This window comes from Leptodactylus fuscus, chromosome 2, assembly GCF_031893055.1.
Source record: "Leptodactylus fuscus isolate aLepFus1 chromosome 2, aLepFus1.hap2, whole genome shotgun sequence".
Taxonomy (NCBI): Eukaryota; Metazoa; Chordata; class Amphibia; order Anura; family Leptodactylidae; genus Leptodactylus; species Leptodactylus fuscus.
The window spans coordinates 147,960,667-148,083,466 of NC_134266.1; the positions used below are offsets into that span (position 1 = coordinate 147,960,667).

The 122,800-nt window shown below is 43.3% G+C and overlaps 2 protein-coding genes and 2 non-coding genes across 4 annotated transcripts; all 4 read right to left on the minus strand.

The window, feature by feature from the left end:
* Nucleotides 1–1,042: 1,042 nt before the first annotated feature.
* On the minus strand, nt 1,043–1,257 carry LOC142196451 (small nucleolar RNA U3). The gene has a single exon (XR_012715254.1). It is a non-coding gene; the product is annotated as a small nucleolar RNA U3 (small nucleolar RNA).
* Nucleotides 1,258–4,674: 3,417 nt separating this feature from the next.
* On the minus strand, nt 4,675–4,892 carry LOC142196449 (small nucleolar RNA U3). Its single transcript, XR_012715252.1, has one exon. It is a non-coding gene; the product is annotated as a small nucleolar RNA U3 (small nucleolar RNA).
* An 8,737-nt stretch (nt 4,893–13,629) lies between these two features.
* LOC142196184 (multidrug and toxin extrusion protein 1-like) lies at nt 13,630–63,024 on the minus strand. The gene is made up of 19 exons (XM_075266405.1): nt 62,903–63,024; nt 60,647–60,725; nt 50,445–50,612; nt 48,135–48,236; nt 45,324–45,392; nt 44,077–44,225; nt 37,208–37,250; nt 35,110–35,154; nt 34,639–34,736; nt 32,795–32,892; nt 28,827–28,940; nt 28,587–28,654; nt 27,656–27,764; nt 23,854–23,929; nt 23,357–23,426; nt 22,107–22,239; nt 16,477–16,571; nt 14,590–14,635; nt 13,630–13,835 (listed from the first exon to the last, which is right to left on the minus strand). The coding sequence occupies exons 1-19, from the start codon at nt 63,022–63,024 to the stop codon at nt 13,630–13,632; spliced, it is 1,890 nt and encodes a 629-aa protein (XP_075122506.1).
* Nucleotides 63,025–63,415: 391 nt separating this feature from the next.
* LOC142195270 (multidrug and toxin extrusion protein 2-like) lies at nt 63,416–107,925 on the minus strand. The gene is made up of 17 exons (XM_075264899.1): nt 107,773–107,925; nt 102,115–102,216; nt 97,104–97,172; nt 92,150–92,298; nt 88,238–88,280; nt 86,570–86,614; nt 80,542–80,639; nt 79,510–79,607; nt 79,175–79,288; nt 78,526–78,593; nt 77,591–77,699; nt 75,726–75,801; nt 74,697–74,766; nt 74,474–74,606; nt 72,917–73,011; nt 69,040–69,148; nt 63,416–63,711 (listed from the first exon to the last, which is right to left on the minus strand). The coding sequence occupies exons 1-17, from the start codon at nt 107,923–107,925 to the stop codon at nt 63,458–63,460; spliced, it is 1,785 nt and encodes a 594-aa protein (XP_075121000.1). The 3' UTR covers nt 63,416–63,457.
* Between the last annotated feature and the right edge of the window lie 14,875 nt (nt 107,926–122,800).

A 122,800-nucleotide genomic window follows, 5' to 3' on the forward strand; every position in this document is an offset into this window, starting at 1 on the left:
TTCCCCTGCTACTGCGCCAGCGCGGGATCACAAGCAATGACACCAGAAGAAGAAGACGGGGAAGACGGGACCCGAGGAGTAGCAGGGGAACTAAGCATGCTCAGTATGCTCAGTTCCCCTGCTACGGTTCCCCTGCTACTGCTCCGGCACAGGATTACAAGCAATGACGCCAGAAGAAGAAGACGAGGAAGATGGGACCCGAGGACATCGCTGCAAGAAGAAAGAAGATGTAGGCGTGGCTAAAGATGACGTCGGATTGTGCATGCCCGCCCAGCGTGCACAATAAGGTATGATTATCATATTCTTTTTTAGGAGGCGTTCACACTACCGTCTGTGTCCGACAGGTAGTGTCCGCTCCTAGTGTCCGTTCAAAATCTCGCACGGACATTAGCAGCGGACACTAGCTGTGTCTGTGACACCTGTCATTTATTTAAATGGTGATCGGGTGCGTTCTTTTGCACTCCGTGTCTGTCCTTCACTGTCCGCTTGTAAAGATGTCCGACTTTTCAAGCGGACAGAAAAACCCGACATGTAGGGTTTTTCTGTCCGCTTGGAAAGTCGGACATCTTTACATGCGGACAGTGAAGGAAGGGCACGGAGTGCAAAAGAACGCACCCGATCACCATTTAAATGAATGACAAGTGTCACGGACACAGGTAGTGTTCGCTCCTAATGTCCGTGCCAGATTTTGAACGGACACTAGGAGCGGACACTACCTGTCGGACACAGACGGTAGTGTGAACGCCCCCTTAGGGTATTATTTTAAAACGGGGGAGTAATATAACATTAGCAATGCCTTCACGCATATGTGGGGCTCTATCAGCATTATTTTGCTGATAGAGCCCCTTTATATTAGGCCGGGGAAGTGCAAATTAAAAAAAAAAAAAGAAGTTTCTCTCCTGTCCCCAGTGTGGTTCAGTCCCGCACCTCTGTTGTATTCATTTGCAGAGTAAATAATGTGAAATTTCTTACATCCACTGCTTAATATGGAATTAATGTCAAATCTGTTTAATCTCTTCTGCATATCTGAACATTCATATTTCATTAAAAAGTTTGCTCTCCCTCCACCCTCTCTATAATAGAGAAGGAGAACGATCATCAACAGCAACCAGCACCTGCAATGAAGCAGAACTGAGAGCTCACTTCCCGCTCAGGAGAGATCACTACAGCTCCTCCTCGTGGTTGGAGAGTTTGGTCACTTTCGAGCACATTTCCACAGTTAAGAACTATAGAAATGATCCCTGAAAGTATAGTCTTAACCCTCTACATGCTGCACTGACTGCCCGGACTCTGTGGGATCCTCTTTTACATTATGGCGATGTTCTATACTGTCTTTTCACAGGGGCGGATCCAGGGCCGGGCGAGCCGGGCAACCGCCCGGGGCCCCGCGCTTAGCAGGGCCCCGCGGCCTGGCCCTAATAAAATGGTCCCGGTCAGCCTCGGCATAGTGCGTCCGCCGATGAGCTGAATACATAGGCGATTACAGCAGGAGCTGTGAGCTCAGCTCCTGCTTTAAAGCTCCGGCCCGGCTTGCGTGTGTAGGCGCGATGACGTCATCACATCACGCTTACACTCGCAAGCCGGGCCGCAGCTAAGCAGGAGCTGAGGTCACAGCTCCTGCATCGCGTATGTGACTGGAGTGAGAGAGAGGAGCGTCGGGGGAACGATGGAAGGTGAGTGATAGAAGGTGAGTGTAAGTGTTTGTTTTGTATTAAATATTAAGGTGGAACATAATGAAGGGGGCCCATGAAACTGGGGAGCAAATGAAGGGGAGGGGGGGAACGGCATGACACTGGGGAAGATGAAGGGGGTGGAGAGAGAACGGCATGAAACTGGGGACAAAGATGGAGGGGGCCCAAAGAAACTGGGGGGCAAATGAAGGGGAGGGGGGAACAGCATGACACTGGGGCAGATGGAGGGGGGGAGAACAGCATGACACTGGGGCAGATGGAGGGAGGGAGAACGGCATGACACTGGGGCAGATGGAGGGGGGAGAACGGCATGACACTGGGCAGATGGAGGGGGGGAGAACGGCATGACACTGGGGCAGATGGAGGGGGGAGAACGGCATGACACTGGGGCATATGGAGGGGGGGAGAACGGCATGACACTGGGGCAGATGGAGGGGGGAGAACGGCAGGACACTGGGGCAGATGGAGGGGGGAGAACGGCAGGACACTGGGGCAGATAGAGGGGGGGACAGCATGACACTGGGGCAGATGGAGGGGGGAGAACGGCATTACACTGGGGCAGATGGAGGGGGGGGACAGCATGACACTGGGGCAGATGGAGGGGGGAGAACGGCATGACACTGGGGCAGATGGAGGGGGGAGAACGGCATGACACTGGGGCAGATGGAGGGAGAGAGAACGGCATGACACTGGGGCAGATGGAGGGGGGAGAACGGCATGACACTGGGGCAGATGGAGGGGGGAGAACGGCATGACACTGGGGCAGATGGAGGGGGGAGAACGGCATGACACTGGGGCAGATGGAGGGGGGAGAACGGCATGACACGGGCAGATGGAGGGGGGAGAACGGCATGACACTGGGGCAGATGGAGGGGGGAGAACGGCATGACACTGGGGCAGATAGAGGGGGGGACAGCATGACACTGGGGCAGATGGAGGGGGGAGAACGGCATGACACTGGGGCAGATGGAGGGGGGGCACAGCATGACACTGGGGCAGATGGAGGGGGGAGAACGGCATGACACTGGGGCAGATGGAGGGAGAGAGAACAGCATGACACTGGGGCAGATGGAGGGGGGAGAACGGCATGACACTGGGGCAGATGGAGGGGGGGAGAACGGCATGACACTGGGGCAGATGGAGGGGGGAGAACGGCATGACACTGGGGCAGATGGAGGGGGAGAACGGCATGACACTGGGGCAGATGGAGGGGGGAGAACGGCATGACACTGGGGCAGATGGAGGGGGGGACAGCATGACACTGGGGCAGATGGAGGGGGGAGAACAGCATGACACTGGGGCAGATGGAGGGGGGACAGCAGGACACTGGGGCAGATGGAGGGGGGAGAACGGCACGACACTGGGGCAGATGGAGGGGGGGAGAACGGCACGACACTGGGGCAGATGGAGGGGGGAGAACGGCACGACACTGGGGCAGATGGAGGGGGGGAGAACGGCATGACACTGGGGCAGATGAAGGGGGAGAACGGCATGACACTGGGGCAAATGAAGGGGGGAGAACGGCATGACACTGAGGCAGATGAAGGGGGGATGGCATGACACTGGGGCAGATGAAGGGGGGGAGGATGGCATGACACTGGGGCAGATGAAGGGGGGGAGAATGGCATGACATTGGGGCAAATGAAGGGGGAGAGAACGGCATGACACTGGGGCAAATGAAGGGGGGAGAACGGCATGACACTGAGGTAGATGAAGGGGGGAGAATGGCATGACACTGGGGCAGATGAAGGGGGGGATAGCATGACACTGGGGCAGATGAAGGGGGGGAGAATGGCATGACACTGGGGCAGAGACGGGGGGGACATGAAACTGTGGGCACATAAAGGGGGAGAATGGCATGAAACTGGGGACAGAGATAGAGGGGGGACATGAAACTAGGGGTAGATGAAGGGTGTATATGAAAATGGGGAGAGATGGAGGGGGGACATATAATTTACGGGTGACTGTAGGAGGATTATACTGTGTGGAATCACATGAAAAATGAATGAGAATGGGCGGAGTCAACATAAAAGTGGGCGTGGCCTAATTTCCTGCGGCGCGCTGCGCGTAGGGCCCCGCCAAAGTCAATTGGCCAGGGCCCCGCAAACCCTGGATCCGCCACTGTCTTTTCATGTGATTCCAGGCTGGAGGTGATTTGCATATTCCCCACCCACTAACCAATGTCAGAGCTGATTAGACCAGGCTGCAGCCTTTTGGGGGAGGGGCAAAGTCTGAGCCAGCAATGAGCCTGCCCATAATGAGATTCAGCTTGTGTGCACCACATGTCTAACTCTAGAGGTGACTGTGCTCCGCAACAAGGCTGTATGCCCAGTATTATTTATTGTGCTTACTAAAGGGGGTGTTCACACTTGCACCCGTGTCTGCCTGCCGGGTCTCCGTCCTATCGCTCCGTCTTATATCCTATCCTGGGGGAAATTAAAGGGGTTGTCCAGGCAAAAATGGATAACCCTTTTAAAGTTTAAATAATCTGGAGCACTGAAAAAAAAATCATACTCGCCTGTTCCCATTGCTCCGGGGTCTTCCCATGCCTCCCGGTTGATCTGCTCCCATTTTTAACACGTGTAAAAATACGCTTGTAAAATGTCATTGAAGTCAATGGGAGTCTTTATTTTTACATGTCTATTTTGCAAAAATACACGCACGTTTATTCCGTGTGAAGGCTCCCTAACACCATCTGTGACATCATAGGTCCTCTTCCTGTGGCCGCTGAGGTCAGTCAGTGGCTTCAGCACAACGCCAGAAGAGACCTGGGAGAGCAGATGAACCGGGAGGCGCAGGATGGAAACGGAGCAACTGGGACAAATGTTTTTTTTTTTTTTTTTTTTTCAATGCCCCTGCAAATTTAAACTTTAAAAGCTTAGCCTGGACAATCCCTTTAAAGAGAACTTTTCATGGGTTTGGGCACAGTTCTATATACTGCTGTAAAGCAGAAATCTGTTTTTTCACCAGAGTAATAGAACCAACCACTCAGCTTGTGATCTCTCCCTCCACCCTCTCTGTAATAGAGAAAGAGAACAATCATCAATAGCCACCAGCACCTACAATGAAGCAGAACTAAGAGCTCACTTCCCGCTCAGGAGAGATCACTACAGCTCCTCCTCGTGGTTGGAGAGTTTGGTCACTTTCGAGCACATTTCCGCAATTAAGAACTATAGAAATGATCCCTGAAAGTATAGCCTTAACCCTCTACATGCTGTACTGACTGCCCGGACTCTGTGAGATCCTCTTTTACATTATGGCGATGTTTCATACGGTCTTTTCATGTGATTCCAGGCTGGAGGTGATTTGCATACTTTACATTCACTAACCAATTTGTGGGGATAATGTCTATCCTTAGGGAGAGACCACCTTTTCAGGTGTGTGGAGACTTATAGCCATAGTTGCTCCACTGCAAGGGAACATGGGAAGAATATGCAAATCTGTTTCCCAAGATGTAAACAGGGAGACAGTGCCTCTGTTATGCTGCCCTCTATAGCAAGCACCCTTAACAGCATGCCCGACTTCCGCATACACTCCCACTAACCAATGTCAGAGCTGCTTAGGCCAGGCTGCAGCCTTTTGGGGGAGGGGCAAAGTCTGAGCCAGCAATGAGCCTGCCCATAATGAGATTGTGCTCTGCAACAAGGCTGTATTATTTATTGTGCTTACTAAGGTGGTGTTCACACTTGCACCCATGTCTGCCCGCCGGGTTTCTGTCCTATTTCCCATAGAAACTGGATAGGGGAGAAGCTTCCTAACGGTCAGTTTTAAAGGGACTCTATCATTAAAAAATTTTTCTCAATCACACGTAGGAATAGCCTTAGGCTGGTCTTAAACGACCGTAATGCTTTTACGGTCCGCATGTTGCTGATCATCAACATACACTCCGCAGATGCCCGTAAACTGCCGCACTCGCTCATAGAGTTCTATGGGCGAGTCCGTGCAGTGTCGTGAATTGCTGCCATTACAGACATGTTCTAAAAAGTGCGGACCTTGGTTGCGGCCCGGCAGAACATGGATAAAATATCCGGTGGTGTAAGAGGCCGCATTGAGTATAATGTGTCCACAAATGGTCCGCAATTGAAAACCCTCAATTGCGGACCATTTGCGGTCTTAAACTACGGTCGTGTAAGACCAGCCTTAAGAAAGCCTATTCTTCTCCTACCTTTAGATGTCTTCTCAATCGAGAACGATTAAGAGTTGGGGTTTTTTTAAATCCACCAAGAAAGAGTTGATAAAATTACAGGCACCCCAAAATGGTGTTATACAAAATGCATCTCATCCCGCAAAAAAAAAAAAACAAAACAAGTCCATATATGGTTAAAACAATAGAAAAAATTGCTTGTGCAGCGTGAGGACATAAACCACAAAAATCGCCAAATCTTTAGGACAAAACTGGTTGTGGCAAGAATAGAATACAACATATAAACTGTGCAAATATCAGGGTACACATCATATTTTGAGCTGATGAAGGAAAAGACACCAGAAGTGACCCCGCCAATCATTCCGGTAGGAGCTACTGAGAATATACAATGTTTCTCCGAAAATAAGACGGTCTTATATTGGGTTTTTTTCTCTGAAAAAAGGGCTAGGGCTTATTTTTGGACTGCAGTATTCAGGCTTAACAGGCTTATTCCCTGGGAGTATTCCACTTGCCACCGCATGGGCTCTGCAAACATGACATGGTGTCCACATATGAAACATCTCAATCTGTGCTCCAAAATTCACATCTGCTCCTAGCTGTGCCCAAACAACAGTTTATGTCCTTATGTATGACACTGTTGTACACGGGATAATGTACTTAATATGTGGGTATATACTGCTTGACACATGACCCCATTTTGGAAACTACACCCCTGGAATTTATTCAGCGGTACCGTAAACATTTTTAATCCAAAGTGTTGCATTTATTATTTTCCAAAAATGAATGCACAGCTGAAGGCATTCATGGTGAAAAGTGAAAACGGCAATTTTTCAAGAAATATATCATTTCAGTGTTCAGTATGTTGTGTCCAGCTTGTATCAGAGACAAATACTTCAAAAGCTGACGTGCCCAGTTTACCTGCTCAAGTTTCTGGGTACAACATATCGGGCACTGAAATGGTGTATCTTTGCAAAAAATTATATTTTTCACTTTTTACTATTAGATATATATTCACTTCTGGAAACTAAATTAATGCATCACTCAATGCTTAAAAATGCTCGCTATACCACTTAATAAATCCCTTGAGGGTTGAGGTTTGAAAAATGGGGTCACATTTCAGCAGATTCCACTTTACTGCCAATTCAGGGGCTCTGCAAGAGTGACATGACGTCTAAAAACCGAATTGTGCTCCAAAAACCAAATAGCTCTCACTGCCTTCTTTGACCGGTTGTATCCACATATGGCATTGTTAAGTACGTTATCCTGGTTACAACAGTGTCATACATGAGGGGATAAACTGTTGTTTGGGCACAAAGCAGGGCGTGGATGTGAAGGAGCGCTATGTCGCATCTGGAGAGTAAATTTACCCTGTTGGTTTTTGAACATCATGTCATGTTTGTAGAGACCCTAAAATTGCCCCTACAAAACGGGGTCACATCTCAGGGAATTTCAATTTACTGGCAACTCTGGGGCTCTGTAAAAACAATATAGTGTCCAGAAAGTCGTCCCTCTTAATCTATACTCCGAGAGCACCAGGAGTAAGTTCTGAAAGTGTCGCTTCTCTGCCCCTTGGCTAAGATCAAGTGTAGTATAAGTTCTTATCAGAAGCAGTCCTTAGAGCTCCTGCTGCTATGGGGGGGGGGGGCGAAGGACCACTTGGGGTGTAGCTGCTAAGCAGAAGTGGCTAGTAGCTGGATCCGCCAGTTCGAGATAGGCGCCCTGCTGTAGTGAACCAGCGAAGACCATGAAAGCATACCTCCCAACTTTTGAAGAACTGAAAGAGGGACAAAATGTGCGGCGCAAGAATTTAACCCCGCCCACTTTTGTGTTGACTCCGCCCACTCGTTAATTTTTCATGTGCCCGCACAGTATAATCCTCCTAGAGTCACCCGTAAATTATATGTCCCCCCTCTATCTCTCCCCCAATTTCATATACACCCTTCATCTGCCCCCAGTTTCATGTCCCCCTTCCATCTCTGCCCCCAGTGTCATGCCGTCCTCTCCATCTCTGCCCCCAGTGTCATGCCGTCCTCTCCATCTCTGCCACCAGTGTCATGCCGTCCTCTCCATCTCTGCCCCAGATTCATGTCCTCTCCATCTCTGCCCCCAGATTCATGTCCTCTCCATCTCTGCCCCCAGATTCATGTCCCCACATCTCTGCCCCCAGTGTCATGCTGTCCTCTCCATCTCTGCCCCCAGTGTCATGCCGTCCTCTCCAACTTTGCCCCCAGTGTCATGCCGTCCCCACCTTCATCTGCCCCCAGTGTCATGCCGTCCTCTCCATCTCTGCCCCCAGTGTCATGCCGTCCTCTCCATCTCTTCCCCCAGTGTTATGCCATCCCCTCCTTCATCTGCCCCCAGTGTCATGCCGTCCCCTCCTTCATCTGCCCGCAGTGTCATGCCGTCCCCTCCTTCATCTGCCCCCAGTGTCAGGCCGTCCCCTCCTTCATCTGCCCCCAGTGTCAGGCCGTCCCCTCCTTCATCTGCCCCCAGTGTCATGCCGTCCTCTCCTTCATCTGCCCCCAGTGTCATGCCGTCCTCTCCATTTCTGCCCCCAGTGTCATGCCGTCCTCTCCATCTCTGTCCCTAGTGTCATGCCGTCCTCTCCTTCATCTGCCCCCAGTTTCACGTTCCACCTCCACATTAAACTTACCTTCTCCTCCGCTCCCTCGACGCTCTCTGCACGCCTCTCTCGCTGACACATATGCGGCTGGAGCGAGGAGCTGACCTGTGTCAGCTCCTCGCTTCCCCGCTGCCGCCGGTCTCGCTGACACATATGCGGCTGAAGCGAGAAGCTGACACAGGTCAGCTCCTCGCTTCGCCGCTGCCGCCGGTCTCGCTGACACATATGCGGCTGAAGCGACACAGGTCAGCTCCTCGCTTCAGCCGCATATTTGTCAGGGAGAGAGGCGCGCAGCGGGGACGCAGATCTGAGTTGAAATCGGGACATACCTCCCTCCAACCAGGACCGCGGGACATGTCACCCAAATCATGACTGTCCCGCGGAAATCGGGACGGTTGGGAGGTATGTGGAAGGTGGCAGTGAAACCACCAGGGTCTGGCCCCTGATTTCAAGGCCAAAGGGCCAGGATGCGTTTTGAAGGCAGTGCCCTGGGTGTGCTGGATCCCCCAGGATGCCTTAGCTCACTGGGGGTGGGAGCCCACTGAGTTTCGGCACATTGCACAGACACTTTTTACACTTTCAGAGCACACACCCTATGCTTGGTTTATCCAGTATGGGCAGTTTTCATAGATCCGGTGGATAGACCGGGGCACACCAGGCACTCTATCCACGTGTTAGTCACTTTTTTATGTCACCTTTGTCACCCTTGTCACTGTTTTTTGTGTGTGGAAGAAGAGATGCAGACACCCTTTTGGGGCCCTCCCAACGTCTTCAAGTGGGGTTGTGTGGCCATTAGGTTCCCCTCTCGCTATCTTGCAGGAGGAAACCAAACTGAGGACAGGCTCTAAGGGTGCATTCACACGGTGTAACGTGCCGCATGATGTGGCACGTGTACACCGCGGGACCCTTTGCGTGCCGTACACGCTCCTATTGATTTCAATGGGAGTGGGGATCGTATGCGCCGCGCTAGTTTGCGGCCGTGCATTTATTCACGGCCGCAAACTAGCGCCGCACATACGATCCCCGCTCCCATTGAAATCAATGGGAGCGTGTACGGCACGCAAAGGGTCCCGCGGCGTACACGTGCCACATCACGCGGCACGTTACACTGTGTGAATGCACCCTAAGAGTACCCTTGGTAGTGGCAGCCTGAGGGGAAACTGAGCAGTGTTGGTCTTTCTGTTCCGGCAGATTGACTGTTGTAGCCATTGGCTACTTGGTACCTTTTGGTCCAGTAGTCTCGGGATTGTTGGGAGCCCGGTCTCTTTTTTAGGTGGGTTTCTAAGCAGACGTATCCTGTGCATGTTTTTTTTAGTGCCAATTCCCACACTTTTTTGTGCACTGGGTTTATTGATGGTACAGTTTACAGGCCTTCAAAAAAAAAAAAGTCAGTTCTGAAACTGTGGCTTTAAGGTTTCTATGATGACCTGAGAAGCCTCTCCAATGTTGGAGTTCTCTGGCATACCTACCAACCGTCCCGGATTACGCGGGACATTCACGGATTCGGTGTCCTGTCCCGCAGTCCCGGTCGGCGGGAGATATGACCCAGTTTCAACACAGATCTGCGTCCGGAGGAGAAGCGTTGGAAGGTGAGTATAAGTGGTTTGTGGCAGAGATGGGGGACATGAATCTGGGGGCAGAGATGGGAGACATGAAAGTGGGGGCAGAGATGGGGGACATTAAACATGGAGGGGGACATGAAACTGGGGAAGAGATGGGGGACATGAAACGGGGCAGAGATGGGGACATGAAACTGGGGCAGAGATGGGGGACATGAAACTGGGGGCAGAGATGGAGGGACATGAAACTGGGAACAGAAATGGAGGGGGGCATACAATTTACGGGTGACTGTAGGAGGATTATACTGTGTGGGGGCACATGAAAAATGAATGAGAATAGGCGTCAACATAAAATTGGGTGGAGCAAAATTTGCTGTGGCGCGCCGCATGTTTTATCCCTCTTTCAGTTCTTCAAAAGTTGGGACATATGCTCTGGTGTTGTCCAATTACCAGCTAAGGAGGCCTTTTTAAGCTTTCTTTTTCCTCTCCCATCTGCCTGCAACACTATATTTGCTTTACAGACCTGTTTCTCAGTGTACTACTGCTTCAGACTGATCTCCTGGAATACCGACCCTTTGGCTTTTTGTTACCGATTATGACTTGTCTTCTAATTCTGTCCTGATATGATCTCCTAGAATACCAACCCCCTGCTTTTCGTTACAGGATACAGCAAGTCTACTGATTCTTGACCTGATGCAATTTCCTGCAATATGACCTTGTGGTTGGCTATTGGAATATCGCTTTCTCCTGACTCAGAAGTCTCTTTTGACCACTACCGGGATCTTACCTTCTTTATCGGCTTCATGGTCCAGATATTCCCAGTAAGTGGATTGTGGCTTCTGATTTAGTTTTCGGTAAGTGGAGTATTTATTTCCCATTCAGTTTCTGATGGTGATAACTTGGACACCCAAATTCAGCAAAGCCCATCTGGCCTTTCACTATACCCCTTGATAAATTCCTTGACTGGTATAGTTTCCAAAATGGGATCACTTTTGAGGGGTTTCCAATATGATTAAAAGTTGATGCCAATAAAAAGAGATTTCGTAGATAATATTTATTAATTGGGTGGTATGAAAAGCAGAGCATTTCACATTTTGAAAATTGCAAATTTTTCAAAATTTCCATCAAATTTCCTATTTGCTTGCAAATATTATTAATCAATGTTTACCACTAATATGATATGCAATGTGTCACGAAAAAATAATCTTGGGTAAGTTAAAATGTCTCAAAGTTATTGCCATATAAAGTGACACGTTGGTTTTGAAAAATAGGGCCATGTCCTTAAGCCCAGAGCCCCACATTGCGAAACCACAGCTTTTTGGTTGTGGCGGAAAAATTGTAGCATAATAACACTATGCTTTACAGTACCTGCAAAGCGAATGGGATTCTGGCTAATCCCATGCACTCATTGCAGAAACAAAATTCACAGTGGAAATGCTGCAATTTCAAAGCTTTTGTCAATTATACCTACAAAAACACTGTTGTTTTCCATATATATATAATTGGAGCAGGTATAATTGTGAAACGCGTTGCGGAAAAAAAACAATGCAGTGTTTTTTTCATCGTATTTTTTTTCCACAGTGCTTTTTGGCTGCAGGTCACTACGTGGAGCTTCAGCCCAAGGAACATTTTGGCTGTGTCTGCGATTTTATATACCAGGAGGAATGGCCCTCCTGACAGTACTCGTCTATACTCATCCTTCCTGGATGGTAAGCAACACCCCCTCTGTTTGTACAGGGCTATGGATGAGTACTGTTAGGAATGCCCTTCTGACAGTGGGCAGAAATCAGTGCAAAAACTAACGGCACCGATATCTCCAGCCCAGGGGCACATAACAGGAACTCAGTGCACTGTCAGCTTTCTAGCAGTATATAAAATCACATGTGCAGGAAGACATGAAAGGTCCTCTTTAAGGGTTAAAAAGGGGCAAAATAAGGCACAAATGCACACCAGTACAAAAAAGTCCGTCATTCCAAGCTGCACTAAAAACGTGTTATTTTCTTCTCTTTTTTTTTTTTTTTTTTTTAACAAATGTGCACATAGTTTATATAGGCACATCTATACTAATACATTTGCACAACATATCACAAGGAGGCGTTTCTACATCATAAATTGACACCACAGTAAAATTATTCTAAAAAAAAAAGATGCATCTACAAAACGTATTGCCAAAAAAAGGGGCAGATGATAAATAAATACCAGTGAGACTTGTGTAAAATAAACCTGATCTTAATCTGGTTTCAGTGGTGTAAACACTGGGGTAGAAGTATCGGCTGCCACAGGGCCCGGGACATTAGAGGGCCTGGCAGGCCCATGATACAGCTGTGATCAGGAATGAGTATCGGTAAGTGAGGCCGTGGGTCCACAAACCCCAACAAAAACTGCTATCCTTTTACTCTGGGGTCTTTTCAGATCCCAGTGTATAATGATCGGAGGCCCAAGGGAGATGAGGGAACATAAAAAAACACTGTTAGTTACCTCTGCTATGCTCTAGCAGTCTTCGGGCCTATTTGATGACGTCCCAGATGTCATGTGGATCAGGGCTGCATCATTATGTGTCACAACGCTGGCCTGGATTGCGTGACACTTGGTCCAACATGGAAGAAGGCCAAAAGCAGCAAGGAGTGCACCGGAGTCCAGGAGAGGTAAGTAACAGTGTTTTTTATGTTTTTATGTTTTTTATGTTTGTCACCTCCCCGGATCTCCAATCATCACATTGAAAGCAATAGGTAAAAAAAAAAAAAAAAAAAAGCCTCCCATTAATTTCAATGGGGAGCGCACGTATGCCAGCATCCATTCAAGTCAATGGGATCTGTTTTTTACGCTGCTCACTCTGAACGAATTTACGTTCAGAATGAGCGGAGCATAAACTCCGTGTGATGGCTCCCTTAGAGTCCATTCAAACGGAGTAAATGTGTGCTCATTTTGGCAAAATACACGTGTGAAAAAATACACATGTAAAAATAAAACTCCCATTGACTTCAATGACATTTTTTTACACGTGTAAAAAAACACGTCAAAAAACATGTCAAAATACACGTGTAAAATGTCATTGAGGTCAATGGGAGTCCTATTTTTATACGTATATTATTTACACGTGTATTTTGCCAAAACGAGCGCGCATTTACTCCGTGTGAATGGACCTTTAAAGCAGCAAAATCTGGTACGAAAAAAACTAAAGTTTTTCTGCAACATTTGGCCTCAGTCTTAGGCCATGCCCCATGTGACATAAACACAGCGGTTTGGTCATAGTGTTTCCGCTGTGGCAAAAACCACAGCATTTTACAGTCCCTGCTAAATGGATGTATTCAGCAAAACCTTAACGGTTTTGTAAATCGTAGCATGTCAACTATACCTACAGAAAGGTGAGTTTCTATATAGATATAATGGAGGCAGAAAGTAAGCAGAGATTTCCTCTTTCTGTGAAAAGTGCTGCAGAAAAAACGGCGATGCATTGCCACCGCTCCATGGGGCTTTAGCCTTACTAAGCTTTTGCTCGTTTTTTTATTTTTTTAATCTATAATAGACTATGGTTTTCAGAATAACATGCTCAGCAAATGTTCAACCAAATAAAACTTCCAGTAGCTATTACAAGCTCTTATGTGCCTTCCTCTAGCCAGACATCCACACTTTAACAAGAACTCCTGTTAAGAGCACAGCAATGGCCAGTGCCAGAGTAAGTCCACGTAAAACAATCAATTCGTTCACTGGTAAAAGGTTCTCTGGGGTCTCAGGTTCTTCTTGGATGGGCAGCTGTGGCGTGCCAGTTTTTTGAGCAGAAAGTTCTGATAACTTAATGTCTGATTCGTTACTTGTCACTGCAAACACAAGTACAATGTGGAATGTGACTCAGTACAATATTCAGTAAAATACATAACTTACAAAGGATTATATATATAGCGAGTAGAGATGAGTGAGTACTGTTCGAATCAGCCGATCTGAACAGCACGCTCGCATAGAAATGAATGGACGTAGCCGGCACGCGTGGGGGTTAAGCGGCCGGCCGCCGTCAAAGCGGAAGTACCAGGTGCATCCATTCATTTCTATGGAGCGTGCTGTTCGGATCAGCTGATCCGAACAGTACTCGCTCATCTCTAATAGCGAGCCCTAAAGAGTAGTAAGTGCATAGGTTCATTCAGGGTCTGTTTCACACATATCAAGGAGAAGATTCTAATATACAATATGCAACCAAAGCATGTGACAGGGCGCTTCACGGATAACAACACATCCATTATTATTGTTTTGTATGTTATTGTATTTTGTGTCATATGATGGTTCTCAGTTATTTTTTGGAGATATTATGTCTGTTGTGTTTCTTTGTTTTGTCTTGTTTTGCTGTTGGATTAAGGAGTTAATAGGGTGGTGTCATTACTAGTAACCCGTGAAAATATGTGTGTTTTCCCTCTGTTTGTGGGTTGTAGAAATTATTTATTCTGACTATTTTTGTTTAGTGCTTATGCTATGAATAAGAGACTGACAGTCTCAAAACACGTAAGCGACTTTTTATTTGTATGTAACATAATTTTATGCCATTGATGCTAAGTAAAGCATTATAGGTAATAACATAAGTACCTGGAGAAATAGTCTCTTTGTAAGTCATTCCTGCTCTCTCTTGAGCCTGAGAAAATACCATTATATACAGTATTAATAGGAAACCATAATAAATGTTTTACTCTGAATAACTGTATATGACATTATTAGTTTGATGTATAAGATTTCTTGACAAATTACATGTAATGCTAAATTTTATTTGTCTATATAAATAGCACGCACCCATAGGAATGAATGGACACAGCCAGCACGCAGGGGGTTAAGCGACCGGCCGCCGGCAAAGTCTGCGTGCCAGACGCTTCCATTCATTCCTATGGGTGCGTGCTATTCGAAATGGGAGTTTCGAATAGTACTTGCTCATCTCTAGCGCTTACGCCATTTGGGGCTACGGCCTGAGGCAGTCTTCTGCCAATGATTTCTCCCAAATTCCCGACCCTGTGTAGCGCAGCCTTTCCACTGCGTACTTGCTTGTGATTAACTTCAAAAACAATGGTGCTAATCAAAGGTAGTTTCGCACCGCAGGTTCTGCAGCTCAATGAGGCACAGTGTCTGGAAGAAGATCGATAAGCACTGCCTCTCATTGAAAACAATAGGAGGCAAATTTCTGACAAAATTTGGAACTGCGGATTTCTTTTAAAATGCACTCATGGTTTTAATGTAAAAACTTCTCGTGTGAAAGCACCCTAAGGGTGCATGCACACTACGTAACGCCGGGCGTGTATGAGAGCCGTACACGCCGGCATTACAGCAGGGCTGCTGAACACTTCCCATTCACTTCAATGGGAGCGCTCGTAAACGCCGCTGTTACGAGCGCTCCCATTGAAGTGAATGGGAAGTGTTCGGCAGTCTGCTGTAATGCCGGTGTGTACGGCTCTCATACACGCCCGGCGTTACTCAGTGTGCATGCACCCTTAAAGGGAACCTTTCAGTTCCATTTCACTATTCAAACTGCTATTAGCTCACCAGTCAGGTCATTTCACGAGGTCTCCTATGCTGTCTTTATAACATGGTTCCAATGCTACAATCCATTGAAAAAGAGCTTTAGTTCAATATGCTAATGAGTCCGTTTGGGGTGAAGGACAAAGAGCTAACTCCAGAAGTCAAGCTCTCCTTACTTCTATCACAACTCTTACACTCTCATAGATGCCCTTCTGCATGTTTGCTGGGCTAGGTGAGGTGGTGACTAAAACAGATTAAGGGACATCCATTACATTAAGGGGCCAGGAGAGGAGCATGGACAGCCCCTTGTCATCAGAAGATCTCATTAGCATATTTTATATGGATTGTGGCATAAGTAAGGTGCTATAAATACAGCATTGTAGATGGCATGAGGTGACCTGTCACATTGAAAAGTGGTTACCTAAGGGAAACCCGCGGACCCCATAGACTATAATGGTTTCCACACAAAACATGCAGAGAGAAAAGTGCTGCTTGCGTGTTTCAACCGAGGACCACACAGACCCCATTATAGTCTGTGGGGTCCGCAGGTTTCCTAGGTAACTTCTTTTTTAATATGGATAGGTTTCCGTTGGGGAGGGTCCCGAAACGGAAACCTGAAAACAGAATCGGGCCTTAAATGGAGCTGAAAGGTTCCAATTATGAAATATATTGAAAATTAAATGCAAATAGGCGTACAACAGCTGATCACAACCTCACAGTATTGTTCCTGTGGTAGAATAACTCCATAAGCTAGTGTAACACACCTAACATCACCACATAGGTGTCTAAAGTGCTATAATAGACCCATTAGATGCCATCATTGTCTGATCACTAGAGGCCTGATTGTTGGTGACTCCACCTATATTTATGAGGAATGGGCCATGTAGTGATCCCTTTGCTTTTTTCCAAAGCAGCATCACCAAATTCAAGTAAATGGGACTGTATTGAAGTTCAGCAGTAGACACTTACTTCTAATGCAATATCTTGCCAGCTCAGTTTGGAGAGGTAGATGGTGAAAAACGCAGACAGAAACACTCCACAGAGGATCATTCCATACCAAAGACCTTAATGTGAAATGATATGGTTATACATCTAGTTTACATGTACACAAGCATGTTTTTAGAGATTTACTATTGTGATCAGCCTAAGGCCTGGTTCACATCTGCATTTGGTATTCCTTTTGGGGAGTCTGCATGTGGACCTTCCCCAAACGGAATACCGAACGTATTGACAAACAGTGATCTTATGAAAGCACACGGACCCTATAGACTGTAATGGGGTCTGTGTGTTTTTCATGCGGTGTCTGCACAAGTCATGTGGAGAGGAAAGTACTTCCTGAACTACTATTCTATTTTTCCATGTGGACACCATGTGGAAAATGCACGGACCCTATTAAAGTCTATGGGGTATGTGTGCTTTCATAAGCTCACCGCTTGTCAATGCGTTCGGTATTCCGTTCGGGGGGCTCCATGCGGACTCTCCGAAAGGAATACTGAACACAGATGTGAAACAGGCCTCAGGGAGCAGTTCCCAGTGTTTACAAAACATCATCCATACTTTACCCAGACCTGTCATTATTCATTGATTTTTATTTAGAGTTATGCTAGGTTCACACTATCATGGTGATTATAATGGGGTTGGGTGTCCGTTTGTAGCTGTAATCTTGCAGGACTTTTTTGTTTGGCGACTTTAGATGGACACCAGTCTTTTGTTGTTTATTTAAAGTATTTAATTAGATTATTCCATAGAACTTTGTCAGGCACCAAAACACTGAAGGCCAGGAAACAGTCACTACCGCACTCCAACTGAGCAAAGCACTGCATTTGATCTCAGGTGTTTTAGCTGTGAATTTCTGCACCAGTGTGTCCACCATATTAAAGGTCTAATGAATCATCTTCCCCAAATATAATTTGGTAAAAACTGCCTGGCGCAGGCCATATTTCATGGACTGAACTTGGCTCTATGAATTAAACTCTGAAAAGCAGGAGTACTGAAATAATAATTAAAACGTTACATTTAATATAATAAACGTAAAATCTAACAAACAGGTCCACAAAGAGTGGGCATTTAAGGTTCCGCTCAACCCTGCAACAGCAGGGAAGCTGTGTCAGGAGGCATTGACTCCATGCGACTGACCTTTTCTCTTCACTATTCTTTAAAAATCCTGAGGAGCTCTTGCTTTTCTTGCTGTGGAAATCTAGACAAAATGCGCCAGGTCAAGGGAGGATTGTCTACCCCTAGAGTTAGAGTAAGGCAAGTGTTGGGACCGCCCTTGTAAGGACAGGAGTCCTTCTCTGCAGGTTATTAGGGCAGTGATAAGTTCCTGCCAGATCTCACTTACTAATATTGACTCTTGACCACACTGCAAGAAGCCGTTTTACTAACCAGGGCAACATGGCTTCTTGAATTTTTCCAGTGGCTAAGACCACTTTTTGTTCATTAGATTTTATATTTATTATATTAAATGTTAAGTTTTATTTCTTAGTTCAGTACCCTTGGTTTTGTGATTATGTTTATCAGGTAAACTTTGGGATTTCACACCATAACTACCATCCCTGTTTATGAATTGAACTCACTGCTTTACAGTGAGTTATGGTGCAGTGAGCTCCTGATCAGCCAAAGCGCTACTGTATCAAATTGACATAAAACTATCAGTTCAGTTCAGTAGGTCTTTGGCCGTTTGGCGGCTCACTGCACTATACCATTCACTGTTTTCAGTGAATTCAAATCATACAACCAAGTTTAGTCCAGGAAATACAACCCACACATGGGCCACAGTCATGTAAAAGGGTCTTAAAGGGAGACTGTGTTAATCACCCTCACATGTAAATGAAGGGAAAAGAGTTTTACATGGGAATCTAAAAATAAAACCAAAGAACATTTCTCTTCAATTGCATATGAATACACTGCAATTTACATGAAAAATGAGCTCCAAAGCAAGGTAATGTGATTAGGTTTATAACCAATTTTATAAAAGCAGCAAGTATAGGATTGTCAACCAAATCAATACTTAATTAATCCCAGAAAACATATTACAAATAGCAAGAATCCCTAAAATATATCGTTTAATGGATATACATTAAAACTGGTATGCTATTATGCATGCCAAGATGAAACTGTAGGCACAAAAAATCAAATAGATATTCTGTGGTCAATAATCAAGCAAAAAGGTGCATATAATTGTGTACATGCTCAAAACTCAGATATCACGTTACTCACACATTAATGCTAAATAGACACCACTATAATGAGTTCAATAGTGTGTGACTGTATAATAATCCAGTAAGTGGCTGATACGCACAATTATAACAACATAGGAAAAGAGTTGTAAATTATAGATGCCAGCTTGTTTTGGCATAAGGTACACCAGAATACTGGGGCATTATTAGTTTACCTGCTGTAGTAGACTCTGGCCATCCACCAACTTATAACTTATAACTCATAACTCATAACTTATGTATGATGTTATACATCGTATCTACTCACCCTCCAACCTCCAACTGGCTGTCATATATCGACTGCTGGGACCTACCGCTGCCTTTATTGACCACTTCACCACCTGGCTTACATACTTCCTATCCACAGACACCCCCACCATCATCATGGGTGACTTCAACATCCCCATTAACACAGACCACCCCCCCCCCACCTCCAGTCTCTTGTCCCTCACTGCCTCCTTTGGTCTCTCCCAATGGTCCTCCTCTGCCACCCACATAAAGGGGCACACTAGATCTAATATTCACCCGCCTCTGCTCCATATGCAACCTCTCTAACTCTCCATCCACGCTCTCTGACCACAACCTGCTGACATTCTCTGCCCTCTCCTCTCCAATAGACACTCCAACCTCTAAACCAACACGCCCCCGCAGGAACCTCAACCGCCTTGACACCTGCACCCTCTCAGACTCTCTCCTACCACTCGCTGACATATCCTCACTCCAGGACACAGATGCCGCTGCTGCCTTCTATAATACCATCATTACCTTACCTCAGCCCTTGATTCTGTGGTCCCCTACACATACACCAGAGCCCGACCGATCAATAGACAACCCTGGCACACTGACCTGACTAAAAAACTGAGACATGCCTCGCAGGTTGCAGAACGCCTCTGGAAGAAAAGCCACTCCAAGGAGGATTTCCTCAGGTACAAAGAAGCAGTTCTCTCATTTAAGAACGCACTCACCTCCGCCAAGCAGGTCTACTTCACCACACTCATATCTGCACTCTCTCGCAACCCCAAACAGCTCTTCTCCACCTTCAACTCTTTCCTCCATCCTCCCGCCCCCCCCTCCGACATCACTTATCTCAGCTGACAACTTTGCCGCTTACTTTAAAACTAAAATTGACACCATCAGAGACAGTCTCACCCTACTCCCCTGACAACCCCTCTACCCAACTACTGTACTTACTGTTCCTCATCCCTGACCTGTTTCTCCTCTATAACTGACGAAAAACTCTCCTCCCTAATCTCCAAATCCCACCTCACCTCCTGCGTGCTCGACCCGATCCAGTCACATCTCATCCCCAAACTCGCTGAAGTCATTACTCCAGCCCTAACCCATCTCTTCAATCTATCCCTAACCAATGGATCCTTCCCCTCAGCCTTCAAACACGCCACTGTCACTCCCATACTTAAGAAACCGTCCCTCGACCTGTCCTCTCCTGCCAACTATCGTCCCATCTCTCTGCTCCCGTACGCCTCAAAACTTCTTGAGCAGCATGTCCACTCCGAACTCTCCTCCTATTTCTCATCCAACCTGCTCTTTGACAGACTACAGTCAGGCTTCAGACCTCGGCACTCCACTGAAACTGCCCTAACAAAAGTCACTAACGACCTGCTAACCGCCAAAACCAAGCGCCTTTACTCTGTCCTCCTCTTCCTCGACCTCTCCTCTGCCTTTGACACAGTTGACCACTCCCTCCTGTTAGAAATTCTCTCATCCCTTGGTATCTCAGACCTGGCCCATTCCTGGATCTCCTCATACCTCACCGACCGCACATTCAGCATCTCCCACTCACACACCACCTCCTCACCACGCCCTCTCTCTGTAGGTGTCCCCCAGGGCTCCATCCTAGGACCCCTCCTGTTCTCCATCTACACCCTTGGCCTGGGCCAACTCATAGAATCTCATGGCTTTCAGTACCACTGCTATGCCGATGACACCCAAATCTACATCTCTGGACCAGACATTAACTCCCTGCTGGCCAGAATTCCAGATTGTTTAGCGGCCGTAGCCTCCTTCCTCTCCTCCCGCTTTCTCAAACTCTACATGGAGAAAACAGAGTTTATCATCTTCAGCCCATCCTGTATGGCCCCTCCACCTGACCCATCTATCAAAGTTAATGGAACCACAATTACCCCTGTCCCACAGGCCCGATGCCTTGGGGTAACCTTGGACTCTGACCTATCCTTCAAGCCACATATTCAAGCCCTCAACACCTCCTGCCGCCTCCAGCTCAAGAACATCCACCAAATTCATCCCTTCCTCACCCAGGAAACTACCAAGATGCTCGTCCAGGCCCTCATAATCTCCCGCCTAGACTACTGCAACACCCTTCTCCATGGACTCCCAGCAAACACCCTCGCCCCCCTCCAGTCCACCTTAAACTGCACTGCTCGCTTAATCCACCTCACCCCCCGATCTTTATCGGCTGCTCCCCTCTGCCAGTCCCTCCACTGGCTACCTATAGCCCAGCGAATTGAGTTCAAGCTACTAACGCTAACATACAAAGCCATCCACAACCTGTCCCCTCCATATATCTCTGAACTAATCTCCCGCTACCTGCCCACACGTAACCTCAGATCCTCCAATGACCTCCTGCTCCGCTCTGCTCTCATCCACTCCTCACACAACCGTCTCCAAGATTTCTCTTGTGCATCCCCCATACTCTAGAACTCCTTACCACGACACATAAGACTGACCCCCACAATCACAGGCTTCAAGAAGGCCCTGAAGACTCACCTATTCAGGAAGGCCTACAACCTCCAATAACATGGTCACCACACCACCATCTATACAGTCTCCCCCTCTCCTTCTGTCTCTCCCCCCTTCCCCCATAGATTGTAAGCCCTCGCGGGCAGGGCCCTCTACCCCACTGTGCCAGTCGGTCATTGTTAGTATTATATCTACCTGTATATTCTGTGTATTGTGTGTAACCCCCAAATGTAAAGCACCATGGAATTAATGGTGCTATATAAATAAATAATAATAATAATAATAATAATTAACACACGTTTATCTGCTCTCGTAATGAAGCAGAAGGCTGTGATCTAGTGCTCTCTGCAGCGTTCCCCTTGCCTTGTCTCCCCTAGTTTACATTTCTACAGCCCTGTAATTAAAAATAATTATATCTGGCATACATGTGGTTCAGTATATTTCTATGTAAACTTTCACTTCCTCAAGGTCTACTTTGCCTATAGGTAAATTGAGTCCTTTACACATTACATTTTCTGGTCCATCTCATAGCAAGGTAGTAAGAAATGTCCACAACTAAGGATTATGTCATTATATTCATTGGGTCATATCAGTCCAAACAATTCTTATTTTATGCACAGCACTCTCATGCTCCTTTCATAGAAACAGGTCAGTAGAAATTACCTTTAATGCCTTGTTTGGCTGCAAACATAAGAGCACCAGCAACTGGTAGTCCAAGCATGTAATAGCCAATGGTAAAGATAATGGCCCCAATTTTCTGTCGTCCTATTCCTCGCAATATGCCACTAGAAACACACTGCAGAGAGAGTGAGAGAGACTCTATTAATGTGCTGAGTATGTATTCATTTGTAGGCTGCTTAGGAGTCCAGTTTCGAATAGCTCGCACCCATAGGAATGAATGGAAGCGGCCGGCACGCCGACTTTGCCAGTGGCCGGCCGCTTAACCCCCTGCGTGCCGGCTGCGTCCATTCATTCCTATGGGTGCATGCTATTCGAAACGGGAGTTTCAAATAGTACTCGCTCATCTCTAGTAAACACGTGTCAGAGTTAGCGCTTCAAAACAGAATCCCATTGACTTCAATGGGTGTCGTCTTACACGCGCTACACATTGAAATCAATGGTAGGCTTTTTAACCCATTGATTTCTATTTGTAGCGCGCGTAAGATGGCACCCATTGAAGTCAATGGAATTCTGTTTTGAAGCACTCACTCTGACATGTGTTTACGTGTCAGAATGAGTGTTACATTACTTCATGGGAATGGGCCCTTTTGTGGCTAAAGGTAAGCTAACCAGTCTCAAAAGAAAATGTATGGACAAAATGTGTATATTTAAATAGCAGGATAGGAGGTCAAACAGCTATGGTGGCACCATGTTACCACCACTGGAAAATTTGGGAAAGTAGAGAGGCAGTAACCATTGGAATGCAGTGCTGACACCACAAAGAAGGATGGAAAAGATCATGTAAAAATAGGAAAATCTGAGATTTATAACCTATCCCCCTGGTGATCATGGCAGTATTTGGCTCAATGATTATTTGATTTGCCTGCATATTAGTCACTCCAAGAGCTAATGTTAGTACCGACAAGACATGTTATATACACAATACATAGATATAGATACATAAAACCTATGCCCATTTTTACTGCTACCATTTCTACTACTTTATTTTTAATCTAAAGGACAAGCAGTCATATAAGCTTTGAAATACACTGGCATTTTTTGATAATAGAATAATTGCACAAAAAAATCCTCAACAGATTATATTTACATGTTAATGGTAACAATAAAACAATAAAAATAAAGCTAGATTATAATACAGTAGATGTAAAGGTTTGAAATACGGTTCAGTTTGATACATATTTCTGACATGATAAATGTTTTTAAAACCTAGGTGAAAATTGTTTTTTACTTACAGCAATACATTCAAATAGATGAAATACAAGATATACGGGTATAACATCAGATACAATAGCAGCTATTTCTCTGAAAAAAATGAATGAATTAATTAATGTTTCTATTTAATTAGTAGAGTTATGACATATTCACTACTCATACAACTATTTTCATATCCCCCCAGACTCTCCTGGAAAGTTTGTGCTCCTATAGCCAGGATCTACAAGGTTCCACCATTAATTGTACTTATACAAAATATAAAGCAGATGGAGGTCATGTATAAAATCATGTCCAAGATGTTCACCTCTGCCCCGTTCCTATAAAAAGATTCTGTACCCTGCTTCCTCTTGCTTTCCCTTACTCTAACATCTAGACATAGCTATTCAAGCCTTTTCGTCTGGGCCAAACAGACCATATTTTATGAAATTCATAAAGCTTCTAATTTCTGTGATAATTATTATAGCCTATCAGTAATAGGGAAACCTGCTCTATAACAATAGTAACCTATCACACTTACCCATCACTAGTGAATACATATGAAAATACATTCCTCAACGAAGCAAGCAGAATTATGTCGAAAATGATGAAAAAACCTGTGAAGAACAAAGAAATTGTCATGTTTACATAAATGTGATTCGGAATGACCTGCACAGTTTAGGGTATGTTCAGATCACAATCTGGCTAATTGTCCATTTACATACAGTTCAAGCTTTAAATAAGGGCTCTGTTGAAGTTTTTTTTACTGGGCACAAAAGCCTGGTCTACCATGCCTTTGTGTTTGGTAAACGTAAAGGATAGTAATAGATTTGTTTTTAGAAAACTGGAAATGTTGCATTAATAGGATCCAGATCTATTAAAAGTTATATGTATTGCCAAAACGAGTCCTGGGTTTGAATCTTGCCAAGGACAACATCTGTAAATTTGTTTGCTCTCCCTGTGTTTCCATGGGTTTCCTCCGGGTACTCCGATTTCCTCCCACACTCCAAAGACATACTGGTAGGTAATGTAGATTGTGAGCCCTATATGTGAAAGTGACTGACAATGTTTGAAAAGCGCTGCGGAATATTAAGGCGCTATACAAGTTATCAAAATAAATATACTATCTTGATATTATTTTGCAGATTCCTATAAATAATTTAAGAAACTAAAAAATACTCCATAGATTGCTTCTTTCTTCATGGGTGAATTTTATCATCTAGAGCATTAATGCCCGCCATGGTGCAGGTGGCCTGGAGGTCTCCGGTGGGTCTCATGTGAATTATATGCAATACCCTAAGGTCACATGGCCGCTGAAGCCAATCAGCTGCCTCAATAGGCCTCAGGAAGAGGACATTCAGGACATTCATCTCAGACGTCACAGGAGCAGATGACACAGGAGGCAGGGCAGGACACCGGACAGGTAAGTATACTTTTTTTTTCACTGCCCCCCAGCTTATGTAAACTTTAAAAGGGTTATCCATTTATGTCTGGGCAACCCCTTTAACCCCTTAAGGACCAGGCCATTTTTTGGTTTCGCATTTTCGTTTTTCCCTCCTCACATTTCAAGAGCCATAACTTTTTCATTTTTCAGTTCACAGAGTCACATGATAGCTTATTGTTTGCGGGACAAATTGTACTTTGTAATGGCACCATTCAATATGCTGTGCAATGTACTGGGAAGCTGGAAAAAAATTCAGAATGAGGCGCAATTGGAGAAAAAATGCATTTGCGCCATTTTCTTATGGGTTTAATTTTTACAGCATTCACTGTTTGGTACAAATGACATGTTACCTGTGTTCTACGTGTCAGTACAAACGCGGTGATACCAAATTTATATAGTATTTGAAATTTTTTGATACTTTTAAAAAAATGATAAACTTTGCAAAATAGAAAAAACATTTTGTGTCATCATGTTCTAACACCTGTAACTTTTTCATATTTCCATGTATGGAGCTGGTTGTGGTGTCTTTTTATGCGGGACAAGATGACGTTTCTATTGATACCATTTGGGGAAAGATCCGATGGTTTGATCACTTTTTATTCAATTTTTTATAGGAGGCAAAGTGTTGAAAAAAACGCTTTTTGGCTGTTTTTATTTTTTTTGCCGCTACGCCGTTCGCAGTACGGGATAAATGTTTTAATATTCTAATAGTTCAGGCATTTTGGAGCGCAGGGATACCTAATATGTTTATGTTTAATGTTCTTTAATTACTTTTATAGCTGATCTAGGGAAAGGGGGGTGATTTGAACTTTTATATTTTTTTTATTTTTTTAATACTTTTAAAAACTTTTTTTTTTCTTCTGTTACATTTATGATCAGACCCCTTAGGTACCTTGAAACCTAGGGAGTCTGATCGCTCATACTATTCACTGCAATACTACAGTATTGCAGTGAATAGGAAAATCGCAGCACTTCTATTAGACGATGCCTCTGGCATCGTCTAATAGATCTAGTGCAGAGACAAGCCTGGAAGCCTTCAATAGGCTTCCGGCTGTCATAGCAACCGATCACCGCCCTCTTGTGACGTTCAGGAGGGCGGCGATCGGCGAAACATGGCGGCGCCCATGCCGCCGGCGCCGTTTACACACTGCGGTCACGTTTGACCGCAGTGTGTAAAGGGTTAACAGCAGCGATCGGCTCGGGCACCGACCGCTGCTGTTAGTGGCAGGTCCTGGCTGTATTATACAGCCGGCATCTGCCGTGTATGGAGCGAGCTCAGCGTGTGAGCTCGCTCCATACATCCCCATGCGACCCATGACGTACAGTTACGTCAAGGGTCGCTAAGGGGTTAAGGTTCACATTTGCATCGGAGTTTCTTCCACAGATTCAACCAAAAATTGGTGAACAGAGGACTTTTCTCTTTGCTGGATTCAGTATAAAAACAGTGGAAACCAGATGAACCCCAGGTGGATCCAACTATAGCCTATGGGGACTGCATTTGTCCATGGGTAACTGCTATTTTAGCGGATGGGCTGTCTGTCATTGGGGTCCCCTGGTGGACTCTAATGATGGAGAGCTGGACGCAAGCCTTACAGACACAGAAGAAAAAATCTGAAAACAATTTAACAATATCAGTAGGCACAGATATGATAACCATGGGACAGTCAATGCAGACTGACTGCACATCTCACAAATAGCAGTTTCATATACAACCAAAGCGCGCAAAGATATCCACAATACTTAACCAATGTAGTATAAAGCATAAAATACACAATTCAATAGATAGTGGTATCTGAATACCTAAAACTAATATATATAAAAGAATGCCAAACCAACAGCTACATATGAATTATAAACCTGTCAGTGGAGCAGAAGACACTACCATTGGGTCCACTACATTGACACAATGGTGGAGACATACCTGATTTAATAAAATGCTCCAAACTCTTAAAGGGGTTTTCCCATGAACATAACCAAAATTAAAACTTAAACATCTTTGAAAATATAAATAATTACAAATTTTGCTGTCAGTCTTTTATCTTGATTAGAAGCCATTGGATATACCCATCGATGCAAGAACATTCTATAGTCATTTTCCAGTGGATGTGACCATGAATGCAGCAACTTTCTATGGTCTCAAACCTAGTCATGAAATTGGAGACAGATTGTGGGGGAAAGCATGCACTGGAAACCATTAAAAATAGTCTGGATCCTTATGTATAGCTGTAGGAATGCTTAAACTGCAATTATTTCTCCCGAATTGGATGCTAAGGCCCCATGTAGTGAACTGCATCCAAAATACGCTGCAGAAAAGACAGCTACAACGTTTTTCCCAGAAAGTGTGCAGAGTTCCTCTGTGAACATTTTGCCCTTATTATACCATACAGAAAACGCCACTGTTTCCATAGGTATAATTGATATCTCAGCATATCCACTACAGATTTTTTTTCTGCAATGCTGATTGAGGAGCAATACTGCACCGGCACAAGACTGACAGTTCACAGTAGTGGACAGTGAAGCACCATGTACAAGTAAGCATGCTTTTTTTATACCTCCCCAGCTGCCCTTTAGGTTGCTTTAATTCCCGTAAAACCCCTTTAAATATGATCCTGGAGATAGAAATACCCCCTTTAAATCTGCCATATGAAACACTATTTTTAATAAATTCCACTTTTGTGCAAAATGCATAAATATGCTTTTATCATTGTCTTGATTTGGCACGTAGAGTCATTCAGTTAATTTATGACATATGATGACCGAATCCTTTACAACAGTGGTGGTACAGAAACCTGAGAATGAGACATTGACTGTTAAATACTGCTGAGACAGGTGTATGGCCCACTTTTAGGTACAGTACTTAAACTATTTTTTACAGACATTTATTGATTTAGAAAAATACCTGTGATAAGGAAAGCAAGCACCATGGATTTCTTTGCCTTTTCAATATTCCCAGCACCAAGAGCGTTGCCAACTCGCACACTGGTAGCCATACCTATACCATATGGAATCTGGAAAAGTGGCAAAACAATGTGTATTAGTTTCCTAAAATTACACAAAGAGAAACATAATTTTAATCCAGATGCAGTAGATGTTACTGAGCTTGAAAATACCTAACAATATCATCTGAAGATCCTCAGTGTCAAAGTGTTGTCATAAAGACAGCTGGTCTGGTCTTTAAAGGGAGTCTGTCAGTCGTACATTTATTATAAATATTTGCTATAATCCCAGTACCTTGTAGAGGTGATTCTACAGTTACACCCATGCCTCTTTTATTCAGATATGAGCCCTATTTTCATGTGAATTGATGTTTTCTGGATATTACAAGGTGACATTTATTCTAGCCACCTGCTTCATTTATTTAGGTTCAGCAAAGCAATAATACTGGTGTTATAATACCGCATAACTGTTCTGTAGAGCTATAATAATGGTGAAATTTATAAGAATATGAGCAATCTGACTCGGATGTAATTTAGCAAAACGAACCAAAAAAAAGTGGCAGAAACGATTTTGAAAACGCAGCTTTTGGGCTCATTCACACTACGTAAACGGCAGCTTATTCTGAACGTAAAACACGTTCAGAATAAGCGGCGTATAAAGCAGTTCCATTCATTTCTATGGGAGCCGGCATATGAGCGCTCACCATAGAAATGAATGGAACTGCTTTATACGCCGCTTATTCTGAACGTGTTTTACGTTCAGAATAAGCTGCCGTATACGTAGTGTGAATGAGCCCTTTCCGCTGCAGATTTTTTTTCTGAATTTTGTGGATGGGATAAGCCACTTTGCAGGTACTGTAAAAAGGAACTGAAAAGTATAGCTTGAATTAATACCATGTATGCTATGGTCACTACTTGGTATATGACAGACTGAGCGCCAAGCTCCACCACACTTATTAGACCTGAAGGCAAAGAAGACAATAGAGAAAAATGAGTATAAAGTAAATTTTATAACAGACAGATTATTCGTGAATATTTGACATGTCAGGGTGTTGTTGTGAAAGCTCATTGCTCACATATGATGCTGTAGCCTTCACTTTACAGCAAGTTCTTATTTCAACGTTTTCTACTTACCTACAAGGAAGCTACCAATTTCATACGTCCACCATTCTATGCATACCATGAGCATACTTGGCACAGCCAGTTCTACAAAGGAGTTCCAATCTTGTAGACACTCTTTTGACCAACCTTTAAATGTAACATGATTATTTAGTTGATATCTTAACTCCTGCTTATAACTTTGCAGTTAGTTTATTTTATCATGTTCATCATTTACCAATATGACCAGGGGCGTAACTACTGTGGTAGCAGCAGTAGCAGCTGCCACAGGGCCCGGGCCATTAGGGGGCCCAGTGACAGCCGCTACCGCTGCAGTTTTTTTTTTTTTTTTAAATAGTCCGTTACGGGCCCCATTCACTTGCTGATCCTGGCTGGGCCGGGATCGGCAAGTAACACCGCGGGCCCCACAAACACTATCATTATACTCGGGGGTCTTTGCAGACCCCCGAGTATAATGATCAGCGGACCGGGAGACGTAAGGAACATAAAAAACAGTGTTACTTACCTCTCCACGATCCTGCCAGGCCTCCCTCATTCGTGTCTGACGTCTCTGACGTCACATGACCCAGGTCTGCTTCCCGGGTCATGTGACGTCCGACGTCATTAATGCAGGACAAGAGCGGCAGCCGGCAGCCGACAGCCTAGGAGCCGGGCACAGGTAAGCAACTGGTTTTTTTAAAAAAATGTTTTTATTCCCCCGGGTCTCCGATTATTATACTCTGGGGTCTGAAAAGACCCCAGAGTATAATAATTGTTTATGGATGTCCACAGTGGGACATAATACTGTTTGCAGGGGTCACTATTGGGGTTAATACTGTGTGCAGGGGACACTATGGGGGATAATACTGTGTGCAGGGGACACTATTGGGGTTAATTCTGTGTGCAGGTGACACTATTGGGGTTAATTCTGTGTGCAGGGGACACTATTGGGGTTAATACTGTGTGCAGGGGCCACTATTGGGGTTAATTCTGTGTGCAGGGGCCACTATTGGGGTTAATACTGTGTGCAGGGGCCACTATTGGGGTTAATACTGTGTGCAGGGGACACTATTGGGGTTAATACTGTGTGCAGGGGACACTATTGGGGTTAATACTGTGTGCAGGGGACACTATTGGGGTTAATACTGTGTGCAGGGGACACTATTGGGGTTAATACTGTGTGCAGGGGACACTATTGGGGTTAATACTGTGTGCAGGGGACACTATTGGGGTTAATACTGTGTGCAGGGGACACTAATGGACATAATACTGTGTGCAGGGCTTACTAAGGGACATAATAGAGTTCTGAGGAGGGGGTCAGTTGAGGTCTTCGGCGTCAGTTTGGGGGGGGCCCCATGTCAAAAGTTCGCCATGGGGCCCCGCCATTCCTAGTTACGCCACTGAATATGACATCTAAAAATCTACATACAACACTAGTAATCACGTGTAACAGAATCCTCATTGAGTCTAAGCAACATCATCTGATACCAAAGACGGTAGAAACACGTACGTAGAAGCCTTCTCTAATGTACAATGGCCATGGGCCATTGTATAGCCAAGAGGATTGCTAAAGTGGCCATATACATATACCTATCAATAATGAACGTTCCTCAGATGAAATTTAATGCCTGGTGTCAGTTAATATGGATGCCCAGTTTGAACAACTTTAATGGGCTCATATGGAGGTAGGGCTGAGCATGTGAAATAATTCATCACCAGATCATCATTTATTCAACAGTTGTTCAACTCTCAACTTCATTTATCTAGTGGGAATGACTTGTTTTTCAAAGTAAAACTTATGTTTACCTGATAAACAAGAAGACATATTTTTGGCCACTTGGTGCGTGCTGCATAGTAGATCTGTACTAAAAAAAGTTCTATCCTTAAACTCCAGATTGGGCCACCATACCACAGCAATTTTATAAGAAGAAATGTCCAAATTGAGATTTTTTGATGAGTCTCTGCGATGTTTGGTGGATGCGGCAGGTCAAACAGTTTGCTGTATTCAAGGGGTAGTCCAAGTTCTTAACTATTAGGGCAGGTGCAGGGAATTGATAATAACAAAACAAGCTATACTTAGGGCTAGTTCACACGTGAGTATAAGGGGAGGTTTTTGACAGCGGATTTCGCGTCCAAAACCTCCCCTTATAATGGTGGTCTATGGAGACCGCAGGGCTTCTGTTCTCCGCTAGCGGCGAGCTGCTGCTAGCGGCGAAAAGAAAGGACATGTCCTTTCTTCAGGCGGAAGCCGCGCGGGCTCAGCCGCGCGGCTTCCGCCCCCGGCAGCTCCCTCCTATGTCGGCTCATTCATTTGAGCCGACAGCAGAGGGTTAAGCCGCGACAGCGATGGTCGCGGCGGGCGGGTTTTGACAAGAGAGAGACGTGGCTCGCCGCGTCTCTCTCTCTGTCAAAACCCGCGCAGGCAGTTCACGTGTGAACTAGCCCTTAGGGTAAGAAAAACGAAGAAATATATGGGTGGGCACTCACCAATCAGTAGACGGCATTTTCTTCTTTATATAAAAATAAACACTTTATTGAAATGTGATAAAACAAATCCTCAGGGAGGGAGAGATGACATAGTTGGCAGAAAAACAGGCAACAGCCGTTTCGCATTAAGTCAAACGCTTTTTCAAGCCTGGTATGCAAACTTTTTTTATTTTTTTATATAAAGAAGAAAATGCCGTCTACTGATTGGTGAGTGCCCACCCATATCTTTCTTCGTTTTGCCATATCCTTAACTGTTGTTCCAAGGGTTGTGACCCCCACCTTCTATCAGCAGTGTTTCCGATCTACAAGGATTTATTATTAATCAGTGGACTATCAAAAATTATGCTCATACTATTGGAGCGAGCAGTGCCGTCTACTTTTGTCTCTTGTTATCCGTGAATTGTACTTAGGATAAGTTCACAAGGGTTTTTTGGTCAGGATTTGGAGGCAGTATCAGCCTCAAAATCCTAACCAAAAAGACGGTTCCCATTGAAATCAATGGGAGCCGGTCAGTTCTTTTCTTTCCAGGAGCCGTTTGTTCCAGCTCCCGGAAAAAAAAGCGACATGCTCATTCTTCAGGCGGAGTCGCATCGCAATTCGGCCTGGAGACACTCCCTCCTCATGACTAGGCCCATTCATTGGGCCTAATCTGGAGCGGAGTGCGCAACTGGATGCTGATGCAGCGTACCGGCATTCAGTCGCGGCCACCTGTTTTTTGGTCTGGAACCTGAGGTGGCCTCCGACTCAGGTTCCGGACCGTAAAACCCTGTGTGAACTTACCCTAATCTGTCCTCCCCACCACTCTCTCCAGCATTGAGCCTTGGTCCTCCATGCTGGGGTCTGTTTATACAACTTCGATGGGGAGGTGCCCGTATACACACATTACTGCTGAAGCCAATAATTGACCTCAGTAATCTCTTACGGTTCACCACTGAAGCCAGTAATTGACTGCAGCAGAGATGTGTATATGGACATCTCACTGTAGTCACAAACCGCTGAACCAATGCAGAAATAATCATCTTCTTAAATCAGCCCGAGAGTGCTTTGGGGGACAGGCCTGATATGCCAGATTTAAATTAAATTAAATTAAATTAAAATTAATTTTTTTTTTTTACAAAACTTAAAAAAATCACCTACTATAACAAACACTGCAGCTTCTAGATTCCACCATGACAGCCAATAACCATACATCCCATATATAAAAACAATTTTATCACCAAGGAGAAACAATCAGTAAAAATTATTTTAGTTTTGTTTTTTATTTAAAAAAGGAAAAAATACTGAAATAAAAACACTATCAAAAGTAAAGCCCTATGAATCACCAAAAAACCCCTAAATGAGTTTAAGTTTTAAGACTTAAAAAGAAGTCTTAAAATTATGATTATTCTTATTCAGGTACCAAGCATAGGGATGTTTAGATCACGTTTCGCTCACTTCTGTGTACACTGAGAATTTAGCTGGTTTATTTTGCATTTAGTTCATGCATTGTTGTATCAGTAAGCTTTTAAAATTTCTACCTCCCCAGGTATTAATATGTAGTTTCTTGACACGAATATACAGAAATAAGATGATGGCTTGAGAAAACTGTGCGATAGTGTTAGCCCATGCGGATCCTCTGTAAAAATAGATAAAATCTAATTATTTTACTAAAATAAGTAAAATATCAATCTATTAATCAACAGATACATTACACAGAGACATAGTTAGGCTTTCCTTTGTGACTAAGATTCTGTTTTATAACATAGTTCTGTATCCTGAGGGTTAGTTCATGCAGGGTTTTTGGTCCGGAACCTGAGGCAGAGGCCGCCTCAGGTTCCGGAGCAAAAACCTGGTAGCCGCGACTGAAACCCGGTGCACTGCACTGGCATCCAGCCGCGCACTCCGCTCCGGATTAGGCCCAGTGAATGGGCCTAGTCGGGAGGAAGGAATGTCTCAGGCCGAATAGCGAGGTGAAATGGCCTGAAGAATGAACCGGAAAAAAATGGCTCCTGGAAAAAAGACCTGAGCGACTCCTGTTGATTTCAAAGAGAGCCATCTTTTTGGTCAGGATTTTTAGGCAGATATGGCCTCAAAATCCTGTCCGAAAATCCCTGTGTGAACTTACCCTAATAATCTGGGATAATGGTTGTCGGTGACATTCCAGCAGCCACCACACACAACATACTACACTCCCTTTGCTTTGTCCTGCATAATCCAAATAGCAGATATGAGAATTTAACATTAGCATAATGCTCACAATAAGACCTTATTCATATAATAATATTTTGGTCGGTGTTCTGCATCAGTGATAGTGTGTCAAAACCAGAAGCAGATTGAAAATTGGCTCACAGTCACTGGTGTAAATAACTGATCAAAAACTGAAAGTGTGAACGAGGGCCAACACTGCGCTGTATAATTGGTACTCACTTTATTCCTCCTACTGATTTGACACTGAAACATTTTTAATAGTGGGTAAACCTTTACCTTAAAAATATTGTTCATAGAACAGGATTCCTCAATGTAAAAAAAAAAACATACCGTACTAATACACATGTTAAAATTTAGGACTATTTACCTGATTTACATTCAGGTCACATGGCCACATCTGTGATGTTTTGTTTGCAAGCTCAGTACCCCTCCCTGTGTGTACTGAGGCCTGCAAATGAAACGGCACCATGCGACTTGTTGGAAGACACCCACCCTCCATCTCTACTCCAACCTGCGCATGTGGACAGAGCTCAGAAAGGCAGTGTATGCCTACTGCATAATGCTGTGCACACACCATGTCTTAGAGGCAATGTATACGCACTGCCTCTTACCTCTCCTATTATTGCCAAGAAGGAAACTGGAAAGGCATTGGCGAGTCACACTGGAGGATATCACAGAGTGGTGCAGCAGGGACTGAAGTCTGTGACACACCGCTTCTCCTGTCAGTCTAAGGGTAAGTTCACACAGGGGTTTTTGATCAGGGTTTTGAGGCCGTATTTGCCTCAAAACCCTGACCAAAAAGACGGCTCCCAATGAAATCAATGGGAGCCACTCCCGGCTCCCAGAAAAAAGAAGCTAGATGCTCATTCTTCAGGCCGAGTCACCTCACGATTCGGCCTGAAGACACACCCTCCTCTCGACTAGGCCCATTCATTGAGCCTAATCTGGAGCAGAGTGCGCGGCTGGATGCCGGTGCAGTGCAGCGGCTTTCATTCGCGGCTACCCAGTTTTTGTATCAGAACCTGAGGTTCCGATTCAAAAAACGCCGTGTGAACTTACCCTTATAGCGTCAGTGAGAGGGGCATAGCTAGAGGCAGTTGGTGCACACTACCTGTCTGAGCTTATCCATTATAAATTACATGTCAAATCATAATTTAACAGTACATCTACTTACATGACTCCAAGTTCCAGTTGAAACAGAAAGATATAATTTACTAGTGCATTTATGATATTTGATATAATGCTGGTGATTATCTGTGTTCTAACAATTCCCTGAAAAACAATAATATAGAAATACATGTTTATATCACATACATATTTAATATTATTTCACATACAACAAAGAGCTGTTAAGAGGGGCAGGTGACTGCTTATGACACCATGGATTTAATAATAAAGTAATATATACACACAATGGTTGTCAAAACTCCAGGGAAATGTGCAGAAGGGGCATGTCACATGAAATTTAGTCTGGATAAGGGGGTAGTCTTCTCAAAGAACTGGTCTTTTGGAGACTTTTTAGAAAAACTGGAAGAAACCGCCAGCTCTCCAAAGGGTAGTTCCATAAAATTAGCTCTAAGCTAATTTTCTTCTTTTTGCTTCTCTTTTGAAGACTGTTGACTATATATTGATCAGGAATACATACTTGATTTTGTAAATACCGTGCCTCCAGTTGGTATAGAAATGCAGCCTATAAAAGAACAACGTAAGTATGGTTATGGTATACATATATTGGAGATAGAAAATAGAAATCCCATCCATGAATCCCATCCACGCACTGCAGAAAAATATATTCAGTGGAAATGCTGTGATTTCCAAAACTGTTGCGTTTTTGGAAATCGAAGCATGAATGAAGGTGCTGATTTCATCACAGGTCCTGTAGTCTTCCTAGCCACATACACTGCATTGATAATTCTGAGCTGGCTGTTCAGTGTAGTTTCTGTTTTAGAGTCCCTTCTTTGTGCCGAGGCTGACACTAATAGTGACCTGCGCCTCACTGGCCAGTGAGCCACTCTTCAGTTTGAGAAGTACTGACCTATACTTATCCAACTGATATTAACATGAATAAATCAATCTGCTAAACCAAGCCTATAAAATAAACTGTTTCTAGCCTTATTGTTCATAAGCCACTCACACCAGTGGTTTGCTCAGATACCCAGTTAGATCTCTGATCAGAACTCACCTTCATCTTGCTATATATACTGTAGACTTGTACATATGCATATGCACCCAGGGGTGAACCTAGCCTCTATGCTGCCTGAGGAGGAGTACTATAGAAAGCCCCCCCGCCAAAAAAAAAAAAAAAAAAAAAAAAAAAAAAGATATCCAACCTGACAATCTTGGATTGCAAATTGGGAGCCTCCCTAATTAAAATTGTAGGACACACCTTCCCATATGCAGATGAAAAAAATCCTTTTATTTGGCCCACATGCAGTATATTAACCCCTTTTTCTTTTGGCCACCCACACGGTATAGGACCCCCTTTTTCTATTGGTCACCTACACGGTATATGACCCCCTTTTTTCCCCCTCCACATAGTAAATGACTCCCTTTTTTGCCCTTTCCCACAGTATATGGCTCCCCACAGTATATGACCCTCTCTTTTATGGCTCCCCACAGTACATGACATCCCTACTGTATGTGATTCCACTATTTTATGGCCACCACATGCATATATATATTAGGCCACTCCCTAACATTATATTATTGCAATAGATAGCAGCCTATGATTAATTCATCTATTATTGCTCCTGTCCAGGCCATCCACTACTGCTGTAGCAGATGCTTAAGAATGCCACAATATTGGACATAGCATCCTGGCGTTCTTCAGTATTGTGACATAAGTTAACATTCAATAATTATCTAAAATATAATTAACCCCAAAGAATGGATAGTATAAAAATTGGAAAATAATTGAAATGCTCTTATCTGTTCCAGATGAAGGATGTCATACCCCAACTTTTTGGCCACAATTTATCCAAACACAAAGGGAACCAAGGATGGGTGCAGGAGATTGACCCTGTATAGCATTGTCACCCGAGCATATTAACTCCCTTACCAGGGCGATCCCAATGCTGACCTTAAAATTACCCTGTTAATATCACCCCCTCCCTTCCTCGATGCGTTTCGCATCCAAAACACGGATGCTCCTCAGGGGATTAGAAGATCAATTGAAACGACCAAGCATAGCAGAGCGCTGTCCCAGGTGCACTGTGAGACCATCAGGAGCTCCCCCAGAGTATAATGATAGCAGTATTTGTGGGGTTTGCAAGCCAGCGGCCTTACTTACTCATCCCCACTCCTGCTCACAGCCGCCTCAGCTTCTGCATAAGTGGAAGTGCAGGAGGCTTTAAGCAGGAGCGAGAATTAGTAAGTAAATAGGGCCCGTTACCTGTTGGGCTTATTCTGGCAGGTAACGGCCTATTAAAAAAAAAAAAAAAAAAACATCAGGGGCCTACTGGGCCCCTAGTGTCCTGGGCTCTGTGGTAACCGCTACCTCTGCTACTCCAGTAGTTACACCACTGATTGCAGCCTACAGCAAGCATCACTAAACATCATGCATCATTGTCATTGTCATTTACATGGGCTAGAGGCTGCAGAAAATACACTATTAGTCATATTGTTTCTAGTGTTCAAACAACCATAAGTAACATAACATAACTTTCATAAAGAAAGTCCAGGGAGAATATGGAAGAAGTTAACATTTTTTTTTGTGAATGTGCAAATAAAAAAAAAACACTTACTGGAAGGGCAGGAATGAAAACCAGGACATATTCCTCTGCCAGACTGTAACAGAATTAAACATGAAATAATCTCAGATTAAAGTTACTTTGGGACCTCTTCACCAATTACTGCAATGCTTAGGGCTAAGGCCGCACATAGAGCCGTAGCTAAAACACACTGTGGAAAAGGCCGTGATGGAAACACATTGCGTTTTTTCTGCAACATTTCTCACAGAAAGTTCGCAGAGTTTCCCTCTGCGAATTTTCTGCCCTATTATCTCTATACAGAAAACTCCAGCATTCCTTAGGTATAATTGACATGTTGCATTTTTTATATTGCAGATTTTCCGCTGCTGTTTTTTTTTCTGCCATATGTGGATGGGATTAGCCAGAATCCCATCCATTTTGCACATACTGTAAAATGATGCATTTTTGTAATATGGGGCCTCAGCCTAAAAGCTTATTCACACGTCTGCAATCTACAAATGTTTGCCATCTGCATTTTTGACAAACGGCATACATATTCATTCATTTCAATGTAATTATTGAGACATCTCTTTTTTTCACAAGTGAAAATGGAAGCATGTTATTTTTTCAATGGTACGTATAGATAATGGATGCTTCACACCAATTCAATTCTATTACTCTGTGAAAAAAAAATGGATGGCTTGTTATCCATTTTTCATGGACCCAGAGATATTGACAAGTACAGAAAACGTAACAAATAGAGATGAGCGAACAGTGTTCTATCGAACACATGTTCGATCGGATATCAGGGTGTTCGCCATGTTCGAATCGAATCGAACACCACGTGGTAAAGTGCGCCAAAATTCGATTCCCCTCCCACCTTCCCTGGCGCCTTTTTTGCACCAATAACAGCGCAGGGGAGGTGGGACAGGAACTACGACACTGGGGGCATTGAAAAAAATTGGAAAAAGTCATTGGCTGCCGAAATCAGGTGACCTCCATTTTAGACGAATAGTGGATTTCAAATCCGGGTCATATGAGAATGTGAACTTTGTGACTATGAGACAGGGATAGCTGTACAGGCAGGGATAGCTAGGGATAACCTTTATTTAGGGGGGAATGTTATTAAAAATAACTTTTTGGGGCTCTATCGGGTGTGTAATTGTGATTTTTGTGAGATAAACTTTTTCCCATAGGGATGCATTGGCCAGCGCTGATTGGCCGAATTCCGTACTCTGGCCAATCAGTGCTGGCCAATGCATTCTATTAGCTTGATGAAGCAGAGTGTGCACAAGGGTTCAAGCGCACCCTCGGCTCTGATGTAGCAGAGCCGAGGCTGCACAAGGGTTCAAGCGCACCCTCGGCTCTGATGTAGGAGAGCCGAGGGTGCACTTGAACCCTTGTGCACCCTCAGCTCTGCTACATCAGAGCCGAGGGTGCGCTTGAACCCTTGTGCACACTCTGCTTCATCAAGCTAATAGAATGCATTGGCCAGCGCTGATTGGCCAATGTATTCTATTAGCCTGATGAAGTAGAGCTGAATGTGTGTGCTAAGCACACACATTCAGCTCTACTTCATCGGGCTAATAGAATGCATTGGCCAGCGCTGATTGGCCAGAGTACGGAACTCGACCAATCAGCGCTGGCTCTGCTGGAGGAGGCGGAGTCTAAGATCGCTCCACACCAGTCTCCATTCAGGTCCGACCTTAGACTCCGCCTCCTCCGGCAGAGCCAGCGCTGATTGGCCGAATTCCGTACTCTGGCCAATCAGCACTGGCTAATGCATTGTATTGGCTTGATGAAGCAGTGCTGAATGTGTGTGCTTAGCACACACATTCAGCTCTACTTCATCGGGCTAATAGAATGCATTGGCCAGCGCTGATTGGCCGAATTCCGTACTCTGGCCAATCAGCACTGGCTAATGCATTGTATTGGCTTGATGAAGCAGTGCTGAATGTGTGTGCTTAGCACACACATTCAGCTCTACTTCATCGGGCTAATAGAATGCATTGGCCAATCAGCGCTGGCCAATGCATTCTATTAGCGTGAACTGAGTTTGCACAGGGGTTCTAGTGCACCCTCGGCTCTGCTACATCAGATTGCTACATCTGATGTAGCAGTGCCGAGTGTGCATCAGATGTGTAGTTGAGCAAAACTGACTCAGCACTGCTAAGTCTGCATTCGCATAGGAATGCATTGGCCAGCCTTCGGCCAATCAGCGCTGGCTCTGCCGGAGGAGGCGGAGTCTAAGGTCGGACCTGAATGGAGACTGGTGTGGAGCGATCTTAGACTCCGCCTCCTCCAGCAGAGCCAGCGCTGATTGGCCGAATTCCGTACTCTGGCCAATCAGCACTGGCTAATGCATTGTATTGGCTTGATGAAGCAGTGCTGAATGTGTGTGCTTAGCACACACATTCAGCTCTACTTCATCGGGCTAATAGAATGCATTGGCCAGCGCTGATTGGCCGAATTCCGTACTCTGGCCAATCAGCACTGGCTAATGCATTGTATTGGCTTGATGAAGCAGTGCTGAATGTGTGTGCTTAGCACACACATTCAGCTCTACTTCATCGGGCTAATAGAATGCATTGGCCAGCGCTGATTGGCCGAATTCCGTACTCTGGCCAATCAGCACTGGCTAATGCATTGTATTGGCTTGATGAAGCAGTGCTGAATGTGTGTGCTTAGCACACACATTCAGCTCTACTTCATCGGGCTAATAGAATGCATTGGCCAATCAGCGCTGGCCAATGCATTCTATTAGCGTGAACTGAGTTTGCACAGGGGTTCTAGTGCACCCTCGGCTCTGCTACATCAGATTGCTACATCTGATGTAGCAGTGCCGAGTGTGCATCAGATGTGTAGTTGAGCAAAACTGACTCAGCACTGCTAAGTCTGCATTCGCATAGGAATGCATTGGCCAGCCTTCGGCCAATCAGCGCTGGCTCTGCCGGAGGAGGCGGAGTCTAAGGTCGGACCTGAATGGAGACTGGTGTGGAGCGATCTTAGACTCCGCCTCCTCCAGCAGAGCCAGCGCTGATTGGCCGAATTCCGTACTCTGGCCAATCAGCACTGGCTAATGCATTGTATTGGCTTGATGAAGCAGTGCTGAATGTGTGTGCTTAGCACACACATTCAGCTCTACTTCATCGGGCTAATAGAATGCATTGGCCAGCGCTGATTGGCCGAATTCCGTACTCTGGCCAATCAGCACTGGCTAATGCATTGTATTGGCTTGATGAAGCAGTGCTGAATGTGTGTGCTTAGCACACACATTCAGCTCTACTTCATCGGGCTAATAGAATGCATTGGCCAATCAGCGCTGGCCAATGCATTCTATTAGCGTGAACTGAGTTTGCACAGGGGTTCTAGTGCACCCTCGGCTCTGCTACATCAGATTGCTACATCTGATGTAGCAGTGCCGAGTGTGCATCAGATGTGTAGTTGAGCAAAACTGACTCAGCACTGCTAAGTCTGCATTCGCATAGGAATGCATTGGCCAGCCTTCGGCCAATCAGCGCTGGCTCTGCCGGAGGAGGCGGAGTCTAAGGTCGGACCTGAATGGAGACTGGTGTGGAGCTATCTTAGACTCCGCCTCCTCCAGCAGAGCCAGCGCTGATTGGTCGAGTTCCGTACTCTGGCCAATCAGCACTGGCCAATGCATTTCTATGGGGAAAAGTTAGCTTGCGAAAATCGCAAACTGACAGGGATTTCCATGAAATAAAGTGACTTTTATGCCCCCAGACATGCTTCCCCTGCTGTCCCAGTGTCATTCCAGGGTGTTGGTATCATTTCCTGGGGTGTCATAGTGGACTTGGTGACCCTCCAGACACGAATTTGGGTTTCCCCCTTAACGAGTTTATGTTCCCCATAGACTATAATGGGGTTCGAAACCCATTCGAACACTCGAACAGTGAGCGGCTGTTCGAATCGAATTTCGAACCTCGAACATTTTAGTGTTCGCTCATCTCTAGTAACAAACAGTTAATCTGATGTTCAAGGATGTAAGGACACAACATGCAGAATAAGCAGAGTGGCTTGCTGTCCGTGATTGTCCCAGGTGTCACATAACCACATAATGCAGATGTGTGGATAAATCTTGTAAATGCTTTTCTCCACAGCTCATATTGATGTTAGAAGAAGGGATATAAATATCTGGTTTTTTTAAAAAATATATTGTGGTAAAGTGTACGGTAAGGTGGTGGACGGAGTGTATATCTCGCCTGGTTTCCTCAGCCAGACGAGATAAAGGAAAGACAGAGCAATCATGTTCTAGCAGAGCATAGTCTGCTGGAGCTCTTGTTCCTTATTATGGGCTGGCTTTTCTGGACTGGAGGGCAGGTTGGTAGTGGGAGCCTTCCAGTCCACACCCTTACTCCACCATGGGTTTTGCCCTGAGTCCGGGGCATTCACAGGTGAGCTTCCTTAGGGCTATTTACTGGGGAAGGAAGCTCAGTTATGGGCCCTTGATACACACATGGAGAGTGTGAGCAAAACACTCCTGAGATAAACAGGTATGGTGTGGATTTGGACCTGCTTATATGGTGACTCAACCTGCTCTAGGTCAGAGAGGTAACCTGCTGTTTAGGTAGAGCCGGACAAGGCTTAGGTTTTCTTTGTTGTTTTGTTACTTTGCTGGCACAGTGTTTTATGCCGAAAACCCAAATAAAACACTGGACTTGTTTATCGTACTACCTGTCTGCATGGTGTCATTGCCGTTCCCAACCGGGTGAGCTGAACCCCTTACAATATATATATATATATATATATATATATATATATATATATATATAGTATAAATATGGCTATATGGGTGTTGTTAGGGAATTGCTAGGACGGCAATTTCCCAGTAGCTGCTGGAAACCCTGGAGGAAGGGGCACAACAAACAGTGAGCCCTGGTCTGAAACCCCCCACTGTCCCTTCCTGCTTGTACAGACCAAAAGTTTGGACACACCTTCTCATTCAAAGAGTTTTTTTTGTATTTTCATGACTATGAAAATTGTAGATTCACACTGAAGGCATCAAAACTATGAATTACTACATGTGGAATTATATACTTAACAAAAAAGTGTGAAACAACTGAAAATGTCTTATATTCTAGGTTCTTCAAAGTAGCCACCTTTTGCTTTGATTACTGCTTTGCACACTCTTGGCATTCTCTTGATGAGCTTCAAGAGGTAGTCACCGGAAATGGTCTTCACTTCACAGGTGTGCCCTGTCAGGTTTTATAAGAGGGATTTTTTTTTTGCCTTATAAATGGAGTTGGGACCATCAGTATATAATTTCACGTGTGTTGAGCAGAAGTCAGGTGGATACAAAGCTGATAGTCCTACTGAATAGACTGGTAGAATTTGTATTATGGAAAGAAAAAAGCAGCTCAGTAAAGAAAAATGAGTGGCCATCATTACTTCAAGAAATGAAGGTCAGTCAGTCCAAAAAATTGAGAAAACTTTGAAAGTGTCCCCAAGTGTAGTTGCAAAAACTACAAAGAAACTGGCTCACATGAGGACGGCCCCAGGAAAGGAAGACCAAGAGTCACCTCTGCTGCGGAGAATAAGCTCATCTGAGTCACCAGCCTCAGAAATCGCAAGTTAACAGCAGCTCAGATTTGACAGCAGGTCAATGCCACACAGAGTTCTAGCAGCAGACACATATCTACAACAACTGTTAAAAGGAGACTTTGTGCAGCAGGCCTTCATGGCAAAATAGCTGCTAGAAAACCACTGCTAAGGACAGGCAACAAGCAGAAGAGACTTGTTTGGGCTAAAGAACACAAGGAATGGACATTAGACCAGTGGAAATCTGTGCTTTGTTTTGATAAGTCCAAATTTGAGATCTTTGGTTCCAAACCACTTTGTGTGATGCAGAAAAGGTGAACGGATGGACTCTACATGCCTGGTTCTCACCGTGAAGCATGGAGGAGGAGGTGTGATGGTGTGGGGGTGCTTTGCTGGTGACACTGTTTGGGATTTATTCAATATTGAAGGCATACTGAACCAGCATGGCTAACACAGCATCTTGCAGCGGCGGGCTATTCCATCCGGTTTGTGTTTGGTTGGACCATCAAACACAATGACCCCAAACACACTTCCAGGCTGTGTAAGGGCTATTTGACCAAGAAGGAGAGTGATGGGGTGCTATGCCTGATGACCTGTCCTCCACAGTCACTAGATCTGAACCCAATCGAGATGGTTTGGGGTGAGCTGGACTGAAGAGTGAAGGCAAAAGGGCCAACAAGTGCTAAGCATCTCTGGGAACTCCTTCAAGACTGTTGGAAGAACATTTCAGGTGACTACCTCTTGAAACTCATCAAGAGAATGCCAAGAGTGTTCAAAGCAGTAATCAAAGCAAAAGGTGGCTACTTTGAAGAACCTAGAATATAAGACAGATTTTCAGTTGTGTCACACTTTTTTTGTTAAGTATATAATTCCACGTGTGTTAATTCATAGTTGTGATGCCTTCAGTGTGAATTTACAATTTTCATAGTCATGAAAATACAGAAAACTCTTTGAATGAGAAGGTGTGTCCAAACTTTTGGTCTGTACTTTATATATATTTATATATTACATCTGTTACATGTTTTCACAATTCTTGCTAAATTATCCTTTAAAAATTGAAGCACTGTTCCACATTCCACAACAGTTCCTGAAGCCACTTTATTATGGCAGCACCAAAGTCTTACAGCATTGACCAGCATACCCTGGATTCAACCATAGGTTAGAAGGAGTGGTGGCAGCAGGGTGAAGACTGGAGTGACAGGCCAACTGTCGGTACTGAGTCCGGTGGGCACTAAGAGTGCAGCATAAGAGGGGTCCCTGGCTACATATGGTAAAACGCTTATGTCTGCATTATGGTTGCAGGTTCACTGAATTTCAGAAAAGATATTGCAGATAACAATGTAAATGATAATGTGATACTATACCGGGCCACCTTTGGGTCTTGTCTAAAGAGGAGTAGAATATTCTCAGTGTTTATAAAGAGTGCCCAACAAGGAAAGCAAGCCAGCATTAGTATGAGGATCCCACGCTGTAGTACAATACCTATTAACTTTAGGTTTGTGCCTCCAAATATCTGAAGGAGAGATATCATAGTATATTAGACAAATAAGAGATTTTCATTACATATACATCTAGTGCAATGCTATTGAAATTATTGAGTAGAGTCATAACAACATCAAATCAATAAAAATGCTAATACATAGATTTAGTTTACAATAGTTAGTGTTCTGTTACATGTACTAAGCACATTTATGCAAAATGACTGGAACTTTTATGGGGACTGTATTAGCTTAAAGTTATCCCTATCTTGGAAAATAGAAGCAGAGAAGGGCTCATAAGTTCTGTCACCAGGGCAGGACCTCCGTAAACTAGCATGTAGTGCTGCTCTACATCATTTCCTTAACTCCAATAGAGGTGAATAGGGCCTACATACACAGCATAACATATATAGCTGCAATAAATAATGACAGTCAGCTCACCATCATAAGATGACTCCAGTGAAGAATTCCAAGAAGATTTATAGAGACAACCTACGGTTTAATTTTCCATAAAACAAATTTACATAAATTTCTGCTTTATTAAATCATGGTAACTGTGGAGCAACGGAAACAGTGTAGCTCAGCTGTGCTATGCTGGTTATGCAGCTTCCTTCACTTCTATGAGATTTATGGAAACAGTGTTGCTTGAATGTTTCTGTACGACACTCATTGGTGGTCAGGATAGCAGTTTTCCCACCTCAAGAGCAATTTGCCAAGATGAGAATAATCCTTTAAATTGTTTCTCTAATTTCACAAGAAAAACTATTATAATGCAGAACTTTGCACTCTAATCATTGTTCTATATGACTGAATTAAGAGAGCCGTAGTTTAGATCCTGCATGGGCTGGCTGAAGTCTGTGTGCCAGGCCATGGGTCCTGCTCTGCTGCCTTAGAAACTGCATTCAATGTGGGAGCCAGCACTATAGGATGTCTCATAAACAGAATACAGTTACTACAGCAGGAGAGCATGGCACAGATTAGATAAGCAGACCCAGCAGCACAGACTTTGTGCTTAATATTAAAACTGTACAGAAAGCAGTAATGTTACAAGAGCACAGTAGCATAGCCGTTTTGTTGCCAAAACAAAAATTGTTCAGTTTAACAATGCTTTATGTATCCTCTGAGTAACATACCTGTGATATGAGTGTATCACATGCTGAAGATAAGCCAAGACCTACTGAAAGACCAGTGACAGATATAACCTAAAAGCATAGAACAACGGTAATAAATCAATATAGAATGAAGAGATAAAGTGTCCACAATATCCACGATTTTAATAATACTGCTGTAACTGGGATGAATCATAGCTATAACATTATTTTATCTTTAATGATGTTATATAATAATGCAGAATCAGGGGGAACCTTGGAGTGAACAACCACATCGGTGTCAGTGAGGGGACACCTCAGATGGCCGCTCTCCAAAGGCTCGTAGTGACCACAAATGATAGTGCTAATACATAGGAACATTGACATTATGTTACAATGTTATTAGGTAACCTTTTATAAAACTCTTACTTGATCACATATGGTGGTGTTTACTTTGGAATTATGTACTGAGACTTAGAGTTGTACAGTATATTATTTTTGAAGTACATATTGATGGCATCATTATTAATGCAATGTATGGTACGGTTACTAAGGTGCCATACTGAATGATTGAAATTATAGAATATTTATTTTTTAAATTGTTATTCTTAATTATAATTACCACTTGTATTATATGTATCTTTATGTTTTTAGTATAGTGCAATTACATTTCAATATGCACACAGTGTAAGAAAGTTGAGGGTTTGCTCTGGTTGTCTTTATTCACCTTCCCTACAGAAGATTGAAGGGCAAAGGTCCACCATACAGTCGCTCCATCACTGGCCCACCATACAGTGGCCCTTTTGCTGGTCCCTCATTCTGTATGGGGGACCAGTGATGGAGTCATGATATGAGGGACCAGCAACAGGGCCATTGTAAAGGGGATCAGTGATAGATCCATTATATTATGATTGGGCAGTGATGGGGCCCATTGTACTATATGGGAGCACTGATGGGGCCACTATCTTGTGGGACATTAGGGGGGAATATTAAAGGAGTTGTGCATGAATTGGAGGAACCCATAAAGCGGCTGGGGAAGTGTAAAATAAAAATGAAAAAGTATACTAACCTTTTCTCAGTGCTCTATTGTCTACCGCCGAAGTTCATTCAGTCTCATGCTGGTGCCTCATTGCTGGAAATTCTGTGCTTCACATGACGTCGTTGGAGAAAGACTAGTGGCATCACTCACTTAAATCACCAGTTCCTTACCATCGACCACTGAGACCACTAATTGGTCTCTGTTGTCACATGAGGTGCAGAACTTCTGGCAACAAGGTGCTGGCACAAGAATGACAGATATTGGTTCAATCACTGCCCAGTGCTGGTACAAGACTGGACACCGACAGTGGACAACAGAGGCCAGGTATAGGTGAGTACACATTTCTTTATTTCACACCTCCACTGACTGTCATATGGATTGCTTCAATTCCTAGACAACGTCTTTTAAGGGTTTATCCACCTTTGTAATACTTCTAACCTATTCTATCGGAGAGGTTTTTACAACCAGGCAATCAGGCAACCGGTAATGTTTACATGTTGGAGCCACACTGCTCACTCACCATACAATATGTAGTGGTGGGTTTAGGTACTACAGCAGTGCTCATCATATGAAGGGTGAGCAACATGGCTCTCAGCATGTTATTACCTTTAGCCATGCTGTCTCAATAGTTGATCTGCATGAGTCCTGGCTGTCAGAGTCCCACAGTTGATAAGTACCAGTATTAAAAAGGTGGATAACCCATTTAATATAATTTTAATAATAACTTTATTTATATAGGGCCAACGTATTCCTCAGCACTTTAAAAATCAGAGGGTATATGAACAGATAGTGTTTGACATTACAACGTGACAAAGAATTAACATATTAAATAAGTGAGGAGTGAGGAAAAGGGAGTAATAGGTCATATAACTGAAGCTGCATGAACCTGTCACCAGCTGGTATCTGTGAATATACACATACTAAGTGCATGAAGTGCAGGGTAACTTCTAGATGGAGTGGTGCGGTAGAAAGGATAGCTTAGGATAAGAAAAGTTAGCTTAGTGTACAGAGGTGCAGAACAACGTGATCAGATCATATGATAAGCCTGCCTTAAACAGATGTGATTTTAGGCCATGTTTGAAGCTGCCATATTAATCTAATTGTTCGAGGTAAAGCATTCCAGAGCATAAGTACAGCTTGAGAAAAGTCTGGGAAACAGGAGTGGGATGTTCGGATAACATAGAAAACAAGTCTAAGGTCATTAGAAGAACGGAAAGGATATTTAAAGTAGTAGAAGGGGAGGCCATATAGGGAAATACAGAACTTTGGATGGATACATGGGTGAATGTGATAACTTTATATTGTATTTCGTGATGGATAGGCAACCAGTGCAGCGACTGACACAAAGCAGATACATCTGTGTACCAGTTTGATAGATAGATGAGTCTGGTGGCTGACTTATAATAGGGGGACAGGGAATGAGTGAAAAAAGGCACTGAGGGAGTGGGGCTCCAAAAAGGGTTGTTAGTAGAGATGAGCAAACACTGTTCGGATCAGCCGTTCCGAACAGCACGCTCCCATAGAAATGAATGGAAGAAGCTGGAACGTACACTTTGCCGGCGGCCGGTCGCTTAACCCCCCGCGTGCCGGCTACATCCATTAATTTCTATGGGAGCATGCTGTTTGGAACGGCTGTTGCGAACAGCGTTCGCTCATCTCTAGTTGTTAGTTTATGGTAAAGGGTGTGGCTTGAAAACTTTCAATAAAAATATGCACCCCACCCCCAGAAGCCCCCATACAACCTTTTAATAATTTGATTCCCACCCTGATTCTCCCTCCTACAAGTCTTGCTGTAGTTTAATCCTCTAAAAACTTACTGCGTTGGCAAGTGTCACTGCATCGAGCTCTTCTTTGCCCAGGTGACCACAGAATATAGAGCTGACAATATTGATCATAAAACACAGCAACTGAGAGAGAATCTGTTCCAAGAAATAAAAACATAATAAACCTGTCCTTCAATTATAACTGAATAATAATAATAATAATTATGAACATTGTAGTGAATGATGTTTTGTAGAAGTATACATTGGGGTCAGGGCTACATGGCAACTTCAAATTGCATGACACAGTCAAAAAGCTGAAAGTGTAATTGTGAGTTAATCATTGCAATTCCTGGAGTATCGTCACAAGTCAATCACATTCTCCCACCAATAGCTTAACCAGTAGAATAGCATGGCCTTGGGGCTCAGTAGGTTATCAGTACACATGTACAATACAACATACTAGCAAAATTGTGTCTTTCATATGAGCATAAATACTCAAAAATAGATTTGGGAAAATATATACATTGTATACCTTTTGCTCTGTATGATTACTTACTAAAATACTCTTTGCATTTTGACTGGTGACCAATACTCATTGTTGAGTGATTGTAACCACGGAACATTTTTGGAACATATTCGCATACTTCCTTAGTCTCTGTTGTAGCACCTATGTGTTTGCATACGACATACAGTCCTATGAAAAAGTTTGGGCACCCCTATTAATCTTAATCATTTTTAGTTCTAAATATTTTGGTGTTTATAACAGCCATTTCAGTTTGATATATCTAATAACTGATGGACACAGTAATATTTCAGGATTGAAATGAGGTTTATTGTACTAACAGAAAATGTGCAATATGCATTAAACCAAAATTTGACCGGTGCAAAAGTATGGGCACCTCAACAGAAAAGTGACATTAATATTTAGTAGATCCTCCTTTTGCAAAGATAACAGCCTCTAGTCGCTTCCTGTAGCTTTTAATCAGTTCCTGGATCCTGGATAAAGGTATTTTGGACAAACAATTCAAGATCAGTTAAGTTAGATGGTTGCCGAGCATGGACAGCCCGCTTCAAATCATCCCACAGATGTTCAATGATATTCAGGTCTGGGGACTGGGATGGCCATTCCAGAACATTGTAATTGTTCCTCTGCATGAATGCCTGAGGATTTGGAGCGGTGTTTTGGATCATTGTCTTGCTGAAATATCCATCCCCGGCGTAACTTCAACTTCGTCACTGATTCTTGAACATTATTCTCAAGAATCTGCTGATACTGAGTGGAATCCATGCGACTCTCAACTTTAACAAGATTCCCGATGCCGGCATTGGCCACACAGCCCCAAAGCATGATGGAACCTCCACCAAATTTTACAGTGGGTAGCATGTGTTTTTCTTGGAATGCTGTTTCTTTTTGGACGCCATGCATAACGCCTTTTTTTTTATAACCAAACAACTCAATTTTTGTTTCCAAAATGAAGCTGCCTTGTCCAAATGTGCTTTTTCATACCTCAGGCAACTCTATTTGTGGCATACGTGCAGAAACGGCTTCTTTCTCATCACTCTCCCATACAGCTTCTATTTGTGCAAAGTGCGCTGTATAGTTGACCGATGCACAGTGACACCATCTGCAGCAAGATGATGCTGCAGCTCTTTGGAGGTGGTCTGTGGATTGTCCTTGACTGTTCTCACCATTCTTCTTCTCTGCCTTTCTGATATTTTTCTTGGCCTGCCACTTCTGGGCTTAACAAGAACTGTCCCTGTGGTCTTCCATTTCCTTACTATGTTCCTCACAGTGGAAACTGACAGGTTAAATCTCTGAGACAACTTTTTGTATCCTTCCCCTGAACAACTATGTTGAACAATCTTTGTTTTCAGATCATTTGAGAGTTGTTTTGAGTAGCCCATGATGCCACTCTTCAGAGGAGATTCAAATAGGAGATCAACTTGCAATTGGCCACCTTAAATACCTTTTCTTATGATTGGATACATCTGGCTATGAAGTTCAAAGCTCACTGAGGTTACAAAACCAATTTATGCTTCAGTAAGTCAGTAAAAAGTAGTTAGGGGAATTCAAATCAATAAAATGATAAGGGTGCCCATACTTTTGCACCGGTCAAATTTTGGTTTAATGCATATTGCACATTTTCTGTTAGTACAATAAACCTCATTTCAATCCTGAAATATTACTGTGTCCATCAGTTATTAGATATATCAAACTGAAATGGCTGTTATAAACACCAAAATATTTAGAACTAAAAATGATTAAGATTAATAGGGGTGCCCAAACTTTTTCATAGGACTGTATAAATGGGCATCAGTATGTAAAAACCCTATGTGGCACATAAAATCTCAACAATGACTTACCAAAGGTCCTGCTAGTCCACATTGCTGCTTAACTTCAACTGTGGGGTTATCTGGGAGAATCTGTCGTACTCTTTGTAGAAAAGTACTATAATGTTTCTGGAGCAGATGAGGAAGTCTTTGTGTTTTTCCATTTACTTGGTCCATCGTGATGATATCATGCTCCGTGTACTAACTATAGCAAAGTAAAGTTAAATAATTCACTTGTAACGTTCACTTTTACTTGAAACCTCTAGATGTACTCATTAACGAAAATCATTAACGATTGATAAAAAGCGGTTTAATGTCCTTCTTGTCACCACTTGACCCACTTTTCCACGCACATAATCTGGCATGACCAACAGAACATTTAACCTTTTACATTGTTACATCCCTACAAAAAATTTTTTTCTATTGTTGTACTTCAATGGATGCAGAACTTATAGCTGGCATAGGTTTAAGGGATCTCCAAAGTTTTTATTTGGCAGCATCTCTTTTCCCTAGCCTAGGTAAAACTGTAGAAAAATGATCATTTCACTTAAAGAGGACCTTTCATCAGATTGGGCACAGGCAGTTCTATATACTGCTGGAAAGCTGACAATGCGCTGAATTCAGCGCACTGTCGGCTTTCCCGATCTGTGCCCCGGGTAAAGCGCTATCGGTCCCGGTACCATAGCGCTTTACAGTCAGAAGGGCGTTTCTGACACTTAGCCAGGTTTGTCTTTGCCCAGCAGCACCTATCGCGCTGTACAGTGTGAGCGGGGAGGAACGTCCCCTCCCTCTCCTGATAATACTCGTCTATGGACGAGCTGTGTGAACAGAGGAAGGGGGGCGTTCCTCCCCGCTCACACTGTACAGCGCGATAGGCGCTGCTGGGCAGAAGGGCGTCCCTGGCTAAGTGTCAGAAACGCCCTTCTGACTGTAAAGCGCTATGGTAACGGGACCGATAGCGCTTTACCCGGGGCACAGATCGGGCAAGCCAACAGTGCGCTGAATTCAGCGCACTGTCAGCTTTCCAGCACTATATAGAACTACTATCTGATGAAAGATCCTCTTTAATGGTAAATGGAATTCCTCGATCTCATGACAACACCTACAGAGAGGATCAGCCTGCAAGGACAGGAAACCAATAAATCGTTTTGGACTTCTTCTTGGCATCAGTGTAGTTACCAAGCTTCATTAGGAGAATATACAGTATAGAACCCTACACCTGTGAATCATGAATAAGAAAACACACACACACACACACACATATATATATATATATATATATATATATATATATATATATATATATATATATATTAGAGATGAGCGAACACTAAAATGTTCGAGGTTCGAAATTCGATTCGAACAGCCGCTCACTGTTCGAGTGTTCGAATGGGTTTCGAACCCCATTATAGTCTATGGGGAACATATACTCGTTAAGGGGGAAACCCAAATCCGTGTCTGGAGGGTCACCAAGTCCACTATGACACCCCAGGAAATGATACCAACACCCTGGAATGACACTGGGACAGCAGGGGAAGCATGTCTGGGGGCATAAAAGTCACTTTATTTCATGGAAATCCCTGTCAGTTTGCGATTTTCGCAAGCTAACTTTTCCCCATAGAAATGCATTGGCCAGTGCTGATTGGTCGAGTTCCGTACTCTGTCCAATCAGCGCTGGCTCTGCTGGAGGAGGCGGAGTCTAAGATCGCTCCACACCAGTCTCCATTCAGGTCCGACCTTAGACTCCGCCTCCTCCGGCAGAGCCAGCGCTGATTGGCCGAAGGCTGACCAATGCATTCCTATGCGAATGCAGAGACTTAGCAGTGCTGAGCCAGTTCTGCTCAACTACACATCTGATGCACACTCGGCACTGCTACATCAGATGTAGCAATCTGATGTAGCAGAGCCGAGGGTGCACTAGAACCCCTGTGCAAACTCAGTTCACGCTAATAGAATGCATTGGCCAGCGCTGATTGGCCAATGCATTCTATTAGCCTGATGAAGTAGAGCTGAATGTGTGTGCTTAGCATAGGAATTCGCATAGGAATGCATTGGCCAGCCTTCGGCCAATCAGCGCTGACTCTGCCGGAGGAAGCGGAGTCTAAGGTCGGACCTGAATGGAGACTGGTGTGGAGCGATCTTAGACTCCGCCTCCTCCAGCAGAGCCAGCGCTGATTGGTCGAGTTCCGTACTCTGGCCAATCAGCGCTGTCCAATGCATTCCTATTGGAAAAAGTTTATGTCACAAAAATCACAATTACACACCCGATAGAGCCCCAAAAAGTTATTTTTAATAACATTCCTACCTAAATAAAGGTTATCCCTAGCTATCCCTGCCTGTACAGCTATCCCTGTCTCTTAGTCATAAAGTTCACATTCTCATATGATCCGGATTTGAAATCCACTATTCGTCTAAAATGGAGGTCACCTGATTTCGGCAGCCAATGACTTTTTCCGATTTTTTTCGATGCCTCCGGTGTCGTAGTTCCTGTCCCACCTCCCCTGCGCTGTTATTGGTGCAAAAAAAGCGCCAGGGAAGGTGGGAGGGGAATCGAACTTTTTTGGAGTTTGCCACGTGATGTTCGATTCGAATCGAACACATCGAACAGCCTGATATCCGATCGAACATGTGTTCGATAGAACACTGTTCGCTCATCTCTAATATATATATATATATATATATATATATATATATAAAATTTTTTATTTTTTTTTTTGCTGCTAGTGCAGAAATTAACCAGGGCGTATGAATTAAATTGAATGGGGAAAGAAGAAATCCAATTATCGGTAAGTGTATCATTTTCTCCCTCTCCCATGACAGCATCCATAGATATAGGGATATAGAAACACCTTCGAGAGGGATGACAGCTTGGTTTGAAGAACCATACACCTAAAGGAAAGTGTTTAAAGAAAGTGGATGGAGAGGATAAGACCACTTTAGAAAGCTGGTCAATGGTGGTATATCTCCTTTCCACCCTGGAACAGGACATAGAATGCCTTGAATGGGCCAAGATGCCAGCATAAGGAAAAACCCTTCAGAAACATAAGCTATGGAGAAAACATGTCTGACCCATCTGATAAAGGTGTCCTTACTTATGTTTGCCTGAATATTTTAAAATATTTTTTTCTAGATTTTCACTTCAGATATTCAATTAGGTATCTGTGCAATGAAATTCCCTCTCCCTATCATTCTTGAGACTGTAAGAAAAATAAAGAAGGACAATATAGCTTCAGAAAAAAAGCTGGATCTGGCTTAAGAATGTTATCTAGGATCTCGGTTATAAGTAATGGAAGATAAAGCATGAATCTATCCAGTGATAGCCACCAAAAATACTGTCTTTAAAAGACAAGCGTTTAATGGAAGTAGAGTCGACAAACTCAAAGGATTCCCTAGATAGGCCATATGTTGAGATTCATATGTTGTGACGTTAAATAGGGACACTTCAGGACACTGCCCTAACAAATCTAGCTATCCATGGGCTCTCAGCCAACTTGAACTGCAAAAGGACACTAAGCTGAAATTTTAACCTTTATGGTGGAACAAGCTAGGCCCTTATCCAAACCTGTCTGTAAAAAATCTAGAATTCAGAGAATGCTAATATTAAGGATAGATCCATCTATAATACATAGAAATCTGAAGATTTTGACATAGATTGTGGTCTAACCAGCTTCTTAACCCTTAATAAAGTGTCAACTACTTTATAGGAGACACCTCTCTCCTTTCTTCAAAAAAGCCCTCTGATAATCCATGCTGAGAGGTGTAAATGATTTAATTCTGGATGGAAAATAAAGTCCTGATATAGAAGGTCCTTCTACTCCGTGAGAAGCCAGCGGTCTGATAATGCCATTCCCTGTAGAGCATTGAACCAAGCTCTTCTTGGCCAAAATGGAGCTATTAATATGACCATTGATCTACTCTCTTTGATCATTTTTATTACTCTGGGCAGTGGTGCCATCGGAGGGAATGGACCAATGCGTCCTTGGTCAGTGGCATGTCCGACTGGTGAATTAAACAAAACTTGTGAGTTTTTCCTGTTTTCCCTTTCAGACAAAACTAATGAGATAATACCCAACTCAATGCTCAAAAGATGTGGTGCATGTAACACAATAATAAACAAAAACTTATGCCAACAAACCAATACAATAAAATAAACTCATTTTTATTAGAATAATTCATAAAATTACAAAATAATCACAGCGGGGGAAATACAGTTACAGGGAATGCCACAAAAAATTAAACATCCATAAAAATATAAACCAATAACAAACCCTAATAAAACCCTGGGGATACCACATAAAAAACTAAACAAACTGAGACTTTAGGGATCCCCGTACTCACAAATGGCCAAACTATTAAAAAATTCATCCCATACGGTAACAGCTGGGAAAAAAATCAAAATAGCCAAATAGCGATTTTTTTCAACACTTGTCTGCTACAAAAAATGTAATAAAAAGTGATCAAACCATCAAATCTTTCCCCAAATGGTATCAATAAAAAACGCCATCTTGTTCCACATAACAGTATGCCATACTCAGCTCTGTACATGTAAATATGAAAAAGTTACAGGTGTCAGAACATGGTGAAACAAAAAATACTTTCTATTTTGCAAAGTTTTAAATTTTTTAATAGTTATTAGAGATGAGCGAACACTAAAATGTTCGAGGTTCGAAATTCGATTCGAACAGCCGCTCACTGTTCGAGTGTTCGAATGGGTTTCGAACCCCATTATAGTCTATGGGGAACATAAACTCGTTAAGGGGGAAACCCAAATTCGTGTCTGGAGGGTCACCAAGTCCACTATGACACCCCAGGAAATGATACCAACACCCTGGAATGACACTGGGACAGCAGGGGAAGCATGTCTGGGGGCATAAAAGTCACTTTATTTCATGGAAATCCCTGTCAGTTTGCGATTTTCGCAAGCTAACTTTTCCCCATAGAAATGCATTGGCCAGTGCTGATTGGCCAGAGTACGGAACTCGACCAATCAGCGCTGGCTCTGCTGGAGGAGGCGGAGTCTAAGATAGCTCCACACCAGTCTCCATTCAGGTCCGACCTTAGACTCCGCCTCCTCCGGCAGAGCCAGCGCTGATTGGCCGAAGGCTGGCCAATGCATTCCTATGCGAATGCAGACTTAGCAGTGCTGAGTCAGTTTTGCTCAACTACACATCTGATGCACACTCGGCACTGCTACATCAGATGTAGCAATCTGATGTAGCAGAGCCGAGGGTGCACTAGAACCCCTGTGCAAACTCAGTTCACGCTAATAGAATGCATTGGCCAGCGCTGATTGGCCAATGCATTCTATTAGCCCGATGAAGTAGAGCTGAATGTGTGTGCTAAGCACACACATTCAGCACTGCTTCATCAAGCCAATACAATGCATTAGCCAGTGCTGATTGGCCAGAGTACGGAATTCGGCCAATCAGCGCTGGCCAATGCATTCTATTAGCCCGATGAAGTAGAGCTGAATGTGTGTGCTAAGCACACACATTCAGCACTGCTTCATCAAGCCAATACAATGCATTAGCCAGTGCTGATTGGCCAGAGTACGGAATTCGGCCAATCAGCGCTGGCTCTGCTGGAGGAGGCGGAGTCTAAGATCGCTCCACACCAGTCTCCATTCAGGTCCGACCTTAGACTCCGCCTCCTCCGGCAGAGCCAGCGCTGATTGGCCGAAGGCTGGCCAATGCATTCCTATGCGAATGCAGACTTAGCAGTGCTGAGTCAGTTTTGCTCAACTACACATCTGATGCACACTCGGCACTGCTACATCAGATGTAGCAATCTGATGTAGCAGAGCCGAGGGTGCACTAGAACCCCTGTGCAAACTCAGTTCACGCTAATAGAATGCATTGGCCAGCGCTGATTGGCCAATGCATTCTATTAGCCCGATGAAGTAGAGCTGAATGTGTGTGCTAAGCACACACATTCAGCACTGCTTCATCAAGCCAATACAATGCATTAGCCAGTGCTGATTGGCCAGAGTACGGAATTCGGCCAATCAGCGCTGGCCAATGCATTCTATTAGCCCGATGAAGTAGAGCTGAATGTGTGTGCTAAGCACACACATTCAGCACTGCTTCATCAAGCCAATACAATGCATTAGCCAGTGCTGATTGGCCAGAGTACGGAATTCGGCCAATCAGCGCTGGCTCTGCTGGAGGAGGCGGAGTCTAAGGTCGGACCTGAATGGAGACTGGTGTGGAGCGATCTTAGACTCCGCCTCCTCCAGCAGAGCCAGCGCTGATTGGCCGAATTCCGTACTCTGGCCAATCAGCACTGGCTAATGCATTGTATTGGCGTGATGAAGCAGTGCTGAATGTGTGTGCTTAGCACACACATTCAGCTCTACTTCATCGGGCTAATAGAATGCATTGGCCAATCAGCGCTGGCCAATGCATTCTATTAGCGTGAACTGAGTTTGCACAGGGGTTCTAGTGCACCCTCGGCTCTGCTACATCAGATTGCTACATCTGATGTAGCAGTGCCGAGTGTGCATCAGATGTGTAGTTGAGCAAAACTGACTCAGCACTGCTAAGTCTCTGCATTCGCATAGGAATGCATTGGCCAGCCTTCGGCCAATCAGCGCTGGCTCTGCCGGAGGAGGCGGAGTCTAAGGTCGGACCTGAATGGAGACTGGTGTGGAGCGATCTTAGACTCCGCCTCCTCCAGCAGAGCCAGCGCTGATTGGTCGAGTTCCGTACTCTGGCCAATCAGCGCTGGCCAATGCATTCTATTAGCCCGATGAAGTAGAGCTGAATGTGTGTGCTTAGCACACACATTCAGCTCTACTTCATCAGGCTAATAGAATACATTGGCCAATCAGCGCTGGCCAATGCATTCTATTAGCTTGATGAAGCAGAGTGTGCACAAGGGTTCAAGCGCACCCTCGGCTCTGATGTAGCAGAGCTGAGGGTGCACAAGGGTTCAAGTGCACCCTCGGCTCTCCTACATCAGAGCCGAGGGTGCGCTTGAACCCTTGTGCAGCCTCGGCTCTGCTACATCAGAGCCGAGGGTGCGCTTGAACCCTTGTGCACGCTCTGCTTCATCAAGCTAATAGAATGCATTGGCCAGCACTGATTGGCCAGAGTACGGAATTCGGCCAATCAGCGCTGGCCAATGCATCCCTATGGGAAAAAGTTTATCTCACAAAAATCACAATTACACACCCGATAGAGCCCCAAAAAGTTATTTTTAATAACATTCCCCCCTAAATAAAGGTTATCCCTAGCTATCCCTGCCTGTACAGCTATCCCTGTCTCATAGTCACAAAGTTCACATTCTCATATGACCCGGATTTGAAATCCACTATTCGTCTAAAATGGAGGTCACCTGATTTCGGCAGCCAATGACTTTTTCCAATTTTTTTCAATGCCCCCAGTGTCGTAGTTCCTGTCCCACCTCCCCTGCGCTGTTATTGGTGCAAAAAAGGCGCCAGGGAAGGTGGGAGGGGAATCGAATTTTGGCGCACTTTACCACGTGGTGTTCGATTCGATTCGAACATGGCGAACACCCTGATATCCGATCGAACATGTGTTCGATAGAACACTGTTCGCTCATCTCTAATAGTTATCCAAACATTACAAATACTATATAAATTTGGTATTGTCATGTTCATACTGACCCCTAGAATATAGGTAACATGTCATTTTTACCACACAGTGAATGCTGTAAAAATAATATCCATATAAAATTGGCGCAAATACAGTCCTATGAAAAAGTTTGGGCACCCCTATTAATCTTAATCATTTTTAGTTCTAAATATTTTGGTGTTTGCAACAGCCATTTCAGTTTGATATATCTAATAACTGATGGACACAGTAATATTTCAGGATTGAAATGAGGTTTATTGTACTAACAGAAAATGTGCACTATGCATTAAACCAAAATTTGACTGGTGCAAAAGTATGGGCACCTCAACAAAAAAGTGACATTAATATTTAGTAGATCCTCCTTTTGCAAAGATAACAGCCTCTAGTCGCTTCCTGTAGCTTTTAATCAGTTCCTGGATCCTGGATGAAGGTATTTTGGACCATTTCTTTCTACAAAACAATTCAAGTTCAGTTAAGTTTGATGGTCGCCGAACATGGACAGCCCGCTCTCAAATGATCTGAAAACAAAGATTGTTCAACATAGTTGTTCAGGGGAAGGATACAAAACGTTGTCTCAGAGATTTAACCTGTCAGTTTCCACTGTGAGGAACATAGTAAGGAAATGGAAGACCACAGGGACAGTTCTTGTTAAGCCCAGAAGTGGCAGGCCAAGAAAAATATCAGAAAGGCAGAGAAGAAGAATGGTGAGAACAGTCAAGGACAATCCACAGACCACCTCCAAAGAGCTGCAGCATCATCTTGCTGCAGATGGTGTCACTGTGCATCGGTCAACTATACAGCGCACTTTGCACAAATAGAAGCTGTATGGGAGAGTGATGAGAAAGAAGCCGTTTCTGCACGTACGCCACAAATAGAGTTGCCTGAGGTATGAAAAAGCACATTTGGACAAGGCAGCTTCATTTTGGAAACAAAAATTGAGTTGTTTGGTTATAAAAAAAAGGCGTTATGCATGGCGTCCAAAAAGAAACAGCATTCCAAGAAAAACACATGCTACCCACTGTAAAATTTGGTGGAGGTTCCATCATGCTTTGGGGCTGTGTGGCCAATGCCGGCATCGGGAATCATGTTAAAGTTGAGGGTCGCATGGATTCCACTCAGTATCAGCAGATTCTTGAGAATAATGTTCAAGAATCAGTGATGAAGTTGAAGTTACGCCGGGGATGGATATTTCAGCAAGACAATGATCCAAAACACCGCTCCAAATCCTCAGGCATTCATGCAGAGGAACAATTACAATGTTCTGGAATGGCCATCCCAGTCCCCAGACCTGAATATCATTGAACATCTGTGGGATGATTTGAAGCGGGCTGTCCATGCTCGGCGACCATCTAACTTAACTGAACTTGAATTGTTTGTCCAAAATACCTTCATCCAGGATCCAGGAACTGATTAAAAGCTACAGGAAGCGACTAGAGGCTGTTATCTTTGCAAAAGGAGGATCTACTAAATATTAATGTCACTTTTCTGTTGAGGTGCCCATACTTTTGCACCGGTCAAATTTTGGTTTAATGCATATTGCACATTTTCTGTTAGTACAATAAACCTCATTTCAATCCTGAAATATTACTGTGTCCATCAGTTATTAGATATATCAAACTGAAATGGCTGTTGCAAATACCAAAATATTTAGAACTAAAAATGATTAAGATTAATAGGGGTGCCCAAACTTTTTCATAGGACTGTATATTTTCTTTCCAATTTCATCTCATTTTGATTTTTTTCCAGCTTTCCAGTACATTGCATAGGATGTTGAATGTTGCCATTACAAAGTAAAATTTGTCCCACAAAGAATAATCCATCATGTGACTCTGTGGACCAAATAAAAAAATTATGGCCCTTAGAAGGTAGGGAGATAAAAACAGGTGATGAATTAGAACCTAGGTCAGCCATTGTGGTGATTCTGAGAGAGGTATGGAGGAAAAAAAAAGGGGGGGGGGGAGAGTTAGGAAGGAAGGGAGAAGATAAAGATTATTGGAAAGAAGGAAGGGATAGGACAAGGATGGATGCAAAGAATGGAGAAAGCAAAAAAACAAGAGCAGACAGAACACCCACTAACAAAGGGGGAAGAACAAAAATCAATGAAACAGAGTCCAGCAACCCGGAGGAGACGGCATACCAACAGATGAATTAGTACAGATGATAAAATATAGGGGTCCGACATCACAAACGGGCAACAGGTACAGGAGAGAGAACATGGGAAGCGAGTTAGTATACAGACAAAGAAAGGACAGATAGAAGATTCGTGACATAATAATGACGGCAGAGTCCACTGGTGTATTACCTCAAGAACGGACCCCAAGAATAGGGAGAAATTATATAATCAACGGCATGGGCAAGGGGGTGGAGGGAGGGTATCTGGGGGAGTAAATAAATCTTCCATGCAATGGGGGACGGAAAGTGGGGTGCCAGGAGTTGGATGGGTAGGAGGATGTGGGGCTACACCAGGATAGTAGGCCAGTGGCTGAGATTGGTACTCACGGTGACCCAGATCATTATCATCTCAGTGGTACTGGGCATCAGGCAATGAGAGGCAGAGACTAGGTGTCTCGCATAGTCACAAAGTCCTCTGGATCCACCGCCAGGTCAGATCTAAAGGGCAATTAGGGAGGGAGCTCTCACCGGACTGGCTGGAGGTTGCTGGGCAGATGAGGGTATATCACAAGCAGAGTCCAGTGAAGGACAGCTACAGGTGATGTGCCTAGGAAGAAGGTTTATTTAAGGTCATTGGGAGAATGCACAAGGAATTCAGCCACTAATTGGGGTGGCCCCCACCAGTACATAGCATACACTTCTCTAGCTTTGTTTAGGAGAGGTTTAAATTGTCTCTGCATACACAGGGTGTGTTTAGAAACATCAGGGAGCAGAATAATAGAAGAGTCCTCATAATCCACAGGGCCAGCCTCCCAAGCCCTTTGCATGATGGCTTCCTTCTGCTGATTAAATGTGCACTCTACACATTACAACCATGGGGTGCCCACCGGAGATATGGTGGACCCTGTCTAACTCAATGAGAGAGTCCTCAGATTTCTTAAGGAGGCGGTTGAAGATGACGGTTTTAAAAGTTAGCTTGAACAGATTCTAACTGGCCACTGATTTTAATATTATTTATTCTTCCTTGGTTCTCAATCTCATCAAGGTATAGTGTAAGGTCCTGCAGGATGGAGTCATAGGAAGAGACTGTGGCAGAGAGCTGAGAGATATTCTGATACAATTTGCATGTGTGGAGTTGAACCTGGGTGACCGCAGTGGAGATGGAGGCCACAGAGGATTTGATTTCAGCCAGGTCCCGGAAGTCTTATTCCTCCAGTCTGGCAACTTGGTGGGTAAAGCGCCCAGCATGTCTTGGACCTTTCATAGGATTCCCATTCTTTTTTTTTTTTATTAAAAAATCGTTGCAACATTTGCCACAAAAAAATGCAGGTTTACTGGCAGTTTCACTGATACGGTGATAGGACTGTGGTGAAGCACCATGTTTCTTCATCAGAACTTCTGGATGTCCAAAATGGGTCAATGGGTCTCCAACTGAAATTAACTGTACTAAAAAAAAAACAACTTGCAGACCTTTCATTTTAGAGATCAGTGATTGTCTTTTGCTCAAACCAGTGAAATCTAACAAATCTGATAAAATGTGTAATGGTGAATTTTTACTTTTAAAATTGAAAAAAATATCAGAGTCATTTTTATGAGGTATTTTTTTTATAATTAAAAGTTTTTATTGAAGTTTTCAGTATAAAACAAAACAGAAGCATTATGGCAGAGCAGATATCAGGAGGAGAGGGGAATGGGGTTCATGAAGCCAGGTTCATGTGCAGTGATGGATAAAGAAAAGAATGAGAAGAGTAAGCTGTGGTACTGCAGAACAGCACATACCAGTTCTAAACACAACAAATATCAGTCCCCTTGCAATTAAAAAGGAAAGAAGAGAAGATGGGGAGGACAGCGTATCTCTTTGCAGGAGTGGTGTTAGCTGGGGTCCGCTGAAGGAGGTGAGACGCTCATAGGGTTAGGGATCAAATGGGGTTAAATTAGAGGTGGAGGGGGGACCAGGAGGGCAGGAAACACAGAGTTAGGGAGAGGGATTGTAAAACGATATTTGGAACATGGTAGAGTAGTAGTAGTAGTAGTAGTTCTGCAAGAGCCAGACTTTTTGGTGAGAGTTGTCGTCTAGCCCAAGCTCTACAACCAGGTCTTCCACGCTCAATATGTGCAGAATCTCTTAGTGTCATTCAGAAAGGGATGGAGCTGGGGAGGAGTAGATTTCCACAGTCTGGGGGATGACAAACCTTGCTGCCACAAGCAGGAAACCAACCAATTTTTGGACAGGTTTCTGAATCTTGCAAGAAAATAGAGAGAAGGAGGGGGCCTGGGTTATCGTTTAATGCCACAGTGACTGCCTTGAAGACTCTGTGTACATCATGCCAAAAAGGGTGTAAGCAGGGGCAGCTCCAGCAGACATGTAACATTGTGCCTTTACCAGTGTTGCATCTCCAGCAAAGATCTGCTGTGGTAGGACAGACAGGACTGTTCCAGAGTGAGAGAATTTTATAGTTAGTGTCCTGTGCTTTAAATGAAATTGAGAATTAGGGTAAGTTCACACAGTGTTTTTTGGACCGGAACCGGCAGTACACTGGCATCCAGTCACGCACTCCGCTCCGGATTAGGCCCAAATGAATGGACCTAGTCGGGAGGGAGTGTCTTCAGGAAGATATCGTGAGACAACTCTGCCTGAAAGAATGAGCATGTAGTTTGTTCCGGCTCCCAGAAAAAAAGAACTGACCAGCTCCCATTGATTTCAATGGAAGCCGTCTTTTTGGTCAGGATTTTGAGGCAGATACAGCCTCAAAATCCTGACCAAAAAAACCTGTGTGAACTTACCTTAAATGACACATTTGGAAAGCAGAGGGCTCTCTTTCCCAGCCCGTAGTCAATGATGGGAGTGGTTCATTGTTGTCATCAAAGAGAAGGCTATAGATGGGTGATATATGTCGGAGTAGCATGGCGGGAGATTTACTTCAGTGAGATATAGAAGTGGTGTAGTTGCAGGTACTGCCAGTGGAAAGCCATTTTTCTGGATTTTGAAAAGACAAAGGTAAGAGAGTGAGGTTGGAGAGAGGTAGTGGACAGGACTTGTGAGATTTTAAATGGAGTCTGACCAGTGGAGCTGGTAAGAAAAGTGGGTCAACCGGCTGCGGGGAGATCTGGGTTGCCAGAGATATTTATGAGGCATTTTAACTGAAATGTACTTTCAAGTATTCAGGTCCCAGCTGCACGATGTCAGGGCTGGAATTTTAGAAATGATCTCAGTAACACCTGTCCTATCTTTATCCCAGTGACTTGCCTCCACTCTGAAAAAGTCAGAGTATGAACTACAGTGTAGACAGCATTTATCACATTTTTCCTGGACACTTAGATTCTGGTTAAGCTACCTCTCTATCCATTACCAGTAAAAACTTTAATTATGACCCCAGTCAACAGCACCATTACAGCAATACCGACTGCTAAACCCCGTCTGAGAATAAGCTGTTTAATGGGAAGGATCTTGCCAACTATATTGGAAGACTCTGATGGATCCTCTTGAAGAACCAGATGCTCTGAATGGTTTTCACTAAAGGGGGCATCTGGCAAGATGACTGCACCTGCAGTGGTTCCTTGATGTACAGCAGAATACCCAGTGTCAATATCCCCTAAAACAGATTGGAAAATACATGTATATTAAAACCAGCATATGAGATGCAACTTATTTATTTTCATATAAATATATATATTGCCATCATATTCCTCAGTGTTTTACAGATATTATCATCATTGTCCCTATCAGTATGTCTTATCTTACATAACACTTTGTATCGCTAAATCAAAATTAGTTAAACATGAACTGATTATCTTTTCCGCTTTGTAACACACTATGGGAAAAATTCATCAATGCCCCTACCCAAGAAAACAGGGGGTAGAGAGTTGATATTAAGACACACGTCAAGGCACTTTCTTGCACCAAACATGCGCATCAAGCCTAGTTCTGCACCTTGCCTGCCACATTATGCGATTGTGGCTGATGTGGGGCTGGGCTCAAGGCGATCCAAGGTGTCCGTGCCTCTATCAGACAGATTTATTATAACTCACATCAGATTTGATACTGGCGTGAGTTACAATGGAAATCTATGCCAGTCCACTTACGCTTCGGTCTCTGCCTTACCGAAACATATCAAGTATAGAGGGAGGACCCGGCTTCGCACGGGTATATTACATTTTATGTTTGTGTAGTGGCCCCATAAGAAATGTCCAATTTTGCACTGGTATATTTTGTATGTGGTTTGTGTGTATGTCCATAAGCGTCATGTGATTATATGTATCTCATTTTGGATATCAGTGAAAAACCTGTGATCAGTTGTTATGGATACCTGGAGTAAAGCTGTATCTAATCCTTCCCCGTGTAGTACTGTGTTTAGACGCAAGTATCTAATCCTTGTTGGTGTGGTACTGTGTGCAGATGCACATATCTAATCCTCCGGCGTGTGGTACTATGTGCAGATGTGTGCATCTAATCCTCCCCCGTGTAGCATTGTGTGAAGAGGCACGTATCTAATCCTCCGGTAAGTGAAACTGTGTGCAGATGTGCATATCTAATCTTACGGCATGTGGTACTATGTGCAGACGCGCGTATCTAATCCTCTAGCGTGTGGTACTGTGTGCAGACAGGTGTATCTAATCCTCTGGCGTGATGTACTGTGTGCAGATGCACGTATCTAATCCTCCCCCGTGTGGTACTGTGTGCTGAGACGCGTATCTAATTATCTGACATGTGGTACTGCGTGCAGAGGCATGTATCTAATCCTCCAAAGTGTGGTACTGTGTTCAGACACACGTATCTAATCCTCCTCTGTGTGGTATTGTGTGAAGAGGCGCGTATCTAATCCTACTGCATGTGGAACTGTGTGTAGACGCACGTATCTAATCCTACAGCATGTGGTACTGTATGCAGACGCGTGTATCTAATCCTATGGCGTGTACAACTGTGTGAAGATGTGCGTATCTAATCGTCTTACATGTGGAACTGTAAGCAGACACGCGTATCTAATCCTACGGCATGTGGTACTGTGTGCAGACGTGCTTATCTATTCCTATGGTGTGTGGAACTGTGTGCAGATGCGCGTGTCTAATCCTCCCCTGTGTGGTATTGTGTGATGAGGCGTGTATCTAATCCTACGGCGAGTGGAACTGTGTGTAGATGCGCGTATCTAATCCTACGGCATGTGGTACTGTGTGCAGATGCGTGTATCTAATCCTCTTGCGTGTGGTACTGTGTATTGAGACGCGTATCTAATTCTCTTGCTTGTGGTACTGTGTGCAGAGGCTTGTATCTAATCCTCCAAAGTGTGGTACTGTATGCAGACACACGTATCTAATCCTTCCCTGTGTGGTATTGTGTGAAGAGTCGCATATCTAATCCTACGGTATGTGGAACTGTGTGTAGACGTGAGTATCTAATCCTTTGGCGTGTGGTACTGTGTGCAGATGCGCGTATCTAATTCTTCCCTGTGTGGTACTGTATGCAGACACACGTATCTAATCCTCCCCTGTGTGGTACTGTGTGCTGATGCGCGTATCTAATTCTCTGGCTTGTGGTACTGTGTGCAGAGGCATGTATCTAATCCTCCAAAGTGTGGTACTGTATGCAAACACATGTATCTAATCCTCCCCTGTGTGGTATTGTGTGAAGAGGCATATATCTAATCCTACGGCATGTGGTACTGTGTGCAGACGCGCGTATCTAATCCTCTGGCGTGTGGTACTGTGTGCAGATGCGCGTATCTAATCCTCTGGCATGTGGTACTGTGTGCAGATGCACGTATGTAATCCTCCCCTGTGTGGTATTGTGTGCTGAGACATGTATGTAATTCTCTGGCTTGTGGTACTGTGTGCAGAGGGATGTATCTAATCCTCCAAAGTGTGGTACTGTGTGCAGACACACGTATCTAATCCTCCCCTGTGTGGTATTGTGTGAAGAGGTGCGTATCTAATCCTACAGCATGTGGAACTGTGTGTAGACGCGCGTATCTCATCCTACGGCATGTGGTACTGTGTGCAGATGCGTGTATCTAATCCTCCCCGTGTGGTACTGTGTGCTGAGACGTGTATGTAATTCTCTGGCTTGTGGTACTGTATGCAGAGGCATGTATCTAATCCTCCAAAGTGTGGTACTGTGTGCACACACACGTATCTAATCCTCCCCTGTGTGGTATTGTGTGAAGAGGTGCGTATCTAATCCTACGGCATGTGGAACTGTGTGTAGACGCGCGTATCTAATCCTACGGCATGTGGTACTGTGTGCAGACGCGTGTATCTAATCCTCCCTGTGTGGTACTGTGTGCTGAGACGTCTATGTAATTCTCTGGCTTGTGGTACTGTGTGCAGAGTCATGTATCTAATCCTCCAAAGTGTGGTACTGTGTGCAGACACACGTATCTAATCCTCCCCTGTGTGGTATTGTGTGAAGAGGCGCGTATCTAATCCTACGGCATGTGGAACTGTGTGTAGATGCACGTATATAATCCTACGGCATGTGGTACTGTGTGCAGATGTGCATATCTTATGCTCTGGTGTGTGGAACTATGTGCAGATGTGTGTATCCAATCCTTTGGCATGTGGTACTGTGTGCAGATGCATGTATCCAATCCCCCGGCGTGTGGTACTTTGTGCAGACGCGTGTATCTAATCCTTTGGCATGTGGAACTGTGTGCAGAAGCGCGTATTTAATCCTCTGGTTTGTGGGACTGTGTGCAGACGCGTGTATCTAATCCTCTGGCGTGTGATACTGTGTGCTGATCTGTGTATCTAATCCTCTGATGCATGTATCTCAGTTTGGATATCAGTGTTGGGTTGTGTATGTGGAGTGACCATGTGTATTGCAGTTGGAATATGAGTGAAAGACTTGCAGGTTTGCATTGGCTAAGGGGGGGGGGGGGCATTGTGTTTGGAATGCTGTATCTCAGCAACGGTACGTCCGAGCGAGTTGGAGTCTCGTCTTAAACCTTCCCGGATACCTGAAGTATCTCTGTACCAAATTTGGTGAAGATCGGTCCAGTCGTTTGGTTCGCATTAGAGCACAGACAGACAGACAGACAGACAGAAATTCATTTTTATAATATAGGGAGATATAGAGCAAGGGACAGAGGTCAAGAAGCATGATACTACTCGGATACACCTATAAGGTGAATGAAGCCACATGAGCCATAGCAAAGACTTTTAGTACTTTCAAAGGGAGATCCAAAATAGCTGTTCTCCAGAAGGCATAAAATTGGCTCTGTAGTGCAAATTGAATAGGGCATTTTTTGGTCTAAGATTTAGATGTGGAAGCTTAGACTAGTCTCAAAATGCCCCAGATTGGTATGTGGATTATAAATCCAGTGCATCAGTAGACCATCCAGTGTAAATTTATACTACCAATTAGATGATGCTAAATGGGGCATATTGTTGCCTGATAAAGGTTTTTTTCAAAACATTGCTGCTGTATTTTTACTTAAAGGGTTCGTTCACACAGGGACAGAGGGGGCGGATTTTGGCGTGGAATGCACGTCCTGATCCGCCCCCTCACAATGTTGGTCTATGGAGACCGCTAGCGATCTTTGAGCTCCGGCGTCAGCCCTACGGCAGCACCCTCCGGACTAGGCCCATTCATTTTGGGTCTACTCCGGAGCAGGAAGCCGTGACTGACAGTCGCGGCAGGTATATTTTGGTCCCGATTTTGCCGCGACTTTACCACGTCAAAATCAGGACCAAAATACACTATTCCGTGCCCGTGTGAACTAGGCCTCAGGGCTCGTTCACATCTGCACCCTGTATCCGTTCTGCAGGTTTCCGTTTCCTGCACAAAACAGAGGCAGGAGACGGAAACCTGCAGGACTCTTTCAAACCCATTCATTTGAATGGGTTTGAAAGATGTCCAGCCGTGAGCGGCGGTGAGCGTTTTATGCTCTCTTCCGCAAAACCGTTTTTTTTTAAATCGGACACAGAGTCGGACTCTGTAGTACTCTGTGTCCGATTTTAAAAAAAACGGTTTCGCGGCGGAGAGCATAAAACGCTCACCACCACTCACGGCCGGACCTGGTCTGACAGCTTTCTGAAAGCGGAGAACGGAAATCGAACGCTAGTGTGAACCTAGCGTAAGAGATTGTCCAATTTCTTTATTTTTTTTATACTTGGTCAGGGAAGGAAAATAAATAAATAAATAAATAAATAAATAAATAAATAAATATTCACCTGCTCCCAGGGCTCCAGTGTCTCCCAGCACAGTCCTGGCCTGCAGCTCCATTGGAAGTACCTGCTGCACATGACCACTGAAGCCATTAAGCAGCCTCAGCACAGGATCAGGGACATCAATCAGTGGTCTAATGAAAGGGACATGGGACATCACAGTTCCACAGGGATTTCCGGCAAAACAAGACAGTAGAGCTGCAGGAACAAACCACGCTGGGAGACACTGGAGCACCAGGGACAAGTGAGGTTTTCTTTTTTTTCACCTTTTTGTATTTAAGATTTGGGAAGTGTGGCCAGTTCTCTCTGGGTACATGTACCCATCAGTAGTGAGCTGCCTGAACACAGTTCTACATATCATTTCAGAATGGACACTGCACAGCAGCAAAAAAAAAAATTAACATTCATCTACTTCTACATCCTTCCGTCATTTTGGTGTGTCTGTCTTTCCATAAAGATTGTGACTTGTGATTCCCCCTCCATGTCCCCATTCCTTACCTCACAATGCTTTTTTATTGACATATGAAGCTTTTTCAGAATAATAGTGTAGTGTGTAGTGCAGTGGGTTCTTGCCTATTCTTTATATTGTGATCTTGTGTTACAAAATTATGTATACTGTACAGTCCTCCAGCCTGTACTGAATCTCAGTACACTGTATAGGGTATATACGTTTGCGGACTGTTAAAGCCATTTTCAATACAATTTTTTTTAAATAAAAATACAAATATTTTCAATACAAATAAAAAATAGTTTTAACATACCAAACGTGCTGTTTGTAACCACGTCAAATTCTGTAGTAGAAGCCTCCACTTCTACTACAGGAATACTAGGCACATTGTCTTCTTTCTTTACTCCTGCTCGAACCTGAGCCTAAAAAAATAAATACTGAAATGTTGATAAAAAGGTCACAACATTTTTTTGTTTTTTTTTCATCACTATGAAATTTTGCAGATTTACACTGATTTTACGTAGTTTTGCCCCAGTATGTTGGTCTATGTATTTCTACTAGATCTGCTGAATAGGTGAAAGTGGAAGAAAGTTTATGAAAAACATAAAATACAAAACCATTTAAAGCTAATCTTCATCCAAGCCCAAATGGCATTTTTCAAAAGCCTGAGAGGGGTGTTCATGAAATTTCAATGTGGTTCCATATAGGGTGGGATTCAGTATCCTGCTTACACCCTGAAAGACATGGGGGTAGAATGACCTGCTCCTACATTCCTGGCCACGCTGATCTACCTAATAGACTGAAGACACAACCCTTTCCTTCTGCACACTTCCTTCTACACACATATTCCTTTTTTCAATATATTGATGGCAAAGTCTCCCACTGATGAAGAAGCACATAGTCTTTGGGATCAGATGCTCATTAGATTTGTGATTTTGTATCACCCTGGTCTGACATTCTCCATCTTTACCTCCACTAAGTTTGAGAAACTAATTTTCCTTCCTGTGGCACCTGACTTTGTTTTTTAACTCTTATACAACCTTCTCTTCAGGCACTCCACAAAACAGACACTAGCATTCACATTACCCAATGGGAAAGGGATCTGACATAACAGTGACCAAGCTCTTACATGGGAAGAATATGCAAATCTGCCTTCCATGATGTAATTAGGAAGACAGTTGCTGCCTCATTGTTGCAAACCAATAGAGGGCGCTCACTGGAATGTGCAAGCCCGTCTTAAGACAGGATTCCAGTGAAACAACCCAATAATGGCTGCTCCCTTTAGCCTCATGCCCGACCTTCCAAGAGGCCTTTGTTTAGCAATGACGCTGGGATTAATACCAGGTATAGTCTCTCAATCGAGGACAGCTGTTTCAATCTGGTTGGATCTCATCAGCCCGATGTAGAGAGGACTATAACCTGGTATAGGTGAGAGGCTTAGACAGGGTTTGGGGGATATTGTCACTCCTTAGGGAGAGACCACCATATAGGTGTGTGGAGACTTGTTAAGCCTTTAGCACTCCACTTTGCAAGGAACTATGGGAAGAATATGCAAATCTGCCTTCCATGATGTAATTAGGAAGACAGTTGCTGCCTCATTGTTGCAAACCAATAGAGGGCGCTCACTGGAATGTGCAAGCCCGTCTTAAGACAGGATTCCAGTGAAACAACCCAATAATGGCTGCTCCCTTTAGCCTCATGCCCGACCTTCCAAGAGGCCTTTGTTTAGCAATGACGCTGGGATTAATACCAGGTATAGTCTCTCAATCGAGGACAGCTGTTTCGATCTGGTTGGATCTCATCAGCCCGATGTAGAGAGGACTATAACCTGGAAGGCAGATTTGCATATTCTTCCCATAGTTCCTTGCAAAGTGGAGTGCTAAAGGCTTAACAAGTCTCCACACACCTATATGGTGGTCTCTCCCTAAGGAGTGACAATATCCCCCAAACCCTGTCTAAGCCTCTCACCTATACCAGGTTATAGTCCTCTCTACATCGGGCTGATGAGATCCAACCAGATCGAAACAGCTGTCCTTGATTGAGAGACTATACCTGGTATTAATCCCAGCGTCACTGCTAAACAAAGGCCTCTTGGAAGGTCGGGCATGAGGCTAAAGGGAGCAGCCATTATTGGGTTGTTTCACTGGAATCCTGTCTTAAGACGGGCTTGCACATTCCAGTGAGCGCCCTCTATTGGTTTGCAACAATGAGGCAGCAACTGTCTTCCTAATTACATCATGGAAGGCAGATTTGCATATTCTTCCCATAGTTCCTTGCAAAGTGGAGTGCTAAAGGCTTAACAAGTCTCCACACACCTATATGGTGGTCTCTCCCTAAGGAGTGACAATATCCCCCAAGCTCTTACACAAACTCTACCCATTAGTCTCAGATCAGGGGTGGTGTTGCAATGGAGAATGAGGTTCCATGATCCATATCCAGTGGTCCTGTCTTGCCTTTCTGACAGACTGTAGATGACAATTTTCCCTAGACTCCTTCTTTTTTTCTTCTTTCTCCCTTCCCTGTGTTAGGATGGGGTCCCGCAGGTTTCCCTTCCAGCGCACAGCGCCACCTGTGGGTCAAACCAACTCTCGCCCTCGGCGTCGTGCAGTGGGATGTGTGGAGTCTAAGTCCAGCCTTCTGCCTACTGAGCATGCTCGGACCTTTTGGAGGCGCTCAGAGGCAGATGTGAACCTCACCTTATGTCTTCCAAATTGTGAGGTATTGAAACAAAGTGAAAGTATATTAGAAAATTGAATATTTTATATAGCTTCATTAACATAAAGCCAGAGAACCCATTTAACACTTCCACCAACATAGACTACTAAAGAAGAAACACCTCTATTTCTCCAAAATATTAACTGCTTCCCTGGATAAATTACTCAAAAGTGGGTAAGTCTAAGGCCCATTTAGTGAAGCGCAGCAGAAAAAAAACAGAGAAAGCAAATTGTGCTTTATTCAAGTTTTTGCTGTTTTTTTTTCTAATTTTTTTTCTACCCTATAATATAGCTATAGGGAAAACACTACAATTATACAGCTAATATTAACTTAAAAACACACTCGGTGAAAACACAGCTTTTGTATAACTTTTTTTTTCATAATGTGTGGATTAGATTTACAAAATCTCATTCACGTTGCTGGTATAGAACAGTAAAAGGCAGAATTGTTTTTGTCTTGTTTCCCCACAGGGGCGAAAAGCGATGCATTTCTGCAATGCTTCTTTGAGTACTAACACATGAGCCCAATATTACACAGTAAGCCTAGGCTCAACTCTGCGCCAGAGTCTCCCTTGGAAACTGCAGCGCAGAAACCACAAAAAATAGTCCAAGGTAAAAGTCCTGCATAGAGGAATTTTATCTCCGCTGGTTTCAGTTTTGAAATGGTGGGCACCCAATGGACACCTGTCAGACCCCATTATAGTTCATGCCATTTTAGTAGTCTGGCTCTCCATTGTCCCTAGCGAACCCGAATGGTGGAGAGCACAATGCCAGTGTGAACCTAGTATCATACTATACAAAATAGCTCTGAAAGTGTCCTACTTGAAAATGTGTTATGTGGGATTTCAGCATGACACTAAATAAGATCACTGAAAGGGGAAGTAAGCCTAAATTTCTCTGAAAAAGGGGATCACAGAAGTTGAATGTATTAAAAAGCACTGAATGCCTTTAGTGCTAGGTTCACACTAGTGTTCGGGTTTCTGTCCTTCGGGTCCACTTGGGAATCCGAAAGACAGAGACCCTATCCACTTAAAAAGAGGTTACACGCGGATTTGCAACGTTTTTAGACTGAAAACAGCAGAGAGAAAAGTCCTCCTTGCAGGACTTTTCTCTCCAACGATTTTAAGCGGAATCTGGGACGCAGTGAACCTAGTGTAAATGGTATAAAATTAAATATTAAACTTGCTGCAATCAATAAAAAGTCTATTTACAAATATGGATAACTAATGTCTTTCCATTCCACTAATATGAGTTAAGGGAATCTGTTACATTGTACATGCAATCCTACCTGCAAGCACCATGGGATCAAGGGAAGCTGTGCAAATCTACTCTATCTATCTATCTATCTATCTATCTATCTATCTATCTATCTATCTATCTATCTATCTCCTGCTCTATAACATGACACTTTAAAAAGCATAACAATACAATCACAAAGCAATCACAAAAATTCACAATAGTGTACAGTATAATTACCTCTTGACATGCTTTGTCCCAGTTCATGCGCAGAACGTAGACAACGAAAAATGAGGCTTGTAAAAACACTGAGAATATCATTCCAGACCACAGGCCTTTAAAAAATAAATTTGATATAGTGTCCTAAGAGAAATTTACTTTAACAAGATAAACATTGCAACATATATTTATGACCCAGACAGATCTGTGAAATATTTTTTTAATTATTATTTATTACTATTGTTTGGTGATGGTTTGTCCATTGGACAAACCACCACCAGATTTGGCTTCCGGTACCATCTTTATGCTGATGACACCCAATTATACACATCTTCCCGTGACATCACCCCTGCACTAATACAGAACACCAGCGACTGTCTTTCTGCTGTCTCAAATATCATGTCTTCACTCTATCTGAAACTAAATCTCTCTAAGGGCTCGTTCACACGTGAGCCCAGGGGAGGTTTTTGACAGCGGATTTCGCGTCAAAAACCTCCCCTTACAATGGTGGTCTATGCAGACCGCCAGGCTTCTTTTTTCCGCTAGCGGCGGGCTGCTGCTAGTGGAGAAAAGAGGCGACCTGCCCTATCTTCAGGCGGAAGCCACGCGGGTTGAGCCGCGCGGCTTCCGCCCTAGCAGCACCCTCCTATGTTGGCTCATTCATTTGAGCCGACAGCGGAGGGGAAAGCCGCTCGCCGTGTCTCTCTCGGTGTGAACTAGCCCTAAGACTGAACTACTTCTGTTTCCACCATCTAATAGATCTGTCCCTGATATATCCATTGCAGTCTCAGGCCTTACTATAACTCCTAGGCAGTATGCCCGCTGTCTCGGGGTCATGTTTGACGCAGACCTTACCTTCACCCCTCATATTGAATTATTCGCACGCTCATGTCACCTCCACCTCAAAAACATCTCCAGAATACGCCCTTTCCTTACCAGAGATACATTAAAGACACTTATTGTCTCTCTGATTCATTCTCGCCTTGACTACTGTAACTCCTTACTAATCGGTCTTCCCTTCACTAAACTCTCCCCTCTACAATCTATTCTGAATGCAGCGGCCAGGCTCATCTATCAGTCTAGACGCTACAGCAATGCCTTGGGTCTGTGCTGCCTATTCATTATAGAATAAAATATAAAGTTATCACCCTTATCCACAAGTCTCTCCATAATGCCACACCTCCCTACATTTCCTCCTTCATCTCTGTCTACCGCCCAACCCGTTTTCTCCGTTCACTCAATGACCTAACACTTACATCCTCTATTATCAGAACTTCCCATGCTCGTATACAAGATTTTTCCCGAGCTGCACCACTTTTCTGGAATGCTCTACCCCAGACAATCAGTTTAACTCCCAATTTCTACAGCTTCAAGCGCAAATTAAAGACATCTTTTCAGACAGGCCTATCACAATTCTTAATGTAAACCCTTCCGTACAGTCATTAGAATCCCCCAAATTTAACCCTCCTCTGTTCCAGCTCCCACATTTCCCCACGATATGATGTCATTTCAAACAGTATTACTTGGAAACAATTCCTCTTTAATTGATTCTTATAGTACAGAAATAGAAGTGCTTACCTACTACTCCTAGTTTCACTGCAAACATCAGTGAAATTCCTATGGGCAAACCCACAAGGTAATACCCAACAGCATTCATCACCGCACCAACCTTTTGCTTTCCAGATCCTCTAAGTATTCCAGCACAAGTGCCCTAAAAATGATCAATAACAGATAGTAAATTATAATAGCATACAAAGCTAAATTATATGAAAACCAATGAAACGCATTTTAGGGTACTTACAGCTATAGCATCACAAAGGTGAAATGGTGCAAAAATGAGCATCAGATGAGAAACTAGAGTGACAATTTCCCTGCAGGAAAAAATAAAGAGAAATATCAATATCTATAAACCAAAATGTATTATTGATATAGTGCACTGACGAAAGATGTGGCAAAGCCTCTCAATAATTGTGGCACACAAGAGGTCCCATGTAATAGAAGCGACTGGAAAGGGGCCACAGTACCCTTCCCCAAGTACAGGCTGTGTGTGTGCAAGAGGAGGGAATGGGGGGTGCAGGCTATATGTGAGCAAGAAGGGTATATGGGAGTGCCAGCTGTGTGTGAGCAAGAGGGGTTCAGGCTCTGTGGGGGTGGGCACTGTGAGCACATAATACTGTGTGGAGGCCAATAGTGAGCACATAATACTGTGTGGAGGCCACTGTGAGCTTATAATACTGTGTGGGGCCACTATGAGCACATAATACTGTGTGTGGGCCACAGTGGAGCATATAATACTGTGTGGGGGCCACTGTGGAGCATATAATACTGTCCCAGTATTGTTTCCATGTTGGGCGCTGCTCACTCATCGTATTCTTAATAACTGCAGTTGTAGGTACTAAAGCTGTACCCCTTTCAAGTATCTGACATATTGCCTCAACGTCTGGAACCACCACTATCAAGAATTTGTTCTAGGAAGGAGGTTGGGGGCCCCAGACAAAATTTTGTACCCGGCCCACAAGACTTTAGTTATGCCACTGTTCACCAGGACTGTTTAACAGTCTGCATTCAAGATGTAAATAATAAACCAAATTCAGAGCAGCATATGGATCTATACATTGTCTGAAAGACAGGCTTTATTCACACACAAGCATATTCTTTGTTGCAATATAGTAAACACCACTGCAATGCACTTCTGTTCTAAAACATGCACTTTTTGTGGTGTTCAAACAGCATGTCTATCTCCCTTCACACCCAGTGTCAAAATACCACTACTCAGCAAAGTGATCATTGGATTAATTAAAAAAAAAATAGAAATAACATTTTTACCTACCTGTCTGAAGTGAAAATATAAGCAACCACATCTTTTAGCCCAGCAAGCAAACTACCAGTCAGAACAGAACAGAACACTAAAACAGGAAAGGAAATCATTAATATATAAAATAACTGATATATTACAAAATATCTATTACAAATGACACCTGAACTCCATATTATGATATGTTAATGGTTACAGCATCTGCTGTGTAGGGGGAAATCAATGCTTCATGACTGGGAGTAACTGATATTGATGACATATCCTAGGATTCAGCAACCATTTTAACATGGTGTATACAATACAAAAACTGTAACCAATTAATTATTTGATTACATTTACATTTCTATGTAGTCACTGGTTTTTGGTTGGTTTTTTTTTGTTTGTTTTGCAAATACAATCGATCCTTCTCTGGCGGATACAACTTTCAATTGAACACAGAAATTAGAGTGGTCTGCAGTAAGTCTACTTTGTGGGGTTTCCCCTTATACAGGTCGATCTTTTAGTTGAGGAAATCTAAATCTTCCCAGCCTTGTTCAAATGAACAAACATATTATACTTTTGCTTCAAGGTACAAAAAGTGCTGCCCACTGACTACGTTAGCTCACTAGTAGAGCTGAGCGAACACTGTTCGGATCAGCCGATCCGAACAGCACGCACCCATAGAAATGAATGGAAGTACCTGTGACGCTGACTTTGCTGGCGGCCGGCGTCACAGGTGCTTCCATTAATTTCTATGGGTGCGTGCTGTTCGGATCAGCTGATCCGAACAGTGTTCGCTCATCTCTAATTCACTAGCCTAGACACTAGGACATCACACATTATATTTTCCCCCTAGTGCCTCCTCCCCTCAAACCATGTTCCATGATCCTGCCTGGAGCACCACTCTGTGGTGTCCTATGCCAGGTAGATATCCCTGAGTGGTGCCAGGGATCACTGACCACATATCAAACCAGAGGGAAAATATATTAATGCCAGGTATAAGTTAGGCAGGATACAACAAGACCAGATACCAAATATATCAGAGTTGGTCACACTGTATTAGATATGCTAAGAATATGCAAATCTGTCTCCCAAGATGTAAACAGGGAGACAGTGCCTCTGTTATGCTGCCCTCTATTGGGAAGCACCCTGAACATCATGCCCGACTTTCCCAGAAGCCTTTGCTGCATGATGCGGGGTTATAACCAAATCAGTTTCTCAGCTACGGACGGCACCGTTTTTGTCTGGTTGGACTTCATCAGCGCAGCCTAGAGAGAACTGATTTGGTAGAAGTGAGAGGCTGAGAGACCATAGAGGGCAGCATAACAGAGGCACTGTCTCCTTGTTTACATCTTGGGAGACAGATTTGCATATTCTTCACATGTTCCCTTGCAGTGGAGCAACTATGGCTGTATAAGTCTCCACACACCTGAAAAGGAGTGACATTATCCCCATAATTTAAATATGCTAAGATATTTTGCAAAAATATACAAATTTTAGTGTATTTTATGATTTCTCTTAGCCATGCCCTGCCCTTTCAGGGATGTAGATACATATCCAATGAAAAAAGACAACTTGAGGCTGAGGCAGAAAGGCTGCATTTTTTGTTGCAGATTTTACTGTGGTTTTTTTTGTTTTGTTTTTTTTTAGCCAAAACAAGGTTTGGAATTAGCAGAAGGGAGAAGTATAAGAAACTTTTTGAAGCCACTCTTGGCTTTGGCTTAAAAAACAAATGCAGCTTTTGTGAGACTTATGGCCTCAACCTGAAACAACATTTTTTTTTTAACATTAGTAAATGCAGATCCAGTATATATTCTTTGAATACAAACTAAACTTGAATATCAGTAAATGACTGAAATATTGGTATCTGCAGAAAAGTAATAGATACATTTCACTCTTACCTATGCATAAAAGAGAAACTCTACAAGATCTTTTGGCTTGCTCCACATCACCAGCACCTAGCGCATTTCCTATCCTTACACTTGCAGCCACACTGAATCCAACAGAAATCTGAGGAGAAAAAAAAATTGTAAACTCCAATTTTGCCTTAAACAATCAGTTTCTAGGAGGAAAAATATCCAACATATTTTTAATGACAGAAATATAAAAAAAAAGTTGCATATCTATAATGCCTGTAGTCTGCAGCCGCCAATGTAATTCATCTCCAAGCAGGAATGATCACCAAAGTTCATGGCTTCCACTATACAGTTTAGATACCTTCAGTTTCATAGTGGATTTTCTAGTGTTCTGAATGACACTACCAGCCACTTTTTTAAAAAAAAAATTGGGGTCCCTGGATTTTTTATTTTTTTACGTAGATTGTGAGCCCCACATAGAGCTCACAATGTAAATTTTTTTTCCCTATCAGTATGTCTTTGGAATATGGGATGGAAATCCATGCAAACACAGGAAAAACATACAAACTCCTTGCAGATGGTTTTATGCCCTTGGCGGGATTTGAACACCAGGACTCCAGCACTGCAAGGCTGCAGTGCTAACCACTGAGCCACCATGTGGCCCCAGGGTCCCTGGATTTCTTATGACTACCCTAATCTGGAGTCTAGCAGTCTGGTTTGGTTCATAATATTGTCAAAGAACCAAGCCTAATTGTGATTAACCAGGGTGAAATATATGATTAACCCAATGTTCTAACCTGTTAATAGAGTCCAGGATATCTCACCAGGCTTTACACAGACAAGCCCAACTGAGAGATCCATAAAGGACTACTAATGGGTAGAGAAGGAGACAGGCTACAGCCCCAAGCAAGGACAATGTATAAAACATATGGTATCTTTATGGAGTTATCTTTTTAGGTAGCTCAGTTTATTTAACTCACCATGTAGGCAGCTGTCATCAGTTCCAACATTATAGCTTGAGCCCCTAACTCCACGACACTTATAAGACCTACAGGAATAAAATAAAATTATTACAATTACTGTATTCTGAAAAGTTTCTTTGTTGAAATATTGCAGTTATCTGCTTGTGACAGTGCCCACTGGTGGTCAAAATGTATATGTCTGGCATGACATCTGTTGTAGCCTCAGTGAAAGAAACAGTGATATCATTTATGCTGAAAATAAGTATTCTTCCTGCTCTTCAAAAACAAAGCCCAACATGGGCGGCATCTTTTACAAAGGCAAAAGGCAGATAAGCATGAGAACCTACTGTATATCCAGCCTAGAGCATATCCCTGCTTCTTTTAACTTCTGTATTTTACCATGACCAGTGAGGAAAGTTGTTCAGCTTTTGAAATGCATTGCTGGTTTATTTTTTTAATTAAAAAAAATATTTATTTTTAATTTTTCCTGCACTCCTAGTTAGTCCTTACAAAAAAAAAATTTGTTTTATCATTCTACTGGGCATGCATAAATAGCAGATGCCCACTAGAATAACATGCACAGATCTGTTCATTCTGAAAACCAGGGGTACTAGTACAAGCACATATGTGCAATATTTGTTTGGAGAAACAGTATATGAAGACTAACCTGCTAAGAATCCTCCAATTTCAAAGCTCCACCATTCAATGCACACCATAAACATGCTGGGTACAGCCAAGCGTATAAAGGAGCCCCATTCCTGTAAGCAATCTGTGGACCACCCTAGAAAATATCACATAAAATGGAATCTTAATAAGAACATGTAAAGGAAATGTAATCCTACTCACAGCAAGCTGACATTATTGTAGAAGAATGACAAATATGCTGAAATCTAGCATATGTGAGGCTAACTGTACTTTCTACAGCTGAGTTACTGCCTTTGTCTCTCTTTTGTATTCAAAACGCTAACTTTACCTTCAGCAAAAGACACAAAAACCACATACCTCCCCAAGTTAGAAGGTGTAGCTTTTTCCATATAATATAAACAAAAAGCACCCCAGACATAGCAAACTGTGATATGGTATTGGCCCACGCTGATCCCCTAAGAAAACAAAAAAACAAAGCAAAAGGTATATGAAACGATGCCTACTTTTTGCCTACTTACTCATGTGATGCATTACTGCATTTGTAGCTTCCTAGGAAATTCTTTTTTTTACTGTCAGAAATTTACATCACATAGACATTTTTCTTTAGAAAAGCAACACTAGAAAATCATCTCATCTGTAATATAAACTCAGCATAAAAAGCAGGAAATACTGCAAACAGCCTCTTCGCTCTAGGTACTATTTTTATAAGCCTTGTCTAATACACTATATAGCTGCCAGCATGAATGTTTGAATGTTCACATTACAGTTGGTGTCCACTCAGCAGTGTCCATGGCTATTGTCCGTACAAGATTATAGCAACGGACACTAGCTTGTCCGTTTGCAATTTCCATTCATTTTGATGGGATGTTATCTTGTGTCCTTTTGTGTCCGCTTGTGCCCTTTAGTGCCTGTTTACAACCATGTTCGTTTTTTCAAGCAGACAAAAAAAAATCTTACATTCAGGACTTTTCTGTCTGTTTGAAAAAACGGATAGTAAGTGTCTTTTTTTTTTTTTTTAACATTGAGGTCTATGGGCAACGGACATATAGTGGACAGTAACTGATAGCCATGAGTTACTGTCTGCTTGTGTCTATTATGATAGCTGTCCGTGTATTGTTTTGTTTTTAAACAGACACCTTCTGAGTGGACACCAACGGCACCTACCTTACGTTTTATCACATGATAGGCACCTTTATTACGGATGTTTTCAATTTTCATGTAGACTGTTTGGCTATATAAACAATCCATTCCCTATACATGTGATCCATTCTCTATCTTCATTCCCACAAAAAAAATAGGCACAAAATCAAGTCTGCACAGAACAATGGAGCTTCTGAAGTACTACGAAAAGACACTGCAGGAATAACTATAAAATATAAAAGGACTCACACCACTCCCAGCTTCAGGCCGTACATGAAGATGGCATTAACTGCTACATTAATGAGGTTCACAGCAAAACCAGTGATGACCTGAGGCCATATAATACCCTGCATGGCATTAAAAAAATACAGTAAGCTTCAAAATAACGGTAAGATAATACAATATACTTTATGTAATGATTATTGATGCAGCAGAAACCAGAACATGCAACTGATGTTATCTTTGCGTTAAATCATATTGTATTTCAATTATTAACTAAATATTTCTGTTTTTTACTTTACCAATCAGAGATTGTAAGACTATGGTTGTGCCCCTATGAATTCAGAGACTTGTATTTAGAGTATTATGTGGGGTTAAAGGGAGTCTGTCAGCAGGAAATCACTATCAAACTGATGACAGTACCTTGTAGGGCAGTTTCTACACTTCTAAAGATACCTTTCTTATTCTATATTGCAACTTCATTTTCATGAAAAATCTGTGTTTTATTCTTATGCAAATTAGCTGAGAAGGGCTTTAGGGGCATTTCTTCTCCTGCTAGGGCTTCACTCTCTTCTCCAGATAACTGCTGCCTAGTCCCCCCCCCCCTTTCATTGTTGAGTGACATCTCTCACTTTGTCACACTGCAGTTAGGGGCAGTTACCTAGAGTGGAGAGTAAAGCCAAGGCAGTAGAAGAAATGCCCTTAAAGCCCTTTTCAGCTAACTTAATAAGACTAAAACACTGACTGAACCGATGCTTCAAGACCACTAGGAGGTGTGAAGATGCCATTATAAAAAAAACAGAGAGAGAGAGAGAGGCGAAAAAACAAAATAGAAAAGAAATAAAAATTCAAATCACCTCCCTTTCTGTAGAACACATGTAAAAGTAAAAACTGAAACACATATACATTACGTATCCTTACATTCAAAATCACCCGGTCTACAAACTTAAGAAAGTCGCGCAAATGCAGTTTCTTTTCAATTCCACCCCATTTTGAATTTTTTTTCAGACTTCCCTTTACAATGTACAGAAAATTAAATGGTAAGGGGGCGTTCACACTACCGTCTGTGTCCGACAGGTAGTGTCCGCTCCTAGTGTCCGCTCTAAATCTGGCACGGACATTAGGAGCGGACACTAGCTGTGTCCGTGACACCTGTCATTTATTTAATTGGACACCGGGTGCGTTGTTTTGCAGTCCGTGCCCTTCCTTCACTGTCCGCATGTAAAGATGTCCGATTTTTCAAGCGGACAGAAAAACCCTACATGTCGGACAGTGAAGGAAGGGCACGGAGTGCAAAAGAACGCACCCAGTGTCCATTTAAATAAATGACAGGTGTCACGGACACAGCTAGTGACCGCTCCTAATGTCCGTGCAAGATTTTGAGCGGACACTACCTGTCGGACACAGACGGTAGTGTGAACGCCCCCTAACTGTTAGGAATGTTTTGTTTTACATTATTATATCATATAAGTAGTTGTAGTGATTGATATTAAAGATTACAATGAGACAGTAATTAATAAATCTGACAGAGGATGGAAAACTCTCCTCATCTCTGTAAACTTAGTTTGGTGATTTATATATGCTAAACACACAGTTATTGTTTAGATAAGGATAAGATAGCTAGTGAATAAGTTACTATATTCCTCTTATAGTTTTGTGTGTCTCCTGTTTGATATGTCATATGATGTCAGCATATTTTTCCATATATTGTGAAAAAGCCAACCCATAAAATTATGTGACCAGTAAAAATTGGTGTATATTGGAAATCTGTGGGCAGACACACTATAGCTTGTATGCTATGTGTGTGTGTTCCTATTTGTTAACAAATAAAACTAATCTTTTTTTTTTTGTTTTAGACGATTGGTGATGTCGTGATTTGATAAGGATTTAGAATTTTCCCCACAGTAACACTGCAAAGTACAATTTGAGCCTCATACAGCTCTGTTAAAAGAAAAATAAAAAGTTATCACTTTTGGAAGGCAGTCAAAAACAAAATTGAAAATTGCCTGTTGTGGGAAGGGTTTAAAGTGCTAACATCAGCTGTACATGTAAGGTGGATGTTAACAGAAGATTAAAGGGGTTGGCCACTTTCAGACCAATATTGACAAACAAATGTACAATAAAAAGATATACAATTTTCCAATATACTTTCTATATCAATTCATCATGTTTTCTAGATCGCTGCTTGCTGTCATTCATTCAGTTACTTCTAGTCTAGAGGATAAAACTCTGACCATGGTCATGTGATTTACGGTCCATGGTCATGTGATGAGCAAACAGGTGCTGCTCGTTATAGTCACAGCACAGTAATCAGACATCTGCCTGGTAATTAGCTGTGCACCTGTGTACTCATCACATGACCAAGGACGGTAAATCACATGACCATGGTCAGAGTTTTATCTCCTAGAAGTAACAGAATGAATGACAGCAAGTCGATATCTAGAAAACTGTGAGGAATTGATATATTGTATATCTTTTTATTGTACATTTGTTTGTCCATATTGGTCTGAAAGTGGCCAACCCCTTTAAGGTCCAGCCTATTTTGGGCTTTAAAGATCAAGTATTTATTTGCCATTTATTCTTGACACATTCCAAGATGAACTTTTTCATTTGTTTCCAATTATGTAGTTGTATGAGGGTTTGTGTCTTTTGCAAGACAAGTTGTGTTTTCCAATGGCACCATTTTTGGATGCATATCATTTATTGATTAGATTTAATCATTGGGATGGGCACAAAAATTGCTAAATTCTGACACAGTTTTAATCTTTTGATGTTTTTTTTGCTCTGTAATATTGACAGGCACCCTATTAGCCCACACCTTCTGCACAGCTGTATACTCTGGTAGGCAGATACCAATGGCAGACCTTGGGGCATTTGTTAGGTTCCTGGTTGCCATTGTAATGCAATGGCTCCCTTCAATTGCACTGTGGAGGCGAGGTGATGGGTAGAAAGATGAAGTCCACTCCCTCTGCCAAGCTCCTTAAATGTCTTGGTCGACATCGTCCACAGCATCTAAGGGGTTTAACAGTCAACATCAGAAGTTTTGTTAATGTTGTCTGTAACAGCAAGACTCCTGCTATCAAATCACAGCCAGACCTCATGCTTTTGAATGCAAGGGCACAGCTTCCAAGCCTGCATGATCATCATGACATACATGTACAGTGATGGCCATCAATGTTATTACTCCTAAAATTTTTCCAGAAAATGAAGTATTTCTCCTAGAAAATTATTGCAGAAATGGGCCGAACAACATTGCTGGCACCATCAAATTAAAGGGGCTCTATCACTGGATTTTCGCTATTTTAGATAAACATATGCCTGAATAGCCTTTAAAAAGGCTATTCAAGTCCTGCTAATCGTTTGTTAAAAGACCCCTCCGTTTTAATGAATTACCTTTTAAACATATATGTAAATGAGCCCTCTGTGCACTGTGGGCGTTCCCGTGCACCCCTCACGTCATACTCTGTTCACGCCCTCCAGTGATGATGTCACTACTGCTCTGTGATTGGCTTGTCCCTGTGATGACGTCACTACAAGGTCCTTCGTCGTCTTCTACGTAGTGATCTAGGCAGAGCAGGGGCTGCAGCTCCCTGTGTCTATCATAGATCTCCATGTGCACAGTAGATCTATGATATGATAGACAAAGGTATTTGCAGCCCCTGCAGTGTTTAGATCACTACTTAGACGACGAAGGACCTTGTAGTGACGTCATCAAAGGGACAAACCAATCACAGAGCAGTAGTGACATCATCACAGGTCCTGTGCCACTAGCAGGGAAGAAACAGTTAGAGGCTGTGAATCAAAAGCAGGAGAAGGGACTTACATACAAGAACCAAGAGAGGAGGGCGTGAACAGAGTATGACGTGAGGAGTGCACGGGAATGCCCACGGTGCACGGAGGGCTCATTTACATATACGTTTAAAAGGTAATTCAAAAGGGGGGTCTTTTATTAAACGATTAGCAGGACTTGAATAGCCTTTTTAAAGGCTTTTCAGGCATATGTTTATCTAAAATAGCGAAAATCCAGTGATAGAGCCCCTTTAATATTTGGTTGCACAGCCTTTGGAAAAATTAACAGAAATCAATTGATTCCTATAAGAGTCAACAAGCTTCTTACACCTTTCAACTGGAATTTTGGACCACTCTTCTTTTGCAAACTACTCAAGGTCTCTTTTATTTGAAGGGTGCTTTCTCCTAACAGCAATTTCAAAATCTCTTCACAGGTTTTCATTAAGATCTGGACTTATTGCTGGCTACTTCAGAACTCTCCAGCGCCTTCTTTCCATCCATTTCTGTGTGCTATTTTAAGTATGTTTGGGGGTCACTGTCCTGCTGGAACACCTATGACGTAGGACACAAACCCAGCTTTCTGACACTGGGCCCTACATTGCGACCCAAAATCCTTTGGTAATCTTCAGATTTCAAGATGCCTTACACACAGCCAAGTCACCAAGTGCCAGAGGCAGGAAAACAACCTCAAAACATCTTTGAACCTCCACCATATATGACTGTTGGTACTGTGTTCTTTTCTTTGTAGGCCCCATTCCGTTTTTGGTAAACAGTAGAATAATGTACTTTACCGAAAAGCTCTGTCTTGGTCTCATCTGTCCACAAGATATTTTCCCAGAAGGGTTTTGGCTTACTCAAGTACATTTTGGCAAACTGGCTTTTTTATGTCTCTGTGTAAGCAGAAGCGTCCTCCTGAGTCTCCTGCCATAGCGATTTATTCAAATATTGACAGATAGGTCACACTGACACTGATGCACACTGAGCCCGCAGGACAGCTTGAATTTCTTTGGAACTTGATTAGGAATGCTTATTCACCATCCAGCCCTCTTGGAACATTTCATCAATTTTTCTCTTCCATCCACGTCCAGGGAAATTAGCTGCAGTGTCATGGGTTCTTGATCACGTTGCGCACCATGGGCAAAGGAACACAATTTTGTTTCTTAAGTCCTCAGACAATTCTTTTCTCCTCTTTCTGTTCTCCATGCTTAGTGTGGCACACACAGGCACACAATTCAAAGTCAACTTCTCTCCTTTTTATCTGGTTTCAGTTGGGAATTTTATATTGCCCACACCTGTTACTTGCCAAAGGCGAGTTTGAATAAGCATCACATGTTTGAAATTAAGTTATTTACCCACAATTTTGAAAAAGTACTAACAATTTTGTCTGGACTATTTTTGGAGTTTTGGGTAAAATTAAGTCCAATTTGCCTTTTTTCCTCTTTTTTTTTGTGTTGTTCCAATACACACAAAGTAAATAAACATGTGTATAAGAAAACGTGTAATTTTAACAATTTTTTAGGAGAAATACTCAACACTTACTGCCTTGACTGTATATGATTGTGCTTTTATGGAAGGAAATCCATTAGATACATATACACTACTGCGTATTGAGGTGGAAATGGCTTGAAAAATTCGGACATAGGATCATCATTGTTGCTGAAAATGATTCCTACATGAAGTGTGTTAGTCAGTACCACTGTTACAATTGTTGCTAAGAGCAACAGTAACAGATCCTAACAACAATACCAATTAATGTTGTTTATAGATATAATTTCTTTTTCAAAAGCTGCCAAAAAGAAAGAGAAAAAACATCCTCATATTAAAACTTTCGGATGGGTTCAGAGAGGAATTTTTGTAGCATTTAAAATGCATTAAAAAAAAAAAAAACTGTTGCAATTTGAAGGGTTTATTTCAAAGCCATTTACATGGATTTTTAATAGCATTTTGTGTCTCTTTGTACAAGTGCCTGAAAGTAAAGGAAACCTTCAGCATGCTGTATTTTAAGAAAACATTACTGACCCCCAAAATTACAATAAAGCAAAATAAAGTATGTGTCAGATTTACCATTCTGCAATTGACTCCCATCCAACATTTTCCCACAGAGCCTCCCCCCCTTTGCAACAACCACATACACAATTATGCTTTACATAAATAAGTATCCAATGAAAAGAACAAAACTAGTGCTAAATGTTTTGGTCAAACAGATAAGACTGGACAACAAAGAAAACAAAAAATATAAATTTGGGAGTAAAAATATCATGAGCTGTACCTGGGTTTGTAAATATCGTGTCTGCAGCTGATAAAGGAACACTGCCTGTAATGGAAAGGTAGAACTAAATATAGTAGTGACAATTCTTAAAACCTGTATTTATATCAACATACATTGATTCACAAGACAATATATTTGATATGAAAAAGAAAAACAAGGAGGGATACACACAACTGTTAACATTGCTTCTGAGCCACAAAAGAAAAAAATATTTGTCAAATATGGATTGTATCGTGAAAACGTTTACTATTTGCATTATTGTCAATGAATATTTAAAATATTTGTTCAATTATAATATTGCACAGTAATTAGAGTGTCTGTAAAATTAATTACACAATTAAGAAAATTTAGATCATGTACAGAAAATCAGGATTAAGAAAAGCTACCTTTGTTGTTGCGTGCTTTTTTTTAGCAATAAAACTTTTGAATTTTTTTTTTCTTATTTTGCTGCTCATGCCACTTTGTAAAAAATAATTGGGCATGTGTGAGCAAGCCACTGGAACCTGCACATTTACCTTTATTTAAAGGGGTTGTTTAGGAATTTTTTTATGGTCTGCCCTTAGAATAGGTCATAAATATATGCTTGTGGGAGGTCGACAGCTCTTTGGGGCTGCATAATATACCCGTACTATACAGTGCACAGAACTGGTAGCAGATAGCTTTATACCCTGTATAGTGGCTAGGTAACCTAGTATAGGCCATAAAAATAAAATCTTGGACAACCCATTTAAGCCTAACTGGTGTAACACCTGAAATTTATGCTTGTTCCTAATTAGGTACATTTCAGTTTATGGCATATAAACGGATTTATAATGTTGACTCATCTGACATAACTGCAGATTTAGGGTACGTTCACACGATGTAAAGTGGAGCGTGATCTGGCACATCTACGCGTGTCAGCAGTTTGCGCGCTCAAAAAGATCCCATTGATTTCAGTGGGAGTTATGAGCGTATACGCTGCGTTATTTTGCGCCCGTAATTTTGCGGCTGCAAACATGTGCGAGGCACAGCAACAAAGGGACAAACACTGGGGAGCTAGAAGTAGGCACACCGAGGGAATCAGGAAAACAGGGCTGAGAATTCCGATAACTCTTGGAACACCACCCACGGTCGCAAGAGGGTTTCGAACTTAGATGAATCAGGCAGATCCATTGCCACAATCACTGCAGATTTAGATTAAGATTACTTGAAAACACTGGTCTTAACAAAACTCTCCCCATTAGAGAATGTAATCTAATCTAAAGGTTGTGAGAAAGGTAATGGACAGCGCTCAAGGTTTAAAAGGTGCTCAACGCTAAAACACTGCGTTTCGGGCCCTCAAGCCCTTTTTCAAATGCATAAACTTAATCTGTAGAAGGCGTAGCATAAGCCGGCTCTCTAAGACAGGACGTATCAAGTGAAAAAAAAAGCGGATCACGACCACATCAGGTGAGAGGCCATTTGGGTCACTACTACTATTATTATATTTTGGATATCCTTCACTTGGGTTCCACAATTATCTACACTAGAAGTCTGCTCGGTGTCTTTTCTTCTTTTTGTCTCGAGTTTATTCTAAAGGTTGTGTCTCACAATGTACTGGATGTGGCCATGTGAAACACTGATATATTATGATATATGTTATATCATCTGGCACCATGCGCATACAAAGATCAAATAGGTGGAACTTACAGGCAGAGCAGGGATGAATATCATCACATATGTCTGTGTTAACCTAAATAAAATATAAAAAACACATCCTGCGTTATCAACCTAGGAACTTATTAACAAACTTAGATCAAAGTCAAAATGCTACTGAGGTCATTCGTGGAATCTTGTGAAAGCTGATAGATGAATAATCTAAGTGACATCATCTTGTAAAAATTAACTACAATTGCTTCATCTATATAAGCAAGGAAAGGATTTTTTCATGATACAGAATTTGAATAAGTGATGTAAACTTAATATGTAAGAAATAATACAAGAAGGTTTTATTCTTACAGGGAGCCTGTCAGCATAAAAATCAACATGAATCTACTCACAGCAACTTGCAGGGCTTCAGAGACAGTTTCCAAATATGGAAAAAATGCAAATGTGTCAGCTCATACACTCACGTGTCCCCGATGTGTGGTCAAATGCAAAGTCCACTGAAAATTATCCCACGTTGTGATCCTCTAGGCTGTTATGTGTTTGCACGGAAGTCAGCCTCTCAGCTCGAGGTAAATGCAAAAGCCCAACGATGAATCCAGCAACACCTTCTTAGTATAAAACTTAGCCTTTAATGTATAACATCCAAAATAAAAACAAACATCGGTACTGGTATGTTAGAGTTTGTCCATGATGGCGGATGGAAAAATAAGCGTCTGGCTGACGCGTTTCGAAGCCCTACACTGGCTTCTTACTCATAGCCTGAGTATGAGTAAGAAGCCAGTGTAGGGCTTCGAAACGCGTCAGCCAGACGCTTATTTTTCCATCCTCCATCATGGACAAACTCTAACATACCAGTACCGATGTTTGTTTTTATTTTGGATGTTATACATTAAAGGCTAAGTTTTATACTAAGAAGGTGTTGCTGGATTCATCGTTGAGTTTCCAAATATGTCTATGTTATATTTGACTGCTGCTCAGTTCCTGAGAATTTGTTGTTTTAGAATTATGCTAATAAGTTGAAAAGGGTTTTAGATTCATTTACTTTGTAGTGTGCACTTCTGCATGTGTTGTACCGTAAACACTCCTAAAGCCTTCTTCAATGGGCTTTGGTGTTCACAGATTGTAGGGGGTTTGGCAAGTGCAGTACTGAATGACCTGCGCATGCCCACCAACGTCATCCTCCATCCGGAAGCCTGTGTCTCACTCTGAAGCCTGAGTGCAGCAGATGACCATTATTCATATGTTCACTTTTTTGACTAATCATATTTAACGGATGTCCTACAAACTGACAAGCTCTATCATGGACACATCGACCCAAAAGAAATCAACAGAGCAGTTTTTAACTGATTTTAAAACAGATGGCAGTCCATTTTACATCTGCTAAACACGGATCAGTGGGTTGGGCCAAAAAAGAAAGACCAATGAAATTCATCCATTTTTGTTTTACTGGTAGTTAAAAACTGGTGTAAAACAGATGACACTGAGCCTTAAAAATGGAATGGTTGCAAAACAGCTGTTCAATCCATTAACCCCTTCCCGCCGATGGCATTTTTTGATTTTCGTTTTTCGTTTTTGACTCCCCTCCTTCTAAACCCCATAACTTTTTTATTTCTCCGCTCCCAGAGTCATATGAGGTCTTAATTTTTGCGGGACAATTTTTTCTTCATGATGCCACCATTAATTATTCTATATAATGTACTGGGAAGCAGGAAAAAAATTCAGAATGGGGTGGATTTGAAGAAAAAATGCATTTCTGCGACTTTCTTATGGGCTTTGGTTTTACGGCGTTCACTGTGCAGCCAAAATGACGTCCCCTGTATTCTGTGTTTCGGTACGGTTCCAGGGATACCAAATTTATATGGTTTTATTTACATTTTGACCCCTAAAAAAAATTCCAAAACGGTGTTAAAAATTTTTTTTTCTAAAAGTCGCCATATTCCGACAGCCGTAACTTTTTTATACATAGGTGTACGGGGATGCATAGGGCGTCTTTTTTTGCGGGGCCGGGTGTACTTTTTAGTTCTACCATTTTCGGGAAATGTTATTGCTTTGATCACTTTTTATTCAAATTTTTATCAGAATTAAAACAGTGAAAAAACGGCGGTTTGGCACTTTTGACTATTTTTCCTGCTACGGCGTTTACCGAACAGGAAAAATATTTTTATAGATTTGTAGAGCGGGCGATTTCGGACGCGGGGATACCTAACATGTATATGTTTCACAGTTTTTAACTACTTTTATATTTGTTCTAGGGAAAGGGGGGTGATTTGAACTTTTAATACTTTTTATATTTTTTTATATTTTTTTTTACTTTTTTTTTTATTTTTTTTTTGCATTTATTAGACCCCCTAGGGGTGTTGAACCCCAGGGGGTCTGATCACTAATGCAATGCATTACAATGCTAATGCATTGCAAAAAATCATCATCTCTTTTGCAGGCTGTATACACCAGCCTGCAAAAGAGAGAATTTGCAGACCGGCTGGGAGCCTTTAACAAGGCTCCCGGCTGTCATGGCAACGGGGGGGGTCGGCCCTGGAGCATGCTCCAGGAGCTGGCGATCCCTGCCAAAATGGCGGCGCCCATGCGCCGCCGGGAAGATGGCGCCTCCGGTGCCTTTGACAGAAGCGCCGGAGGGGTTAATGCCTCCGATCGGTCCGGGGACCGATCGGAGGCATTAGAGCCGGTTGTCTACTGCTTAAAGCAGTAGACACCCGGCGGCTATGACGGCCGCCCGGCTCCCGGGCGGTCGCCATAGTTACAGACCCGACACGCGCCGTACTATTACGGCGCATGTCGGGAAGGGGTTAAAATGTTACTGTTGTGTGAATAAGGCCTTAGTAACCATGAATGAATACGATTCTATTCCTATGTCTAGTTTGGGATGCTTTATCCATATGCATTCACATTTGTAGGTTTTAAAACAGCCATCACATGTGTTATTTACTGTTATCTGAATAAGTCCTCTAAACAGCCTTCAATGGATCAACTCGACTGTTTATTATGGACGTAAGATCAGCACCTTGTGAATCAGGCCTAAGGTAAATCAGTCACCAAGTTTTTTAAGGTCTGTATGCAATGAATCATATTTTACTTGGTCATAATTCAGCTTAAGGCTAAGGTCCCAGGTGATGACCCACAGCTATAAAGCGCTGCCGGAAAAACTGTGGGAGGAATGCATCACGCTTCTTCCTGCAGCGCTTTTAACAGAAAGTTCAGGGAGTTTTCCTCCATGGACTTTCTGTTACAATTATATCTATTGGGAAGCCACCGGCGTTTCCGTAGATATAATTGACATGCTGCGATTTCCAAAATCACGTCAGTTTTGGTAATCGCAGCGTGTCTGCAAGAATCCCAGTTACTGCAAAACACTGCAAATCGCAAATCCCAATAGATCTGGTAATTATTTCCTATTAGTTGGGTATGGGTTAGGCTACATTCACATCTGCGCTCTCCGCTTGCGGATCCCGTTTTGCATTCCGATTACAAATGCAGAGAGGAGTCCTTCCAACAAGACTTTCCTCTCCACATTTTTTGGGTGGAAATAAGGTGGAAACACAACGGACCACATTATAGTCTATAGCGTCCGCGGGTAACCACTTTTTTAAGGTATCTGTCCCCAAGTGGATCCCCACAAATGGAAACCCGAATGCAGTTGTGAATTACTTACATATTAAAAGGATATTCCAGGAATGTTAGAATTTTTAGTAATCAGTCTCCTGTGGTAATTTTCTTAAAAACTAGGACAACTCTTTTAATTATCTTTATTTCGGGGACAAAATCAAGAATTTCATGCTGCATTTATTAAGAACTTTACAATTCATTCTGAAATGCATTGACTACATAGAGCCATATCTTCAGCTTTGGAATGAGGCCTACTGTAAGACTTTATTTCTTAAGTAGAAGTATACAATAGTATTCCCTTTACATATAATTTAACATTAGAACATTGCTCACCTGGCAACATCTGGGTTCTGCCTACATAGGAGCAACACTTGTTCTGTGTTGATAAATATGGCCCAGCATGGGAAACAACAGAGCAACAAGATAAGAATCCCCCTCTGTAGTATGGTCCCCACACGCTTCATGTTTTTTCCTCCATAGGTCTATGAGTTAACAGAAAGAAGAACCACAATGATGTTAAAGGATTGAAAAAAATAAACAAGATTTCCCCTACTTTATCTGGTGTTTTCACTACTGGAACATGATTGGAGAAATGATGACATCTACAATGGCAAGAAATGTTTACATGTCTCAAACACTTACAAGGCTCATGCATACACGAAGATGGATCCTCTATGTGGGGGTCCCGTATTACAGACCAAAATGCACTCTATGTGTCACCATATTCACTCATAGAAGCAAAGTCAAGAACGAATCAGTAACAAAGCATTTTATGGGGCATGCCACAATTTTTTTTTCTCATGTTCATTTTGTTCTCTGTAAGCTCCCATGTAAAATCAGCATTATGTTATGCACTTGTACCAAAGAGCATGCATTAGATGAAACCTTTTAATGATGACAGAGATAAGTAAGAAGAGTTAAGTAGGAATAAGGGCTATAGCAGACAGAATAGATGGCAAATCAGACAGGAATAAATAAAGGTAAGTATTAGAGATGAGCGAGTACTGTTCGGATCAGCCGACACGCGGGGGGTTAAGCGGCCGGCCGCCATCAAAGCGGAAGTACCAGGTGCATCCATTCATTTCTATGGAGCGTGCTGTTCGGATCGGCTGATCCGAACAGTACTCGCTCATCTCTAGTAAGTATACTTTAGAAAGAATGTGATATAAGATAAGAATATGGTACATAGAGGTAAAGTGAACTTTAGCAAGGATAAGTTGAATATTACACAGGAATAAAGATAAAGAGATGTGTACTTCGGCAGTAAAATATTGGTAATTGTCTAGGAATTCTATGCATATAATATATAAGAAGCATTTTGTGGGTAATTTATGTTAACTGAATACTGTGCAGAGGTCATGTAACTGGCATTTAATTGACATGTGACTGGTCACTCCCTGGCACCTGCATGCTCTAGCAACGTTACAATTTGAATCTACAGCTCACACAACAGATCAACTGTCGATCAGCAGAGGGAGCAACTGCAGCGACAAGGATCTTTGGGAGGAGTTCAGACTGATGGCAGTATTAAATGATGGCATGTAGATCAGTAACAGTCTAAATAACTAAAGGAAACTAGGTAATAATAATACCACCTAGAGCCCCATCGTGTGAAACACAGTGAAAAAAAAAAAAAAAACTGCTGCCGTTTCCGCTTCAAAATCCTGACCAAAAAGACATCTCCCATTAAAATCATTGGGAGACGGTCAGTTCTTTTTTTCCAGCAGCCGACTAGGCCCATTCATTTGGAGTAAAGAGTGAAGGTAAGTGGAAGAGGCTGTCTTTAACAGGATTCAAATGTATATCTGACAGAATAAATAAAGGTAAGTAGAGGTAAGTGTACTTTAGCAGTAAGGGCTACTTCACACGGAGTTCCGCGTGTACATATTCCGTTGTGGCTGCCACGACGGGATACCAGTACAGTGCACTGGCATCCCTCCCGGCATTCCGCGATGGATTAGGCCCAAATGAATGGTCCAGAGTCTCGCGCTGCAGACGCCACGGCTGTTTCAGATAGGGCAGCTCATTTCTTTTTTTCCGCTACTAGCTAGCAGTCAATGGGAGCAGCAGATTTTGAGCATGAAGAATGAAGGTAAGTAGAGGTAAGTGTACCTGTAACATCTCTGCCTGTTCGGGCCTCTGCTCGCATGCTGCGGCGCCGGAGGCGTGTGCAGTTTGACAATTTGCTTAAGGTTTTTAGTTGCACTGTGTGAACACGGCTCTAGTCCTTAATTGGATTTGCACCACACCCGTCTTCTGCCTAGGTTGCCTCTGTTCATTAAGTGGTTAATCTGTCTTGCCTGTGATTGACAGCCTTTCTTCCTGTAGCAGAGATATAACCACTCCCACCATTTGGGCCTGCGTAGCATGTGGATTCACACGGAAGTACAGGCGACAAGACTCCCTGAAAGTTTCAAATTTTGTACGGTCCCCTGAGAAACGGTCTGGGAGTAGCATCTTGACCTTATAAGGTGCCAAAACAGCTGGGGATGATGCAGCAGCCTCAGTTAGGGTCTGAACCTGTTTAGCAAGTTCAGCTACCAGGCCTGTCAATCCCTCCAACTTGGCTGCAAAGCACTGGATAGGATCCATGCTTATCTGTAGGGAAGCAATGGATGTAGGTTTTAGGCCGGTATTCTGTTAGGGAATAGCCAGATGATAATTCCCCAGAAGCTGCTGGTGAACCCTGGAGGGAGGGGCACAAGGGACAGTGAGCCCTAAACTGAAGCCCCCCGCTTTCCCTTCCTATTGCCAGACCCTATCCTAGGTGATAGGCGACAACCACGAGGACAATCCCTCCCTGAATACGTGAAACACAAAACGCAGACAAGACGTACAACAACAAAGGGAGGTCAGGTAGCCAGGGTTCGGTAACAAGAGAGCGATGCAGTGCCAAATCGGAGTCAAGAGAATAGTCAGTAGGAAAGCCAGAGGTCAAGGATTAGCATACAAGTAAATAACAGCAAGCGATACCAGAAAGCAAGGGCAATAACCGGCACCAGTGTGACTGTGAGCCAAGACTAAATAAGGAAGGAAGAACCTGCCCAGAACCTGACAGGAAGAAAGGCTGTCAATCACAGGCAAGACAGATTAACCACTTAATGAACAGAGGCAACCTAGGCAGAAGACGGGTGTGGTGCAAATCCAATTAAGGACTAGAGCCGTGTTCACACAGTGCAACTAAAAACCTTAAGCAAATTGTCAAACTGCACACGCCTCCGGCGCCGCAGCATGCGAGCAGAGGCCCGAACAGGCAGAGATGTTACAGTACCTCAACAGGAATAAATTGTATTTAAGATAAAAATAAGTAGAGGTAAGTTTACTTTAGCAGGAGTCAATTGCTTATAAGATTGGAACAAATAAAGTTAAGTAGAGGTATGCTTTCGCACCAATAGGTTGCATATCAGATAGGAATAAATAAGGTAGTAGGAATGCATTGTATATTTAGAAATGGAAATCCATATAGGAAAAAAATTTAGGTAAATGAACCGAAACAATTAGCAAGTTTTCTTATCTATTTACGTCTCTTCATCACAATATCTGAATATTTTTATATACCAAAGAGCATAGGAATAGTGTGGTAAATGAGCTAAGTGATGTAAAAGCAGAACTATCAATATAAGGAGGGGAGAAATCAGCTAAAGCAGTAAATAATGCATCAGTTTATACATTAGACTCCTTCCAGGCGGAATACAAATGCTAGTATAAACCAACCCTAAAAGATGTAGAATGACATGAATCCACATGACACATTCATCCCTGTTCTAAGTGTCAAATGTTGTCATGGGTTTATATTCCCAGACTTTTCTATCTGACCTAAAACCTATGTAGTCTTGGGTTCTGATATCATCATTTTAAATAGCCATTAAAATGCATCAACTACTGAAGCCCCGCCTCAGCTGAATGGCATCCCTGAGTGGTGAAAGACCAGGAGACAGGCCAGGAATACAGGCAGTACTTCAATTGGGAAGGAGTGGATTAGTGTGGAGAGTATTGCTTATTTTATGTGTTCACCCCATTCCATGCCTTTTATTATATTTTCGCCCCCACCAAATAGCCCCCATAATTATTATCAGTATCAAATGTTTGGGAAATTTAGTATACAGGACACGGCAATATGTTATAGAAGTACTAACGCAAAAGCTGATCAAATAAAGGTCACAGGACTCACAACTAAATATCATGCAGCATTTGCAATCCCATTTTTAATAATGTTGTATTTATAAAACCATGTGCCCAGTCATCTAAAAAGCAATACCAGCTGTAAGCTCTATGGCACTTTTGTCTTTGTTACGATACATATTATTTTTAAGCATTCTGAGATAAAACCCAGTTTCTTATCCCCTCAAGACACAGTACTCTATGTGGTGGATACAGACTCTGCTATTGAGAGCAGATGAATGCATGTACAGATGTTTTATACTCATAGTCATATGATTTTGTGAGTGGCATCAATAAAATACTAATATGAAATACAACCATTTTCATAGTGATATTTATCCCCTTAAAGGCGAAAGGTAGTTTTGGGGTGCTAAGGATTAGCAACTTTTTTTCATATTTTCGATCTCATCCTTCCAAAATTCATAAATAATTAACTCAACTTTGTTTATCTGTCAATAGAGCCATATGTAGGTTTATTGTTTGAGTTGCACTTTTATTGGGCACCATTTTGGGCTACACATGTTTTTAATGAGCTTTTATCCCGCAATAACAAAAGGCTGCGGGAAAAACCGCAGCGGCAATGCATCGCGGTTCTTCCCATAGCGCTTTAGACGGAAAGCTTTCAGAGGTTTCTTCTGCGGACTTTCTGTTTCAATTATAGCTATGGGGAAACTACCAACATTTCCGTAGGTATAATTGACATGCTGCGATTTCCAAAACTGGGATGGTTTTTGAAATTGTGGTGTGTCCGCACCATGGTTTTTACCACAAAGTGGCCACAAGATTTCCTAGAATCCCTCAACTTTGCCCTGACTGTAAAACGCCTTGATTTTTCCCGCCCGGCGTTCCCACCACGGACAAATCACGGCGCTTACGTCCTGTAAGGCCATGGCCTTATAGTGACATTGTAACTTTGTCCAGGGCGTCATCACAATTACAGTGATATCATAATTATGTAAGTTTTATTAAGTTATACCACTATTACCAAATAAAACACCATTTTGTGAAAATAAACAATTTGCCTAGGGACACCATATTCTGATCTCTTAATCCCCTGTACCATATGAAACATACTCTACTCTGCTCACAACTACTTATACCACTACTATAGATCTGTTAAACATACCTGAGACATGAGGGTATCACAAGCAGAGGCTAAACCAGAGCCCACAGATATACCAGTTACATTTATCACCTGGTAAAAGATGATAGAGCTAGTTAAATAACATTGTAAAAATTTTAAGTTTACATATATGAAATAACAATAGGGCATATATGTGTATATATAATATTGCTATGTGTGTCAGTTCAATTGGGAATAAAGGTGACTTTAGGAATTTAGAGGGAAAATGCTAGTGATGCTAGAAAATGCTAAGAGAATATATAAATGTGTCTCCTCATTGAGGTTGACAGGTCAAAATATGAGAGTAAATCCAACAGATTTGATGTAAGCTAAGGAATTTGGGGACAATATCAAGAGAGTCTTAGGGCATGTTCATACACAGCATATTATGTTGTAGAAAATTTTTGCAGCTAAAATCAGTTCTTTCATGTTAATAGAGCTTTCAGAAATCCATGTGCTTGCAGATGAATGAAAATGAAAATCTGCCACTTACATGTAGATAATTAAAGTGTTCACCTTTCATCATACTACCTGAAAATATTAGGGAATTGCAGGGCACAGATAAGGTTTTATGGATGTTAATGAAAATTTAAATACAGAACTACACATTTTCAAAAATCTTTTATCTATTGCCTTAAATTCATAATGTATGATAGCTAGCAATGGTCGAAAAACACTGCGAAAAATGTGATGATGGAAACACAGTGCGTTTTTTCCGCTGCGTTTTTCACAGAAAGTCTGCAGACCTTCTGCTTTTATTATACATAATAAGTATAACTGAAATACTGCGATTTACAAAAACGCAACAGTTTTTGAAATCACAGCATTTTGGCGGCAGATTTTTTTTTTTCAATGTGTGGATGGGATTAATCAGAATTTTATTCACTTGGCAGGTACTGTAAAAGTCCACATCTTGTCAATGTGGGACCTCAGCCTTAGGCTTCATGTAGAAGACACTGTGCTTTATCAGTGTGTGCTAGCCGTGTTTTCACACTGACTAGAGATGAGCGAACACTAAAATGTTCGAGGTTCGAAATTCGATTCGAACAGCCGCTCACTGTTCGAGTGTTCGAATGGGTTTCGAACCCCATTATAGTCTATGGGGAACATAAACTCGTTAAGGGGGAAACCCAAATTCGTGTCTGGAGGGTCACCAAGTCCACTATGACACCCCAGGAAATGATACCAACACCCTGGAATGACACTGGGACAGCAGGGGAAGCATGTCTGGGGGCATAAAAGTCACTTTATTTCATGGAAATCCCTGTCAGTTTGCGATTTTCGCAAGCTAACTTTTCCCCATAGAAATGCATTGGCCAGTGCTGATTGGCCAGAGTACGGAACTCGACCAATCAGCGCTGGCTCTGCTGGAGGAGGCGGAGTCTAAGATAGCTCCACACCAGTCTCCATTCAGGTCCGACCTTAGACTCCACCTCCTCCGGCAGAGCCAGCGCTGATTGGCCGAAGGCTGGCCAATGCATTCCTATGCGAATGCAGACTTAGCAGTGCTGAGTCAGTTTTGCTCAACTACACATCTGATGCACACTCGGCACTGCTACATCAGATGTAGCAATCTGATGTAGCAGAGCCGAGGGTGCACTAGAACCCCTGTGCAAACTCAGTTCACGCTAATAGAATGCATTGGCCAGCGCTGATTGGCCAATGCATTCTATTAGCCCGATGAAGTAGAGCTGAATGTGTGTGCTAAGCACACTCATTCAGCACTGCTTCATCACGCCAATACAATGCATTAGCCAGTGCTGATTGGCCAGAGTACGGAATTCGGCCAATCAGCGCTGGCCAATGCATTCTATTAGCCCGATGAAGTAGAGCTGAATGTGTGTGCTAAGCACACACATTCAGCACTGCTTCATCACGCCAATACAATGCATTAGCCAGTGCTGATTGGCCAGAGTACGGAATTCGGCCAATCAGCGCTGGCTCTGCTGGAGGAGGCGGAGTCTAAGATCGCTCCACACCAGTCTCCATTCAGGTCCGACCTTAGACTCCGCCTCCTCCGGCAGAGCCAGCGCTGATTGGCCGAAGGCTGGCCAATGCATTCCTATGCGAATGCAGACTTAGCAGTGCTGAGTCAGTTTTGCTCAACTACACATCTGATGCACACTCGGCACTGCTACATCAGATGTAGCAATCTGATGTAGCAGAGCCGAGGGTGCACTAAAACCCCTGTGCAAACTCAGTTCACGCTAATAGAATGCATTGGCCAGCGCTGATTGGCCAATGCATTCTATTAGCCCGATGAAGTAGAGCTGAATGTGTGTGCTAAGCACACACATTCAGCACTGCTTCATCACGCCAATACAATGCATTAGCCAGTGCTGATTGGCCAGAGTACGGAATTCGGCCAATCAGCGCTGGCTCTGCTGGAGGAGGCGGAGTCTAAGGTCGGACCTGAATGGAGACTGGTGTGGAGCGATCTTAGACCCCGCCTCCTCCAGCAGAGCCAGCGCTGATTGGCCGAATTCCGTACTCTGGCCAATCAGCGCTGGCCAATGCATTCTATTAGCTTGATGAAGCAGAGTGTGCACAAGGGTTCAAGCGCACCCTCGGCTCTGATGTAGCAGAGCTGAGGCTGCACAAGTGTTCAAGCGCACCCTCGGCTCTGATGTAGGAGAGCCGAGGGTGCACTTGAACCCTTGTGCACCCTCAGCTCTGCTACATCAGAGCCGAGGGTGCGCTTGAACCCTTGTGCACACTCTGCTTCATCAAGCTAATAGAATGCATTGGCCAGCGCTGATTGGCCAATGTATTCTATTAGCCTGATGAAGTAGAGCTGAATGTGTGTGCTAAGCACACACATTCAGCTCTACTTCATCGGGCTAATAGAATGCATTGGCCAGCGCTGATTGGCCAGAGTACGGAACTCGACCAATCAGCGCTGGCTCTGCTGGAGGAGGCGGAGTCTAAGATCGCTCCACACCAGTCTCCATTCAGGTCCGACCTTAGACTCCGCCTCCTCCAGCAGAGCCAGCGCTGATTGGCCGAATTCCGTACTCTGGCCAATCAGCACTGGCTAATGCATTGTATTGGCGTGATGAAGCAGTGCTGAATGTGTGTGCTTAGCACACACATTCAGCTCTACTTCATCGGGCTAATAGAATGCATTGGCCAATCAGCGCTGGCCAATGCATTCTATTAGCGTGAACTGAGTTTGCACAGGGGTTCTAGTGCACCCTCGGCTCTGCTACATCAGATTGCTACATCTGATGTAGCAGTGCCGAGTGTGCATCAGATGTGTAGTTGAGCAAAACTGACTCAGCACTGCTAAGTCTGCATTCGCATAGGAATGCATTGGCCAGCCTTCGGCCAATCAGCGCTGGCTCTGCCGGAGGAGGCGGAGTCTAAGGTCGGACCTGAATGGAGACTGGTGTGGAGCGATCTTAGACTCCGCCTCCTCCAGCAGAGCCAGCGCTGATTGGTCGAGTTCCGTACTCTGGCCAATCAGCGCTGGCCAATGCATTCTATTAGCCCGATGAAGTAGAGCTGAATGTGTGTGCTTAGCACACACATTCAGCTCTACTTCATCAGGCTAATAGAATACATTGGCCAATCAGCGCTGGCCAATGCATTCTATTAGCTTGATGAAGCAGAGTGTGCACAAGGGTTCAAGCGCACCCTCGGCTCTGATGTAGCAGAGCTGAGGGTGCACAAGGGTTCAAGTGCACCCTCGGCTCTCCTACATCAGAGCCGAGGGTGCGCTTGAACCCTTGTGCAGCCTCGGCTCTGCTACATCAGAGCCGAGGGTGCGCTTGAACCCTTGTGCACACTCTGCTTCATCAAGCTAATAGAATGCATTGGCCAGCACTGATTGGCCAGAGTACGGAATTCGGCCAATCAGCGCTGGCCAATGCATCCCTATGGGAAAAAGTTTATCTCACAAAAATCACAATTACACACCCGATAGAGCCCCAAAAAGTTATTTTTAATAACATTCCCCCCTAAATAAAGGTTATCCCTAGCTATCCCTGCCTGTACAGCTATCCCTGTCTCATAGTCACAAAGTTCACATTCTCATATGACCCGGATTTGAAATCCACTATTCGTCTAAAATGGAGGTCACCTGATTTCGGCAGCCAATGACTTTTTCCAATTTTTTTCAATGCCCCCGGTGTCGTAGTTCCTGTCCCACCTCCCCTGCGCTGTTATTGGTGCAAAAAAGGCGCCAGGGAAGGTGGGAGGGGAATCGAATTTTGGCGCACTTTACCACGTGGTGTTCGATTCGATTCGAACATGGCGAACACCCTGATATCCGATCGAACATGTGTTCGATAGAACACTGTTCGCTCATCTCTAACACTGACCCATTTATTTATATGGCCACATACAAACCATTGGCCTGTGTATGTGGCCGTGAGCCCAGGGTAAAACTCAGGTCTGGTGCTATACCTATCTGTTTTGCATCCCAGACTCACTGACAGCAGTAATTGGGGCCGTGAAGGTATAAGCAGTGATCCATGTGCTGTCGATGCAGTTTAATCACAGTCTGCCTCCATGCACAGAGTCGTATGTATATAGCTTAAGGGCTGGTTCACATTAGTGTTTGGCTTCCGTCCGGAAGGAGTCCGCATGAGGACCCCCCCCCGAACGGAATACCAACGCTAATGCAAGCGCTGTGCCGTTAAGGACACGTACCCCATAGACTATAATGGGGTCTGTGTGCTTGCCACGCACTGCCCGCACGAATCTTGTGCGGGCAGTGCTCCATTATATTCTATGGGGTCCGTGTTCTTAACTGCACAGCACTTGCATTAGCGTTGGTATTCCATTCGGGGGGTGGTCCTCATGCGGACTCCTTCCGGACGGAGGCCGAACGCTAATGTGAACCGGGCATAAGCAAGAAGCATCAATAGTACAATTCATGCATTTTACAAGATAGTAACAATGCAGCAAATGGTGACAAGTGTATCAAAATAATTCAAGCCAATAATAATAGTAATAATAAATGGGGTACCCTTTTATCAAACTGAAGTTAAGCTATATTACCAATACTTACAGCTACAGCAAGTGTTACAGAGTCTAGCTCAATCTTGCCCAAATGACCACAGAATATGGAGCTCACAATATTGATAAGAAACACCATTATTTGTGAGAGGAACTAGAAGAGAGAAAAACATTTATATAACATTAACATATATATACATCATGTTTACAGTGCAACACTCCAACAATTTCCTGATCTACATCAAAGTTTTCCTACAGTGTATGAGAATGTAGTGGAATAACAAAATTTCAAAAAGTCTCATTTTTCAGTTTAACAGTCTAAGGGAGCCTTCACACGGAGTTACGCTCCGCTCATTCTGAACGTAAAACACATTGAGAATGAGCGCGTAAAAACCAGCTCTCATTGACTTGAATGGGTGCCGGCATACGCGCGTATCACATTGAAAGCAATAGGCAAAAAAAAAACTCCCATTGATTTCAATGGGGAGCGCTCGTATGCCAGCACCCATTCAAGTCAATGGGAGCTGGGTTTTACGTGCTCATTCTGAATGTGTTTTACACTCAAAATGAGCGGAGCGTATACTCCGTTTGAAGGCTGCCTTACTTCAGCAGCGCCGAGTACTGTTAAAAGTGCTTCAGGCATTTGCTTTTGTGTTTGTGAATGGTCATATTTTCCCGTTGTAAAAACCAGCAGTAGTCTTCCATCACGTTGGGATTCTAGCAGCCTTGATATCTGTTGTCCATTGTAGAAATATCTTTATGGAAACGCTCTCCGTGTTCGTCACTTACGTGTCCCAAATTGGGTGGGAAGAAGTTAAGATGGGAATGTAAGAAATGCATTTTCAATGACATTCGGCAGCCAAGTTGTTCCTATGCTGTAAGAATGTTATCTATTAATTCTGGATAGTTTCCAGCTTGTCTGTTCCCAAGGAAGTTCTGCACTACTAGCACAAATGCATCTCAAGCTGTAAGGTCCAGGGGGTTGAGTTTTGCTCTGAAAGTGTCATCGCAACAGCTTGTTGATTTTAGCGCCAATAAAAATTCCAGCCTTTATTTTAGCCTCAGGTTTCAGTGGGCTAAACTTCTCCTTCATATACTGGAAACCATATCCATCATGGTCAAGTGCAATTACAACATTTTTCATTAAACCAAGTTTAATGTGAAGTGGTGGAAGAGAAACTCGAAGTGGATGGACCAGTGACTTGTGTTGAACATAGTACTGACCAACTGTGTGCTCGGCTCTGAGAGGCCAATGTCTCATTTTGTAATGATTGTTGTCATCACGGTTATTCCATAGGCACAAGAAACACATCTGCTTTGTGTACCCTAACTGTAGGCCAAGCAGCACAAACTTTCCATTTATGTTCTGAGTATTTGATCATTTCCATTTAGCCTCCATTTATCAGGAACATGTGCACTATCTAACTCCATCATAAGACCATTTACATCAGTACAGAAACAAACATCGATTTTAATTGCATAGTATGCAGCCAACTTGGTATGTCGACGACCAAAGTGTGAAGTTTTGGTGCTGGACAGGTCTGGGTATGTACATTGGAATATTTCCAATATATAATGCATTAATATTATAATTGAATAAGCTTTGCTTATATAACTTAAAATCTAGACGTGTGAGGCAAATTCTGTGTTCATATTTAGATTCGGGGTGCTCATTTTAGTGTAAATCACATGTTTTTCTCTCAGTAGCGAAATCATTGTTGCATGGTGTTACTGATATTACAGAATTTCATATAGCAATTATTCTATCCAACTACCTTAATAAATGTCTTATAAGGCAAGTTCTCATTGGTTGCTCAATAAGCTGGAGTAAAGATGGTCGCATTATATGTAAACTAGCTGGTACCCGCGACTTCGTCTGCGGTGATTGTAGAAGTGGGTATATACAGGCGTGGGTAAGGTTTTTGTACTGTGTATAAGGTATGGGATATGAAATGTAAGTTTGTATCTTGTTTTTTCTGTAATTCAGAGAATACATGAGACTTTTGTGTTGAAGTTAATTTCTATTTGAGCTGCTATACGGTGTTGTGAGAAACTTTACATAGTGACTTTGGGACAGAAGTATTTGAAGTTAACCCTTTTCCGCCAATGGCATTTTTTGATTTTGGTTTTTCGTTTTTGACTCCCCTCCTTCTAAACCCCATAACTTTTTTTATTTCTCTGCTCCCAGAGCCATATGAGGTCTTAATTTTTGCGGGACAATTTTTTCTTCCTGATGCCACCATTATTTATTCTATATAATGTGCTGGGAAGCAGGGAAAAAATTCAGAAGGGGGTGGATTTGAAGAAAAAATGCATTTCTGCGTATTTCTTACGGGCTTTGTTTTTACAGCGTTCACTGTGCAACCAAAATGACCTGTCCCCTGTATTCTGTGTTTCGTTACGATTCCGGGGATACCAAATTTATATGGTTTTATTTACATTTTGACCCCTTAAAAAAATCCAAAACTATGTTAAAAATTTTTTTTTTGAAAAGTTGCCATATTCCGACAGCCGTAACTTTTTTATACGTGTGTGTACAGGGATGTATAGGTCGTCTTTTTTTGCGGGACTGGGTGTACTTTTTAGTTCTACCATTTTCGGGAAATGTTATTGCTTTGATCACTTTTTATTCAATTTTTTATCAGAATCAAAACAGTGAAAAAACGGTGGTTTGGCACTTTTGACCATTTTTCCCGCTACAGCGCTTACCGAACAGGAAAAATATTTGTATAGCTTTGTAGAGCGGGCGATTTCGGATGCGGGGATACCTAACATCTATGTGTTTCACAGTTTTTAACTACTTTTATATGTGTTCTAGGGAAAGGGGGGTGATTTGAATCTTTAATCCTTTTTATTTGTTTTTATATTTTTTTTAAACGCTTTTTTTTTGCATTTATTAGACCGCCTAGGGGTATTGACATGGGTGGGCGGTGTCGCGGATTGTCAGAGCGGTGGGGGTCGGCAAACATGGCTGCTCCAGAGCGTTATAGAGCGCCTCCTGGAGTATCGTTAAGGTGAGGGGCAAAGTGGTAAAGTATATGTATATGTGATTGTGTGGGGTTAGGGGCGAGGCTGTAGAGGGCAATATGAATTTTGTGGCTTGCTATGGTCCAAAGTGTGTGAGATTGCAGAGATGGTGGTGTGAGTTTGGGTTTTGTGGGGGTCCTGGCACAAACGTATGTGTGCTATTGTGACGAAAAGTAGCCTATTGCGCAATCGGGTGTATTAACTATGTTTGTGGAAACTTTCAGCCAAATCGGTCGAGCGGGTTTTGCGTGATTGAGGAACAAACATCCGAACATCCAAACTCACAAACCCACAAACTTTCACATTTATAATATTAATAGGATAGACAAACAAGTTCCATGTTGCCTAAGGGAGCGTTCACACTACCGTCTGTGTCCGACAGGTAGTGTCCGCTCAAAATCTGGCACGGACATTAGGAGCGGACACTAGCTGTGTCCGTGACACCTGTCATTTATTTAATTGGGCATCGGGTGCGTTCTTTTGCACTCCGTGCCCTTCCTTCACTGTCCGCATGTAAAGATGTCCGACTTTTCAAGCGGACAGAAAAACCCGACATGTAGGGTTTTTCGGTTTTTCTGTCCGCTTGAAAAGTCGGACATCTTTACATGCGGACAGTGAAGGAAGGGTACGGAGTGCAAAAGAACGCACCTGATCGCCATTTAAATAAATGACAGGTGTCACGGACACAGCTAGTGTCCGCTCCTAATGTCTGTGCCAGAGTTTGAGCGGACACTAGGAGCGGACACTACCTGTCGGACACAGACAGTAGTGTGAACGCCCCCTGAGAGTAAGTTCACACGGGGTTTTTTGGACCGGAACCTGAGGCGGGTCGCTGAAACTGGATGTCAAATGAATGGGCCTAGTTGGGAGGGAGTGTCTTCAGACGGATGTCGCGAGGAATCCGCCTGAAAGAATGAGCATGTTGTTTCTTTTTCTGGGAGCCAGAACAAACGGCTACCATTGATTTGAATGGGAGCTGTCTTTTTGGTCAGGATTTTGTGGCGGATACGGATATGAACTTACCCTAACAGATTACTGTGAGTCTTATCTGTCATCCTTGAAAGTCACATGACAATGCTATTAAGTAATCTATGTAGATGAACTTTAGCAAGATGACTCACACATCTAAAGTAATATACAATACAGGAAGAGAAGACAGGCATGCAGATACAAGACCTGATGGTTCCTTATGCTGAATAGTAACTATATCTATATAATATTACACAATGGCTATTTGACTGCAATATGGTAGACTGGAAGCTCTTGAAGCAGGAGCCTCACTACTATTGTGTTAATTGATGACTAACTGATTACTTTGCAATGTCACATTTTGTCTGTACATGTTTTAGAAAGTGTTGTAGAATATTTTGGTAAAAAACATAAAAATGTATTATTACTACATGCAACCAAAGGGGGCATTCACACTTGCGCCACTATCTGCACGCCGTGATTCCGCCGAAATTGCAGGAAAAACAGCTTGAGGATGGCTTGCTGGCAGTCAGTTTAAAAACCCATTCATTTCAATGGGTTTTTAAAGCAAACTGCCGGTGTCCGTATGCAGCCTCTTCGCCATGAAGCCGCTTTTTTTGCACGGACACAAAGTGCAGCTCTACCTGCTACCAGGACTCCCTGCCTCCCAGCGAAATACTGTCCCATACCCAAGAGAGGTGATTTGTAAAGTTGCCAGGGGGCCGCATTTCTCTGGTTCGGAGGATGACCACATGCCTTAATGCAAAGTTATCCGCGTCCTTAGGAGGTTTATTGACTTTTTGTAAAAATTATTTGGTAGATGTGCCCAGAAGAATCTTTTTTCTGAAGATATTGGGAAATAAGATAAGATAATCCTACTGCTCTAAGCGAGCATCCCTAACATTGAGTAAATAAAGCCTAAGGTTCTTGGACCCATTTTTACTATGGCCTTTGTTATGTGGAAACAAATAGGGGAATTTCTATAGGGGGTAGAAACGTAGCAATCACTACAGGGCCTAAGAGCCTCAGGGGGCCCAAAAGCTTCTCTACAACAATAAGAAGATACTAGTAAATTTCACATAGTAAGTAGGGGCCCTATCAATTAATTTGCAGGAGCCTAAATTTTTCCTTGGACATCATAAGAAAATTGTTACATATATTATTCTTGTCTAAAGCAATGGAAACCTTGATAGAAGCCATTGGTTTGCACCAGGTTAGGTTAGGTTCACACTTGTGCTTGGCTTTCCGTCGCTCGGGTCCTCCAGTGGACCCTAATCACGGAGAGCCTGTCTGCTCACCCACAGACACCCTAGATTATAATGGGGTCCATTGTGTTTAAGCCATGTGTACACTGTTACTCTTCTGAGGACTTTTCTCAATACTAATTTTTGGCAAAATCTGTGGAGACTCCTAGGCAAATGTGAACCTAGCCCAACTTTATCTATATACAGTATTATAGCATTACATTGTATATAACACATGTAGCACTGATAGGCACATATAAGTATGGTCCATGTAGTGCAGGGGTAAGGAACGTTTAGCTCGCCAGCTGCTGTGAAACTACAACTCCCAACATGCTTCACTCACTTCTATGGGAGTTCCAAGAACAGCAGAGCAAGTATGCATGCTGGGAGTTGTAGTTTTTTCAACAGCTGGAGAGCCGAAGGGTCCCTACCCCTGATGTAGTAGTGTAGTGGATACAACTCCTTCTTACCACAGGCCCTGCCATCCGACACTGCTCCTTCACCTCATGCCAGCAGTGCTGAGGCAGCAGGCAGCGGAGCATTCTCTGTACACGGCCGGGCTTCTTAAAGAAGAGCTGCTCGTCCTCTTGTTGCGCCTCCTCGCCGGTGTGTGCGCGTGCCATCACTGTCATGTACAGCCGGCTGTCTGAGAGCCTCAGTCAGTGAGCGGGGACACGTGCTCTGCTAGCCCCGCCCCCGCCATGTACGGGCACGAGTGGTAATGTAGTGGTGGAGATAAGCGGGCAGAGCTGCGGTCTGTAGTGTAGGGCAATGATAAATAGCAGGGACAATAATACAAGCAATGGCTGACGTACAACTTCTGCACCCTCTATATTATTCCCTGGCCAGGCAGACGTACGTACAAAGATGTACAGTGGTGTGGTGGAGGGGTGGCACTTGGTGCAATATTGCGTTTTGGCGCTGTTTCTTTACATAGTGTTGATATTGCCTTAATATGAGCAATGCCAATGGGTGATGTATTTTTCCCCATCAAATGCTACACCATTGGAGAGAAAAGTCTGCATATCACATGAATCATACTATCCTACTGTATGCATACACTATAGTTCAAAAGTTTAGGGTCACTTTAGAAATTTCCTTATTTTTGAAAGAAAAGCACAGTTTTTTTTCAATGAAGATAACATTAAATGAATTAGAAATACTCTGTGCACATAGTTAATGTGGTAAATGACTATTCTAGCTACAAACATTGGTTTTTAATGCAATATTTGCATTGGTGTATAGAGACCCATTTCCAGCAGCCATCACTCCAATGTTCTAATGCAGGGGTGGGCAATTAATTTTCCCATGGGGCCGCATAAGAAATTGAAACTATACTAGAGGGCCGCACCACGGCAAATTTAGCTCCACCCACTTCTGTGTTGACTCCGCCCATTCCCAATCATCTTTCCATGTGCCCCCACAAAGTATAATCCTCCTACAGTCACCCGTACATTACATGCCCCCACATTATAACGTTCTCCTCCAAAAGTATTAAGTCCCTCTCCTGATGCCCCAGTATAAACCAGCAGAAACTGGAGGGGACATGAAACAGTGGGGGTAGTTGGAGGGGGGCAATAAATTGACAGCTGGAGTGGGACATGAAACTGGGGGCAACTAGAGGGAGACATTAAAATCGGGAAGCTGGAAGCAGACATTAAACTGTAGGGGTAGCTGGAGGGTGACATTAAACTGGGGGCAACTAGAGGCCCCTACGGGTCCCCCTACAGCTTCCTCCACGGTTTAATACCCCCTCCAGTTGTCCCCAGTTTAATGTCCCCCAATTTAAGTGCTCTCTTCATCTACCCCCAGTTTCGTTCCCCCCCCCCTCCATTTCTCCCTCAGTTTCATATCCCCCTTTATTTTTCCCATTTCATTTCCCCCCTCCATCTCTCCCCCAGTTTCATGCCCCCCCCCTCCATCTGCCATCTCTGCCCTAGTATAACATTCCCCTTCCATCTCTGCCCCTACGTTACTGAGACACACACATACAGATAGACAGACACATACTGTATAGACACACAGACAGATATAGACACACATACATACAGACAGACACATACAGACACATATAGACACACATACAGACAGACACATATAGACACACACACACTCTCCACCCTGCATCTCACCTTACATCTCTCAATACCTTATGACACGCTCCACATCTCTCTATCTTCCTGCCGGCACTAAGACACACCCCCTAGACACGCCTCCCTAGTCAAGCTGTGCGGGCCGGACTGAATCAGTCAGAGGGCCGGATGTGGCCCGTGGGCCGGGCTTTGCCCAGGTCTGTTCTAATGGAACATTTGTGTTTGCTAACTGTGTAAGGCCTCGGTCATATCTGCATCGGTAATCCGTTCGGGGGATTCAGCATGGGGACCTTCTCGAACGGAATACCAAACACATTGGCAAGCGATGTTTAGTGAAAGCACACGAACCCCATAGACTATAATGGGGTCTGTGTGTTTTCCCCGCACTGCCCACACGAATTAAGCGGACATGAAAGTATTTTGTGATCTACTTTCATGTCCGCATGATTCATGCGGGCAACGCATGGAAAGCACATGGACCCCATTATAGTCTATGGGGTCCATGTGCTTTCACTGCACACCGCTTGCCAGTGCGTTCAGTAGTCTGTTCGGGGGGTTCTCATGTGGATTCTCCAAACGGATTACCAAACGCAGATGTGAACCAAGGGTAAGAAGGCTAATGGATGTTTAGAAAACCCTTGTGCAAGTTATGTTAACCACATGAGGACCGCCGTACGTAAATTTACGGCCTCATGTGCTGGTACCTAAAGACCGGACTATTGCCGAAATACGTCCGGCCTTTAGGTACCTTTCTGGCGGGGGGAGGGGTGCGGGGGGGACAGGGGTTAGGTGTTACTAACACCTAACCCCTTCCTCCATAACGTCCAGTCGGAACTGAGTCCGACTGGACGTGTTAACCCTTTCGATCGCGCCGTCAAACATCACGGCGCGATCAAAAGGGATCCGCCGACAGGTTAACCCGATCGGCACCCCCCGCGGCGAGATCGGGGGGTGTCGATGTCAGTACAAGGTAGTCTGGGGTCTGGCCAGTGACCCCAGACTACCGGAGCCCCCACATACCTGGTGATCCTGCCAGGCGGTGGAGGAAGTGAGCGATGTGTCTCACTTCCTCTGCAGCTTACAGGACACGAGCAGGCTCATGTCCTGCTCGTGTCCTGTCTGCTACTGTGCTGAATCAGCTGATGCTTTCATCAAAGCATCAACTGATTCAAGTGTCCTACAGGGACACATGAAAAAGTTAAAAAAAAGTAAAAAAAAAATAAATAAAGTGTATGAAAAAAGTAATAAAGTTCTAAAGTCCAAAAATCCCTTTTTTCTATACAAAATGAATTATATAAAAAAAAGCACTAAAAATTAAAAAAAGCAATGCATATTTGGTACCGCCGCGTCCGTAACAACCTGTACAATAAAACTGAAATAATATTTAATGTACACGGTGAACGTCGGAAAAAAAAAACGGAAAAAACTCGCCGGAAATAATGATTTTTTGCCATCTCATCCTACAAAATATGCTATAAAAAGTGATCAAAAAGTCATATTCACCCCACAACAGTGCCAATAAAAAGCGCACATTTTCCCGCAAAAAATAAGCCCTCAACCAACACTGTCAACCGAAAAATAAAAATGTTACGCCTCTCAGAAGATGGCGATGCAAAAATCACTGATTTATGTCCCCAAATGTGTTTTTGTTCTGCAGAATTAGTATCGCATAAAAAAATAACATAAATGAGGTATCGCCGTAACCGTACCGACCCGCAGAATAAAGGACACATGTTACTTATGCTGTACGCTGCATGGCGAAAAATTTAAAATGTAAAACTCTATGCAGGATTGATTTTTTTTTTTTTTTAATCCAGCAAGAAAGAGTTAATAAAATGTAATCAGTAAGTTGTAGGCACCCAAAGATGGTGTCATTACAAAATACATCGCATCCCGCAAACAACAAGCCCTTATATGGCCATGTCACCAGAAAAATAAAGAAAATATAGCATCTAGCAATGTCAAGGCAAAACCCCCCAAAAATCGCCAAATTATTAGAACACAACTGGCTGCGGCAGGTAGGGAATATATAAGCTGTGCGAGCGAATATCAGGGGACACCCCAGATTTACAGCTTATGAGGGAAAAAACACCAGAAGTGACCCCCAATGTGACCCCCAGAGTGACTCCCCCAATCATAGGAGCTACTGGGACATAGTAGGGAATTTGGTGTCTGCAATGTTCTCCGCACAGCTTATATATTCCCTCTTCGCCATCCGCTGTGCAGTCACGTCTGGGATACTAATACTCACTACACCCCCTGATAAATTCTTTGAGGGGTGCAGTTTTCAAAATGGGGTCACTCCTTTGGGGAATCCACTTTTCTGGTACCTTACAGGCTCTACAAACATGACATGGCGTCCAGATACCAAACATCAAAATCTGTACTCCAAAAGCCGCATCGCGCTCCTTCGCTTCTGCGCCCTGCTGTGCGCCCAAACTGCAGTTTATGACACATGTATGACACTGGTGTACCCGTTATATCGGACGTAATGTCATATGTGGGTATAAACTGATATTAGGGCACAGCTGGACGCAAAAGGGAAGAAGGGTTATTGGGTTTTTGGAGCACAGACGGTTTGGTTTTTGGATGCCATGACACTTTTGTAGATCTGAAATGCCAGTAAAGTGGAATCCCCTGATATGTGACCTTATTTTGGAAACTACACCCCTGAAGGATTTCTCCAGGGGTACAGAGAGCATTTTTAACCCCCAAGTGTTGCTATAACTTATTATCCATAAATGAATACGAAGCTGATTGTGAGAGGTGAAAATGACAATTTTTCCAGGAATCCGTCATTTCAGTGCGTAATATGTTGTGCCCGGCTTGTATCAGAGATGAACGCTCTAAAAGCTGTTGTGCCCGGGATACCCGCTTACCAGTTTTTGGAGTGTCTCTGCTGACATAAGTTGGGCACAACATATCGGGCACTAAAATGGCGAATCTCTGGAAATTTTTCATTTTTAACTTCTCATTATCAGCTGTGATTTCATTTCTGGAAACTAAATAAATGCAACACTCAGGGGTTAAAAATGCTCGCTACACCACTTGATAAATCCCATGAGTGGGGTAGTGTCCAAAATGGGGTGACATGTCTGCGGATTCCACTTTATTGGCAATTCAGGGGCTTTGCAAAAGTGGCATGGTGTCCTAAAACCAAACTGTGCTCCAAAAACCAAAAAAGCGCTTCCCTTCTGTGCCCGGTTGTGCCCAAATAGCCATTTATACCCACATATGGCATTAAGTCCGTTATCCGGGGTACACCAGTGTCATACATGTGGGCATACACCGCTATTTGGGTACCCAGCAGGGCGCAGATGTGAAGGAGCGATATGTGCTTTTGGAGTGCAGATTTATATTCTTTGTTTTTGGACACCACGTCACATTTGCAGAGGCCCTAAAATTGTCCCTACAAAATGGGGTCACTTCTTGGTGAATTCCAGTTTACTGTCACCTGTGTAGTTTCTAAAATGGGGTCACAATGGGGGGTTTCCATTGTATTGATACTTTAGGGGCTCAGCTAATGCGACATGGCACCTGAGAACTATTCCAGCCACATCTGCTTTCTAAAAGCCAAATAGCGCTCTTTCCATTCTGAGCCCCACCGTATACCCATACAGCAGATTATGGCCACATATGGGGTATTGTCGTGTTAAGAAGAAATTGTGTAACATATTCTGGGGGGCTTTTAATTCTTCAGCTACTTGCAAAATTAAAAATATGGCGCTAAATGGACGATTAATTGGAAAAAAAAGTAATTTTTCATTTTTACGTCCCATTGTTAATAAAATCTGTGAATCAGCTGTGAGGCCAAAATGCTCACCAAACCCCTAGATAAATTCTATGAGGGGTGTAGTTTCCAAAATGGGGTCACTTTTAGGGGGTTTCCACTTTATTGGTACACTAGGGGCTCTGCAAATGCGACATGGCACCTGAAAAATATTCCAGCAAAATCTGCCCTTCAAAAGCCAAATAGCGCTCTTTCCATTCTGAGCCCCGCCATGTTCCCATACAGTAGATTATGGCCACATATGGGGCATTTCTGTGTTCAGGAGAAATTGTGTAACGAACTTTAGGGAGCTTTTTTTCCTTTATCCTCTTGTGAAAATGAAAAATTTTGGGCTAAATTGACAGTTTGTTGGAAAAAAAGTAAATTTTCATTTTCATGTCCCAATGTTAATAAAATCTGTGAAACAGCTGTAGGGTCAAAATGCTCACTCTACCCTTTGATATGTTCTGTGGGGGGTGTAGTTTCCAAAATGGGGTCACTTTTAGGGGGTTTCCACTGTATTGGTTCTCTAGGGGCTCTGCAAATGCGACATGGCACCTAAAAATTATTCCAGCAAAATCTGCCATCCAAAAGCCAAATAGCGCTCCTTCCATTCTGAGCCCCGCCATGTTCCCATACAGCTGAATATGGCCACATATGGGGTATTGCCGTGTTCAGGATAAATTGTTTAACAAACTTTGGTGGGCTTTTACTCCTTTAACCCCTTGTGAAAATGAAAACTTTGGGGATAAAGTGACATTTTAGTAATTTTTCTTTTACACATTCCAATGTTAGTAAAATCTGTGAAACAACTGTACGGTCTAAATGCTCACTATACCCCTTGATGAATTCCGTGAGGGGTGTAGATTCTAAAATGGGGTCACTTTTGGGGGGTTTCCATTGTTTTGGTACGCTAAGGGCTCTGCAAATGTGACATGGTGCCTGAAAATTATTCCAGCAAAATATGCTGTTCAAACACCCAGTGTCACTCCTTCCCTTTCGTGCACTGCCGTGTGCCCAAAAATCAGTTTACACCAACATGTGGGGTATTTCTGTGCACGGGAGAAATTGCATAACAAAATGTGAGATGCATTTTCTCCTTTAACCCTTTGTGAATGTGTTAATTTTAGGTCTAAATGAATGTATTAGTGAAAAAAAATGAAATGTCTAAATTTGACCTCCATATTATTTTTATTCTTATGAAATGCTTAAAGGGTTAACAAACATCCCAAATGCTGTTTTGAATAATTTGAGGGGTGTAGTTTTGAAAATGGGGTGATTTATGGGGGTTTCTATTATATAGGCCTTTATAATTCCTTTCAGAACTGAAGTGTTCCCTAAAAAATTAGTTTGAGGAATTTTCTTGTAAATCTGGAAAATTGCTGTTACACTTGTAAGCCTTGTAACATCCAAAATGAATTAAAAGACGATCAAAAGATGATGCCGATATAAAGCAGAGATATGGGAGATAATATTTATTCATGTATTTGGATGGTATGACTATCTGCCTGAAAAGCAGAGAATTTCACATTTTGAAAATTCCAATTTTTTCCAAATTTCCATCAAATTTGCTAGTTTTTTTTATAAATAAATACAAAAATATTGATTAGTGTTTACCACTAACATGAAGTATAATGTGTTACGAAAAAACAATTTCAAAATCACTTGTGTAAGTTAAAGCGTCTCAAAGTTATTGCCATTTAAAGTGACACATGTCAGTTTTGAAAAAAGAGGCCCGGTCCTTAATGTACTTCTGGGCCTGGTCCTTAACCGGTTAACACAGGTGAAAACAGTTTTGCTGATTAGCGAAGTTATAAAACTGACCTTCCTTTGAGCTAGTTTAGATTCTGGAGCATTACATTTGTTAGTTCCATTAAACTCTCAAAATGATAACTTTAATGTGAAACTCAACATTCTATTCTTGTTCTTAGAAATTAAGGCTATTCCATTTGAGAAATTGCCAAGAAACTGAAGATTTCCTACAACGGTGTGTACTACTCCCTTCAGAGGTCAGCACAAACAGGCTCCAACCAGAGTAGAAAGAGAAGTGGGAGGCCCTGCTAGACAGCTGAGCAACAAGACAGGTACATTAGAGTCTCTAGTTTGAGAAATTGACGCTTCACAGGTCCTCAACTTGCAGCTTCATTAAATAGTACCCGCAAACGCCAGACTTTTCCTTCACCCCCCATATTGAATCACTCGCATGCTCATGTCACCTCCACCTCCAGAATACGCCCTTTCCTTACCAGAGATACATTAAAGACACTTATTGTCTCTCTGATTCATTCTCGCCTTGACTACTGTAACTCCTTACTAATCAGTCTTCCCCTCACTAAACTCTCCCCTCTACAATCTATTCTGAATGCAGCGGCCAGGCTCATCTATCAGGCTAGACGCTACAGCGATGCCTCTGGTCTGTGCCAGTCGCTACATTGGCTGCTTATTCATTATAGAATAAAATATAAAGTTATCACCCTCATCAACAAGGGTCTCCACAATGCTGCACCTCCCTACATTTCCTCGCTCATCTCTGTCTACCACCCAACCCGTGTTCTCCGTTCACTCAATGACCTCACACATCCTCTATTATCAGAACTTCCCACGCTTCTCCCAAATTGCACCACTTCTCTGGAATGCTCTACCCTGAATAACTCTCAATTTCTACAGCTTCAAGCGCAAACTAAAGACACATCTTTTCAGACAGGCCTACCCCAATTCCTAATGTAATCCCTTCTGTACCGTAATTAGAATCCCCAAAATCTAACCCTCCTCTGTTCCAGTTCCCACATTACTCCACATGATATGATTGTGACGACCTGAAGTCTTGTATAAAAATAGTGTGTTTCTCACCTCACCCAGGGCCGCCATCAGGAATTTTGGGGCCCCATACAGCCTAAGTGTCTGGGCCCCCCCCCCCACCACCACTGCCGCCATTTTAAAACTACTTTGTTTTGCGACATACCCATTCTGTATTACATTTCCCTTTATTTAGCAGCATTACAAGGCTTCATCAGATTCTATTTGCAGGTATAACCTGCTCCGTGTGACAGCGCCTATAGAGAGCCAACACCATCTATAAGAGCCCTCCTAATAAATCCTCAGGGCTTATTCACATTGCGTTTTTGGCCTCCCTTGCCGGGATACGTTGGTAACCAGTCAGAATCAGCTGTCAACTTATCCCTGCACGAAGAACTGGCCATTAAAAAAAGGGGGGCCTGCAGTTCTCCATGCAGGGATAAGTGGGGAGCTGATTGTGACTGGTTACCAACGTATCCCGGCAAGGGAGGCCAAAAACGCAATGTGAACACTCCTTTAAAGTGAAAGTCCCACCCCCAAACAGGCTGCTATGCTAGTAACATAGCCGCCTACATCATTATTAATACAAAGCACACATACCTTTGGAGGTATTGTGTGCTTTGTAGTTCTCCAGCTAAAAACTTATATATTATTGCCCCAGTTCCCTCTCCGCAGTGCCGCACACCCGATGCCCCAACAATCCCCCTTCCCCCCCCATCCACCTTCTAACATCTTTCCACTGCCCCCTGTACCCATACCTCCCAACTTTTGAAGAACCAAAAGAGGGACAAAATTTAGCCCCACCCACCGTTATGTTGACTCCAACCATTCTCATGAATTTTTCATGTGCCCGCACACAGTATAATCCTCCTACAGTCACCCGTACATTATATGTCCCCCCTCTATCTCTCCCCCAGCTTCATATACACCCTTCATCTGCACCCAGTTTCATGTCTCCCACCCAATCTCTGCCCCCAGATTCATGTCCGCCCATCCATTTCTGCCCCCAGTTTCATGTTCCCCCCCTCCATCTCTGCCCCCAGTTTCATGTCCCCTCCATCTCTACCCCAAGATTCATGCCCTCCATCTCTGCCCCCATATTCATGTCCCCTCCATCTCTGTCCCCATATTCATGTCCCCTCCATCTCTGCCCCCATATTCATGTCCCCTCCATCTCTGCCCCCATATTCATGCCCCCTCCATCTCTTTCCCCATATTCATGTCCCCTCCATCTCTGCCCCCATATTCATGTCCCCTCCATCTCTGCCCCCATTGTCATGTCGTCCTCTCCATCTCTGCCCCCAGTGTTATGCCGTCCTCTCCATCTCTGCCCCCATATTCATGTCCTCTCCATCTCTGCCCCCAGTGTCATGCCGTCCTCTCTCTGCCCCCAGTTTCACGTTCCACATTACACTGACTTACCTTCTCCTTCGTTCCCTCGCAGCTCTCTGCGCGTCCTCTCTCTCACACTGGCGCACAGTTATAGACGCGATGTGACGTCACCACATCGCGTCTACAAGCCAGTAGCGGAGGCGGTGAAGCGAGGAGCTGACACAGGTCAGCTCCTCGCTTCAGCCGCATATGTGACAGCGAGAGAGGCCGCAGCGGCGAAGCAAGGAGCTGACCTGTGTCAGCTCCTCGGTTCGCCGCCGGCTACTGGCTTGTAGATGCGATGGCTGAAGCGAGGAGCTGACCTGTGTCAGCTCCTCGCTTCGCCGCTGCCGCCGGCTACTGGCTTTTAGACGCGATGTGATCACATCGCGTCTACAAGCCAGTAGCGGAGGCGGCGAAGCGAGGAGCTGACACAGGTCAGCTCCTCGCTTCAGCTGCATATGTGTCAGGGAGAGAGGCGCGCAGCGGAGAAGCGAGAAGCTGACCTGTGTCAGCTCCTTGCTTTAGCCGCGTATGTCTTCAACTCAGATCTGCGTCCTCTGGATGCAGATCTGAGTTGAAATAGGACATACACAATGACTGCTACGGGCGCCAGGGGGCCGGCACACGGTGGCGGGCCAAAACCGGGCCCCCCCCATTTTTCAATTTGGCCGGGCCCCTGACGCCAGTACCAGTAGTACTGCCCTATCGGCGGCCCTGACCTCACCACTGTACCTCTCCTCATTCTCTTGTTGCGTATTGTGTTGTGCTGCGTGTCTGTTGTCCAGCATATCCCATCCTGCTTGTTTTGTCTGCAGCTGCACCTTGGTTTCTGTAGGGGTGACCACCTTAGTATCCCCAGTCCCTAACTCTCTTGTAATTCTCGCCCTATCTGTCGGCTAGGCCTTTGTGTTAGAGAGCCAGGAGTTGTTGGGGCCAAGGCTAGCTTGGGAACAGCTGACCACCACCCGCAGGCAGGGCCTAGTTAGCCGCCGTAGCGTCAGGGAAAGTCTCCTTCCCCTGTTCCCTTAGCGGTACAGTCTACAGTCCAGATTATGGGTCTGGGCATAGACACAAACGTAACAATGATGTCATTTCATGCTAACTTTATATGTCCAAACACCATCCACATGTTAAAGGACACAACTGGTGACAGCTCATACAGTTTTATGTTTGTGTAATGACAGTCACCTCTATTACAAAATTGTCTGACCATTGTATAAGCAATGCTGCCTCTGATGCCGCCTCTGCTACCTCTTGTGTCACCCCCTCTACCTTATAAATTGTAAGCTCTTGCGAGCAGGGCCCTCAGTCCCATTGTGTGAAATGACTTTCTTTGTAATGTATCTTTCTGTCTGTATTTGAAACCTACAAATTGTACAGTGCTGCGGAATATGTTGGTGCTATATAAATAAAATTTATTATTATTATTAGTGTCAACGTCTACAGTGAAGAGGCGACTCCGGGATGCTGGCCTTCAGGGCAGAGTGGCAAAGAAAATGCCATATCTGAGACTGGCTAATAAAAAGGAAAAGATTAATATGGACAAAAGAACTGGAAAGATTAAAAAAATACTAGCATACTGGAAATGTTTAAAAACAAAAAACAAAACGTAACAACATATAAAATACAGGGATTATACACCTTGAAAAATAAGTGTACCCCTATCTGCTATATATTTCTAGAAAGTAAAATACCGTAACTGACAATTGCAGCCAACTCTATGTCCACCTTCAATGTTCGTTGCTGTCATTTGTCACAGGATTGGACATAAAATGATTGATGCAGCTGGAGCCCCCTCCATTGGGTTCACCCCAGTGTAAAAAAAATGACAGAAGCTTTCCCACAAGTCACTAGTACCAAAACGACTTGATTTACATCCTATCCTATTAATCCTATCCTATTAATATTATAAATGTTTGGATGTTTGTTCCTCAATCACGCAAAATCGGCTGAATGGATTTGAATGAAATTCGGCACATAGATAGATTGTAACCTCGATTAACACATAGGCAACTTTTTATCCCAGTAAATGACACGGCTTCACAACTGTTATGAATTTATGTTCACATATTATATTACACTTTTCCTGCAGCAGCCTTATCTCAGCCAGGTCTGTTATCTCTCTGTGTAAACACTCAGCTAACCCTCAGTGGTTTGTGTACACACATTTGCATATTATCTGATCTGCTTTAGTCAATGCAGAAAAACTGACATGGGCAAACACCTTTAATCCAAATTGGTAATTTGTCAATTTTAAACATGCCTGGAAAAAGAAAATCTAATTTGTCGCAAACTACAGCTATGAAGGTATCCAGAAGTCACAGACTTCTCCTCAAGCAGAGCTGAGGGGGAACATCGACGCCAACAACACATGCATTATATGGCATTGCAGCGAGTTGCTGAGATGCTGGAACAATTACAGGCACGGTGCGAAGAACAACTTCAGTGCCAAGCCAACTGGAGAGCTCCCAAAACGTGGGACCAGGCGGATCATTAACGCCAACAACACGCTTATTATATGGCGTCCCAGAAAGTTGCTGCAACAATCACGGGCACAGCGCAAGGAATGAGTTCAGTGGCAGGCCAGCTTGAGAGTTACCAAAACACCAGCGCATGCGGATAATCGCAAACAACATGCTCATTATATGGCTTCCCAGCGAGCTGCTGAGATGCCTGAACAATCATGGGCACGGCGTGAGGAACGCGTTCAGTGACAGGCCAGCTTGACAGCTGTCGAAACTCCGGAGAAGGTGGATCATCAACATCAACAACATGCTCATTATATGGCATGCCAGCCAGCTGCCCGAACAATCACAGGCACAGTCCAAGGAACAAGTTCAGCAGCAGCTTGAGAGCTGCCAAAACGCCGCAGCAATTTGCTGAATATAGGCGGATCATAGACACCAACAACCCGCAGACGAAGTCGTGGGCAGAGGCTAGTATCATATATATTTCAATGGATTAGCGCTGCAGTACCCACACTCACCGCTACAGTTTGTACGGCGAGTGAGCAGCCTGGCTCGCGTTATGTAAAAATACCACAAACTGTGCTGTCTTGGTTCCATTGACCTGCGGGGATCCCAGGTGTCGGAAACTCACAAACCTAATATTGATGGCCTATCTTAAGGATCAAGGACATCAATGTTAGAAACCCGGATAACCCCTTTAAGTTAAGGTAGATGCCTGAGGCTGGAGGGAGCACACTTCACATAGCTCTATTTCAATCTGTGTACCACCTAGAACTGCAATTCTGAAAAAGCAGAGATACCACTACCACCTGAAAGCTGTAACAATCCCATTCTATGGGCTTACAATAGGACATGCTGCTAATAGGTTCCTATACTTAAAATATTGAGGCATATTCACCCAAAATGACACATTAACAAAACTTTAAACAGTCTAGAAATAATTTTTTCCCAAGTTTATTTAAACTTTGTAGAAATTAAAATTTAGTATAATTCAAAATCCAGCATAATAGGTTAACACTTGTTATAAATAATTTAACAATTAAGGCTAGGTTTACATCTGTGTTGGATTCCCACAGATTCCCCGTAAAGGGGCTCTATCATTGGAAAAAGTCATTTTTAACTAATCACATGTTTGCATAGCCTTTAAAAAGGCTATTCCACATGTACATGTTTTGTATGTAAATTGCCTCAGTAGATTTTGAATAAGTCTGTTTTATTCATACGCTAATTAGCCTTCTCTGTGCACCCCACAAGTCTCTTCGTGCACTGTCTTCTGTATATACAGCACAGGCTGCAGCTGACTCTTCCTCCTTGCTCTCACACACAGCATAGAGAGGAGAGCTTGCTGACAACTTCCTGTGCACGCTGGAGCCAAATTAGCATATAAATAAAAACCAACTTATTCAAACACTACTGAGGCAGTTTACATACAAAAGGTAGGTGTGGAATAGCCTTTTTAAAGTCTATGCAAGGATGTGATTAGTTAAAAATGACTTTTGCCAATGATAGAGCCCCTTTAAACTAGTTAGAGAGAAAGTCCTGTAAAATTAAAGTCTATGGGGTCCGCAGTAACCACTTTTTAAATTCTCCTACCTTTTGTTGTCTTCTCCGCGCCGCCGTTCACCTAAATTCCTGTTTTTTTTCTCGGTATGTAAATGAGTTCTTTCGCAGCATTGGGGGCGGGCCCCAGCGCTCAAACAGCACTGGGGGCGGCCCCAATGCTGCCAGAGAATTCTCCAGTGCTGCCTCCTTCTTCTTCTGGAACGAGGTCTTCTTCCGGTGGCGGCTTCTAACTTCTAGGCCTAGGGCAAAGCCGACTGTGCATGCTCGCGGCCAGAAGAAAAATGGCCACTTACATAGTATTGTAGGCAGCCATTTTCTCTTGGCCGCCACCGGAAGAAGACGCGGTGAAGACCTCATTCCAAAAGAAGAAGGAGGCAGCACTGGAGAGTTCTCTGGCAGCATTGGGGCCGCCTCCAGTGCTGTTTGAGCGCTGGGGCTCGCCCTCAATGCTACGAAAGAACTCATTTACATACCGAGAAAAAATGGGATTTTAGGCGAACGGCGGCGCGGAGAAGACAACAAAAGGTAGGAGAAGAATAGCCTTTCTTAAGGCTATTCCGACGTGTTAGGGAGGAAAAAAAAAGATTGAATGATAGGATCCCTTTAAGCAGACAAGGTCTCCATCTTTCAGGTTCCCATGCTGACCTGAACGACGGAGACTCAAACACTAGTGTGAACCTAGTGTTAATGGGTTATCAAGGAGATAACGTGTTTTAGTGACCTAAAACTAATTTACATGTTTGTTAATCATGCCCCAAATAATCTATACAATCATCACTGATGTGGCGCAGAATGTTCTGCAGTGTCTGCAGTATCTCCCTGTGATGTGACACAGCGCCATGTGACATTCCATGTGTCTTGAGTTGTCAGTAATTATGTAACTGAAAGAGGCTTAAAAGGAGTCAGATTTGCAGCTTCTTGTGGTCATGTGAGGGCTGATATCCCAACACAAACATGAGAGAGACAAGGGTCTGTCTTCAGGCAGAATTCAATTTATAAGTTATCCACTTCCTTGTGATCCTCAGTTGTGTTCTGTGTCCAACACCAGTACACTAGGTTCACACCTGCGTTCGGGTTTCTGTTCGGCGGGTCTGCTTGGGGACCCCACAAACTGAAACCTAATCCACTTAAAAAAAACCTGTTAACGCGGAAACCTGTGGACCCGATAGGGCTGAGTTTCCGGTCGATTTTTGCACAAAAAATGCAGAGATAAAAGTCTGCGGTTTTGGAAATCACAGCATGTCAATTATACCTACAGCAACACTGGAGGTTTCCCTATGGGTATAATTGAAGCAGAAAATCCACAGAGGAAACCTCTTGCAAACTTTCTGTGAAAAGCGCTGCGGGAAAACGATACAACATTCTAAAACATTTGCTAAATGTGTTGTAAGCCATGTTAGACTAAGGTCTCATGTAGCAAAACGCATCAACAAAA

Bases quoted from the DNA above. Each gene is read 5' to 3' on its own strand.
- LOC142195270 (XM_075264899.1), bottom strand. From the start codon at position 107,925: ATGGCACGCGCACACACCGGCGAGGAGGCGCAACAAGAGGACGAGCAG. The intron at 88,281-92,149 runs GTGAGCAATGTT...TATTTTATTTAG, and splicing joins CAGAACCCAGATGTTGCCAG to GTTAACACAGACATATGTGA. The intron at 69,149-72,916 runs GTAATTATACTG...TTATTTTTTTAG, and splicing joins GGGACAAAGCATGTCAAGAG to GCTCAGGTTCGAGCAGGAGT.
- LOC142196184 (XM_075266405.1), bottom strand. From the start codon at position 63,024: ATGCTACTCCGACATATATCACCCATCTATAGCCTTCTCTTTGATGAC. The intron at 32,893-34,638 runs GTAAGTAGATGT...CTATTTTTACAG, and splicing joins CAACTGGAACTTGGAGTCAT to AGGATCCGCATGGGCTAACA. The intron at 27,765-28,586 runs GTATTAATTCAA...CCACTTTTCCAG, and splicing joins TAGTGACCATAGCATACATG to ATTCCATATGGTATAGGTAT.